This window comes from Haemaphysalis longicornis, unplaced genomic scaffold (genome assembly GCF_048455015.1).
Source record: "Haemaphysalis longicornis isolate Haplotype H1 unplaced genomic scaffold, Haemaphysalis longicornis Haplotype H1 scaffold_13, whole genome shotgun sequence".
NCBI lineage: Eukaryota > Metazoa > Arthropoda > Arachnida > Ixodida > Ixodidae > Haemaphysalis > Haemaphysalis longicornis.
In genome coordinates, this window is record NW_027526233.1 from 22318795 (window position 1) to 22462973 (window position 144179).

The following is a 144179-nucleotide window of genomic DNA, read 5'->3' on the forward strand; positions in this document are numbered from 1 at the left end:
AAACAATTTTTTTTACCGTTAGTGACGTTTCATTATTATTAATTTTTAATAATTACGTGATAAAGAAAGAAAGAAAAACACGCCCCCAGAGTGGGGACCGAATCCACGCCTTTCGATTAGATCTCGAATGCCTTACCAATTCGGCTATCTGGGCGACTGTGTTCCGCTTCACTTTCTGGGGTATTTATATTTACTACAACTGTATCTGACGCTTGAGGGTGGTAGCCAGCGCCACTCAGACGACACGGGGAGAAGGGGACCTTCTTTTTCAACCCCCGGGGCGTGACGCGAACGTCTACAGCCTCTCATGAGCGGTCAACCCGCGGGAAACCCTCTTATGCTTCCTTGGCATCAAGGCTGCCAGAACCGAGGCCCTCGCTAAGCTTTCGCGCGATAATAGTGTTTGGAAATGTGGGGCTCGTTAGGAAATACAGAAAGAAATGCCGGCAGTATACAACACCAAAAAAGGCATAGAGGAAGGTTAAACAATTTTTTTACCGTTAGTGACGTTACATTATTATAAATTTTTATTAATTACATGATAAAGAAAGGAAGAAAAACACGCGCCCAGAGTGGGGACCGAATCCACGCCTTTCGATTAGATCTCGAATGCCTTACCAATTTGGCTATCTGGGCGACTGTGTTCCGCTTCACTTTCTGGGGTATTTATATATACTACAACTGTATCTGACGCTTGAGGGTGGTAGCCAGCGCCAATCAGACTACACGGGGAGAAGGGGACCTTCTTTTTCAACCCCCGGGGCGTGACGCGAACGTCTACAGCCTGTCATGAGCGGTCAACCGGCGGGAAACCCTCTTATGCTACCTTGGCATCAAGGCTGCCAGAACCGAGGCCCTCGCTAAGCTTTCGCGCGATAATAGGGTTTGGAAATGAGGGGCTCGTTATCAAATACAGAAAGAAATGCCGGCAGTCTACAACGCCAAAGAAGGCATAGGGGAAGGTTAGACAATTTTTTTACCGTTAGTTACGTTACATTATTATTAATTTTTTTAATTACGTGATAAAGAAAGAAAGAAAAACACGCGCCCAGAGTGGGGACCGAACCCACGCGTTTCGATTAGATCTCGAATGCCTTACCAATTCGGCTATCTGGGCGACTGTGTTCTGCTTCACTTTCTGGGGTATTTATATTTACTACTACTGTATCTGACGCTTGAGGGTGGTAGCCAGCGCCACTCAGACTACACGGGGAGAAGGGGACCTTCTTTTTCATCCCCCGGGGTGTGACGCGAACGTCTACAGCCTGTCATGAGCGGTCAACCGGCGGGAAACCCTTTTATGCTACCTTGGCATCAAGGCTGCCAGAACCGAGGCCCTCGCTAAGCTTTCGCGCGATAATAGGGTTTGGAAATGAGGGGCTCGTTAGGAAATACAGAAAGAAATGCCGGCAGTCTACAACGCCAAAGAAGGCATAGGGGAAGGTTAAACAATTTTTTTTACCGTTAGTGACGTTACATTATTATTAATTTTTATTAATTACGTGATAAAGAAAGAAAGAAAAACACGCGCCCAGAGTAGGGACCGAATCCACGCCTTTCGATTAGATCTCGAATGCCTTACCAATTCGGCTATCTGGGCGACTGTGTTCCGCTTCACTTTCTGGGGTATTTATATATACTGCAACTGTATCTGACGCTTGAGGGTGGTAGCCAGCGCCACTCAGACTACACGGGGAGAAGGGGACCTTCTTTTTCAACCCCCGGGGCGTGACGCGAACGTCTACAGCCTGTCATGAGCGGTCAACCGTAGGGAAACCCTCTTATGCTACCTTGGCATCAAGGCTGCCAGAACCGAGGCCCTCGCTAAGCTTTCGCGCGATAATAGGGTTTGGAAATGAGGGGCTCGTTAGGAAATACAGAAAGAAATGCCGGCAGTGTACAACGCCAACGAAGGCATAGGGGAAGGTTAGACAATTTTTTTACCGTTAGTGACGTTACATTATTATTAATTTTTATTAATTACGTGATAAAGAAAGAAAGAAAAACACGCGCCCAGAGTGGGGACCGAACCCACGCCTTTCGATTAGATCTCGAATGCCTTACCAATTCGGCTATCTGGGCGACTGTGTTCCGCTTCACTTTCTGGGGTATTTATATTTACTACAACTGTATCTGACGGTTGAGGGTGGTAGCCAGCGCCACTCAGACTACACGGGGAGAAGGGGACCTTCTTTTTCAACCCCCGGGGCGTGACGCGAACGTCTACAGCCTGTCATGAGCGGTGAACCGGCGGGAAACCCTCTTATGCTACCTTGGCATCAAGGCTGCCAGAACCGAGGCCCTCGCTAAGCTTTCGCGCGATAATAGGGTTTGGAAATGAGGGGCTCGTTATCAAATACAGAAAGAAATGCCGGCAGTCTACAACGCCAAAGAAGGCATAGGGGAAGGTTAGACAATTTTTTTACCGTTAGTTACGTTACATTATTATTAATTTTTTTAATTACGTGATAAAGAAAGAAAGAAAAACACGCGCCCAGAGTGGGGACCGAACCCACGCGTTTCGATTAGATCTCGAATGCCTTACCAATTCGGCTATCTGGGCGACTGTGTTCTGCTTCACTTTCTGGGGTATTTATATTTACTACTACTGTATCTGACGCTTGAGGGTGGTAGCCAGCGCCACTCAGACTACACGGGGAGAAGGGGACCTTCTTTTTCAACCCCCGGGGTGTGACGCGAACGTCTACAGCCTGTCATGAGCGGTCAACCGGCGGGAAACCCTTTTATGCTACCTTGGCATCAAGGCTGCCAGAACCGAGGCCCTCGCTAAGCTTTCGCGCGATAATAGGGTTTGGAAATGAGGGGCTCGTTAGGAAATACAGAAAGAAATGCCGGCAGTCTACAACGCCAAAGAAGGCATAGGGGAAGGTTAAACAATTTTTTTTACCGTTAGTGACATTACAATATTATTAATTTTTATTAATTACGTGATAAAAAAAGAAAGAAAAACACGCGCCCAGAGTGGGGACCGAACCCTCGCCTTTCGATTAGATCTCGAATTCTTTACCAATTCGGCTATCTGGGCGACTGTGTCCCGCTTCACTTTCTGGGGTATTTATATTTACTACAACTGTATCTGACACTTGAGGGTGGTAGCCAGCGCCACTCAGACTACACGGGGAGAAGGGGACCTTCTTTTTCAACCCCAGGGGCGTGACGCGAACGTCTACAGCCTGTCATGAGCGGTCAACCGGCGGGAAACCCTCTTATGCTACCTTGGCATCAAGGCTGCCAGAACCGAGGCCCTCGCTAAGCTTTCGCGCGATAATAGGGTTTGGAAATGAGGGGCTCGTTAGGAAATACAGAAAGAAATGCCGGCAGTCTACAACACCAAAAAAGGCATAGGGGAAGGTTAAACAATTTTTTTTACCGTTAGTGACGTTACATTATTATTAATTTTTATTAATTACGTGATAAAGAAAGAAAGAAAAACACGCGCCCAGAGTAGGGACCGAATCCACGCCTTTCGATTAGATCTCGAATGCCTTACCAATTCGGCTATCTGGGCGACTGTGTTCCGCTTCACTTTCTGGGGTATTTATATATACTGCAACTGTATCTGACGCTTGAGGGTGGTAGCCAGCGCCACTCAGACTACACGGGGAGAAGGGGACCTTCTTTTTCAACCCCCGGGGCGTGACGCGAACGTCTACAGCCTGTCATGAGCGGTCAACCGGAGGGAAACCCTCTTATGCTACCTTGGCATCAAGGCTGCCAGAACCGAGGCCCTCGCTAAGCTTTCGCGCGATAATAGGGTTTGGAAATGAGGGGCTCGTTAGGAAATACAGAAAGAAATGCCAGCAGTGTACAACGCCAACGAAGGCATAGGGGAAGGTTAGACAATTTTTTTACCGTTAGTGACGTTACATTATTATTAATTTTTATTAATTACGTGATAAAGAAAGAAAGAAAAACACGCGCCCAGAGTGGGGACCGAACCCACGCCTTTCGATTAGATCTCGAATGCCTTACCACTTCGGCTATCTGGGCGACTGTGTTCCGCTTCACTTTCTGGGGTATTTATATTTACTACAACTGTATCTGACGGTTGAGGGTGGTAGCCAGCGCCACTCAGACTACACGGGGAGAAGGGGACCTTCTTTTTCAACCCCCGGGGCGTGACGCGAACGTCTACAGCCTGTCATGAGCGGTGAACCGGCGGGAAACCCTCTTATGCTACCTTGGCATCAAGGCTGCCAGAACCGAGGCCCTCGCTAAGCTTTCGCGCGATAATAGGGTTTGGAAATGAGGGGCTCGTTAGGAAATACAGAAAGAAATGCCGGCAGTCTACAACGCCAAAGAAGGCATAGGGGAAGGTTAGACAATTTTTTTTACCGTTAGTGACGTTACATTATTATTAATTTTTATTAATTACGTGATAAAGAAAGAAAGAAAAACACGCGCCCAGAGTGGGGACCGAACCCACGCCTTTCGATTAAATCTCGAATGCCTTACCAATTCGGCTATCTGGGTGACTGTGTTCCCCTTCACTTTCTGGGGTATTTATATTTACTACAACTGTATCTGACGCTTGAGGGTGGTAGCCAGCGCCACTCAGACTACACGGGGAGAAGGGGACCTTCTTTTTCAACCCCCGGGGCGTGACGCGAACGTCTACAGCCTGTCATGAGCGGTCAACCGGCGGGAAACCCTCTTATGCTACCTTGGCATCAAGGCTGCCAGAACCGAGGCCCTCGCTAAGCTTTCGCGCGATAATAGGGTTTGGAAATGAGGGGCTCGTTAGGAAATACAGAAAGAAATGCTGGCAGTCTACAACGCCAAAGAAGGCATAGGGAAGGTTAGACAATTTTTTTTACCGTTAGTGACGTTACATTATTATTATTTTTATTAATTACGTGATAAAAAAAAGAAAGAAAAACATGCGCCCAGAGTGGGGACCGAACCCACACCTTTCGATTAGATCTCGAATGCTTTACCAATTCGGCTATCTGGGCGACTGTGTTCCGCTTCACTTTCTGGGGTATTTATATTTACTACAACTGTATCTGACGCTTGAGGGTGGTAGCCAGCGCCAATCAGACTACACGGGGAGAAGGGGACCTTCTTTTTCAACCCCCGGGGCGTGACGCGAACGTCTACAGCCTGTCATGAGCGGTCAACCGGCGGGAAACCCTCTTATGCTACCTTGGCATCAAGGCTGCCAGAACCGAGGCCCTCGCTAAGCTTTCGCGCGATAATAGGATTTGGAAATGAGGGGCTCGTTAGGAAATACAGAAAGAAATGCCGGCACTCTACAACGCCAAAGAAGGCATAGGGGAAGGTTAGACAATTTTTTTTACCATTAGTGACGTTACATTATTATTAATTTTTATTAATTACGTGATAAAGAAAGAAAGAAAAACACGCGCCCAGAGTGGGGACCGAATCCACGCCTTTCGATTAAATCTCGAATGCCTTACCAATTCGGCTATCTGGGCGACTGTGTTCCACTTCACTTTCTGGGGTATTTATATTTACTACAACTGTATCTGACGCTTGAGGGTGGTAGCCAGCGCAACTCAGACTACACGGGGAGAAGGGGACCTTCTTTTTCAACCCCCGGGGAGTGACGCGAACGTCTACAGCCTGTCATGAGCGGTCAACCGGCGGGAAACCCTCTTATTCTACCTTGGCATAAAGGCTGCCAGAACCGAGGCCCTCGCTAAGCTTTCGCGCGATAATAGGGTTTGGAAATGAGGGGCTCGTTAGAAAATACAGAAAGAAATGCCGGCAGTCTACAACGCCAAAGAAGGCACAGGGGAAGGTTAGACAATTTTCTTTACCGTTAGTGACGTTACATTATTATTAATTTTTATTAATTACGTGATAAAGAAAGAAAGAAAAACACGCGCCCAGAGTGGGGACCGAACCAACGCCTTTCGATTAGATCTCGAATGCTTTACCAATTCGGCTATCTGGGCGACTGTGTTCCGCTTCACTGTCTGGGGTATTTATATTTACTTCAACTGTATCTGACGCTTGAAGGTGGTAGCCAGCGGGAACTCAGACTACACGGGGAGAAGGGGACCTTCTTTTTCAACCCCGGGGCGTGACGCGAACGTCTACAGCCTGTCATGAGCGGTCAACCGGCGGGAAACCCTCTTATGATACCTTGGCATCAAGGCTGCCAGAACCGAGGCCCTCCCTAAGCTTTCGCGCGATAATAGGGTTTGGAAATGAGGGGCTCGTTAGGAAATACAGAAAGAAATGCCGGCAGTCTACAACCGCAAACAAGGCATAGGGGAAGGTTAGACAATTTTTTTTACCGTTAGTGACGTTACATTATTATTAATTTTTATTAATTACGTGATAAAGAAAGAAAGAAAAACACGCGCCTAGAGTGGGGACCAAATCCACGCCTTTCGATTAGATCTCGAATGCCTTACCAATTCGGCTATCTGGGCGACTGTGTTCCGCTTCACTTTCTGGGGTATTTATATTTACTACAACTGTATCTGACGCTTGAGGGTGGTAGCCAGCGCCACTCAGACTACACGGGGAGAAGGGGACCTTCTTTTTCAACCCCCGGGGTGTGACGCGAACGTCTACAGCCTGTCATGAGTGGTCAACCGGCGGGAAACCCTCTTATGCTACCTTGGCATCAAGGCTGCCAGAACCGAGGCCCTCGCTAAGCTTTCGCGCGATAATAGGGTTTGGAAATGAGGGGCTCGTTAGGAAATACAGAAAGAAATGCCGGCAGTCTACAACGCCAAAGAAGGCATAGGGGAAGGTTAGACAATTTTTTTTACCGTTAGTGACGTTACATTATTATTAATTTTTATTAATTACGTGATAAAGAAAGAAAGAAAAACACGCGCCCAGAGTGGGGACCGAACCAACACCTTTCGATTAGATCTCGAATGCTTTACCAATTCGGCTATCTGGGCGACTGTGTTCCGCTTCACTGTCTGGGGTATTTATATTTACTACAACTGTATCTGACGCTTGAGGCTGGTAGCCAGCGCCACTCAGACTACACGGGGAGAAGGGGACCTTCTTTTTCAACCCCCGGGGCGTGACGCGAACGTCTACAGCCTGTCATGAGCGGTCAACCGGCGGGAAACCCTCTAATGCTACCTTGGCATCAAGGCTGCCAGAACCGAGGCCCTCGCTAAGCTTTCGTGCGATAATAGGGTTTGGAAATGAGGGGCTCGTTAGGAAATACAGAAAGAAATGCCGGCAGTCTACAACCGCAAACAAGGCATAGCGGAAGGTTAGATAATTTTTTTTACCGTTAGTGACGTTACATTATTATTAATTTTTATTAATTACGTGACAAAGAAAGAAAGAAAAACACGCGCCTAGAGTGGGGACCGAATCCACGCCTTTCGATTAGATCTCGAATGCCTTACCAATTCGGCTATCTGGGCGACTGTGTTCCGCTTCACTTTCTGGGGTATTTATATTTACTACAACTGTATCTGACGCTTGAGGGTTGTAGACAGCGCCACTCAGACTACACGGGGAGAAGGGGATCTTCTTTTTCAACCCCCGGGGCGTGACGCGAACGTCTACAGCCTGTCATGAGCGGTCAACTGGCGGGAAACCCTCTTATGCTACCTTGGCATCAAGGCTGCCAGAACCGAGGCCCTCGCTAAGCTTTCGCGCGATAATAGGGTTTGGAAATGAGGGGCTCGTTAGGAAATACAGAAAGAAATGCCGGCAGTCTACAACGCCAAAGAAGGCATAGGGGAAGGTTAAACAATTTTTTTTACCGTTAGTGACATTACAATATTATTAATTTTTATTAATTACGTGATAAAAAAAGAAAGAAAAACACGCGCCCAGAGTGGGGACCGAACCCTCGCCTTTCGATTAGATCTCGAATTCTTTACCAATTCGGCTATCTGGGCGACTGTGTTCCGCTTCACTTTCTGGGGTATTTATATTTACTTCAACTGTATCTGACACTTGAGGGTGGTAGCCAGCGCCACTCAGACTACACGGGGAGAAGGGGACCTTCTTTTTCAACCCCAGGGGCGTGACGCGAACGTCTACAGCCTGTCATGAGCGGTCAACCGGCGGGAAACCCTCTTATGCTACCTTGGCATCAAGGCTGCCAGAACCGAGGCCCTCGCTAAGCTTTCGCGCGATAATAGGGTTTGGAAATGAGGGGCTCGTTAGGAAATACAGAAAGAAATGCCGGCAGTCTACAACGCCAAAGAAGGCATAGGGGAAGGTTAAACAATTTTTTTACCGTTAGTGACATTACAATATTATTAATTTTTATTAATTACGTGATAAAAAAAGAAAGAAAAACACGCGCCCAGAGTGGGGACCGAACCCTCGCCTTTCGATTAGATCTCGAATTCTTTACCAATTCGGCTATCTGGGCGACTGTGTTCCGCTTCACTTTCTGGGGTATTTATATTTACTACAACTGTATCTGACACTTGAGGGTGGTAGCCAGCGCCACTCAGACTACACGGGTAGAAGGGGACCTTCTTTTTCAACCCCAGGGGCGTGACGCGAACGTCTACAGCCTGTCATGAGCGGTCAACCGGCGGGAAACCCTCTTATGCTACCTTGGCATCAAGGCTGCCAGAACCGAGGCCCTCGCTAAGCTTTCGCGCGATAATAGGGTTTGGAAATGAGGGGCTCGTTAGGAAATACAGAAAGAAATGCCGGCAGTCTACAACACCAAAAAAGGCATAGGGGAAGGTTAAACAATTTTTTTTACCGTTAGTGACGTTACATTATTATTAATTTTTATTATTACGTGATAAAGAAAGAAAGAAAAACACGCGCCCAGAGTAGGGACCGAATCCACGCCTTTCGATTAGATCTCGAATGCCTTACCAATTCGGCTATCTGGGCGACTGTGTTCCGCTTCACTTTCTGGGGTATTTATATATACTGCAACTGTATCTGACGCTTGAGGGTGGTAGCCAGCGCCACTCAGACTACACGGGGAGAAGGGGACCTTCTTTTTCAACCCCCGGGGCGTGACGCGAACGTCTACAGCCTGTCATGAGCGGTCAACCGGCGGGAAACCCTCTAATGCTACCTTGGCATCAAGGCTGCCAGAACCGAGGCCCTCGCTAAGCTTTCGTGCGATAATAGGGTTTGGAAATGAGGGGCTCGTTAGGAAATACAGAAAGAAATGCCGGCAGTCTACAACCGCAAACAAGGCATAGCGGAAGGTTAGACAATTTTTTTTACCGTTAGTGACGTTACATTATTATTAATTTTTATTAATTACGTGATAAAGAAAGAAAGAAAAACACGCGCCTAGAGTGGGGACCGAATCCACGCCTTTCGATTAGATCTCGAATGCCTTACCAATTCGGCTATCTGGGCGACTGTGTTCCACTTCACTTTCTGGGGTATTTATATTTACTACAACTGTATCTGACGCTTGAGGGTGGTAGCCAGCGCAACTCAGACTACACGGGGAGAAGGGGACCTTCTTTTTCAACCCCCGGGGAGTGACGCGAACGTCTACAGCCTGTCATGAGCGGTCAACCGGCGGGAAACCCTCTTATTCTACCTTGGCATAAAGGCTGCCAGAACCGAGGCCCTCGCTAAGCTTTCGCGCGATAATAGGGTTTGGAAATGAGGGGCTCGTTAGAAAATACAGAAAGAAATGCCGGCAGTCTACAACGCCAAAGAAGGCACAGGGGAAGGTTAGACAATTTTCTTTACCGTTAGTGACGTTACATTATTATTAATTTTTATTAATTACGTGATAAAGAAAGAAAGAAAAACACGCGCCCAGAGTGGGGACCGAACCAACGCCTTTCGATTAGATCTCGAATGCTTTACCAATTCGGCTATCTGGGCGACTGTGTTCCGCTTCACTGTCTGGGGTATTTATATTTACTTCAACTGTATCTGACGCTTGAAGGTGGTAGCCAGCGGGAACTCAGACTACACGGGGAGAAGGGGACCTTCTTTTTCAACCCCGGGGCGTGACGCGAACGTCTACAGCCTGTCATGAGCGGTCAACCGGCGGGAAACCCTCTTATGATACCTTGGCATCAAGGCTGCCAGAACCGAGGCCCTCCCTAAGCTTTCGCGCGATAATAGGGTTTGGAAATGAGGGGCTCGTTAGGAAATACAGAAAGAAATGCCGGCAGTCTACAACCGCAAACAAGGCATAGGGGAAGGTTAGACAATTTTTTTTACCGTTAGTGACGTTACATTATTATTAATTTTTATTAATTACGTGATAAAGAAAGAAAGAAAAACACGCGCCTAGAGTGGGGACCAAATCCACGCCTTTCGATGAGATCTCGAATGCCTTACCAATTCGGCTATCTGGGCGACTGTGTTCCGCTTCACTTTCTGGGGTATTTATATTTACTACAACTGTATCTGACGCTTGAGGGTGGTAGCCAGCGCCACTCAGACTACACGGGGAGAAGGGGACCTTCTTTTTCAACCCCCGGGGTGTGACGCGAACGTCTACAGCCTGTCATGAGTGGTCAACCGGCGGGAAACCCTCTTATGCTACCTTGGCATCAAGGCTGCCAGAACCGAGGCCCTCGCTAAGCTTTCGCGCGATAATAGGGTTTGGAAATGAGGGGCTCGTTAGAAAATACAGAAAGAAATGCCGGCAGTCTACAACGCCAAAGAAGGCACAGGGGAAGGTTAGACAATTTTCTTTACCGTTAGTGACGTTACATTATTATTAATTTTTATTAATTACGTGATAAAGAAAGAAAGAAAAACACGCGCCCAGAGTGGGGACCGAACCAACGCCTTTCGATTAGATCTCGAATGCTTTACCAATTCGGCTATCTGGGCGACTGTGTTCCGCTTCACTGTCTGGGGTATTTATATTTACTTCAACTGTATCTGACGCTTGAAGGTGGTAGCCAGCGGGAACTCAGACTACACGGGGAGAAGGGGACCTTCTTTTTCAACCCCGGGGCGTGACGCGAACGTCTACAGCCTGTCATGAGCGGTCAACCGGCGGGAAACCCTCTAATGCTACCTTGGCATCAAGGCTGCCAGAACCGAGGCCCTCGCTAAGCTTTCGTGCGATAATAGGGTTTGGAAATGAGGGGCTCGTTAGGAAATACAGAAAGAAATGCCGGCAGTCTACAACCGCAAACAAGGCATAGCGGAAGGTTAGACAATTTTTTTTACCGTTAGTGACGTTACATTATTATTAATTTTTATTAATTACGTGATAAAGAAAGAAAGAAAAACACGCGCCTAGAGTGGGGACCGAATCCACGCCTTTCGATTAGATCTCGAATGCCTTACCAATTCGGCTATCTGGGCGACTGTGTTCCGCTTCACTTTCTGGGGTATTTATATTTACTACAACTGTATCTGACGCTTGAGGGTGGTAGACAGCGCCACTCAGACTACACGGGGAGAAGGGGATCTTCTTTTTCAACCCCCGGGGCGTGACGCGAACGTCTACAGCCTGTCATGAGCGGTCAACTGGCGGGAAACCCTCTTATGCTACCTTGGCATCAAGGCTGCCAGAACCGAGGCCCTCGCTAAGCTTTCGCGCGATAATAGGGTTTGGAAATGAGGGGCTCGTTAGGAAATACAGAAAGAAATGCCGGCAGTCTACAACGCCAAAGAAGGCATAGGGGAAGGTTAAACAATTTTTTTTACCGTTAGTGACATTACAATATTATTAATTTTTATTAATTACGTGATAAAAAAAGAAAGAAAAACACGCGCCCAGAGTGGGGACCGAACCCTCGCCTTTCGATTAGATCTCGAATTCTTTACCAATTCGGCTATCTGGGCGACTGTGTTCCGCTTCACTTTCTGGGGTATTTATATTTACTTCAACTGTATCTGACACTTGAGGGTGGTAGCCAGCGCCACTCAGACTACACGGGGAGAAGGGGACCTTCTTTTTCAACCCCAGGGGCGTGACGCGAACGTCTACAGCCTGTCATGAGCGGTCAACCGGCGGGAAACCCTCTTATGCTACCTTGGCATCAAGGCTGCCAGAACCGAGGCCCTCGCTAAGCTTTCGCGCGATAATAGGGTTTGGAAATGAGGGGCTCGTTAGGAAATACAGAAAGAAATGCCGGCAGTCTACAACGCCAAAGAAGGCATAGGGGAAGGTTAAACAATTTTTTTACCGTTAGTGACATTACAATATTATTAATTTTTATTAATTACGTGATAAAAAAAGAAAGAAAAACACGCGCCCAGAGTGGGGACCGAACCCTCGCCTTTCGATTAGATCTCGAATTCTTTACCAATTCGGCTATCTGGGCGACTGTGTTCCGCTTCACTTTCTGGGGTATTTATATTTACTACAACTGTATCTGACACTTGAGGGTGGTAGCCAGCGCCACTCAGACTACACGGGGAGAAGGGGACCTTCGTTTTCAACCCCAGGGGCGTGACGCGAACGTCTACAGCCTGTCATGAGCGGTCAACCGGCGGGAAACCCTCTTATGCTACCTTGGCATCAAGGCTGCCAGAACCGAGGCCCTCGCTAAGCTTTCGCGCGATAATAGGGTTTGGAAATGAGGGGCTCGTTAGGAAATACAGAAAGAAATGCCGGCAGTCTACAACACCAAAAAAGGCATAGGGGAAGGTTAAACAATTTTTTTTACCGTTAGTGACGTTACATTATTATTAATTTTTATTAATTACGTGATAAAGAAAGAAAGAAAAACACGCGCCCAGAGTAGGGACCGAATCCACGCCTTTCGATTAGATCTCGAATGCCTTACCAATTCGGCTATCTGGGCGACTGTGTTCCGCTTCACTTTCTGGGGTAGTTATATATACTGCAACTGTATCTGACGCTTGAGGGTGGTAGCCAGCGCCACTCAGACTACACGGGGAGAAGGGGACCTTCTTTTTCAACCCCCGGGGCGTGACGCGAACGTCTACAGCCTGTCATGAGCGGTCAACCGGAGGGAAACCCTCTTATGCTACCTTGGCATCAAGGCTGCCAGAACCGAGGCCCTCGCTAAGCTTTCGCGCGATAATAGGGTTTGGAAATGAGGGGCTCGTTAGGAAATACAGAAAGAAATGCCGGCAGTGTACAACGCCAACGAAGGCATAGGGGAAGGTTAGACAATTTTTTTACCATTAGTGACGTTACATTATTATTAATTTTTATTAATTACGTGATAAAGAAAGAAAAAAAAACACGCGCCCAGAGTGGGGACCGAACCCACGCCTTTCGATTAGATCTCGAATGCCTTACCAATTCGGCTATCTGGGCGACTGTGTTCCGCTTCACTTTCTGGGGTATTTATATTTACTACAACTGTATCTGACGCTTGAGGGTGGTAGCCAGCGCCACTCAGACTACACGGGGAGAAGGGGACCTTCTTTTTCAACCCCCGGGGCGTGACGCGAACGTCTACAGCCTGTCATGAGCGGTGAACCGGCGGGAAACCCTCTTATGCTACCTTGGCATCAAGGCTGCCAGAACCGAGGCCCTCGCTAAGCTTTCGCGCGATAATAGGGTTTGGAAATGAGGGGCTCGTTAGGAAATACAGAAAGAAATGCCGGCAGTCTACAACGCCAAAGAAGGCATAGGGGAAGGTTAGACAATTTTTTTTACCGTTAGTGACGTTACATTATTATTAATTTTTATTAATTACGTGATAAAGAAAGAAAGAAAAACACGCGCCCAGAGTGGGGACCGAACCCACGCCTTTCGATTAAATCTCGAATGCCTTACCAATTCGGCTATCTGGGTGACTGTGTTCCGCTTCACTTTCTGGGGTATTTATATTTACTACAACTGTATCTGACGCTTGAGGGTGGTAGCCAGCGCCACTCAGACTAAACGGGGAGAAGGGGACCTTCTTTTACAACCCCCGGGGCGTGACGCGAACATCTACAGCCTGTCATGAGCGGTCAACCGGCGGGAAACCCTCATATGCTACCTTGGCATCAAGGCTGCCAGAACCGAGGCCCTCGCTAAGCTTTCGCGCGATAATAGGGTTTGGAAATGAGGGGCTCGTTAGGAAATACAGAAAGAAATGCCGGCAGTCTACAACGCCAAAGAAGGCATAGGGGAAGGTTAGGCAATTTTTTTACCGTTAGTGACGTTACATTATTATTAATTTTTATTAATTACGTGATACAAAAAGAAAGAAAAACACGCGCCCGGAGTGGGGACCGAACCCTCGCCTTTCGATTAGATCTCGAATGCTTTACCAATTCGGCTATCTGGGCGACTGTGTTCCGCTTCACTTTCTAGGGGTATTTATATTTACTACAACTGTATCTGACGCTTGAGGGTGGTAGCCAGCGCCACTCAGACTACACGGGGAGAAGGGGACCTTCTTTTTCAAACCCCGGGGCGTGACGCGAACGTCTACAGCCTTTCATGAGCGGTCAACCGGCGGGAAACCCTCTTATGCTACCTTGGCATCAAGGCTGCCAGAACCGAGGCCCTCGCTAAGCTTTCGCGCGATAATAGGATTTGGAAATGAGGGGCTCGTTAGGAAATACAGAAAGAAATGCCGGCACTCTACAACGCCAAAGAAGGCATAGGGGAAGGTTAGACAATTTTTTTTACCATTAGTGACGTTACATTATTATTAATTTTTATTAATTACGTGATAAAGAAAGAAAGAAAAACGCGCGCCCAGAGTGGGGACCGAATCCACGCCTTTCGATTAAATCTCGAATGCCTTACCAATTCGGCTATCTGGGCGACTGTGTTCCACTTCACTTTCTGGGGTATTTATATTTACTACAACTGTATCTGACGCTTGAGGGTGGTAGCCAGCGCAACTCAGACTACACGGGGAGAAGGGGACCTTCTTTTTCAACCCCCGGGGAGTGACGCGAACGTCTACAGCCTGTCATGAGCGGTCAACCGGCGGGAAACCCTCTTATTCTACCTTGGCATAAAGGCTGCCAGAACCGAGGCCCTCGCTAAGCTTTCGCGCGATAATAGGGTTTGGAAATGAGGGGCTCGTTAGAAAATACAGAAAGAAATGCCGGCAGTCTACAACGCCAAAGAAGGCACAGGGGAAGGTTAGACAATTTTCTTTACCGTTAGTGACGTTACATTATTATTAATTTTTATTAATTACGTGATAAAGAAAGAAAGAAAAACACGCGCCCAGAGTGGGGACCGAACCAACGCCTTTCGATTAGATCTCGAATGCTTTACCAATTCGGGTATCTGGGCGACTGTGTTCCGCTTCACTGTCTGGGGTATTTATATTTACTTCAACTGTATCTGACGCTTGAAGGTGGTAGCCAGCGGGAACTCAGACTACACGGGGAGAAGGGGACCTTCTTTTTCAACCCCGGGGCGTGACGCGAACGTCTACAGCCTGTCATGAGCGGTCAACCGGCGGGAAACCCTCTTATGATACCTTGGCATCAAGGCTGCCAGAACCGAGGCCCTCCCTAAGCTTTCGCACGATAATAGGGTTTGGAAATGAGGGGCTCGTTAGGAAATACAGAAAGAAATGCCGGCAGTCTACAACCGCAAACAAGGCATAGGGGAAGGTTAGACAATTTTTTTTACCGTTAGTGACGTTACATTATTATTAATTTTTATTAATTACGTGATAAAGAAAGAAAGAAAAACACGCGCCTAGAGTGGGGACCAAATCCACGCCTTTCGATGAGATCTCGAATGCCTTACCAATTCGGCTATCTGGGCGACTGTGTTCCGCTTCACTTTCTGGGGTATTTATATTTACTACAACTGTATCTGACGCTTGAGGGTGGTAGCCAGCGCCACTCAGACTACACGGGGAGAAGGGGACCTTCTTTTTCAACCCCCGGGGTGTGACGCGAACGTCTACAGCCTGTCATGAGTGGTCAACCGGCGGGAAACCCTCTTATGCTACCTTGGCATCAAGGCTGCCAGAACCGAGGCCCTCGCTAAGCTTTCGCGCGATAATAGGGTTTGGAAATGAGGGGCTCGTTAGAAAATACAGAAAGAAATGCCGGCAGTCTACAACGCCAAAGAAGGCACAGGGGAAGGTTAGACAATTTTCTTTACCGTTAGTGACGTTACATTATTATTAATTTTTATTAATTACGTGATAAAGAAAGAAAGAAAAACACGCGCCCAGAGTGGGGACCGAACCAACGCCTTTCGATTAGATCTCGAATGCTTTACCAATTCGGCTATCTGGGCGACTGTGTTCCGCTTCACTGTCTGGGGTATTTATATTTACTTCAACTGTATCTGACGCTTGAAGGTGGTAGCCAGCGGGAACTAAGACTACACGGGGAGAAGGGGACCTTCTTTTTCAACCCCGGGGCGTGACGCGAACGTCTACAGCCTGTCATGAGCGGTCAACCGGCGGGAAACCCTCTAATGCTACCTTGGCATCAAGGCTGCCAGAACCGAGGCCCTCGCTAAGCTTTCGTGCGATAATAGGGTTTGGAAATGAGGGGCTCGTTAGGAAATACAGAAAGAAATGCCGGCAGTCTACAACCGCAAACAAGGCATAGCGGAAGGTTAGACAATTTTTTTTACCGTTAGTGACGTTACATTATTATTAATTTTTATTAATTACGTGATAAAGAAAGAAAGAAAAACACGCGCCTAGAGTGGGGACCGAATCCACGCCTTTCGATTAGATCTCGAATGCCTTACCAATTCGGCTATCTGGGCGACTGTGTTCCGCTTCACTTTCTGGGGTATTTATATTTACTACAACTGTATCTGACGCTTGAGGGTGGTAGACAGCGCCACTCAGACTACACGGGGAGAAGGGGATCTTCTTTTTCAACCCCCGGGGCGTGACGCGAACGTCTACAGCCTGTCATGAGCGGTCAACTGGCGGGAAACCCTCTTATGCTACCTTGGCATCAAGGCTGCCAGAACCGAGGCCCTCGCTAAGCTTTCGCGCGATAATAGGGTTTGGAAATGAGGGGCTCGTTAGGAAATACAGAAAGAAATGCCGGCAGTCTACAACGCCAAAGAAGGCATAGGGGAAGGTTAAACAATTTTTTTTACCGTTAGTGACATTACAATATTATTAATTTTTATTAATTACGTGATAAAAAAAGAAAGAAAAACACGCGCCCAGAGTGGGGACCGAACCCTCGCCTTTCGATTAGATCTCGAATTCTTTACCAATTCGGCTATCTGGGCGACTGTGTTCCGCTTCACTTTCTGGGGTATTTATATTTACTTCAACTGTATCTGACACTTGAGGGTGGTAGCCAGCGCCACTCAGACTACACGGGGAGAAGGGGACCTTCTTTTTCAACCCCAGGGGCGTGACGCGAACGTCTACAGCCTGTCATGAGCGGTCAACCGGCGGGAAACCCTCTTATGCTACCTTGGCATCAAGGCTGCCAGAACCGAGGCCCTCGCTAAGCTTTCGCGCGATAATAGGGTTTGGAAATGAGGGGCTCGTTAGGAAATACAGAAAGAAATGCCGGCAGTCTACAACGCCAAAGAAGGCATAGGGGAAGGTTAAACAATTTTTTTACCGTTAGTGACATTACAATATTATTAATTTTTATTAATTACGTGATAAAAAAAGAAAGAAAAACACGCGCCCAGAGTGGGGACCGAACCCTCGCCTTTCGATTAGATCTCGAATTCTTTACCAATTCGGCTATCTGGGCGACTGTGTTCCGCTTCACTTTCTGGGGTATTTATATTTACTACAACTGTATCTGACACTTGAGGGTGGTAGCCAGCGCCACTCAGACTACACGGGGAGAAGGGGACCTTCTTTTTCAACCCCAGGGGCGTGACGCGAACGTCTACAGCCTGTCATGAGCGGTCAACCGGCGGGAAACCCTCTTATGCTACCTTGGCATCAAGGCTGCCAGAACCGAGGCCCTCGCTAAGCTTTCGCGCGATAATAGGGTTTGGAAATGAGGGGCTCGTTAGGAAATACAGAAAGAAATGCCGGCAGTCTACAACACCAAAAAAGGCATAGGGGAAGGTTAAACAATTTTTTTTACCGTTAGTGACGTTACATTATTATTAATTTTTATTAATTACGTGATAAAGAAAGAAAGAAAAACACGCGCCCAGAGTAGGGACCGAATCCACGCCTTTCGATTAGATCTCGAATGCCTTACCAATTCGGCTATCTGGGCGACTGTGTTCCGCTTCACTTTCTGGGGTATTTATATATACCGCAACTGTATCTGACGCTTGAGGGTGGTAGCCAGCGCCACTCAGACTACACGGGGAGAAGGGGACCTTCTTTTTCAACCCCCGGGGCGTGACGCGAACGTCTACAGCCTGTCATGAGCGGTCAACCGGAGGGAAACCCTCTTATGCTACCTTGGCATCAAGGCTGCCAGAACCGAGGCCCTCGCTAAGCTTTCGCGCGATAATAGGGTTTGGAAATGAGGGGCTCGTTAGGAAATACAGAAAGAAATGCCGGCAGTGTACAACGCCAACGAAGGCATAGGGGAAGGTTAGACAATTTTTTTACCGTTAGTGACGTTACATTATTATTAATTTTTATTAATTACGTGATAAAGAAAGAAAAAAAAACACGCGCCCAGAGTGGGGACCGAACCCACGCCTTTCGATTAGATCTCGAATGCCTTACCAATTCGGCTATCTGGGCGACTGTGTTCCGCTTCACTTTCTGGGGTATTTATATTTACTACAACTGTATCTGACGCTTGAGGGTGGTAGCCAGCGCCACTCAGACTACACGGGGAGAAGGGGACCTTCTTTTTCAACCCCCGGGGCGTGACGCGAACGTCTACAGCCTGTCATGAGCGGTGAACCGGCGGGAAACCCTCTTATGCTACCTTGGCATCAAGGCTGCCAGAACCGAGGCCCTCGCTAAGCTTTCGCGCGATAATAGGGTTTGGAAATGAGGGGCTCGTTAGGAAATACAGAAAGAAATGCCGGCAGTCTACAACGCCAAAGAAGGCATAGGGGAAGGTTAGACAATTTTTTTTACCGTTAGTGACGTTACATTATTATTAATTTTTATTAATTACGTGATAAAGAAAGAAAGAAAAACACGCGCCCAGAGTGGGGACCGAACCCACGCCTTTCGATTAAATCTCGAATGCCTTACCAATTCGGCTATCTGGGTGACTGTGTTCCGCTTCACTTTCTGGGGTATTTATATTTACTACAACTGTATCTGACGCTTGAGGGTGGTAGCCAGCGCCACTCAGACTAAACGGGGAGAAGGGGACCTTCTTTTACAACCCCCGGGGCGTGACGCGAACATCTACAGCCTGTCATGAGCGGTCAACCGGCGGGAAACCCTCATATGCTACCTTGGCATCAAGGCTGCCAGAACCGAGGCCCTCGCTAAGCTTTCGCGCGATAATAGGGTTTGGAAATGAGGGGCTCGTTAGGAAATACAGAAAGAAATGCCGGCAGTCTACAACGCCAAAGAAGGCATAGGGGAAGGTTAGGCAATTTTTTTACCGTTAGTGACGTTACATTATTATTAATTTTTATTAATTACGTGATACAAAAAGAAAGAAAAACACGCGCCCAGAGTGGGGACCGAACCCTCGCCTTTCGATTAGATCTCGAATGCTTTACCAATTCGGCTATCTGGGCGACTGTGTTCCGCTTCACTTTCTAGGGGTATTTATATTTACTACAACTGTATCTGACGCTTGAGGGTGGTAGCCAGCGCCACTCAGACTACACGGGGAGAAGGGGACCTTCTTTTTCAAACCCCGGGGCGTGACGCGAACGTCTACAGCCTTTCATGAGCGGTCAACCGGCGGGAAACCCTCTTATTCTACCTTGGCATAAAGGCTGCCAGAACCGAGGCCCTCGCTAAGCTTTCGCGCGATAATAGGGTTTGGAAATGAGGGGCTCGTTAGAAAATACAGAAAGAAATGCCGGCAGTCTACAACGCCAAAGAAGGCACAGGGGAAGGTTAGACAATTTTCTTTACCGTTAGTGACGTTACATTATTATTAATTTTTATTAATTACGTGATAAAGAAAGAAAGAAAAACACGCGCCCAGAGTGGGGACCGAACCAACGCCTTTCGATTAGATCTCGAATGCTTTACCAATTCGGGTATCTGGGCGACTGTGTTCCGCTTCACTGTCTGGGGTATTTATATTTACTTCAACTGTATCTGACGCTTGAAGGTGGTAGCCAGCGGGAACTCAGACTACACGGGGAGAAGGGGACCTTCTTTTTCAACCCCGGGGCGTGACGCGAACGTCTACAGCCTGTCATGAGCGGTCAACCGGCGGGAAACCCTCTTATGATACCTTGGCATCAAGGCTGCCAGAACCGAGGCCCTCCCTAAGCTTTCGCGCGATAATAGGGTTTGGAAATGAGGGGCTCGTTAGGAAATACAGAAAGAAATGCCGGCAGTCTACAACCGCAAACAAGGCATAGGGGAAGGTTAGACAATTTTTTTTACCGTTAGTGACGTTACATTATTATTAATTTTTATTAATTACGTGATAAAGAAAGAAAGAAAAACACGCGCCCAGAGTGGGGACCAAATCCACGCCTTTCGATTAGATCTCGAATGCCTTACCAATTCGGCTATCTGGGCGACTGTGTTCCGCTTCACTTTCTGGGGTATTTATATTTACTACAACTGTATCTGACGCTTGAGGGTGGTAGCCAGCGCCACTCAGACTACACGGGGAGAAGGGGACCTTCTTTTTCAACCCCCGGGGTGTGACGCGAACGTCTACAGCCTGTCATGAGTGGTCAACCGGCGGGAAACCCTCTTATGCTACCTTGGCATCAAGGCTGCCAGAACCGAGGCCCTCGCTAAGCTTTCGCGCGATAATAGGGTTTGGAAATGAGGGGCTCGTTAGGAAATACAGAAAGAAATGCCGGCAGTCTACAACGCCAAAGAAGGCATAGGGGAAGGTTAGACAATTTTTTTACCGTTAGTGACGTTACATTATTATTAATTTTTATTAATTACGTGATAAAGAAAGAAAGAAAAACACGCGCCCAGAGTGGGGACCGAACCAACACCTTTCGATTAGATCTCGAATGCTTTACCAATTCGGCTATCTGGGCGACTGTGTTCCGCTTCACTGTCTGGGGTATTTATATTTACTACAACTGTATCTGACGCTTGAGGCTGGTAGCCAGCGCCACTCAGACTACACGGGGAGAAGGGGACCTTCTTTTTCAACCCCCGGGGCGTGACGCGAACGTCTACAGCCTGTCATGAGCGGTCAACCGGCGGGAAACCCTCTAATGCTACCTTGGCATCAAGGCTGCCAGAACCGAGGCCCTCGCTAAGCTTTCGCGCGATAATAGGGTTTGGAAATGAGGGGCTCGTTAGGAAATACAGAAAGAAATGCCGGCAGTCTACAACGCCAAAGAAGGCATAGGGGAAGGTTAAACAATTTTTTTTACCGTTAGTGACATTACAATATTATTAATTTTTATTAATTACGTGATAAAAAAAAGAAAGAAAAACACGCGCCCAGAGTGGGGACCGAACCCTCGCCTTTCGATTAGATCTCGAATTCTTTACCAATTCGGCTATCTGGGCGACTGTGTTCCGCTTCACTTTCTGGGGTATTTATATATACTACAACTGTATCTGACACTTGAGGGTGGTAGCCAGCGCCACTCAGACTACACGGGGAGAAGGGGACCTTCTTTTTCAACCCCAGGGGCGTGACGCGAACGTCTACAGCCTGTCATGAGCGGTCAACCGGCGGGAAACCCTCTTATGCTACCTTGGCATCAAGGCTGCCAGAACCGAGGCCCTCGCTAAGCTTTCGCGCGATAATAGGGTTTGGAAATGAGGGGCTCGTTAGGAAATACAGAAAGAAATGCCGGCAGTCTACAACACCAAAAAAGGCATAGGGGAAGGTTAAACAATTTTTTTACCGTTAGTGACGTTACATTATTATTAATTTTTATTAATTACGTGATAAAGAAAGAAAGAAAAACACGCGCCCAGTGTAGGGACCGAATCCACGCCTTTCGATTAGATCTCGAATGCCTTACCAATTCGGCTATCTGGGCGACTGTGTTCCGCTTCACTTTCTGGGGTATTTATATATACTGCAACTGTATCTGACGCTTGAGGGTGGTAGCCAGCGCCACTCAGACTACACGGGGAGAAGGGGACCTTCTTTTTCAACCCCCGGGGCGTGACGCGAACGTCTACAGCCTGTCATGAGCGGTCAACCGGAGGGAAACCCTCTTATGCTACCTTGGCATCAAGGCTGCCAGAACCGAGGCCCTCGCTAAGCTTTCGCGCGATAATAGGGTTTGGAAATGAGGGGCTCGTTAGGAAATACAGAAAGAAATGCCGGCAGTGTACAACGCCAACGAAGGCATAGGGGAAGGTTAGACAATTTTTTTACCGTTAGTGACGTTACATTATTATTAATTTTTATTAATTACGTGATAAAGAAAGAAAGAAAAACACGCGCCCAGAGTGGGGACCGAACCCACGCCTTTCGATTAGATCTCGAATGCCTTACCAATTCGGCTATCTGGGCGACTGTGTTCCGCTTCACTTTCTGGGGTATTTATATTTACTACAACTGTATCTGACGCTTGAGGGTGGTAGCCAGCGTTACTCAGACTACACGGGGAGAAGGGGACCTTCTTTTTCAACCCCCGGGGCGTGACGCGAACGTCTACAGCCTGTCATGAGCGGTGAACCGGCGGGAAACCCTCTTATGCTACCTTGGCATCAAGGCTGCCAGAACCGAGGCCCTCGCTAAGCTTTCGCGCGATAATAGGGTTTGGAAATGAGGGGCTCGTTAGGAAATACAGAAAGAAATGCCGGCAGTCTACAACGCCAAAGAAGGCATAGGGGAAGGTTAGACAATTTTTTTTACCGTTAGTGACGTTACATTATTATTAATTTTTATTAATTACGTGATAAAGAAAGAAAGAAAAACACGCGCCCAGAGTGGGGACCGAACCCTCGCCTTTCGATTAGATCTCGAATGCTTTACCAATTCGGCTATCTGGGCGACTGTGTTCCGCTTCACTTTCTGGGGTATTTATATTTACTACAACTGTATCTGACGCTTGAGGGTGGTAGCCAGCGCCACTCAGACTACACGGGGAGAAGGGGACCTTCTTTTTCAACCCCCGGGGCGTGACGCGAACGTCTACAGCCTGTTTGAGCGGTGAACCGGCGGGAAACCCTCTTATGCTATCTTGGCATCAAGGCTGCCAGAACCGAGGCCCTCGCTAAGCTTTCGCGCGATAATAGGGTTTGGAAATGAGGGGCTCATTAGGAAATACAGAAAGAAATGCCGGCAGTCTACAACACCAAAGAAGGCATAGGGGAAGGTTAAACAATTTTTTTACCGTTAGTGACGTTACATTATTATTAATTTTTATTAATTACGTGATAAAGAAAGAAAGAAAAATGCGCCCAGAGTGGGGACCGAATCCACGCCTTTCGATTAGATCTCGAATGCCTTACCAATTCGGCTATCTGGGCGACTGTGTTCCGCTTCACTTTCTGGGGTATTTAAATTTACTACAACTGTATCTGACGCTTGAGGGTGGTAGCCAGCGCCACTCAGACTACACGGGGAGAAGGGGACCTTCTTTTTCAACCCCCGGGGCGTGACGCGAACGTCTACAGCCTGTCATGAGCGGTCAACCGGCGGGAAACCCTCTTATGCTACCTTGGCATCAAGGCTGCCAGAACCGAGGCCCTCGCTAAGCTTTCGCGCGATAATAGGGTTTGGAAATGAGGGGCTCGTTAGGAAATACAGAAAGAAATGCTGGCAGTCTACAACGCCAAAGAAGGCATAGGGAAGGTTAGACAATTTTTTTTACCGTTAGTGACGTTACATTATTATTATTTTTATTAATTACGTGATAAAAAAAAGAAAGAAAAACATGCGCCCAGAGTGGGGACCGAACCCACACCTTTCGATTAGATCTCGAATGCTTTACCAATTCGGCTATCTGGGCGACTGTGTTCCGCTTCACTTTCTGGGGTATTTATATTTACTACAACTGTAACTGACGCTTGAGGGTGGTAGCCAGCGCCACTCAGACTACACGGGGAGAAGGGGACCTTCTTTTTCAACCCCCGGGGCGTGACGCGAACGTCTACAGCCTGTCATGAGCGGTCAACCGGCGGGAAACCCTCTTATGCTACCTTGGCATCAAGGCTGCCAGAACCGAGGCCCTCGCTAAGTTTTCGCGCGATAATAGGGTTTGGAAAGAGGGGCTCGTTAGGAAATACAGGAAGAAATGCCGGCAGTCTACAACACCCAAGAAGGCATAGGGGAAGGTTAAACAATTTTTTTCCCGTTAGTGACGTTACATTATTATTAATTTTTATTAATTACGTGATAAAGAAAGAAAGAAAAACACGCGCCCAGTGTAGGGACCGAATCCACGCCTTTCGATTAGATCTCGAATGCCTTACCAATTCGGCTATCTGGGCGACTGTGTTCCGCTTCACTTTCTGGGGTATTTATATATACTGCAACTGTATCTGACGCTTGAGGGTGGTAGCCAGCGCCACTCAGACTACACGGGGAGAAGGGGACCTTCTTTTTCAACCCCCGGGGCGTGACGCGAACGTCTACAGCCTGTCATGAGCGGTCAACCGGAGGGAAACCCTCTTATGCTACCTTGGCATCAAGGCTGCCAGAACCGAGGCCCTCGCTAAGCTTTCGCGCGATAATAGGGTTTGGAAATGAGGGGCTCGTTAGGAAATACAGAAAGAAATGCCGGCAGTGTACAACGCCAACGAAGGCATAGGGGAAGGTTAGACAATTTTTTTCCCGTTAGTGACGTTACATTATTATTAATTTTTATTAATTACGTGATAAAGAAAGAAAGAAAAACACGCGCCCAGAGTGGGGACCGAACCCACGCCTTTCGATTAGATCTCGAATGCCTTACCAATTCGGCTATCTGGGCGACTGTGTTCCGCTTCACTTTCTGGGGTATTTATATTTACTACAACTGTATCTGACGCTTGAGGGTGGTAGCCAGCGCCACTCAGACTACACGGGGAGAAGGGGACCTTCTTTTTCAACCCCCGGGGCGTGACGCGAACGTCTACAGCCTGTCATGAGCGGTGAACCGGCGGGAAACCCTCTTATGCTACCTTGGCATCAAGGCTGCCAGAACCGAGGCCCTCGCTAAGCTTTCGCGCGATAATAGGGTTTGGAAATGAGGGGCTCGTTAGGAAATACAGAAAGAAATGCCGGCAGTCTACAACGCCAAAGAAGGCATAGGGGAAGGTTAGACAATTTTTTTTACCGTTAGTGACGTTACATTATTATTAATTTTTATTAATTACGTGATAAAGAAAGAAAGAAAAACAGGCGCCCAGAGTGGGGACCGAACCCACGCCTTTCGATTAAATCTCGAATGCCTTACCAATTCGGCTATCTGGGTGACTGTGTTCCCCTTCACTTTCTGGGGTATTTATATTTACTACAACTGTATCTGACACTTGAGGGTGGTAGCCAGCGCCACTCAGACTACACGGGGAGAAGGGGACCTTCTTTTACAACCCCCGGGGCGTGACGCGAACATCTACAGCCTGTCATGAGCGGTCAACCGGCGGGAAACCCTCATATGCTACCTTGGCATCAAGGCTGCCAGAACCGAGGCCCTCGCTAAGCTTTCGCGCGATAATAGGGTTTGGAAATGAGGGGCTCGTTAGGAAATACAGAAAGAAATGCCGGCAGTCTACAACGCCAAAGAAGGCATAGGGGAAGGTTAGGCAATTTTTTTACCGTTAGTGACGTTACATTATTATTAATTTTTATTAATTACGTGATACAAAAAGAAAGAAAAACACGCGCCCAGAGTGGGGACCGAACCCTCGCCTTTCGATTAGATCTCGAATGCTTTACCAATTCGGCTATCTGGGCGACTGTGTTCCGCTTCACTTTCTGGGGTATTTATATTTACTACAACTGTATCTGACGCTTGAGGGTGGTAGCCAGCGCCACTCAGACTACACGGGGAGAAGGGGACCTTCTTTTTCAACCCCCGGGGCGTGACGCGAACGTCTACAGCCTGTCATGAGCGGTGAACCGGCGGGAAACCCTCTTATGCTATCTTGGCATCAAGGCTGCCAGAACCGAGGCCCTCGCTAAGCTTTCGCGCGATAATAAGGTTTGGAAATGAGGGGCTCATTAGGAAATACAGAAAGAAATGCCGGCAGTCTACAACACCAAAGAAGGCATAGGGGAAGGTTAAACAATTTTTTTACCGTTAGTGACGTTACATTATTATTAATTTTTATTAATTACGTGATAAAGAAAGAAAGAAAAATGCGCCCAGAGTGGGGACCGAATCCACGCCTTTCGATTAGATCTCGAATGCCTTACCAATTCGGCTATCTGGGCGACTGTGTTCCGCTTCACTTTCTGGGGTATTTAAATTTACTACAACTGTATCTGACGCTTGAGGGTGGTAGCCAGCGCCACTCAGACTACACGGGGAGAAGGGGACCTTCTTTTTCAACCCCCGGGGCGTGACGCGAAAGTCTACAGCCTGTCATGAGCGGTCAACCGGCGGGAAACCCTCTTATGCTACCTTGGCATCAAGGCTGCCAGAACCGAGGCCCTCGCTAAGCTTTCGCGCGATAATAGGGTTTGGAAATGAGGGGCTCGTTAGGAAATACAGAAAGAAATGCTGGCAGTCTACAACGCCAAAGAAGGCATAGGGAAGGTTAGACAATTTTTTTTACCGTTAGTGACGTTACATTATTATTATTTTTATTAATTACGTGATAAAAAAAAGAAAGAAAAACATGCGCCCAGAGTGGGGACCGAACCCACACCTTTCGATTAGATCTCGAATGCTTTACCAATTCGGCTATCTGGGCGACTGTGTTCCGCTTCACTTTCTGGGGTATTTATATTTACTACAACTGTAACTGACGCTTGAGGGTGGTAGCCAGCGCCACTCAGACTACACGGGGAGAAGGGGACCTTCTTTTTCAACCCCCGGGGCGTGACGCGAACGTCTACAGCCTGTCATGAGCGGTCAACCGGCGGGAAACCCTCTTATGCTACCTTGGCATCAAGGCTGCCAGAACCGAGGCCCTCGCTAAGCTTTCGCGCGATAATAGGGTTTGGAAAGAGGGGCTCGTTAGGAAATACAGGAAGAAATGCCGGCAGTCTACAACACCCAAGAAGGCATAGGGGAAGGTTAAACAATTTTTTTCCCGTTAGTGACGTTACATTATTATTAATTTTTATTAATTACATGATAAAGAAAGAAAGAAAAACACGCTCCCAGAGTGGGGACCGAATCCACACCTTTCGATTAGATCTCAAATGCCTTACCAATTCGGCTATCTGGGCGACTGTGTTCCGCTTCACTTTCTAGGGGTATTTATATTTACTACAACTGTATCTGACGCTTGAGGGTGGTAGCCAGCGCCACTCAGACTACACGGGGAGAAGGGGACCTTCTTTTTCAACCCCCGGGGCGTGACGCGAACGTCTACAGCCTGTCATGAGCGGTCAACCGGCGGGAAACCCTCTTATTCTACCTTGGCATAAAGGCTGCCAGAACCGAGGCCCTCGCTAAGCTTTCGCGCGATAATAGGGTTTGGAAATGAGGGGCTCGTTAGAAAATACAGAAAGAAATGCCGGCAGTCTACAACGCCAAAGAAGGCACAGGGGAAGGTTAGACAATTTTCTTTACCGTTAGTGACGTTACATTATTATTAATTTTTATTAATTACGTGATAAAGAAAGAAAGAAAAACACGCGCCCAGAGTGGGGACCGAACCAACGCCTTTCGATTAGATCTCGAATGCTTTACCAATTCGGCTATCTGGGCGACTGTGTTCCGCTTCACTGTCTGGGGTATTTATATTTACTTCAACTGTATCTGACGCTTGAAGGTGGTAGCCAGCGGGAACTCAGACTACACGGGGAGAAGGGGACCTTCTTTTTCAACCCCGGGGCGTGACGCGAACGTCTACAGCCTGTCATGAGCGGTCAACCGGCGGGAAACCCTCTTATGATACCTTGGCATCAAGGCTGCCAGAACCGAGGCCCTCCCTAAGCTTTCGCGCGATAATAGGGTTTGGAAATGAGGGGCTCGTTAGGAAATACAGAAAGAAATGCCGGCAGTCTACAACCGCAAACAAGGCATAGGGGAATGTTAGACAATTTTTTTTACCGTTAGTGACGTTACATTATTATTAATTTTTATTAATTACGTGATAAAGAAAGAAAGAAAAACACGCGCCTAGAGTGGGGACCAAATCCACGCCTTTCGATTAGATCTCGAATGCCTTACCAATTCGGCTATCTGGGCGACTGTGTTCCGCTTCACTTTCTGGGGTATTTATATTTACTACAACTGTATCTGACGCTTGAGGGTGGTAGCCAGCGCCACTCAGACTACACGGGGAGAAGGGGACCTTCTTTTTCAACCCCCGGGGTGTGACGCGAACGTCTACAGCCTGTCATGAGTGGTCAACCGGCGGGAAACCCTCTTATGCTACCTTGGCATCAAGGCTGCCAGAACCGAGGCCCTCGCTAAGCTTTCGCGCGATAATAGGGTTTGGAAATGAGGGGCTCGTTAGGAAATACAGAAAGAAATGCCGGCAGTCTACAACGCCAAAGAAGGCATAGGGGAAGGTTAGACAATTTTTTTTACCGTTAGTGACGTTACATTATTATTAATTTTTATTAATTACGTGATAAAGAAAGAAAGAAAAACACGCGCCCAGAGTGGGGACCGAACCAACACCTTTCGATTAGATCTCGAATGCTTTACCAATTCGGCTATCTGGGCGACTGTGTTCCGCTTCACTGTCTGGGGTATTTATATTTACTACAACTGTATCTGACGCTTGAGGCTGGTAGCCAGCGCCACTCAGACTACACGGGGAGAAGGGGACCTTCTTTTTCAACCCCCGGGGCGTGACGCGAACGTCTACAGCCTGTCATGAGCGGTCAACCGGCGGGAAACCCTCTAATGCTACCTTGGCATCAAGGCTGCCAGAACCGAGGCCCTCGCTAAGCTTTCGTGCGATAATAGGGTTTGGAAATGAGGGGCTCGTTAGGAAATACAGAAAGAAATGCCGGCAGTCTACAACCGCAAACAAGGCATAGCGGAAGGTTAGACAATTTGTTTTACCGTTAGTGACGTTACATTATTATTAATTTTTATTAATTACGTGATAAAGAAAGAAAGAAAAACACGCGCCTAGAGTGGGGACCGAATCCACGCCTTTCGATTAGATCTCGAATGCCTTACCAATTCGGCTATCTGGGCGACTGTGTTCCGCTTCACTTTCTGGGGTATTTATATTTACTACAACTGTATCTGACGCTTGAGGGTGGTAGACAGCGCCACTCAGACTACACGGGGAGAAGGGGATCTTCTTTTTCAACCCCCGGGGCGTGACGCGAACGTCTACAGCCTGTCATGAGCGGTCAACTGGCGGGAAACCCTCTTATGCTACCTTGGCATCAAGGCTGCCAGAACCGAGGCCCTCGCTAAGCTTTCGCGCGATAATAGGGTTTGGAAATGAGGGGCTCGTTAGGAAATACAGAAAGAAATGCCGGCAGTGTACAACGCCAAAGAAGGCATAGGGGAAGGTTAGACAATTTTTTTTACCGTTAGTGACGTTACATTATTATTAATTTTTATTAATTACGTGATTAAGAAAGAAAGAAAAACACGCGCCCAGAGTGGGGACCGAACCCATGCCTTTCGATTAGATCTCGAATGGCTTACCAATTCGGCTATGTGGGTGACTGTGTTCCGCTTCACTTTCTGGGGTATTTATATTTACTACAACTGTATCTGACGCTTGAGGGTGGTAGCCAGCGCCACTCAGACTACACGGGGAGAAGGGGACCTTCTTTTTCAACCCCCGGGGCGTGACGCGAACGTCTACAGCCTGTCATGAGCGGTCAACCGGCGGGAAATCCTCTTATGCTACCTTGGCATCAAGGCTGCCAGAACCGAGGCCCTCGCTAAGCTTTCGCGCGATAATAGGGTTTGGAAATGAGGGGCTTGTTAGGAAATACAGAAAGAAATGCCGGCAGTCTACAACACCAAAGAAGGCATAGGGGAAGGTTAAACAATTTTTTTTACTATTAGTGACGTTTCATTATTATTAATTTTTAATAATTACGTGATAAAGAAAGGAAGAAAAACACGCGCCCAGAGTGGGGACCGAATCCACGCCTTTCGATTAGATCTCGAATGCCTTACCAATTCGGCTATCTGGGCGGCTGTGTTCCGCTTCACTTTCTGGGGTATTTATATATACTAAAACTGTATCTGACGCTTGAGGGTGGTAGCCAGCGCCACTCAGACTACACGGGGAGAAGGGGACCTTCTTTTTCAACCCCCGGGGCGTGACGCGAACGTCTACAGCCTGTCATGAGCGGTCAACCGGCGGGAAACCCTCTTATGCTACCTTGGCATCAAGGCTGCCAGAACCGAGGCCCTCGCTAAGCTTTCGCGGGATAATAGGGTTTGCAAATGAGGGGCTCGTTAGGAAATACAGAAAGAAATGCCGGCAGTCTACAACGCCAAAGAAGGCATAGGGGAAGGTTAGACAATTTTTTTTTACCGTTAGTTACGTTACATTATTATTAATTTTTTTAATTACGTGATAAAGAAAGAAAGAAAAACACGCGCCCAGAGTGGGGACCGAACCCACGCGTTTCGATTAGATCTCGAATGCCTTACCAATTCGGCTATCTGGGCGACTGTGTTCTGCTTCACTTTCTGGGGTATTTATATTTACTAAAACTGTATCTGACGCTTGAGGGTGGTAGCCAGCGCCACTCAGACTACACGGGGAGAAGGGGACCTTCTTTTTCAACCCCCGGGGCGTGACGCGAACGTCTACAGCCTGTCATGAGCGGTCAACCGGCGGGAAACCCTCTTATGCTACCTTGGCATCAAGGCTGCCAGAACCGAGGCCCTCGCTAAGCTTTCGCGCGATAATAGGGTTTGGAAATGAGGGGCTCGTTAGGAAATACAGAAAGAAATGCCGGCAGTGTACAACGCCAAAGAAGGCATAGGGGAAGGTTAGACAATTTTTTTACCGTTAGTGACGTTACATTATTATTAATTTTTATTAATTACGTGATAAAGAAAGAAAGAAAAACACGCGCCTAGAGTGGGGACCGAATCCACGCCTTTCGATTAGATCTCGAATGCCTTACCAATTCGGCTATCTGGGCGACTGTGTTCCGCTTCACTTTCTGGGGTATTTATATTTACTACAACTGTATCTGACGCTTGAGGGTGGTAGACAGCGCCACTCAGACTACACGGGGAGAAGGGGATCTTCTTTTTCAACCCCCGGGGCGTGACGCGAACGTCTACAGCCTGTCATGAGCGGTCAACTGGCGGGAAACCCTCTTATGCTACCTTGGCATCAAGGCTGCCAGAACCGAGGCCCTCGCTAAGCTTTCGCGCGATAATAGGGTTTGGAAATGAGGGGCTCGTTAGGAAATACAGAAAGAAATGCCGGCAGTGTACAACGCCAAAGAAGGCATAGGGGAAGGTTAGACAATTTTTTTTACCGTTAGTGACGTTACATTATTATTAATTTTTATTAATTACGTGATTAAGAAAGAAAGAAAAACACGCGCCCAGAGTGGGGACCGAACCCATGCCTTTCGATTAGATCTCGAATGGCTTACCAATTCGGCTATCTGGGTGACTGTGTTCCGCTTCACTTTCTGGGGTATTTATATTTACTACAACTGTATCTGACGCTTGAGGGTGGTAGCCAGCGCCACTCAGACTACACGGGGAGAAGGGGACCTTCTTTTTCAACCCCCGGGGCGTGACGCGAACGTCTACAGCCTGTCATGAGCGGTCAACCGGCGGGAAATCCTCTTATGCTACCTTGGCATCAAGGCTGCCAGAACCGAGGCCCTCGCTAAGCTTTCGCGCGATAATAGGGTTTGGAAATGAGGGGCTTGTTAGGAAATACAGAAAGAAATGCCGGCAGTCTACAACGCCAAAGAAGGCATAGGGGAAGGTTAGACAATTTTTTTTACCGTTAGTTACGTTACATTATTATTAATTTTTTTAATTACGTGATAAAGAAAGAAAGAAAAACACGCGCCCAGAGTGGGGACCGAACCCACGCGTTTCGATTAGATCTCGAATGCCTTACCAATTCGGCTATCTGGGCGACTGTGTTCTGCTTCACTTTCTGGGGTATTTATATTTACTAAAACTGTATCTGACGCTTGAGGGTGGTAGCCAGCGCCACTCAGACTACACGGGGAGAAGGGGACCTTCTTTTTCAACCCCCGGGGCGTGACGCGAACGTCTACAGCCTGTCATGAGCGGTCAACCGGCGGGAAACCCTCTTATGCTACCTTGGCATCAAGGCTGCCAGAACCGAGGCCCTCGCTAAGCTTTCGCGCGATAATAGGGTTTGGAAATGAGGGGCTCGTTAGGAAATACAGAAAGAAATGCCGGCAGTGTACAACGCCAAAGAAGGCATAGGGGAAGGTTAGACAATTTTTTTACCGTTAGTGACGTTACATTATTATTAATTTTTATTAATTACGTGATAAAGAAAGAAAGAAAAACACGCGCCTAGAGTGGGGACCGAATCCACGCCTTTCGATTAGATCTCGAATGCCTTACCAATTCGGCTATCTGGGCGACTGTGTTCCGCTTCACTTTCTGGGGTATTTATATTTACTACAACTGTATCTGACGCTTGAGGGTGGTAGACAGCGCCACTCAGACTACACGGGGAGAAGGGGACCTTCTTTTTCAACCCCCGGGGCGTGACGCGAACGTCTACAGCCTGTCATGAGCGGTCAACCGGCGGGAAATCCTCTTATGCTACCTTGGCATCAAGGCTGCCAGAACCGAGGCCCTCGCTAAGCTTTCGCGCGATAATAGGGTTTGGAAATGAGGGGCTTGTGAGGAAATACAGAAAGAAATGCCGGCAGTCTACAACACCAAAGAAGGCATAGGGGAAGGTTAAACAATTTTTTTACCGTTAGTGACGTTTAATTATTATTATTTTTAATAATTACGTGATAAAGAAAGGAAGAAAAACACGCGCCCAGAGTGGGGACCGAATCCACGCCTTTCGATTAGATCTCGAATGCCTTACCAATTCGGCTATCTGGGCGACTGTGTTCCGCTTCACTTTCTGGGGTATTTATAGATACTACAACTGTATCTGACGCTTGAGGGTGGTAGCCAGCGCCACTCAGACTACACGGGGAGAAGGGGACCTTCTTTTTCAACCCCCGGGGCGTGACGCGAACGTCTACAGCCTGTCATGAGCGGTCAACCGGCGGGAAACCCTCTTATGCTACCTTGGCATCAAGGCTGCCAGAACCGAGGCCCTCGCTAAGCTTTCGCGCGATAATAGGGTTTGGAAATGAGGGGCTCGTTAGGAAATACAGAAAGAAATGCCGGCAGTCTACAACGCCAAAGAAGGCATAGGGGAAGGTTAGACAATTTTTTTTACCGTTAGTTACGTTACATTATTATTAATTTTTTTAATTACGTGATAAAGAAAGAAAGAAAAACACGCGCCCAGAGTGGGGACCGAACCCACGCGTTTCGATTAGATCTCGAATGCCTTACCAATTCGGCTATCTGGGCGACTGTGTTCTGCTTCACTTTCTGGGGTATTTATATTTACTAAAACTGTATCTGACGCTTGAGGGTGGTAGCCAGCGCCACTCAGACTACACGGGGAGAAGGGGACCTTCTTTTTCAACCCCCGGGGCGTGACGCGAACGTCTACAGCCTGTCATGAGCGGTCAACCGGCGGGAAACCCTCTTATGCTACCTTGGCATCAAGGCTGCCAGAACCGAGGCCCTCGCTAAGCTTTCGCGCGATAATAGGGTTTGGAAATGAGGGGCTCGTTAGGAAATACAGAAAGAAATGCCGGCAGTCTACAACACCAAAAAAGGCATAGGGGAAGGTTAAACAATTTTTTTTACCGTTAGTGACGTTACATTATTATTAATTTTTATTAATTACGTGATAAAGAAAGAAAAAAAACACGCGCCCAGAGTAGGGACCGAATCCACGCCTTTCGATTAGATCTCGAATGCCTTACCAATTCGGCTATCTGGGCGACTGTGTTCCGCTTCACTTTCTGGGGTATTTATATTTACTAAAACTGTATCTGACGCTTGAGGGTGGTAGCCAGCGCCACTAAGACTACACGGGAAGAAGGGGACCTTCTTTTTCAACCCCCGGGGCGTGACGCGAACGTCTACACCCTGTCATGAGCGGTCAACCGGAGGGAAACCCTCTTATGCTACCTTGGCATCAAGGCTGCCAGAACCGAGGCCCTCGCTAAGCTTTCTTGCGATAATAGGGTTTGGAAATGAGGGGCTCGTTAGGAAATACAGAAAGAAATGCCGGCAGTGTACAACGCCAAAGAAGGCATAGGGGAAGGTTAGACAATTTTTTTACCGTTAGTGACGTTACATTATTATTAATTTTTATTAATTACGTGATGAAGAAAGAAAGAAAAACACGCGCCCAGAGTGGGGACCGAACCCACGCCTTTCGATTAGATCTCGAATGCCTTACCAATTCGGCTATCTGGGCGACTGTGTTGCGCTTCACTTTCTGGGGTATTTATATTTACTACAACTGTATCTGACGCTTGAGGGTGGTAGCCAGCGCCACTCAGACTACACGGGGAGAAGGGGACCTTCTTTTTCAACCCCCGGGGCGTGACGCGAACGTCTACAGCCTGCCATGAGCGGTGAACCGGCGGGAAACCCTCTTATGCTACCTTGGCATCAAGGCTGCCAGAACCGAGGCCCTCGCTAAGCTTTCGCGCGATAATAGGGTTTGGAAATGAGGGGCTCGTTAGGAAATACAGAAAGAAATGCCCGCAGTCTACAACTCCAAAGAAGGCATAGGGGAAGGTTAGACAATTTTTTTTTACCGTTAGTGACGTTACATTATTATTAATTTTTAATAATTACGTGATAAAGAAAGAAAGAAAAACACGCGCCCAGAGTGGGAACCGAACCCACGCCTTTCGATTAGATCTCGAATGCCTTACCAATTCGGCTATCTGGGTGACTGTGTTCCGCTTCACTTTCTGGGGTATTTATATTTACTACAACTGTATCTGACGCTTGAGGGTGGTAGCCAGCGCCACTCAGACTACACGGGGAGAAGGGGACCTTCTTTTTCAACCCCCGGGGCGTGACGCGAACATCTACAGCCTGTCATGAGCGGTCAACCGGCGGGAAACCTCATATGCTACCTTGGCATCAAGGCTGCCAGAACCGAGGCCCTCGCTAAGCTTTCGCGCGATAATAGGGTTTGGAAATGAGAGGCTCGTTAGGAAATACAGAAAGAAATGCCGGCAGTCTACAACACCCAAGAAGGCATAGGGGAAGGTTAAACAATTTTTTTACCGTTAGTGACGTTACATTATTATTAATTTTTATTAATTACGTGATAAAGAAAGAAAGAAAAACACGCTCCCAGAGTGGGGACCGAATCCACACCTTTCGATTAGATCTCAAATGCCTTACCAATTCGGCTATCTGGGCGACTGTGTTCCGCTTCACTTTCTGGGGTATTTATATTTACTAAAACTGTATCTGACGCTTGAGGGTGGTAGCCAGCGCCACTCAGACTACACGGGGAGAAGGGGACCTTCTTTTTCAACACCCGGGGCGTGACGCGAACGTCTACAGCCTTTCATGAGCGGTCAACCGGCGGGAAATCCTCTTATGCTACCTTGGCATCAAGGCTGCCAGAACCGAGGCCCTCGCTAAGCTTTCGCGCGATAATAGGGTTTGGAAATGAGGGGCTCGTTAGGAAATACAGAAAGAAATGCCGGCAGTCTACAACCGCAAACAAGGCATAGCGGAAGGTTAGACAATTTTTTTTACCGTTAGTGACGTTACACTATTATTAATTTTTATTAATTACGTGATAAAGAAAGAAAGAAAAACACGCGCCTAGAGTGGGGACCGAATCCACGCCTTTCGATTAGATCTCGAATGCCTTACCAATTCGGCTATCTGGGCGACTGTGTTCCGCTTCACTTTCTGGGGTATTTATATTTACTAAAACTGTATCTGACGCTTGAGGGTGGTAGCCAGCGCCACTCAGACTACACGGGGAGAAGGGGACCTTCTTTTTCAACCCCCGGGGCGTGACGCGAACGTCTACAGCCTTTCATGAGCGGTCAACCGGCGGGAAACCCTCTTATGCTACCTTGGCATCAAGGCTGCCAGAACCGAGGCCCTCGCTAAGCTTTCGCGCGATAATAGGGTTTGGAAATGAGGGGCTCGTTAGGAAATACAGAAAGAAATGCCGGCAGTCTACAACGCCAAAGAAGGCATAGGGGAAGGTTAGACAATTTTTTTTACCGTTAGTGACGTTACATTATTATTAATTTTTATTAATTACGTGATAAAGAAAGAAAGAAAAACACGCGCCCAGAGTGGGGACCGAACCAACACCTTTCGATTAGATCTCGAATGCTTTACCAATTCGGCTATCTGGGCGACTGTGTTCCGCTTCACTGTCTGGGGTATTTATATTTACTACAACTGTATCTGACGCTTGAGGGTGGTAGCCAGCGCCACTCCGACTACACGGGGAGAAGGGGACCTTCTTTTTCAACCCCCGGGGCGTGACGCGAACGTCTACAGCCTGTCATGAGCGGTCAACCGGCGGGAAACCCTCTTATGCTACCTTGGCATCAAGGCTGCCAGAACCGAGGCCCTCGCTAAGCTTTCGTGCGATAATAGGGTTTGGAAATGAGGGGCTCGTTAGGAAATACAGAAAGAAATGCCGGCAGTCTACAATGCCAAAGAAGGCATAGGGGAAGGTTAGACAATTTTTTTTTACCGTTAGTGACGTTACATTATTAAATAATTTTTATTAATTACGTGATTAAGAAAGAAAGAAAAACACGCGCCCAGAGTGTTGACCGAACCCATGCCTTTCGATTAGATCTCGAATGGCTTACCAATTCGGCTATCTGGGTGACTGTGTTCCGCTTCACTTTCTGGGGTATTTATAAATACTACAACTGTATCTGACGCTTGAGGGTGGTAGCCAGCGCCACTCAGACTACACGGGGAGAAGGGGACCTTCTTTTTCAACTCCCGGGGCGTGACGCGAACGTCTACAGCCTTTCATGAGCGGTCAACCGGCGGGAAACCCTCTTATGCTACCTTGGCATCAAGGCTGCCAGAACCGAGGCCCTCGCTAAGCTTTCGCGCGATAATAGGGTTTGGAAATGAGGGGCTCGTTAGGAAATACAGAAAGAAATGCCGGCAGTCTACAACCGCAAACAAGGCATAGCGGAAGGTGAGACAATTTTTTTTACCGTTAGTGACGTTACATTATTATTAATTTTTATTAATTACGTGATAAAGAAAGAAAGAAAAACACGCGCCTAGAGTGGGGACCGAATCCACGCCTTTCGATTAGATCTCGAATGCCTTACCAATTCGGCTATCTGGGCGACTGTGTTCCGCTTCACTTTCTGGGGTATTTATATTTACTACAACTGTATCTGACGCTTGAGGGTGGTAGACAGCGCCACTCAGACTACACGGGGAGAAGGGGACCTTCTTTTTCAGCCCCCGGGGCGTGACGCGAACGTCTACAGCCTGTCATGAGCGGTCAACCGGCGGGAAACCCTCTTATGCTACCTTGGCATCAAGGCTGCCAGAACCGAGGCCCTCGCTAAGCTTTCGCGCGATAATAGGGTTTGGAAATGAGGGGCTCGTTAGGAAATACAGAAAGAAATGCCGGCAGTCTACAATGCCAAAGAAGGCATAGGGGAAGGTTAGACAATTTTTTTTACCGTTAGTGACGTTACATTATTATTAATTTTTATTAATTACGTGATTAAGAAAGAAAGAAAAACACGCGCCCAGAGTTGGGACCGAACCCATGCCTTTCGATTAGATCTCGAATGGCTTACCAATTCGGCTATCTGGGTGACTGTGTTCCGCTTCACTTTCTGGGGTATTTATAAATACTACAACTGTATCTGACGCTTGAGGGTGGTAGCCAGCGCCACTCAGACTACACGGGGAGAAGGGGACCTTCTTTTTCAACCCCCGGGGCGTGACGCGAACGTCTACAGCCTGTCATGAGCGGTCAACCGGCGGGAAATCCTCTTATGCTACCTTGGCATCAAGGCTGCCAGAACCGAGGCCCTCGCTAAGCTTTCGCGCGATAATAGGGTTTGGAAATGTTAGGAAATACAGAAAGAAATGCCGGCAGTCTACAACACCAAAGAAGGCATAGGGGAAGGTTAAACAATTTAAAACCGTTAGTGACGTTTCATTATTATTAATTTTTAATAATTACGTGATAAAGAAAGAAAGAAAAACACGCGCCCCGAGTGGGGACCGAATCCACGCCTTTCGATTAGATCTCGAATGCCTTACCAATTCGGCTATCTGGGCGACTGTGTTCCGCTTCACTTTCTGGGGTATTTATATTTACTAAAACTGTATCTGACGCTTGAGGGTGGTAGCCAGCGCCACTCAGACTACACGGGGAGAAGGGGACCTTCTTTTTCAACCCCCGGGGCGTGACGCGAACGTCTACAGCCTGTCATGAGCGGTCAACCGGCGGGAAACCCTCTTATGCTACCTTGGCATCAAGGCTGCCAGAACCGAGGCCCTCGCTAAGCTTTCGCGCGATAATAGGGTTTGGAAATGAGGGGCTCGTTAGGAAATACAGAAAGAAATGCCGGCAGTCTACAACGCCAAAGAAGGCATAGGGGAAGGTTAGACAATTTTTTTTACCGTTAGTGACGTTACATTATTATTAATTTTTATTAATTACGTGATAAAGAAAGAAAGAAAAACGCGCCCAGAGTGGGGACCGAACCCACGCCTTTCGATTAGATCTCGAATGCCTTACCAATTCGGCTATCTGGGCGACGGTGTTCCGCTTCACTTTCTGGGGTATTTATATTTACTAAAACTGTATCTGACGCTTGTGGGTGGTAGCCAGCGCCACTCAGACTACACGGTGAGAAGGGGACCTTCTTTTTCAACCCCCGGGGCGTGACGCGAACGTCTACAGCCTGTCATGAGCGGTCAACCGGCGGGAAAACCTCTTATGCTACCTTGGCATCAAGGCTGCCAGAACCGAGGCCCTCGCTAAGCTTTCGCGCGATAATAGGGTTTGGAAATGAGGGGCTCGTTAGGAAATACAGAAAGAAATGCCGGCAGTCTACAACGCCAAAGAAGGCATAGGGGAAGGTTAGACAATTTTTTTTACCGTTAGTGACGTTACATTATTATTAATTTTTATTAATTACGTGATAAAAAAAGAAAGAAAAACACGCGCCCAGAGTGGGGACCGGACCCTCGCCTTTCGATTAGATCTCGAATTCTTTACCAATTCGGCTATCTGGGCGACTGTGTTCCGCTTCACATTCTGGGGTATTTATATTTACTACAACTGTATCTGACGCTTGAGGGTGGTAGCCAGCGCCACTCAGACTACACGGGGAGAAGGAGACCTTCTTTTTCAACCCCAGGGGCGTGACGCGAACGTCTACAGCCTGTCATGAGCGGTCAACCGGCGGGAAACCCTCTTATGCTACCTTGGCATCAAGGCTGCCAGAACCGAGGCCCTCGCTAAGCTTTCGCGCGATAATAGGGTTTGGAAATGAGGGGCTCGTTAGGAAATACAGAAAGAAATGCCGGCAGTCTACAACACCAAAAAAGGCATAGGGGAAGGTTAAACAATTTTTTTTACCGTTAGTGACGTTACATTATTATTAATTTTTATTAATTACGTGATAAAGAAAGAAAGAAAAACACGCGCCCAGACTAGGGACCGAATCCACGCCTTTCGATTAGATCTCGAATGCCTTACCAATTCAGCTATCTGGGCGACTGTGTTCCGCTTCCCTTTCTGGGGTATTTATATTTACTACAACTGTATCTGACGCTTGAGGGTGGTAGCCAGCGCCACTCAGACTACACGGGGAGAAGGGGACCTTCTTTTTCAACCCCCTGGGCGTGACGCGAACGTCTACAGCCTGTCATGAGCGGTCAACCGGAGGGAAACCCTCTTATGCTACCTTGGCATCAAGGCTGCCAGAACCGAGGCCCTCGCTAAGCTTTCGCGCGATAATAGGGTTTGGAAATGAGGGGCTCGTTAGGAAATACAGAAAGAAATGCCGGCAGTCTACAACGCCAAAGAAGGCATAGGGGAAGGTTAGACAATTTTTTTTACCGTTAGTGACGTTACATTATTATTAATTTTTATTAATTACGTGATAAAGAAAGAAAGAAAAACACGCGCCCAGAGTGGGGACCGAACCCACGCCTTTCGATTAGATCTCGAATGCCTTACCAATTCGGCTATCTGGGTGACTGTGTTCCGCTTCACTTTCTGGGGTATTTGTATTTACTACAACTGTATCTGACGCTTGAGGGTGGTAGCCAGCGCCACTCAGACTACACGGGGAGAAGGGGACCTTCTTTTTCAACCCCCGGGGCATGACGCGAACATCTACAGCCTGTCATGAGCGGTCAACCGGCGGGAAACCCTCATATGCTACCTTGGCATCAAGGCTGCCAGAACCGAGGCCCTCGCTAAGCTTTCGCGCGATCATAGGGTTTGGAAATGAGGGGCTCGTTAGGAAATGCAGAAAGAAATGCCGGCAGTCTACAACGCCAAAGAAGGCATAGGGGAAGGTTAGGCAATTTTTTTTACCGTTAGTGACGTTACATTATTATTAATTTTTATTAATTACGTGATAAAAGAAAAACACGCACCCAGAGTGGGGACCGAACCCTCGCCTTTCGATTAGATCTCGAATGCTTTACCAATTCGGCTATCTGGGCGACTGTGTTCCGCTTCACTTTCTGGGGTATTTATATTTACTACAACTGTATCTGACGCTTGAGGGTGGTAGCCAGCGCCACTCAGACTACACGGGGAGAAGGGGACCTTCTTTTTCAACCCCCGGGGCGTGACGCGAACGTCTACAGCCTGTCATGAGCGGTCAACCGGCGGGAAACCCTCTTATGCTACCTTGGCATCAAGGCTGCCAGAACCGAGGCCCTCGCTAAGCTTTCGTGCGATAATAGGGTTTGAAAATGAGGGGCTCATTACGAAATACAGAAAGAAATGCCGGCAGTCTACAACGCCAAAGAAGGCATAGGGGAAGGTTAGACAATTTTTTTACCGTTAGTGACGTTACATTATTATTAATTTTTATTAATTACGTGATAAAGAAAGAAAGAAAAACACGCGCCCAGAGTGGGGACCGAACCAACACCTTTCGATTAGATCTCGAATGCTTTACCAATTCGGCTATCTGGGCGACTGTGTTCCGCTTCACTGTCTGGGGTATTTATATTTACTACAACTGTATCTGACGCTTGAGGGTGGTAGCCAGCGCCACTCAGACTACACGGGGAGAAGGGGACCTTCTTTTTCAACCCCCGGGGCGTGACGCGAACGTCTACAGCCTGTCATGAGCGGTCAACCGGCGGGAAACCCTCTTATGCTACCTTGGCATCAAGGCTGCCAGAACCGAGGCCCTCGCTTAAGCTTTCGTGCGATAATAGGGTTTGGAAATGAGGGGCTCGTTAGGAAATACAGAAAGAAATGCCGGCAGTCTACAATGCCAAAGAAGGCATAGGGGAAGGTTAGACAATTTTTTTACCGTTAGTGACGTTACATTATTATTAATTTTTATTAATTACGTGATTAAGAAAGAAAGAAAAACTTGCGCCCAGAGTGGGGACCGAACCCATGCCTTTCGATTAGATCTCGAATGGCTTACCAATTCGGCTATCTGGGTGACTGTGTTCCGCTTCACTTTCTGGGGTATTTATAAATACTACAACTGTATCTGACGCTTGAGGGTGGTAGCCAGCGCCACTCAGACTACACGGGGAGAAGGGGACCTTCTTTTTCAACCCCCGGGGCGTGACGCGAACGTCTACAGCCTGTCATGAGCGGTCAACCGGCGGGAAATCCTCTTATGCTACCTTGGCATCTAGGCTGCCAGAACCGAGGCCCTCGCTAAGCTTTCGCGCGATAATAGGGTTTGGAAATGTTAGGAAATACAGAAAGAAATGCCGGCAGTCTACAACACCAAAGAAGGCATAGGGGAAGGTTAAACAATTTAAAGCCGTTAGTGACGTTTCATTATTATTAATTTTTAATAATTACGTGATAAAGAAAGAAAGAAAAACACGCGCCCCGAGTGGGGACCGAATCCACGCCTTTCGATTAGATCTCGAATGCCTTACCAATTCGGCTATCTGGGCCACTGTGTTCCGCTTCACTTTCTGGGGTATTTATATTTACTACAACTGTATCTGACGCTTGAGGGTGGTAGCCAGCGCCACTCAGACTACGCGGGGAGAAGGGGACCTTCTTTTTCAACCCCCGGGGCGTGACGCGAACGTCTACAGCCTGTCATGAGCGGTCAACCGGCGGGAAACCCTCTTATGCTACCTTGGCATCAAGGCTGCCAGAACCGAGGCCCTCGCTAAGCTTTCGCGCGATAATAGGGTTTGGAAATGAGGGGCTCGTTAGGAAATACAGAAAGAAATGCCGGCAGTCTACAACGCCAAAGAAGGCATAGGGGAAGGTTAGACAATTTTTTTTACCGTTAGTGACGTTACATTATTATTAATTTTTATTAATTACGTGATAAAGAAAGAAAGAAAAACACGCGCCCAGAGTGGGGACCGAACCCACGCCTTTCGATTAGATCTCGAATGCCTTACCAATTCGGCTATCTGGGCGACTGTGTTCCGCTTCACTTTCTGGGGTATTTATATTTACTACAACTGTATCTGACGCTTGAGGGTGGTAGCCAGCGCCACTCAGACTACACGGTGAGAAGGGGACCTTCTTTTTCAACCCCCGGGGTGTGACGCGAACGTCTACAGCCTGTCATGAGCGGTCAACCGGCGGGAAAACCTCTTATGCTACCTTGGCATCAAGGCTGCCAGAACCGAGGCCCTCGCTAAGCTTTCGCGCGATAATAGGGTTTGGAAATGAGGGGCTCGTTAGGAAATACAGAAAGAAATGCCGGCAGTCTACAACGCCAAAGAAGGCATAGGGGAAGGTTAGACAATTTTTTTTACCGTTAGTGACGTTACATTATTATTAATTTTTATTAATTACGTGATAAAAAAAGAAAGAAAAACACGCGCCCAGAGTGGGGACCGAACCCTCGCCTTTCGATTAGATCTCGAATTCTTTACCAATTCGGCTATCTGGGCGACTGTGTTCCGCTTCACTTTCTGCGGTATTTATATTTACTACAACTGTATCTGACGCTTGAGGGTGGTAGCCAGCGCCACTCAGACTACACGGGGAGAAGGAGACCTTCTTTTTCAACCCCAGGGGCGTGACGCGAACGTCTACAGCCTGTCATGAGCGGTCAACCGGCGGGAAACCCTCTTATGCTACCTTGGCATCAAGGCTGCCAGAACCGAGGCCCTCGCTAAGCTTTCGCGCGATAATAGGGTTTGGAAATGAGGGGCTCGTTAGGAAATACAGAAAGAAATGCCGGCAGTCTACAACCGCAAAAAAGGCATAGCGGAAGGTTAGACAATTTTTTTTACCGTTAGTGACGTTACATTAGTATTAATTTTTATTAATTACGTGATAAAGAAAGAAAGAAAAACACGCGCCTAGAGTGGGGACCGAATCCACGCCTTTCGATTAGATCTCGAATGCCTTACCAATTCGGCTATCTGGGCGACTGTGTTCCGCTTCACTTTCTGGGGTATTTATATTTACTACAACTGTATCTGACGCTTGAGGGTGGTAGACAGCGCCACTCAGACTACACGGGGAGAAGGGGACCTTCTTTTTCAGCCCCCGGGGCGTGACGCGAACGTCTACAGCCTGTCATGAGCGGTCAACCGGCGGGAAACCCTCTTATGCTACCTTGGCATCAAGGCTGCCAGAACCGAGGCCCTCGCTAAGCTTTCGCGCGATAATAGGGTTTGGAAATGAGGGGCTCGTTAGGAAATACAGAAAGAAATGCCGGCAGTCTACAATGCCAAAGAAGGCATAGGGGAAGGTTAGACAATTTTTTTTACCGTTAGTGACGTTACATTATTATTAATTTTTATTAATTACGTGATTAAGAAAGAAAGAAAAACACGCGCCCAGAGTGGGGACCGAACCCATGCCTTTCGATTAGATCTCGAATGGCTTACCAATTCGGCTATCTGGGTGACTGTGTTCCGCTTCACTTTCTGGGGTATTTATAAATACTACAACTGTATCTGACGCTTGAGGGTGGTAGCCAGCGCCACTCAGACTACACGGGGAGAAGGGGACCTTCTTTTTCAACCCCCGGGGCGTGACGCGAACGTCTACAGCCTGTCATGAGCGGTCAACCGGCGGGAAATCCTCTTATGCTACCTTGGCATCAAGGCTGCCAGAACCGAGGCCCTCGCTAAGCTTTCGCGCGATAATAGGGTTTGGAAATGTTAGGAAATACAGAAAGAAATGCCGGCAGTCTACAACACCAAAGAAGGCATAGGGGAAGGTTAAACAATTTAAAACCGTTAGTGACGTTTCATTATTATTAATTTTTAATAATTACGTGATAAAGAAAGAAAGAAAAACACGCGCCCCGAGTGGGGACCGAATCCACGCCTTTCGATTAGATCTCGAATGCCTTACCAATTCGGCTATCTGGGCGACTGTGTTCCGCTTCACTTTCTGGGGTATTTATATTTACTACAACTGTATCTGACGCTTGAGGGTGGTAGCCAGCGCCACTCAGACTACACGGGGAGAAGGGGACCTTCTTTTTCAACCCCCGGGGCGTGACGCGAACGTCTACAGCCTGTCATGAGCGGTCAACCGGCGGGAAACCCTCTTATGCTACCTTGGCATCAAGGCTGCCAGAACCGAGGCCCTCGCTAAGCTTTCGCGCGATAATAGGGTTTGGAAATGAGGGGCTCGTTAGGAAATACAGAAAGAAATGCCGGCAGTCTACAACGCCAAAGAAGGCATAGGGGAAGGTTAGACAATTTTTTTTACCGTTAGTGACGTTACATTATTATTAATTTTTATTAATTACGTGATAAAGAAAGAAAGAAAAACACGCGCCCAGAGTGGGGACCGAACCCACGCCTTTCGATTAGATCTCGAATGCCTTACCAATTCGGCTATCTGGGCGACTGTGTTCCGCTTCACTTTCTGGGGTATTTATATTTACTACAACTGTATCTGACGCTTGAGGGTGGTAGCCAGCGCCACTCAGACTACACGGTGAGAAGGGGACCTTCTTTTTCAACCCCCGGGGCGTGACGCGAACGTCTACAGCCTGTCATGAGCGGTCAACCGGCGGGAAAACCTCTTATGCTACCTTGGCATCAAGGCTGCCAGAACCGAGGCCCTCGCTAAGCTTTCGCGCGATAATAGGGTTTGGAAATGAGGGGCTCGTTAGGAAATACAGAAAGAAATGCCGGCAGTCTACAACGCCAAAGAAGGCATAGGGGAAGGTTAGACAATTTTTTTTACCGTTAGTGACGTTACATTATTATTAATTTTTATTAATTACGTGATAAAAAAAGAAAGAAAAACACGCGCCCAGAGTGGGGACCGAACCCTCGCCTTTCGATTAGATCTCGAATTCTTTACCAATTCGGCTATCTGGGCGACTGTGTTCCGCTTCACTTTCTGGGGTATTTATATTTACTACAACTGTATCTGACGCTTGAGGGTGGTAGCCAGCGCCACTCAGACTACACGGGGAGAAGGAGACCTTCTTTTTCAACCCCAGGGGCGTGACGCGAACGTCTACAGCCTGTCATGAGCGGTCAACCGGCGGGAAACCCTCTTATGCTACCTTGGCATCAAGGCTGCCAGAACCGAGGCCCTCGCTGAGCTTTCGCGCGATAATAGGGTTTGGAAATGAGGGGCTCGTTAGGAAATACAGAAAGAAATGCCGGCAGTCTACAACACCAAAAAAGGCATAGGGGAAGGTTAAACAATTTTTTTTACCGTTAGTGACGTTACATTATTATTAATTTTTATTAATTACGTGATAAAGAAAGAAAGAAAAACACGCGCCCAGAGTAGGGACCGAATCCACGCCTTTCGATTAGATCTCGAATGCCTTACCAATTCAGCTATCTGGGCGACTGTGTTCCGCTTCCCTTTCTGGGGTATTTATATTTACTAAAACTGTATCTGACGCTTGAGGGTGGTAGCCAGCGCCACTCAGACTACACGGGGAGAAGGGGACCTTCTTTTTCAACCCCCGGGGCGTGACGCGAACGTCTACAGCCTGTCATGAGCGGTCAACCGGAGGGAAACCCTCTTATGCTACCTTGGCATCAAGGCTGCCAGAACCGAGGCCCTCGCTAAGCTTTCGCGCGATAATAGGGTTTGGAAATGAGGGGCTCGTTAGGAAATACAGAAAGAAATGCCGGCAGTCTACAACGCCAAAGAAGGCATAGGGGAAGGTTAGACAATTTTTTTTACCGTTAGTGACGTTACATTATTATTAATTTTTATTAATTACGTGATAAAGAAAGAAAGAAAAACACGCGCCCAGAGTGGGGACCGAACCCACGCCTTTCGATTAGATCTCGAATGCCTTACCAATTCGGCTATCTGGGTGACTGTGTTCCGCTTCACTTTCTGGGGTATTTGTATTTGCTACAACTGTATCTGACGCTTGAGGGTGGTAGCCAGCGCCACTCAGACTACACGGGGAGAAGGGGACCTTCTTTTTCAACCCCCGGGGCATGACGCGAACATCTACAGCCTGTCATGAGCGGTCAACCGGCGGGAAACCCTCATATGCTACCTTGCCATCAAGGCTGCCAGAACCGAGGCCCTCGCTAAGCTTTCGCGCGATAATAGGGTTTGGAAATGAGGGGCTCGTTAGGAAATACAGAAAGAAATGCCGGCAGTCTACAACGCCAAAGAAGGCATAGGGGAAGGTTAGGCAATTTTTTTTACCGTTAGTGACGTTACATTATTATTAATTTTTATTAATTACGTGATAAAAGAAAAACACGCACCCAGAGTGGGGACCGAACCCTCGCCTTTCGATTAGATCTCGAATGCTTTACCAATTCGGCTATCTGGGCGACTGTGTTCCGCTTCACTTTCTGGGGTATTTATATTTACTACAACTGTATCTGACGCTTGAGGGTGGTAGCCAGCGCCACTCAGACTACACGGGGAGAAGGGGACCTTCTTTTTCAACCCCCGGGGCGTGACGCGAACGTCTACAGCCTGTCATGAGCGGTCAACCGGCGGGAAACCCTCTTATGCTACTTTGGCATCAAGGCTGCCAGAACCGAGGCCCTCGCTAAGCTTTCGTGCGATAATAGGGTTTGGAAATGAGGGGCTCGATAGGAAATACAGAAAGAAATGCCGGCAGTCTACAATGCCAAAGAAGGCATAGGGGAAGGTTAGACAATTTTTTTTACCGTTAGTGACGTTACATTATTATTAATTTTTATTAATTACGTGATTAAGAAAGAAAGAAAAACTTGCGCCCAGAGTGGGGACCGAACCCATGCCTTTCGATTAGATCTCGAATGGCTTACCAATTCGGCTATCTGGGTGACTGTGTTCCGCTTCACTTTCTGGGGTATTTATAAATACTACAACTGTATCTGACGCTTGAGGGTGGTAGCCAGCGCCACTCAGACTACACGGGGAGAAGGGGACCTTCTTTTTCAACCCCCGGGGCGTGACGCGAACGTCTACAGCCTGTCATGAGCGGTCAACCGGCGGGAAATCCTCTTATGCTACCTTGGCATCAAGGCTGCCAGAACCGAGGCCCTCGCTAAGCTTTCGCGCGATAATAGGGTTTGCAAATGAGGGGCTCGTTAGGAAATACAGAAAGAAATGCCGGCAGTCTACAACGCCAAAGAAGGCATAGGGGAAGGTTAGACAATTTTTTTTACCGTTAGTGACGTTACATTATTATTAATTTTTATTAATTACGTGATAAAGAAAGAAAAAAAAAACACGCGCCCAGAGTGGGGACCGAACCCACGCCTTTCGATTAGATCTCGAATGCCTTACCAATTCGGCTATCTGGGCGACTGTGTTCCGCTTCACTTTCTGGGGTATTTATATTTACTACAACTGTATCTGACGCTTGAGGGTGGTAGCCAGCGCCACTCAGACTACACGGGGAGAAGGGGACCTTCTTTTTCAACCCCCGGGGCGTGACGCGAACGTCTACAGCCTGTCATGAGCGGTCAACCGGCGGGAACTCCTTTTATGCTACCTTGGCATCAAGGCTGCCAGAACCGAGGCCCTCGCTAAGCTTTCGCGCGATAATAGGGTTTGGAAATGAGGGGCTCGTTAGGAAATACAGAAAGAAATGCCGGCAGTCTACAACGCCAAAGAAGGCATAGGGGAAGGTTAAACAATTTTTTTTACCGTTAGTGACGTTACATTATTATTAATTTTTATTAATTACGTGATAAAGAAAGAAAGAAAAACACGCGCCCAGAGTGGGGACCGAACCAACACCTTTCGATTAGATCTCGAATGCTTTACCAATTCGGCTATCTGGGCGACTGTGTTCCGCTTCACTGTCTGGGGTATTTATATTTACTACAACTGTATCTGACGCTTGAGGGTGGTAGCCAGCGCCACTCAGACTACACGGGGAGAAGGGGACCTTCTTTTTCAACCCCCGGGGCGTGACGCGAACGTCTACAGCCTGTCATGAGCGGTCAACCGGCGGGAAACCCTCTTATGCTACCTTGGCATCAAGGCTGCCAGAACCGAGGCCCTCGCTAAGCTTTCGTGCGATAATAGGGTTTGGAAATGAGGGGCTCGTTAGGAAATACAGAATGAAATGCCGGCAGTCTACAACCGCAAACAAGGCATAGCGGAAGGTTAGACAATTTTTTTTACCGTTAGTGACGTTACATTATTATTAATTTTTATAATTACGTGATAAAGAAAGAAAGAAAAACACGCGCCTAGAGTGGGGACCGAATCCACGCCTTTCGATTAGATCTCGAATGCCTTACCAATTCGGCTATCTGGGCGACTGTGTTCCGCTTCACTTTCTGGGGTATTTATATTTACTACAACTGTATCTGACGCTTGAGGGTGGTAGCCAGCGCCACTCAGACTACACGGGGAGAAGGGGACCTTCTTTTTCAACCCCCGGGGCGTGACGCGAACGTCTACAGCCTGTCATGAGCGGTCAACCGGCGGGAAACCCTCTTATGCTACCTTGGCATCAAGGCTGCCAGAACCGAGGCCCTCGCTAAGCTTTCGCGCGATAATAGGGTTTGGAAATGAGGGGCTCGTTAGGAAATACAGAAAGAATGCCGGCAGTCTACAACGCCAAAGAAGGCATAGGGGAAGGTTAGACAATTTTTTTTACCGTTAGTGACGTTACATTATTATTAATTTTTATTAATTACGTGATAAAGAAAGAAAAAAAAACACGCGCCCAGAGTGGGGACCGAACCCACGCCTTTCAATTAGATCTCGAATGCCTTACCAATTCGGCTATCTGGGCGACTGTGTTCCGCTTCACTTTCTGGGGTATTTATATTTACTACAACTGTATCTGACGCTTGAGGGTGGTAGCCAGCGCCACTCAGACTACACGGGGAGAAGGGGACCTTCTTTTTCAACCCCCGGGGCGTGACGCGAACGTCTACAGCCTGTCATGAGCGGTCAACCGGCGGGAAAACCTCGTATGCTACCTTGGCATCAAGGCTGCCAGAACCGAGGCCCTCGCTAAGCTTTCGCGCGATAATAGGGTTTGGAAATGAGGGGCTCGTTAGGAAATACAGAAAGAAATGCCGGCAGTCTACAACGCCAAAGAAGGCATACGGGAAGGTTAGACAATTTTTTTTACTGTTAGTGACGTTACATTATTATTAATTTTTATTAATTACGTGATAAAAAAAGAAAGAAAAACACGCGCCCAGAGTGGGGACCGAACCCTCGCATTTCGATTAGATCTCGAATTCTTTACCAATTCGGCTATCTGGGCGACTGTGTTCCGCTTCACTTTCTGGGGTATTTATATTTACTACAACTGTATCTGACGCTTGAGGGTGGTAGCCAGCGCCACTCAGACTACACGGGGAGAAGGAGACCTTCTTTTTCAACCCCAGGGGCGTGACGCGAACGTCTACAGCCTGTCATGAGCGGTCAACCGGCGGGAAACCCTCTTATGCTACCTTGGCATCAAGGCTGCCAGAACCGAGGCCCTCGCTAAGCTTTCGCGCGATAATAGGGTTTGGAAATGAGGGGCTCGTTAGGAAATACAGAAAGAAATGCCGGCAGTCTACAACACCAAAAAAGGCATAGGGGAAGGTTAAACAATTTTTTTTACCGTTAGGGACGTTACATTATTATTAATTTTTATTAATTACGTGATAAAGAAAGAAAGAAAAACACGCGCCCAGAGTAGGGACCGAATCCACGCCTTTCGATTAGATCTCGAATTCTTTACCAATTCGGCTATCTGGGCGACTGTGTTCCGCTTCACTTTCTGGGGTATTTATATTTACTACAACTGTATCTGACGCTTGAGGGTGGTAGCCAGTGCTACTCAGACTACACGGGGAGAAGGAGACCTTCTTTTTCAACCCCAGGGGCGTGACGCGAACGTCTACAGCCTGTCATGAGCGGTCAACCGGCGGGAAACCCTCTTATGCTACCTTGGCATCAAGGCTGCCAGAACCGAGGCCCTCGCTAAGCTTTCGCGCGATAATAGGGTTTGGAAATGAGGGGCTCGTTAGGAAATACAGAAAGAAATGCCGGCAGTCTACAACACCAAAAAAGGCATAGGGGAAGGTTAAACAATTTTTTTTACCGTTAGGGACGTTACATTATTATTAATTTTTATTAATTACGTGATAAAGAAAGAAAGAAAAACACGCGCCCAGAGTAGGGACCGAATCCACGCCTTTCGATTAGATCTCGAATGCCTTACCAATTCGGCTCTCTGGGCGACTGTGTTCCGCTTCACTTTCTGGGGTATTTATATTCACTACAACTGTATCTGACGCTTGAGGGTGGTAGCCAGCGCCACTCAGACTACACGGGGAGAAGGGGACCTTCTTTTTCAACCCCCGGGGCGTGACGCGAACGTCTACAGCCTGTCATGAGCGGTCAACCGGAGGGAAACCCTCTTATGCTACCTTGGCATCAAGGCTGCCAGAACCGAGGCCCTCGCTAAGCTTTCGCGCGATAATAGGGTTTGGAAATGAGGGGCTCGTTAGGAAATACAGAAAGAAATGCCGGCAGTCTACAACACCCAAGAAGGCATAGGGGAAGGTTAAACAATTTTTTTACCGTTAGTGACGTTACATTATTATTAATTTTTATTAATTACGTGATAAAGAAAGAAAGAAAAACACGCTCCCAGAGTGGGGACCGAATCCACACCTTTCGATTAGATCTCAAATGCCTTACCATTCGGCTATCTGGGCGACTGTGTTCCGCTTCACTTTCTGGGGTATTTATATTTACTACAACTGTATCTGACGCTTGAGGGTGGTAGCCTGCGCCACTCAGACTACACGGGGAGAAGGGGACCTTCTTTTTCAACCCCCGGGGCGTGACGCGAACGTCTACAGCCTTTCATGAGCGGTCAACCGGCGGGAAACCCTCTTATGCTACCTTGGCATCAAGGCTGCCAGAACCGAGGCCCTCGCTAAGCTTTCGCGCGATAATAGGATTTGGAAATGAGGGGCTCGTTAGGAAATACAGAAAGAAATGCCGGCACTCTACAACGCCAAAGAAGGCATAGGGGAAGGTTACACGATTTTTTTTACCGTTAGTGACGTTACATTATTATTAATTTTTATTAATTACGTGATAAAGAAAGAAAGAAAAACACGCGCCCAGAGTGGGGACCGAATCCACGCCTTTCGATTAAATCTCGAATGCCTTACCAATTCGGCTATCTGGGCGACTGTGTTCCACTTCACTTTCTGGGGTATTTATATTTACTACAACTGTATCTGACGCTTGAGGGTGGTAGCCAGCGCAACTCAGACTACACGGGGAGAAGGGGACCTTCTTTTTCAACCCCCGGGGCGTGACGCGAACGTCTACAGCCTGTCATGAGCGGTCAACCGGCGGGAAACCCTCTTATGCTACCTTGGCATCAAGGCTGCCAGAACCGAGGCCCTCGCTAAGCTTTCGCGCGATAATAGGGTTTGGAAATGAGGGGCTCGTTAGAAAATACAGAAAGAAATGCCGGCAGTCTACAACGCCAAAGAAGGCATAGGGGAAGGTTAGACAATTTTCTTTACCGTTAGTGACGTTACATTATTATTAATTTTTATTAATTACGTGATAAAGAAAGAAAGAAAAACACGTGCCCAGAGTGGGGACCGAACCAACGCCTTTCGATTAGATCTCGAATGCTTTACCAATTCGGCTATCTGGGCGACTGTGTTCCGCTTCACTGTCTGGGGTATTTATATTTACTACAACTGTATCTGACGCTTGAGGGTGGTAGCCAGCGCCAACTCAGACTACACGGGGAGAAGGGGACCTTCTTTTTCAACCCCCGGGGCGTGACGCGAACGTCTACAGCCTGTCATGAGCGGTCAACCGGCGGGAAACCCTCTTATGCTACCTTGGCATCAAGGCTGCCAGAACCGAGGCCCTCCCTAAGCGTTCGCGCGATAATAGGGTTTGGAAATGAGGGGCTCGTTAGGAAATACAGAAAGAAATGCCGGCAGTCTACAACCGCAAACAAGGCATAGGGGAAGGTTAGACAATTTTTTTTACCGTTAGTGACGTTACATTATTATTAATTTTTATTAATTACGTGATAAAGAAAGAAAGAAAAACACGCGCCTAGAGTGGGGACCGAATCAACGCCTTTCGATTAGATCTCGAATGCCTTACCAATTCGGCTATCTGGGCGACTGTGTTCCGCTTCACTTTCTGGGGTATTTATATTTACTACAACTGTATCTGACGCTTGAGGGTGGTAGCCAGCGCCACTCAGACTACACGGGGAGAAGGGGACCTTCTTTTTCAACCCCCGGGGTGTGACGCGAACGTCTACAGCCTGTCATGAGCGGTCAACCGGCGGGAAACCCTCTTATGCTACCTTGGCATCAAGGCTGCCAGAACCGAGGCCCTCGCTAAGCTTTCGCGCGATAATAGGGTTTGGAAATGAGGGGCTCGTTAGGAAATACAGAAAGAAATGCCGGCAGTCTACAACGCCAAAGAAGGCATAGGGGAAGGTTAGACAATTTTTTTACCGTTAGTGACGTTACATTATTATTAATTTTTATTAATTACGTGATAAAGAAAGAAAGAAAAACACGCGCCCAGAGTGGGGACCGAACCAACACCTTTCGATTAGATCTCGAATGCTTTAGCAATTCGGCTATCTGGGCGACTGTGTTCCGCTTCACTGTCTGGGGTATTTATATTTACTCAAACTGTATCTGACGCTTCAGGGTGGTAGCCAGCGCCACTCAGACTACACGGGGAGAAGGGGACCTTCTTTTTCAACCCCCGGGGCGTGACGCGAACGTCTACAGCCTGTCATGAGCGGTCAACCGGCGGGAAACCCTCTTATGCTACCTTGGCATCAAGGCTGCCAGAACCGAGGCCCTCGCTAAGCTTTCGTGCGATAAAAGGTTTGGAAATGAGGGGCTCGTTAGGAAATACAGAAAGAAATGCCGGCAGTCTACAACCGCAAACAAGGCATAGCGGAAGGTTAGACAATTTTTTTTACCGTTAGTGACGTTACATTATTATTAATTTTTATTAATTACGTGATAAAGAAAGAAAGAAAAACACGCGCCTAGAGTGGGGACCGAATCCACGCCTTTCGATTACATCTCGAATGCCTTACCAATTCGGCTATCTGGGCGACTGTGTTCCGCTTCCCTTTCTGGGGTATTTATATTTACTACAACTGTATCTGACGCTTGAGGGTGGTAGACAGCGCCACTCAGACTACACGGGGAGAAGGGGACCTTCTTTTTCAACCCCCGGGGCGTGACGCGAACGAACGTCTACAGCCTGTCATGAGCGGTCAACCGGCGGGAAACCCTCTTATGCTACCTTGGCATCAAGGCTGCCAGAACCGAGGCCCTCGCTAAGCTTTCGCGCGATAATAGGGTTTGGAAATGAGGGGCTCGTTAGGAAATACAGAAAGAAATGCCGGCAGTCTACAACACCAAAAAAGGCATAGGGGAAGGTTAAACAATTTTTTTTACCGTTAGTGACGTTACATTATTATTAATTTTTATTAATTACGTGATAAAGAAAGAAAGAAAAACACGCGCCCAGAGTAGGGACCGAATCCACGCCTTTCGATTAGATCTCGAATGCCTTACCAATTCGGCTATCTGGGCGACTGTGTTCCGCTTCACTTTCTGGGGTATTTATATTCACTACAACTGTATCTGACGCTTGAGGGTGGTAGCCAGCGCCACTCAGGCTACACGGGGAGAAGGGGACCTTCTTTTTCAACCCCCGGGGCGTGACGCGAACGTCTACAGCCTGTCATGAGCGGTCAACCGGAGGGAAACCCTCTTATGCTACCTTGGCATCAAGGCTGCCAGAACCGAGGCCCTCGCTAAGCTTTCGCGCGATAATAGGGTTTGGAAATGAGGGGCTCGTTAGGAAATACAGAAAGAAATGCCGGCAGTCTACAACACCCAAGAAGGCATAGGGGAAGGTTAAAAAATTTTTTTACCGTTAGTGACGTTACATTATTATTAATTTTTATTAATTACGTGATAAAGAAAGAAAGAAAAACACGCTCCCAGAGTGGGGACCGAATCCACACCTTTCGATTAGATCTCAAATGCCTTACCATTCGGCTATCTGGGCGACTGTGTTCCACTTCACTTTCTGGGGTATTTATATTTACTACAACTGTATCTGACGCTTGAGGGTGGTAGCCTGCGCCACTCAGACTACACGGGGAGAAGGGGACCTTCTTTTTCAACCCCCGGGGCGTGACGCGAACGTCTACAGCCTTTCATGAGCGGTCAACCGGCGGGAAACCCTCTTATGCTACCTTGGCATCAAGGCTGCCAGAACCGAGGCCCTCGCTAAGCTTTCGCGCGATAATAGGATTTGGAAATGAGGGGCTCGTTAGGAAATACAGAAAGAAATGCCGGCAGTCTACAACACCCAAGAAGGCATAGGGGAAGGTTAAACAATTTTTTTACCGTTAGTGACGTTACATTATTATTAATTTTTATTAATTACGTGATAAAGAAAGAAAGAAAAACACGCTCCCAGAGTGGGGACCGAATCCACACCTTTCGATTAGATCTCAAATGCCTTACCATTCGGCTATCTGGGCGACTGTGTTCCGCTTCACTTTCTGGGGTATTTATATTTACTACAACTGTATCTGACGCTTGAGGGTGGTAGCCTGCGCCACTCAGACTACACGGGGAGAAGGGGACCTTCTTTTTCAACCCCCGGGGCGTGACGCGAACGTCTACAGCCTTTCATGAGCGGTCAACCGGCGGGAAACCCTCTTATGCTACCTTGGCATCAAGGCTGCCAGAACCGAGGCCCTCGCTAAGCTTTCGCGCGATAATAGGATTTGGAAATGAGGGGCTCGTTAGGAAATACAGAAAGAAATGCCGGCACTCTACAACGCCAAAGAAGGCATAGGGGAAGGTTACACGATTTTTTTTACCGTTAGTGACGTTACATTATTATTAATTTTTATTAATTACGTGATAAAGAAAGAAAGAAAAACACGCGCCCAGAGTGGGGACCGAATCCACGCCTTTCGATTAAATCTCGAATGCCTTACCAATTCGGCTATCTGGGCGACTGTGTTCCACTTCACTTTCTGGGGTATTTATATTTACTACAACTGTATCTGACGCTTGAGGGTGGTAGCCAGCGCAACTCAGACTACACGGGGAGAAGGGGACCTTCTTTTTCAACCCCCGGGGCGTGACGCGAACGTCTACAGCCTGTCATGAGCGGTCAACCGGCGGGAAACCCTCTTATGCTACCTTGGCATCAAGGCTGCCAGAACCGAGGCCCTCGCTAAGCTTTCGCGCGATAATAGGGTTTGGAAATGAGGGGCTCGTTAGAAAATACAGAAAGAAATGCCGGCAGTCTACAACGCCAAAGAAGGCATAGGGGAAGGTTAGACAATTTTCTTTACCGTTAGTGACGTTACATTATTATTAATTTTTATTAATTACGTGATAAAGAAAGAAAGAAAAACACGTGCCCAGAGTGGGGACCGAACCAACGCCTTTCGATTAGATCTCGAATGCTTTACCAATTCGGCTATCTGGGCGACTGTGTTCCGCTTCACTGTCTGGGGTATTTATATTTACTACAACTGTATCTGACGCTTGAGGGTGGTAGCCAGCGCCAACTCAGACTACACGGGGAGAAGGGGACCTTCTTTTTCAACCCCCGGGGCGTGACGCGAACGTCTACAGCCTGTCATGAGCGGTCAACCGGCGGGAAACCCTCTTATGCTACCTTGGCATCAAGGCTGCCAGAACCGAGGCCCTCCCTAAGCGTTCGCGCGATAATAGGGTTTGGAAATGAGGGGCTCGTTAGGAAATACAGAAAGAAATGCCGGCAGTCTACAACCGCAAACAAGGCATAGGGGAAGGTTAGACAATTTTTTTTACCGTTAGTGACGTTACATTATTATTAATTTTTATTAATTACGTGATAAAGAAAGAAAGAAAAACACGCGCCTAGAGTGGGGACCGAATCAACGCCTTTCGATTAGATCTCGAATGCCTTACCAATTCGGCTATCTGGGCGACTGTGTTCCGCTTCACTTTCTGGGGTATTTATATTTACTACAACTGTATCTGACGCTTGAGGGTGGTAGCCAGCGCCACTCAGACTACACGGGGAGAAGGGGACCTTCTTTTTCAACCCCCGGGGTGTGACGCGAACGTCTACAGCCTGTCATGAGCGGTCAACCGGCGGGAAACCCTCTTATGCTACCTTGGCATCAAGGCTGCCAGAACCGAGGCCCTCGCTAAGCTTTCGCGCGATAATAGGGTTTGGAAATGAGGGGCTCGTTAGGAAATACAGAAAGAAATGCCGGCAGTCTACAACGCCAAAGAAGGCATAGGGGAAGGTTAGACAATTTTTTTTACCGTTAGTGACGTTACATTATTATTAATTTTTATTAATTACGTGATAAAGAAAGAAAGAAAAACACGCGCCCAGAGTGGGGACCGAACCAACACCTTTCGATTAGATCTCGAATGCTTTAGCAATTCGGCTATCTGGGCGACTGTGTTCCGCTTCACTGTCTGGGGTATTTATATTTACTCAAACTGTATCTGACGCTTCAGGGTGGTAGCCAGCGCCACTCAGACTACACGGGGAGAAGGGGACCTTCTTTTTCAACCCCCGGGGCGTGACGCGAACGTCTACAGCCTGTCATGAGCGGTCAACCGGCGGGAAACCCTCTTATGCTACCTTGGCATCAAGGCTGCCAGAACCGAGGCCCTCGCTAAGCTTTCGTGCGATAAAAGGTTTGGAAATGAGGGGCTCGTTAGGAAATACAGAAAGAAATGCCGGCAGTCTACAACCGCAAACAAGGCATAGCGGAAGGTTAGACAATTTTTTTTACCGTTAGTGACGTTACATTATTATTAATTTTTATTAATTACGTGATAAAGAAAGAAAGAAAAACACGCGCCTAGAGTGGGGACCGAATCCACGCCTTTCGATTACATCTCGAATGCCTTACCAATTCGGCTATCTGGGCGACTGTGTTCCGCTTCCCTTTCTGGGGTATTTATATTTACTACAACTGTATCTGACGCTTGAGGGTGGTAGACAGCGCCACTCAGACTACACGGGGAGAAGGGGACCTTCTTTTTCAACCCCCGGGGCGTGACGCGAACGAACGTCTACAGCCTGTCATGAGCGGTCAACCGGCGGGAAACCCTCTTATGCTACCTTGGCATCAAGGCTGCCAGAACCGAGGCCCTCGCTAAGCTTTCGCGCGATAATAGGGTTTGGAAATGAGGGGCTCGTTAGGAAATACAGAAAGAAATGCCGGCAGTCTACAACACCAAAAAAGGCATAGGGGAAGGTTAAACAATTTTTTTTACCGTTAGTGACGTTACATTATTATTAATTTTTATTAATTACGTGATAAAGAAAGAAAGAAAAACACGCGCCCAGAGTAGGGACCGAATCCACGCCTTTCGATTAGATCTCGAATGCCTTACCAATTCGGCTATCTGGGCGACTGTGTTCCGCTTCACTTTCTGGGGTATTTATATTCACTACAACTGTATCTGACGCTTGAGGGTGGTAGCCAGCGCCACTCAGGCTACACGGGGAGAAGGGGACCTTCTTTTTCAACCCCCGGGGCGTGACGCGAACGTCTACAGCCTGTCATGAGCGGTCAACCGGAGGGAAACCCTCTTATGCTACCTTGGCATCAAGGCTGCCAGAACCGAGGCCCTCGCTAAGCTTTCGCGCGATAATAGGGTTTGGAAATGAGGGGCTCGTTAGGAAATACAGAAAGAAATGCCGGCAGTCTACAACACCCAAGAAGGCATAGGGGAAGGTTAAACAATTTTTTTACCGTTAGTGACGTTACATTATTATTAATTTTTATTAATTACGTGATAAAGAAAGAAAGAAAAACACGCTCCCAGAGTGGGGACCGAATCCACACCTTTCGATTAGATCTCAAATGCCTTACCATTCGGCTATCTGGGCGACTGTGTTCCACTTCACTTTCTGGGGTATTTATATTTACTACAACTGTATCTGACGCTTGAGGGTGGTAGCCTGCGCCACTCAGACTACACGGGGAGAAGGGGACCTTCTTTTTCAACCCCCGGGGCGTGACGCGAACGTCTACAGCCTTTCATGAGCGGTCAACCGGCGGGAAACCCTCTTATGCTACCTTGGCATCAAGGCTGCCAGAACCGAGGCCCTCGCTAAGCTTTCGCGCGATAATAGGATTTGGAAATGAGGGGCTCGTTAGGAAATACAGAAAGAAATGCCGGCACTCTACAACGCCAAAGAAGGCATAGGGGAAGGTTACACGATTTTTTTTACCGTTAGTGACGTTACATTATTATTAATTTTTATTAATTACGTGATAAAGAAAGAAAGAAAAACACGCGCCCAGAGTGGGGACCGAATCCACGCCTTTCGATTAAATCTCGAATGCCTTACCAATTCGGCTATCTGGGCGACTGTGTTCCACTTCACTTTCTGGGGTATTTATATTTACTACAACTGTATCTGACGCTTGAGGGTGGTAGCCAGCGCAACTCAGACTACACGGGGAGAAGGGGACCTTCTTTTTCAACCCCCGGGGCGTGACGCGAACGTCTACAGCCTGTCATGAGCGGTCAACCGGCGGGAAACCCTCTTATGCTACCTTGGCATCAAGGCTGCCAGAACCGAGGCCCTCGCTAAGCTTTCGCGCGATAATAGGGTTTGGAAATGAGGGGCTCGTTAGAAAATACAGAAAGAAATGCCGGCAGTCTACAACGCCAAAGAAGGCATAGGGGAAGGTTAGACAATTTTCTTTACCGTTAGTGACGTTACATTATTATTAATTTTTATTAATTACGTGATAAAGAAAGAAAGAAAAACACGTGCCCAGAGTGGGGACCGAACCAACGCCTTTCGATTAGATCTCGAATGCTTTACCAATTCGGCTATCTGGGCGACTGTGTTCCGCTTCACTGTCTGGGGTATTTATATTTACTACAACTGTATCTGACGCTTGAGGGTGGTAGCCAGCGCCAACTCAGACTACACGGGGAGAAGGGGACCTTCTTTTTCAACCCCCGGGGCGTGACGCGAACGTCTACAGCCTGTCATGAGCGGTCAACCGGCGGGAAACCCTCTTATGCTACCTTGGCATCAAGGCTGCCAGAACCGAGGCCCTCCCTAAGCGTTCGCGCGATAATAGGGTTTGGAAATGAGGGGCTCGTTAGGAAATACAGAAAGAAATGCCGGCAGTCTACAACCGCAAACAAGGCATAGGGGAAGGTTAGACAATTTTTTTTACCGTTAGTGACGTTACATTATTATTAATTTTTATTAATTACGTGATAAAGAAAGAAAGAAAAACACGCGCCTAGAGTGGGGACCGAATCCACGCCTTTCGATTAGATCTCGAATGCCTTACCAATTCGGCTATCTGGGCGACTGTGTTCCGCTTCACTTTCTGGGGTATTTATATATACTACAACTGTATCTGACGCTTGAGGGTGGTAGCCAGCGCAACTCAGACTACACGGGGAGAAGGGGACCTTCTTTTTCAACCCCCGGGGTGTGACGCGAACGTCTACAGCCTGTCATGAGCGGTCAACCGGCGGGAAACCCTCTTATGCTACCTTGGCATCAAGGCTGCCAGAACCGAGGCCCTCGCTAAGCTTTCGCGCGATAATAGGGTTTGGAAATGAGGGGCTCGTTAGGAAATACAGAAAGAAATGCCGGCAGTCTACAACGCCAAAGAAGGCATAGGGGAAGGTTAGACAATTTTTTTTACCGTTAGTGACGTTACATTATTATTAATTTTTATTAATTACGTGATAAAGAAAGAAAGAAAAACACGCGCCCAGAGTGGGGACCGAACCAACACCTTTCGATTAGATCTCGAATGCTTTAGCAATTCGGCTATCTGGGCGACTGTGTTCCGCTTCACTGTCTGGGGTATTTATATTTACTACAACTGTATCTGACGCTTCAGGGTGGTAGCCAGCGCCACTCAGACTACACGGGGAGAAGGGGACCTTCTTTTTCAACCCCCGGGGCGTGACGCGAACGTCTACAGCCTGTCATGAGCGGTCAACCGGCGGGAAACCCTCTTATGCTACCTTGGCATCAAGGCTGCCAGAACCGAGGCCCTCGCTAAGCTTTCGTGCGATAAAACGTTTGGAAATGAGGGGCTCGTTAGGAAATACAGAAAGAAATGCCGGCAGTCTACAACCGCAAACAAGGCATAGCGGAAGGTTAGACAATTTTTTTTACCATTAGTGACGTTACATTATTATTAATTTTTATTAATTACGTGATAAAGAAAGAAAGAAAAACACGCGCCTAGAGTGGGGACCGAATCCACGCCTTTCGATTACATCTCGAATGCCTTACCAATTCGGCTATCTGGGCGACTGTGTTCCGCTTCCCTTTCTGGGGTATTTATATTTACTACAACTGTATCTGACGCTTGAGGGTGGTAGACAGCGCCACTCAGACTACACGGGGAGAAGGGGACCTTCTTTTTCAACCCCCGGGGCGTGACGCGAACGAACGTCTACAGCCTGTCATGAGCGGTCAACCGGCGGGAAACCCTCTTATGCTACCTTGGCATCAAGGCTGCCAGAACCGAGGCCCTCGCTAAGCTTTCGCGCGATAATAGGGTTTGGAAATGAGGGGCTCGTTAGGAAATACAGAAAGAAATGCCGGCAGTCTACAACGCCAAAGAAGGCATAGGGGAAGGTTAAACAATTTTTTTTACCGTTAGTGACATTACATTATTATTAATTTTTATTAATTACGTGATAAAGAAAGAAAGAAAAACACGCGCCCAGAGTAGGGACCGAACCCACGCCTTTCGATTAGATCTCGAATGCCTTAACAATTCGGCTGTCTGGGCGACTGTGTTCTGCTTCACTTTCTGGGGTATTTATATTTACTACAACTGTATCTGACGCTTGAGGGTGGTAGCCAGCGCCACTCAGACTACACGGGGAGAAGGGGACCTTCTATTTCAACCCCCGGGGCGTGACGCGAACGTCTACAGCCTGTCATGAGCGGTCAACCGGCGGGAAACCCTCTTATGCTACCTTGGCATCAAGGCTGCCAGAACCGAGGCCCTCGCTAAGCTTTCGCGCGATAATAGGGTTTGGAAATGAGGGGCTCGTTAGGAAATACAGAAAGAAATGCCGGTCGTCTACAACGCCAAAGGCATAGGGGAAGGTTAGACAATTTTTTTTACCGTTAGTGACGTTACATTATTATTAATTTTTATTAAATACGTGATAAAGAAAGAAAGAAAAACACGCGCCTAGAGTGGGGACCGAACCCACGCCTTTCGATTAGATCTCGAATGCCTTACCAATTCGGCTATCTGGGCGACTGTGTTCTGCTTCACTTTCTGGGGTATTTATATTTACTACAACTGTATCTGACGCTTGAGGGTGGTAGCCAGCGCCACTCAGACGACACGGGGAGAAGGGGACCTTCTTTTTCAACCCCCGGGGCGTGACGCGAACGTCTACAGCCTGTCATGAGCGGTCAACCGGCGGAAAACCCACTTATGCTACCTTGGCATCAAGGCTGCCAGAACCGAGGCCCTCGCTAAGCTTTCGCGCGATAATAGGGTTTGGAAAAGAGAGGCTCGTTAGGAAATACAGAAAGAAATGCCGGCAGTCTACAACGCTAAAGGCATAGGGGAAGGTTAGACAATTTTTTTTACCGTTGGTGACGTTACATTATTATTAATTTTTATTAATTACGTGAAAAGAAAGGAAGAAAAACACGCGCCCAGAGTGGGGACCGAACCCACGCCTTTCGATCATATCTCGAATGCTTTACCAATTCGGCTATCTGGGCGACTGTGTTCCGCTTCACTTTCTGGGGTATTTATATATACTACAACTTTATCTGACGCTTGAGGGTGGTTGCCAGCGCCACTCAGACTACACGGGGAGAAGGGGACCTTCTTTTTCAACCCCCGGGGCGTGACGCGAACGTCTACAGCCTGTCATGAGCGGTCAACCGGCGGGAAACCCTCTTATGCTACCTTGGCATCAAGGCTGCCAGAACCGAGGCCCTCGCTAAGCTTTCGCGCGATAATAGGGTTTGGAAATGAGGGGCTCGTTAGGAAATACAGAAAGAAATGCCGGCAGTCTACAACACCCAAGAAGGCATAGGGGAAGGTTAAACAATTTTTTTACCGTTAGTGACGTTACATTATTATTAATTTTTATTAATTACGTGATAAAGAAAGAAAGAAAAACACGCTCCCAGAGTGGGGACCGAATCCACACCTTTCGATTAGATCTCAAATGCCTTACCATTCGGCTATCTGGGCGACTGTGTTCCGCTTCACTTTCTGGGGTATTTATATTTACTACAACTGTATCTGACGCTTGAGGGTGGTAGCCTGCGCCACTCAGACTACACGGGGAGAAGGGGACCTTCTTTTTCAACCCCCGGGGCGTGACGCGAACGTCTACAGCCTTTCATGAGCGGTCAACCGGCGGGAAACCCTCTTATGCTACCTTGGCATCAAGGCTGCCAGAACCGAGGCCCTCGCTAAGCTTTCGCGCGATAATAGGATTTGGAAATGAGGGGCTCGTTAGGAAATACAGAAAGAAATGCCGGCACTCTACAACGCCAAAGAAGGCATAGGGCAAGGTTACACGATTTTTTTTACCGTTAGTGACGTTACATTATTATTAATTTTTATTAATTACGTGATAAAGAAAGAAAGAAAAACGCGCCCAGAGTGGGGACCGAATCCACGCCTTTCGATTAAATCCCGAATGCCTTACCAATTCGGCTATCTGGGCGACTGTGTTCCACTTCACTTTCTGGGGTATTTATATTTACTACAACTGTATCTGACGCTTGAGGGTGGTAGCCAGCGGAACTCAGACTACACGGGGAGAAGGGGACCTTTTTCAACCCCCGGGGCGTGACGCGAACGTCTACAGCCTGTCATGAGCGGTCAACCGGCGGGAAACCCTCTTATGCTACCTTGGCATCAAGGCTGCCAGAACCGAGGCCCTCGCTAAGCTTTCGTGCGATAAAAGGTTTGGAAATGAGGGGCTCGTTAGGAAATACAGAAAGAAATGCCGGCAGTCTACAACCGCAAACAAGGCATAGCGGAAGGTTAGACAATTTTTTTTACCGTTAGAGACGTTACATTATTATTAATTTTTATTAATTACGTGATAAAGAAAGAAAGAAAAACACGCGCCTAGAGTGGGGACCGAATCCACGCCTTTCGATTAGATCTCGAATGCCTTACCAATTCGGCTATCTGGGCGACTGTGTTCCGCTTCCCTTTCTGGGGTATTTATATTTACTACAACTGTATCTGACGCTTGAGGGTGGTAGACAGCGCCACTCAGACTACACGGGGAGAAGGGGACCTTCTTTTTCAACCCCCGGGGCGTGACGCGAACGAACGTCTACAGCCTGTCATGAGCGGTCAACCGGCGGGAAACCCTCTTATGCCACCTTGGCATCAAGGCTGCCAGAACCGAGGCCCTCGCTAAGCTTTCGCGCGATAATAGGGTTTGGAAATGAGGGGCTCGTTAGGAAATACAGAAAGAAATGCCGGCAGTCTACAACGCCAAAGAAGGCATAGGGGAAGGTTAGACAATTTTTTTTACCGTTAGTGACATTACATTATTATTAATTTTTAATAATTACGTGATTAAGAAAGAAAGAAAAACGCGCCCAGAGTGGGGACCGAACCCATGCCTTTCGATTAGATCTCGAATGGCTTACCAATTCGGCTATCTGGGTGACTGTGTTCCGCTTCACTTTCTGGGGTATTTATATTTACTACAACTGTATCTGACGCTTGAGGGTGGTAGCCAGCGCCACTCATACTACACGGGGAGAAGGGGACCTTCTTTTTCAACCCCCGGGGCGTGACGCGAACGTCTACAGCCTGTCATGAGCGGTCAACCGGCGGGAAATCCTCTTATGCTACCTTGGCATCAAGGCTGCCAGAACCGAGACCCTCGCTAAGCTTTCGCGCGATAATAGGGTTTGGAAATGAGGGGCTCGTTAGGAAATACAGAAAGAAATGCCGGCAGTCTACAACGCCAAAGGAGGCATATGGGAAGGTTAGACAATTTTTTTTACCATTAGTGACATTACATTATTATTAATTTTTATTAATTACGTGATAAAGAAAGAAAGAAAAACACGCGCCCAGAGTAGGGACCGAACCCACGCCTTTCGATTAGATCTCGAATGTCTTAACAATTCGGCTGTCTGGGCGACTGTGTTCTGCTTCACTTTCTGGGGTATTTATATTTACTACAACTGTATCTGACGCTTGAGGGTGGTAGCCAGCGCCACTCAGACTACACGGGGAGAAGGGGACCTTCTATTTCAACCCCCGGGGCGTGACGCGAACGTCTACAGCCTGTCATGAGCGGTCAACCGGCGGGAAACCCTCTTATGCTACCTTGGCATCAAGGCTGCCAGAACCGAGGCCCTCGCTAAGCTTTCGCGCGATAATAGGCTTTGGAAATGAGGGGCTCGTTAGGAAATACCGAAAGAAATGCCGGTCGTATACAACGCTAAAGGCATAGGGGAAGGTTAGACAATTTTTTTTACCGTTAGTGACGTTACATTATTATTAATTTTTATTAATTACGTGAAAAGAAAGAAAGAAAAACACGCGCCCAGAGTGGGGACCGAACCCACGCCTTTCGATCATATCTCGAATGCTTTACCAATTCGGCTATCTGGGCGACTGTGTTCCGCTTCACTTTCTGGGGTATTTATATATACTACAACTTTATCTGACGCTTGAGGGTGGTTGCCAGCGCCACTCAGACTACACGGGGAGAAGGGGACCTTCTTTTTCAACCCCCGGGGCGTGACGCGAACGTCTACAGCCTGTCATGAGCGGTCAACCGGCGGGAAACCCTCTTATGCTACCTTGGCATCAAGGCTGCCAGAACCGAGGCCCTCGCTAAGCTTTCGCGCGATAATAGGGTTTGGAAATGAGGGGCTCGTTAGGAAATACAGAAAGAAACGCCGGCAGTCTACAACACCCAAGAAGGCATAGGGGAAGGTTAAACAATTTTTTTGCCGTTAGTGACGTTACATTATTATTAATTTTTATTAATTACGTGATAAAGAAAGAAAGAAAAACACGCTCCCAGAGTGGGGACCGAATCCACACCTTTCGATTAGATCTCAAATGCCTTACCAATTCGGCTATCTGGGCGACTGTGTTCCGCTTCACTTTCTGGGGTATTTATATTTACTACAACTGTATCTGACGCTTGAGGGTGGTAGCCTGCGCCACTCAGACTACACGGGGAGAAGGGGACCTTCTTTTTCAACCCCCGGGGCGTGACGCGAACGTCTACAGCCTTTCATGAGCGGTCAACCGGCGGGAAACCCTCTTATGCTACCTTGGCATCAAGGCTGCCAGAACCGAGGCCCTCGCTAAGCTTTCGCCGGATAATAGGATTTGGAAATGAGGGGCTCGTTAGGAAATACAGAAAGAAATGCCGGCACTCTACAACGCCAAAGAAGGCATAGGGGAAGGTTACACGATTTTTTTTACCGTTAGTGACGTTACATTATTATTAATTTTTATTAATTACGTGATAAATAAAGAAAGAAAAACACGCGCCCAGAGTGGGGACCGAATCCACGCCTTTCGATTAAATCTCGAATGCCTTACCAATTCGGCTATCTGGGCGACTGTGTTCCACTTCACTTTCTGGGGTATTTATATTTACTACAACTGTATCTGACGCTTGAGGGTGGTAGCCAGCGCAACTCAGACTACACGGGGAGAAGGGGACCTTCTTTTTCAACCCCCGGGGCGTGACGCGAACGTCTACAGCCTGTCATGAGCGGTCAACCGGCGGGAAATACTCTTATGCTACCTTGGCATCAAGGCTGCCAGAACCGAGGCCCTCGCTAAGGTTTCGCGCGATAATAGGGTTTGGAAATGAGGGGCTCGTTAGAAAATACAGAAAGAAATGCCGGCAGTCTACAACGCCAAAGAAGGCATAGGGGAAGGTTAGACAATTTTCTTTACCGTTAGTGACGTTACATTATTATTAATTTTTATTAATTACGTGATAAAGAAAGAAAGAAAAACACGCGCCCAGAGTGGGGACCGAACCAACGCCTTTCGATTAGATCTCGAATGCTTTACCAATTCGGCTATCTGGGCGACTGTGTTCCGCTTCACTGTCTGGGGTATTTATATTTACTACAACTGAATCTGACGCTTGAGGGTGGTAGCCAGCGCCAACTCAGACTACACGGGGAAAAGTGGACCTTCTTTTTCAACCCCCGGGGCGTGACGCGAACGTCTACAGCCTGCCATGAGCGGTCAACCGGCGGGAAACCCTCTTATGCTACCTTGGCATCAAGGCTGCCAGAACCGAGGCCCTCCCTAAGCTTTCGCGCGATAATAGGGTTTGGAAATGAGGGGCTCGTTAGGAAATACAGAAAGAAATGCCGGCAGTCTACAACCGCAAACAAGGCATAGGGGAAGGTTAGACAATTTTTTTTACCGTTAGTGACGTTACATTATTATTAATTTTTAATAATTACGTGATAAAGAAAGAAAGAAAAACACGCGCCTAGAGTGGGGACCGAATCCACGCCTTTCGATTAGATCTCGAATGCCTTACCAATTCGGCTATCTGGGCGACTGTGTTCCGCTTCACTTTCTGGGGTATTTATATTTACTACAACTGTATCTGACGCTTGAGGGTGGTAGCCAGCGCCGCTCAGACTACACGGGGAGAAAGGGGACCTTCTTTTTCAACCCCCGGGGTGTGACGCGAACGTCTACAGCCTGTCATGAGCGGTCAACCGGCGGGAAACCCTCTTATGCTACCTTGGCATCAAGGCTGCCAGAACCGAGGCCCTCCCTAAGCTTTCGCGCGATAATAGGGTTTGGAAATGAGGGGCTCGTTAGGAAATACAGAAAGAAATGCCGGCAGTCTACAACCGCAAACAAGGCATAGGGGAAGGTTAGACAATTTTTTTTACCGTTAGTGACGTTACATTATTATTAATTTTTAATAATTACGTGATAAAGAAAGAAAGAAAAACACGCGCCTAGAGTGGGGACCGAATCCACGCCTTTCGATTAGATCTCGAATGCCTTACCAATTCGGCTATCTGGGCGACTGTGTTCCGCTTCACTTTCTGGGGTATTTATATTTACTACAACTGTATCTGACGCTTGAGGGTGGTAGCCAGCGCCACTCATACTACACGGGGAGAAGGGGACCTTCTTTTTCAACCCCCGGGGCGTGACGCGAACGTCTACAGCCTGTCATGAGCGGTCAACCGGCGGGAAATCCTCTTATGCTACCTTGGCATCAAGGCTGCCAGAACCGAGGCCCTCGCTAAGCTTTCGCGAGATAATAGGGTTTGGAAATGAGGGGCTCGTTAGGAAATACAGAAAGAAATGCCGGCAGTCTACAACGCCAAAGGAGGCATATGGGAAGGTTAGACAATTTTTTTTACCATTAGTGACATTACATTATTATTAATTTTTATTAATTACGTGATAAAGAAAGAAAGAAAAACACGCGCCCAGAGTAGGGACCGAACCCACGCCTTTCGATTAGATCTCGAATGCCTTAACAATTCGGCTGTCTGGGCGACTGTGTTCTGCTTCACTTTCTGGGGTATTTATATTACTACAACTGTATCTGACGCTTGAGGGTGGTAGCCAGCGCCACTCAGAGTACACGGGGAGAAGGGGACCTTCTATTTCAACCCCCGGGGCGTGACGCGAACGTCTACAGCCTGTCATGAGCGGTCAACCGGCGGGAAACCCTCTTATGCTACCTTGGCATCAAGGCTGCCAGAACCGAGGCCCTCGCTAAGCTTTCGCGCGATAATAGGGTTTGGAAATGAGGGGCTCGTTAGGAAATACAGAAAGAAATGCCGGTCGTCTACAACGCCAAAGGCATAGGGGAAGGTTAGACAATTTTTTTTACCGTTAGTGACGTTACATTATTATTAATTTTTATTAAATACGTGATAAAGAAAGAAAGAAAAACACGCGCCTAGAGTGGGGACCGAACCCACGCCTTTCGATTAGATCTCGAATGCCTTACCAATTCGGCTATCTGGGCGACTGTGTTCTGCTTCACTTTCTGGGGTATTTATATTTACTACAGCTGTATCTGACGCTTGAGGGTGGTAGCCAGCGCCACTCAGACGACACGGGGAGAAGGGGACCTTCTTTTTCAACCCCCGGGGCGTGACGCGAACGTCTACAGCCTGTCATGAGCGGTCAACCGGCGGGAAACCCTCTTATGCTACCTTGGCATCAAGGCTGCCAGAACCGAGGCCCTCGCTAAGCTTTCGCGCGATAATAGGGTTTGGAAATGAGGGGCTCGTTAGGAAATACAGAAAGAAATGCCGGCAGTCTACAACACCCAAGAAGGCATAGGGGAAGGTTAAACAATTTTTTTACCGTTAGTGACGTTACATTATTATTAATTTTTATTAATTACGTGATAAAGAAAGAAAGAAAAACACGCTCCCAGAGTGGGGACGAATCCACACCTTTCGATTAGATCTCAAATGCCTTACCAATTCGGCTATCTGGGCGACTGTGTTCCGCTTCACTTTCTGGGGTATTTATATTTACTACAACTGTATCTGACGCTTGAGGGTGGTAGCCAGCGCCACTCAGACTACACGGGGAGAAGGGGACCTTCTTTTTCAACCCCCGGGGCGTGACGCGAACGTCTACAGCCTTTCATGAGCGGTCAACCGGCGGGAAACCCTCTTATGCTACCTTGGCATCAAGGCTGCCAGAACCGAGGCCCTCGCTAAGCTTTCGCGCGATAATAGGATTTGGAAATGAGGGGCTCGTTAGGAAATACAGAAAGAAATGCCGGCACTCTACAACGCCAAAGAAGGCATAGGGGAAGGTTACACGATTTTTTTTACCGTTAGTGACGTTACATTATTATTAATTTTTATTAATTACGTGATAAAGAAAGAAAGAAAAACACGCGCCCAGAGTGGGGACCGAATCCACGCCTTTCGATTAAATCTCGAATGCCTTACCAATTCGGCTATCTGGGCGACTGTGTTCCACTTCACTTTCTGGGGTATTTATATTTACTACAACTGTATCTGACGCTTGAGGGTGGTAGCCAGCGCAACTCAGACTACACGGGGAGAAGGGGACCTTCTTTTTCAACCCCCGGGGCGTGACGCGAACGTCTACAGCCTGTCATGAGCGGTCAACCGGCGGGAAACCCTCTTATGCTACCTTGGCATCAAGGCTGCCAGAACCGAGGCCCTCGCTAAGCTTTCGCGCGATAATAGGGTTTGGAAATGAGGGGCTCGTTAGAAAATACAGAAAGAAATGCCGGCAGTCTACAACGCCAAAGAAGGCATAGGGGAAGGTTAGACAATTTTTTTTACCGTTAGTGACGTTACATTATTATTAATTTTTATTAATTACGTGATAAAGAAAGAAAGAAAAACACGCGCCTAGAGTGGGGACCGAATCCACGCCTTTCGATTAGATCTCGAATGCCTTACCAATTCGGCTATCTGGGCGACTGTGTTCCGCTTCACTTTCTGGGGTATTTATATTTACTACAACTGTATCTGACGCTTGAGGGTGGTAGCCAGCGCCACTCAGACTACACGGGGAGAAGGGGACCTTCTTTTTCAACCCCCGGGGTGTGACGCGAACGTCTACAGCCTGTCATGAGCGGTCAACCGGCGGGAAACCCTCTTATGCTACCTTGGCATCAAGGCTGCCAGAACCGAGGCCCTCGCTAAGCTTTCGCGCGATAATAGGGTTTGGAAATGAGGGGCTCGTTAGGAAATACAGAAAGAAATGCCGGCAGTCTACAACGCCAAAGAAGGCATAGAGGAAGGTTAAACAATTTTTTTTACCGTTAGTGACGTTACATTATTATTAATTTTTATTAATTACGTGATAAAGAAAGAAAGAAAAACACGCGCCCAGAGTGGGGACCGAACCAACACCTTTCGATTAGATCTCGAATGCTTTACCAATTCGGCTATCTGGGCGACTGTGTTCCGCTTCACTTTCTGGGGTATTTATATTTACTACAACTGTATCTGACGCTTGAGGGTGGTAGCCAGCGCCACTCAGACTACACGGGGAGAAGGGGACCTTCTTTTTCAACCCCCGGGGCGTGACGCGAACGTCTACAGCCTGTCATGAGCGGTCAACCGGCGGGAAACCCTCTTATGCTACCTTGGCATCAAGGCTGCCAGAACCGAGGCCCTCGCTAAGCTTTCGCGCGATAATAGGGTTTGGAAATGAGGGGCTCATTAGGAAATACAGAAAGAAATGCCGGCAGTCTACAACACCAAAGAAGGCATAGGGGAAGGTTAAACAATTTTTTTACCGTTAGTGACGTTACATTATTATTATTTTTATTAATTACGTGATAAAGAAAGAAAGAAAAATGCGCCCAGAGTGGGGACCGAATCCACGCCTTTCGATTAGATCTCGAATGCCTTACCAATTCGGCTATCTGGGCGACTGTGTTCCGCTTCACTTTCTGGGGTATTTAAATTTACTACAACTGTATCTGACGCTTGAGGGTGGTAGCCAGCGCCACTCAGACTACACGGGGAGAAGGGGACTTTCTTTTTCAACCCCCGGGGCATGACGCGAACGTCTACAGCCTGTCATGAGCGGTAAACCGGCGGGAAACCCTCTTATGCTACCTTGGCATCAAGCCTGCCAGAACCGAGGCCCTCGCTAAGCTTTCGCGCGATAATAGGGTTTGGAAATGAGGGGCTCGTTAGGAAATACAGAAAGAAATGCCGGCAGTCTACAACGCCAAAGAAGGCATAGGGAAGGTTAGACAATTTTTTTTACCGTTAGTGACGTTACATTATTATTAATTTTTATTAATTACGTGATAAAAAAAGAAAGAAAAACACGCGCCCAGAGTGGGGACCGAACCCACACCTTTCGATTAGATCTCGAATGCTTTACCAATTCGGCTATCTGGGCGACTGTGTTCCGCTTCACTTTCTGGGGTATTTATATTTACTACAACTGTAACTGACGCTTGAGGGTGGTAGCCAGCGCCACTCAGACTACACGGGGAGAAGGGGACATTCTTTTTCAACCCCCGGGGCGTGACGCGAACGTCTACAGCCTGTCATGAGCGGTCAACCGGCGGGAAACCCTCTTATGCTACCTTGGCATCAAGGCTGCCAGAACCGAGGCCCTCGCTAAGCTTTCGCGCGATAATAGGGTTTGGAAATGAGGGGCTCGTTAGGAAATACAGAAAGAAATGCCGGCAGTCTACAACGCCAAAGAAGGCATAGGGAAGGTTAGACAATTTTTTTTACCGTTAGTGACGTTACATTATTATTAATTTTTATTAATTACGTGATAAAGAAAGAAAGAAAAACACGCTCCCAGAGTGGGGACCGAATCCACACCTTTCGATTAGATCTCGAATGCTTTACCAATTCGGCTATCTGGGCGACTGTGTTCCGCTTCACTGTCTGGGGTATTTATATTAACTACAACTGTATCTGACGCTTGAGGGTGGTAGCCAGCGCCACTCAGACTACACGGGGAGAAGAGGACCTTCTTTTTCAACCCCCGGGGCGTGACGCGAACGTCTACAGCCTGTCATGAGCGGTCAACCGGCGGGAAACCCTCTTATGCTACCTTGGCATCAAGGCTGCCAGAACCGAGGCCCTCGCTAAGCTTTCGTGCGATAATAGGGTTTGGAAATGAGGGGCTCGTTAGGAAATACAGAAAGAAATGCCGGCAGTCTACAACCGCAAACAAGGCATAGCGGAAGGTTAGACAATTTTTTTTACCGTTAGTGACGTTACATTATTATTAATTTTTATTAATTACGTGATAAAGAAAGAAAGAAAAACACGCGCCTAGAGTGGGGACCGAATCCACGCCTTTCGATTAGATCTCGAATGCCTTACCAATTCGGCTATCTGGGCGACTATGTCCCGCTTCACTTTCTGGGGTATTTATATTTACTTCAACTGTATCTGACGCTTGAGGGTGGTAGACAGCGCCACTCAGACTACACGGGGAGAAGGGGACCTTCTTTTTCAACCCCCGGGGCGTGACGCGAACGTCTACAGCCTGTCATGAGCGGTCAACCGGCGGGAAACCCTCTTATGCTACCTTGGCATCAAGGCTGCCAGAACCGAGGCCCTCGCTAAGCTTTCGCGCGATAATAGCGTTTGGAAATGAGGGGCTCGTTAGGAAATACAGAAAGAAATGCCGGCAGTCTACAATGCCAAAGAAGGCATAGGGGAAGGTTAGACAATTTTTTTTACCGTTAGTGACGTTACATTATTATTAATTTTTATTAATTACGTGATTAAGAAAGAAAGAAAAACACGCGCCCAGAGTGGGGACCGAACCCATGCCTTTCGATTAGATCTCGAATGGCTTACCAATTCGGCTATCTGGGTGACTGTGTTCCGCTTCACTTTCTGGGGTATTTATAAATACTACAACTGTATCTGACGCTTGAGGGTGGTAGCCAGCGCCACTCAGACTTCACGGGGAGAAGGGGACCTTCTTTTTCAACCCCTGGGGCGTGACGCGAACGTCTACAGCCTGTCATGAGCGGTCAACCGGCGGGACATCCTCTTATGCTACCTTGGCATCAAGGCTGCCAGAACCGAGGCCCTCGCTAAGCTTTCGCGCGATAATAGGGTTTGGAAATGTTAGGAAATACAGAAAGAAATGCCGGCAGTCTACAACACCAAAGAAGGCATAGGGGAAGGTTAAACAATTTAAAAGCGTTAGTGACGTTTCATTATTATTAATTTTTAATAATTACGTGATCAGGAAAGAAAGAAAAACACGCGCCCCGAGTGGGGACCGAATCCACGCCTTTCGATTAGATCTCGAATGCCTTACCAATTCGGCTATCTGGGCGACTGTGTTCCGCTTCACTTTCTGGGGTATTTATATTTACTACAACTGTATCTGACGCTTGAGGGTGGTAGCCAGCGCCACTCAGACTACACGGGGAGAAGGGGACCTTCTTTTTCAACCCCCGGGGCGTGACGCAAACGTCTACAGCCTGTCATGAGCGGTCAACCGGCGGGAAACCCTCTTATGCTACCTTGGCATCAAGGCTGCCAGAACCGAGGCCCTCGCTAAGCTTTCGCGCGATAATAGGGTTTGGAAATGAGGGGCTCGTTAGGAAATACAGAAAGAAATGCCGGCAGTCTACAACGCCAAAGAAGGCATAGGGGAAGGTTAGACAATTTTTTTTACCGTTAGTGACGTTACATTATTATTAATTTTTATTAATTACGTGATAAAGAAAGAAAGAAAAACACGCGCCCAGAGTGGGGACCGAACCCACGCCTTTCGATTAGATCTCGAATGCCTTACCAATTCGGCTATCTGGGCGACTGTGTTCCGCTTCACTTTCTGGGGTATTTATAATTACTACAACTGTATCTGACGCTTGAGGGTGGTAGCCAGCGCCACTCAGACTACACGGGGAGAAGGAGACCTTCTTTTTCAACCCCAGGGGCGTGACGCGAACGTCTACAGCCTGTCATGAGCGGTCAACCGGCGGGAAACCCTCTTATGCTACCTTGGCATCAAGGCTGCCAGAACCGAGGCCCTCGCTAAGCTTTCGCGCGATAATAGGGTTTGGAAATGAGGGGCTCGTTAGGAAATACAGAAAGAAATGCCGGCAGTCTACAACACCAAAAAAGGCATAGGGGAAGGTTAAACAATTTTTTTTACCGTTAGTGACGTTACATTATTATTAATTTTTATTAATTACGTGATAAAGAAAGAAAGAAAAACACGCGCCCAGAGTAGGCACCGAATCCACGCCTTTCGATTAGATTTTGAATGCCTTACCAATTCAGCTATCTGGGCGACTGTGTTCCGCTTCCCTTTCTGGGGTATTTATATTTACTACAACTGTATCTGACGCTTGAGGGTGGTAGCCAGCGCCACTCAGACTACACGGGGAGAAGGGGACCTTCTTTTTCAACCCCCGGGGCGTGACGCGAACGTCTACAGCCTGTCATGAGCGGTCAACCGGAGGGAAACCCTCTTATGCTACCTTGGCATCAAGGCTGCCAGAACCGAGACCCTCGCTAAGCTTTCGCGCGATAATAGGGTTTGGAAATGAGGGGCTCGTTAGGAAATACAGAAAGAAATGCCGGCAGTCTACAACGCCAAAGAAGGCATAGGGGAAGGTTAGACAATTTTTTTTACCGTTAGTGACGTTACATTATTATTAATTTTTATTAATTACGTGATAAAGAAAGAAAGAAAAACACGCGCCAGGAGTGGGGACCGAACCCACGCCTTTCGATTAGATCTCGAATGCCTTACCAATTCGGCTATCTGGGTGACTGTGTTCCGCTTCACTTTCTGGGGTATTTGTATTTACTACAACTGTATCTGACGCTTGAGGGTGGTAGCCAGCGCCACTCAGACTACACGGGGAGAAGGGGACCTTCTTTTTCAACCCCCGGGGCATGACGCGAACATCTACAGCCTGTCATGAGCGGTCAACCGGCGGGAAACCCTCATATGCTACCTTGGCATCAAGGCTGCCAGAACCGAGGCCCTCGCTAAGCTTTCGCGCGATAATAGGGTTTGGAAATGAGGGGCTCGTTAGGAAATACAGAAAGAAATGCCGGCAGTCTACAACACCAAAGAAGGCATAGGGGAAGGTTAGGCAATTTTTTTTACCGTTAGTGACGTTACATTATTATTAATTTTTATTAATTACGTGATAAAAGAAAAACACGCACCCAGAGTGGGGACCGAACCCTCGCCTTTCGATTAGATCTCGAATGCTTTACCAATTCGGCTATCTGGGCGACTGTGTTCCGCTTCACTTTCTGGGGTATTTATATTTACTACAACTGTATCTGACGCTTGAGGGTGGTAGCCAGCGCCACTCAGACTACACGGGGAGACGGAGACCTTCTTTTTCAACCCCAGGGGCGTGACGCGAACGTCTACAGCCTGTCATGAGCGGTCAACCGGCGGGAAACCCTCTTATGCTACCTTGGCATCAAGGCTGCCAGAACCGAGGCCCTCGCTAAGCTTTCGCGCGATAATAGGGTTTGGAAATGAGGGGCTCGTTAGGAAATACAGAAAGAAATGCCGGCAGTCTACAACACCAAAAAAGGCATAGGGGAAGGTTAAACAATTTTTTTTACCGTTAGTGACGTTACATTATTATTAATTTTTATTATTACGTGATAAAGAAAGAAAGAAAAACACGCGCCCAGAGTAGGGACCGAATCCACGCCTTTCGATTAGATCTCGAATGCCTTACCAATTCGGCTATCTGGGCGACTGTGTTCCGCTTCACTTTCTGGGGTATTTATAATAACTACAACTGTATCTGACGCTTGAGGGTGGTAGCCAGCGCCACTCAGACTACACGGGGAGAAGGGGACCTTCTTTTTCAACCCCCGGGGCGTGACGCGAACGTCTACAGCCTGTCATGAGCGGTCAACCGGAGGGAAACCCTCTTATGCTACCTTGGCATCAAGGCTGCCAGAACCGAGGCCCTCGCTAAGCTTTCGCGCGATAATAGGGTTTGGAAAAGAGAGGCTCGTTAGGAAATACAGAAAGAAATGCCGGCAGTCTACAACGCTAAAGGCATAGGGGAAGGTTAGACAATTTTTTTTACCGTTAGTGACGTTACATTATTATTAATTTTTATTAATTACGTGAAAAGAAAGAAAGAAAAACACGCGCCCAGAGTGGGGACCGAACCCACACCTTTCGATTAAATCTCGAATGCTTTACCAATTCGGCTATCTGGGCGACTGTGTTCCGCTTCACTTTCTGGGGTATTTATATTTACTACAACTGTAACTGACGCTTGAGGGTGGTAGCCAGCGCCACTCAGACTACACGGGGAGAAGGGGACCTTCTTTTTCAACCCCCGTGGCGTGACGCGAACGTCTACAGCCTGTCATGAGCGGTCAACCGGCGGGAAACCCTCTTATGCTACCTTGGCATCAAGGCTGCCAGAACCGAGGCCCTCGCTAAGCTTTCGCGCGATAATAGGGTTTGGAAATGAGGGGCTCGTTAGGAAATACAGAAAGAAATGCCGGTTGTCTACAACACCCAAGAAGGCATAGGGGAAGGTTAAACAATTTTTTTACCGTTAGTGACGTTACATTATTATTAATTTTTATTAATTACGTGATAAAGAAAGAAAGAAAAACACGCTCCCAGAGTGGGGACCGAATCCACACCTTTCGATTAGATCTCAAATGCCTTACCAATTCGGCTATCTGGGCGACTGTGTTCCGCTTCACTTTCTGGGGTATTTATATTTACTACAACTGTATCTGACGCTTGAGGGTGGTAGCCAGCGCAACTCAGACTACACGGGGAGAAGGGGACCTTCTTTTTCAACCCCCGGGGCGTGACGCGAACGTCTACAGCCTGTCATGAGCGGTCAACCGGCGGGAAACCCTCTTATGCTACCTTGGCATCAAGGCTGCCAGAACCGAGGCCCTCGCTAAGCTTTCGCGCGATAATAGGGTTTGGAAATGAGGGGCTCGTTAGAAAATACAGAAAGAAATGCCGGCAGTCTACAACGCCAAAGAAGGCATAGGGGAAGGTTAGACAATTTTCTTTACCGTTAGTGACGTTACATTATTATTAATTTTTATTAATTACGTGATAAAGAAAGAAAGAAAAACACGCGCCCAGAGTGGGGACCGAACCAACGCCTTTCGATTAGATCTCGAATGCTTTACCAATTCGGCTATCTGGGCGACTGTGTTCCGCTTCACTGTCTGGGGTATTTATATTTACTACAACTGTATCTGACGCTTGAGGGTGGTAGCCAGCGCCAACTCAGACTACACGGGGAGAAGGGGACCTTCTTTTTCAACCCCCGGGGCGTGACGCGAACGTCTACAGCCTGTCATGAGCGGTCAACCGGCGGGAAACCCTCTTATGCTACCTTGGCATCAAGGCTGCCAGAACCGAGGCCCTCCCTAAGCTTTCGCGCGATAATAGGGTTTGGAAATGAGGGGCTCGTTAGGAAATACAGAAAGAAATGCCGGCAGTCTACAACCGCAAACAAGGCATAGGGGAAGGTTAGACAATTTTTTTTACCGTTAGTGACGTTACATTATTATTAATTTTTATTAATTACGTGATAAAGAAAGAAAGAAAAACACGCGCCTAGAGTGGGGACCGAATCCACGCCTTTCGATTAGATCTCGAATGCCTTACCAATTCGGCTATCTGGGCGACTGTGTTCCGCTTCACTTTCTAGGGTATTTATATTTACTACAACTGTATCTGACGCTTGAGGGTGGTAGCCAGCGCCACTCAGACTACACGGGGAGAAGGGGACCTTCTTTTTCAACCCCCGGGGTGTGACGCGAACGTCTACAGCCTGTCATGAGCGGTCAACCGGCGGGAAACCCTCTTATGCTACCTTGGCATCAAGGCTGCCAGAACCGAGGCCCTCGCTAAGCTTTCGCGCGATAATAGGGTTTGGAAATGAGGGGCTCGTTAGGAAATACAGAAAGAAATGCCGGCAGTCTACAACGCCAAAGAAGGCATAGGGGAAGGTTAGACAATTTTTTTTACCGTTAGTGATGTTACATTATTATTAATTTTTATTAATTACGTGATAAAGAAAGAAAGAAAAACACGCGCCCAGAGTGGGGACCGAACCAACACCTTTCGATTAGATCTCGAATGCTTTACCAATTCGGCTATCTGGGCGACTGTGTTCCGCTTCACTTTCTGGGGTATTTATATTTACTACAACTGTATCTGACGCTTGAGGGTGGTAGCCAGCGCCACTCAGACTACACGGGGAGAAGGGGACCTTCTTTTTCAACCCCCGGGGCGTGACGCGAACGTCTACAGCCTGTCATGAGCGGTCAACCGGCGGGAAACCCTCTTATGCTACCTTGGCATCAAGGCTGCCAGAACCGAGGCCCTCGCTAAGCTTTCGCGCGATAATAGGGTTTGGAAATGAGGGGCTCATTAGGAAATACAGAAAGAAATGCCGGCAGTCTACAACACCAAAGAAGGCATAGGGGAAGGTTAAACAATTTTTTTACCGTTAGTGACGTTACATTATTATTATTTTTATTAATTACGTGATAAAGAAAGAAAGAAAAATGCGCCCAGAGTGGGGACCGAATCCACGCCTTTCGATTAGATCTCGAATGCTTTTCCAATTCGGCTATCTGGGCGACTGTGTTCCGCTTCACTTTCTGGGGTATTTATATTTACTACAACTGTAACTGACGCTTGAGGGTGGTAGCCAGCGCCACTCAGACTACACGGGGAGAAGGGGACCTTCTTTTTCAACCCCCGGGGCGTGACGCGAACGTCTACAGCCTGTCATGAGCGGTAAACCGGCGGGAAACCCTCTTATGCTACCTTGGCATCAAGGCTGCCAGAACCGAGGCCCTCGCTAAGCTTTCGCGCGATAATAGGGTTTGGAAATGAGGGGCTCGTTAGGAAATACAGAAAGAAATGCCGGCAGTCTACAACGCCAAAGAAGGCATAGGGAAGGTTAGACAATTTTTTTTACCGTTAGTGACGTTACATTATTATTAATTTTTATTAATTACGTGATAAAAAAAGAAAGAAAAACACGCGCCCAGAGTGGGGACCGAACCCACACCTTTCGATTAGATCTCGAATGCTTTACCAATTCGGCTATCTGGGCGACTGTGTTCCGCTTCACTTTCTGGGGTATTTATATTTACTACAACTGTAACTGACGCTTGAGGGTGGTAGCCAGCGCCACTCAGACTACACGGGGAGAAGGGGACCTTCTTTTTCAACCCCCGGGGCGTGACGCGAACGTCTACAGCCTGTCATGAGCGGTCAACCGGCGGGAAACCCTCTTATGCTACCTTGGCATCAAGGCTGCCAGAACCGAGGCCCTCGCTAAGCTTTCGCGCGATAATAGGGTTTGGAAATGAGGGGCTCGTTAGGAAATACAGAAAGAAATGCCGGCAGTCTACAACACCCAAGAAGGCATAGGGGAAGGTTAAACAATTTTTTTACCGTTAGTGACGTTACATTATTATTAATTTTTATTAATTACGTGATAAAGAAAGAAAGAAAAACACGCTCCCAGAGTGGGGACCGAATCCACACCTTTCGATTAGATCTCAAATGCCTTACCAATTCGGCTATCTGGGCGACTGTGTTCCGCTTCACTTTCTGGGGTATTTATATTTACTACAACTGTATCTGACGCTTGAGGGTGGTAGCCAGCGCCACTCAGACTACACGGGGAGAAGGGGACCTTCTTTTTCAACCCCCGGGGCGTGACGCGAACGTCTACAGCCTTTCATGAGCGGTCAACCGGCGGGAAACCCTCTTATGCTACCTTGGCATCAAGGCTGCCAGAACCGAGGCCCTCGCTAAGCTTTCGCGCGATAATAGGATTTGGAAATGAGGGGCTCGTTAGGAAATACAGAAAGAAATGCCGGCACTCTACAACGCCAAAGAAGGCATAGGGGAAGGTTACACGATTTTTTTTACCGTTAGTGACGTTACATTATTATTAATTTTTATTAATTACGTGATAAAGAAAGAAAGAAAAACACGCGCCCAGAGTGGGGACCGAATCCACGCCTTTCGATTAAATCTCGAATGCCTTACCAATTCGGCTATCTGGGCGACTGTGTTCCACTTCACTTTCTGGGGTATTTATATTTACTACAACTGTATCTGACGCTTGAGGGTGGTAGCCAGCGCAAGACTACACGGGGAGAAGGGGACCTTCTTTTTCAACCCCCGGGGCGTGACGCGAACGTCTACAGCCTGTCATGAGCGGTCAACCGGCGGGAAACCCTCTTATGCTACCTTGGCATCAAGGCTGCCAGAACCGAGGCCCTCGCTAAGCTTTCGCGCGATAATAGGGTTTGGAAATGAGGGGCTCGTTAGAAAATACAGAAAGAAATGCCGGCAGTCTACAACGCCAAAGAAGGCATAGGGGAAGGTTAGACAATTTTCTTTACCGTTAGTGACGTTACATTATTATTAATTTTTATTAATTACGTGATAAAGAAAGAAAGAAAAACACGCGCCCAGAGTGGGGACCGAACCAACGCCTTTCGATTAGATCTCGAATGCTTTACCAATTCGGCTATCTGGGCGACTGTGTTCCGCTTCACTGTCTGGGGTATTTATATTTACTACAACTGTATCTGACGCTTGAGGGTGGTAGCCAGCTCCAACTCAGACTACACGGGGAGAAGGGGACCTTCTTTTTCAACCCCCGGGGCGTGACGCGAACGTCTACAGCCTGTCATGAGCGGTCAACCGGCGGGAAACCCTCTTATGCTACCTTGGCATCAAGGCTGCCAGAACCCAGGCCCTCCCTAAGCTTTCGCGCGATAATAGGGTTTGGAAATGAGGGGCTCGTTAGGAAATACAGAAAGAAATGCCGGCAGTCTACAACCGCAAACAAGGCATAGGGGAAGGTTAGACAATTTTTTTTACCGTTAGTGACGTTACATTATTATTAATTTTTATTAATTACGTGATAAAGAATGAAAGAAAAACACGCGCCTAGAGTGGGGACCGAATCCACGCCTTTCGATTAGATCTCGAATGCCTTACCAATTCGGCTATCTGGGCGACTGTGTTCCGCTTCACTTTCTGGGGTATTTATATTTACTACAACTGTATCTGACGCTTGAGGGTGGTAGCCAGCGCCACTCAGACTACACGGGGAGAAGGGGACCTTCTTTTTCAACCCCCGGGGCGTGACGCGAACGTCTACAGCCTGTCATGAGCGGTCAACCGGCGGGAAACCCTCTTATGCTACCTTGGCATCAAGGCTGCCAGAACCGAGGCCCTCGCTAAGCTTTCGCGCGATAATAGGGTTTGGAAATGAGGGGCTCGTTAGGAAATACAGAAAGAAATGCCGGCAGTCTACAACACCCAAGAAGGCATAGGGGAAGGTTAAACAATTTTTTTACCGTTAGTGACGTTACATTATTATTAATTTTTATTAATTACGTGATAAAGAAAGAAAGAAAAACACGCTCCCAGAGTGGGGACCGAATCCACACCTTTCGATTAGATCTCAAATGCCTTACCAATTCGGCTATCTGGGCGACTGTGTTCCGCTTCACTTTCTGGGGTATTTATATTTACTACAACTGTATCTGACGCTTGAGGGTGGTAGCCAGCGCCACTCAGACTACACGGGGAGAAGGGGACCTTCTTTTTCAACCCCCGGGGCGTGACGCGAACGTCTACAGCCTTTCATGAGCGGTCAACCGGCGGGAAACCCTCTTATGCTACCTTGGCATCAAGGCTGCCAGAACCGAGGCCCTCGCTAAGCTTTCGCGCGATAATAGGATTTGGAAATGAGGGGCTCGTTAGGAAATACAGAAAGAAATGCCGGCACTCTACAACGCCAAAGAAGGCATAGGGGAAGGTTACACGATTTTTTTTACCGTTAGTGACGTTACATTATTATTAATTTTTATTAATTACGTGATAAAGAAAGAAAGAAAAACACGCGCCCAGAGTGGGGACCGAATCCACGCCTTTCGATTAAATCTCGAATGCCTTACCAATTCGGCTATCTGGGCGACTGTGTTCCACTTCACTTTCTGGGGTATTTATATTTACTACAACTGTATCTGACGCTTGAGGGTGGTAGCCAGCGCAAGACTACACGGGGAGAAGGGGACCTTCTTTTTCAACCCCCGGGGCGTGACGCGAACGTCTACAGCCTGTCATGAGCGGTCAACCGGCGGGAAACCCTCTTATGCTACCTTGGCATCAAGGCTGCCAGAACCGAGGCCCTCGCTAAGCTTTCGCGCGATAATAGGGTTTGGAAATGAGGGGCTCGTTAGAAAATACAGAAAGAAATGCCGGCAGTCTACAACGCCAAAGAAGGCATAGGGGAAGGTTAGACAATTTTCTTTACCGTTAGTGACGTTACATTATTATTAATTTTTATTAATTACGTGATAAAGAAAGAAAGAAAAACACGCGCCCAGAGTGGGGACCGAACCAACGCCTTTCGATTAGATCTCGAATGCTTTACCAATTCGGCTATCTGGGCGACTGTGTTCCGCTTCACTGTCTGGGGTATTTATATTTACTACAACTGTATCTGACGCTTGAGGGTGGTAGCCAGCGCCAACTCAGACTACACGGGGAGAAGGGGACCTTCTTTTTCAACCCCCGGGGCGTGACGCGAACGTCTACAGCCTGTCATGAGCGGTCAACCGGCGGGAAACCCTCTTATGCTACCTTGGCATCAAGGCTGCCAGAACCCAGGCCCTCCCTAAGCTTTCGCGCGATAATAGGGTTTGGAAATGAGGGGCTCGTTAGGAAATACAGAAAGAAATGCCGGCAGTCTACAACCGCAAACAAGGCATAGGGGAAGGTTAGACAATTTTTTTTACCGTTAGTGACGTTACATTATTATTAATTTTTATTAATTACGTGATAAAGAATGAAAGAAAAACACGCGCCTAGAGTGGGGACCGAATCCACGCCTTTCGATTAGATCTCGAATGCCTTACCAATTCGGCTATCTGGGCGACTGTGTTCCGCTTCACTTTCTGGGGTATTTATATTTACTACAACTGTATCTGACGCTTGAGGGTGGTAGCCAGCGCCACTCAGACTACACGGGGAGAAGGGGACCTTCTTTTTCAACCCCCGGGGTGTGACGCGAACGTCTACAGCCTGTCATGAGCGGTCAACCGGCGGGAAACCCTCTTATGCTACCTTGGCATCAAGGCTGCCAGAACCGAGGCCCTCGCTAAGCTTTCGCGCGATAATAGGGTTTGGAAATGAGGGGCTCGTTAGGAAATACAGAAAGAAATGCCGGCAGTCTACAACGCCAAAGAAGGCATAGGGGAAGGTTAGACAATTTTTTTTACCGTTAGTGACGTTACATTATTATTAATTTTTATTAATTACGTGATAAAGAAAGAAAGAAAAACACGCGCCCAGAGTGGGGACCGAACCAACACCTTTCGATTAGATCTCGAATGCTTTACCAATTCGGCTATCTGGGCGACTGTGTTCCGCTTCACTGTCTGGGGTATTTATATTTACTACAACTGTATCTGACGCTTCAGGGTGGTAGCCAGCGCCACTCAGACTACACGGGGAGAAGGGGACCTTCTTTTTCAACCCCCGGGGCGTGACGCGAACGTCTACAGCCTGTCATGAGCGGTCAACCGGCGGGAAACCCTCTTATGCTACCTTGGCATCAAGGCTGCCAGAACCGAGGCCCTCGCTAAGCTTTCGCGCGATAATAGGGTTTGGAAATGAGGGGCTCGTTAGGAAATACAGAAAGAAATGCCGGCAGTCTACAACGCCAAAGAAGGCATAGGGGAAGGTTAGACAATTTTTTTTACCGTTAGTGACGTTACATTATTATTAATTTTTAATAATTACGTGATTAAGAAAGAAAGAAAAACGCGCCCAGAGTGGGGACCGAACCCATGCCTTTCGATTAGATCTCGAATGGCTTACCAATTCGGCTATCTGGGTGACTGTGTTCCGCTTCACTTTCTGGGGTATTTATATTTACTACAACTGTATCTGACGCTTGAGGGTGGTAGCCAGCGCCACTCAGACTACACGGGGAGAAGGGGACCTTCTTTTTCAACCCCCGGGGCGTGACGCGAACGTCTACAGCCTGTCATGAGCGGTCAACCGGCGGGAAATCCTCTTATGCTACCTTGGCATCAAGGCTGCCAGAACCGAGGCCCTCGCTAAGCTTTCGCGCGATAATAGGGTTTGGAAATGAGGGGCTCGTTAGGAAATACAGAAAGAAATGCCGGCAGTCTACAACGCCAAAGGAGGCATATGGGAAGGTTAGACAATTTTTTTTACCATTAGTGACATTACATTATTATTAATTTTTATTAATTACGTGATAAATAAAGAAAGAAAAACACGCGCCCAAAGTGGGGACCGAACCCACGCCTTCTTACCTTCTTTTTCAACCCCCCGGGCGTGATTTTACCTTCTTTTTCAACCCCCGGGGCGTGATTTACCTTCTTTTTCAACCCCCGGGGCGTGACTTACCTTCTTTTTCAACCCCCGGGGCGTGATATACCTTCTTTTTCAACCCCCGGGGCGTGATTTACCTTCTTTTTCAACCCCCGGGGCGTGATTTACCTTCTTTTTCAACCCCCGGGGCGTGATTTACCTTCTTTTTCAACCCCCGGGGCTTGATTTACGTTATTTTTCAACCCCCGGGGCATGAGGAGGTCCCCTTCTACACGGGGAGAAGGTCCCCTTCTCCCCGTGTAGTCTGAGTGGCGCTGGCTACCAGCCTCAAGCGTTAGATACAGTTGTAGTAAATATAAATACCCCAGAAAGTGAAGCGGAACACAGTCGCCCAGATAGCCGAATTGGTAAGGCATTCGAGATCTAATTGAAAGGCGTGGGTTCGGTCCCCACTCTTGGCGCGTGTTTTTCTTTCTTTCTTTATCACGTAATTAATAAAAATTAATAATTATGTAACGTCACTAACGGTAAAAAAAAAATTGTCTAACCTTCCCCTATGCCTTCTTTGGCGTTGTAGACTGCCGGCATTTCTTTCTGTATTTCCTAACGAGCCCCTCATTTCCAAACCCTATTATCGCGCGAAAGCTTAGCGAAGGCCTCGGTTCTCGCAGCCTTGATGCCAAGGTAGCATAACCGGTTGACCGCCGGTTGACCGCTCATGACAGGCTGTAGACGTTCGCGTCACGCCCCGGGGGTTGAAAAAGAAGGTCCCCTTCTCCCCGTGTAGTCTGAGTGGCGCTGGCTACCACCCTCAAGCGTCAGATACAGTTGTAGTAAATATAAATACCCCAGAAAGTGAAGCGGAACACAGTCGCCCAGATAGCCGAATTGGTAAAGCATTCGAGATCTAATCGAAAGGCGTGGGTTCGGTCCCCACTCTGGGCGCGTGTTTTTCTTTCTTTCTTTATCACGTAATTAATAAAAATTAATAATAATGTAACGTCACTAACGGTAAAAAAAATTGTCTAACTTTCCCCTATGCCTTCTTTGGTGTTGTAGACAGCCGGCATCTCTTTCTGTATATATATATATATAAATATATATATATATATATATATATATTTATATATATATATATATATATATATATATATATATATATATATATATATATATATATATATATATATATATATATATATATATATATTTTATATATATATATATATATATATATATATATATATATATATATATATATATATATATATATATATATATATATATATATTGTAAGGCGAAAAGCCAACTAGATAATGTGATGCCAAGTCTCTTTTAGAACACTATATTCGGTGTCGTCCCCGTCCAAGTTCACTCATGGACAAGAAAGCTACGCGGCTGCCACTAACACAGAGCCCTAGCCTCGGTATTGGTGTTGGCGGTCCCGATAGCACTGGCGTGTAACAACTCCTGAGGATTGTGCAGACGATGATGGCGGAACCGGGTAAGGCACTAGAGCGGCATCGTCGGCGGTGTGGAGCTTGCAAGTGTGTGGGGCATTCTGCCGGGTGGTCCAAGACCGTTTCGCCATCCTGGCCAACCCTCAATGATCTTTTGCTGCTACCCGCCAGCTCAGCAATAAATCCACCTTACGCTATAAATAAAATTACATATATAAAGTTTTTTTTACGTATTCTTGTAGTTCTGTTGTTTTGCACTACTTTCATCCATAACAAGCCTAGCCTCGTTAATATATGCTCTCCTATTTCAGAATGGTCTCGATTCCCATGCACTTCGTGCTTACACCGGGAAAATTCTTCCGAAGCCATACTATGCAGGTTTGACCACGCGAGTGTTCATTTGGTTTGGAGATGCAACGTGAGTTTAGCGATGTGGGTTTTCTTCTGACATTCTATTTTATAATATTCTGGTATACTGCAGACCTTATATGTTCTAGCGGGAGTGGTACATATCACATACAATGTTTTTTACCGATCGGTGTCCCATACAGAAATACAAAAGCACAATACAAAATAAAAAAAACAGTTCCATTTTAACAATAGGGCGGATCAAAAATAAAAACAAAGCGCTCACCAAACACTTATAATCCATACTCGAAGTCAAGTTATTCTTAACGGCGAATCATCCCATTGAATTTGTTGGGAATTACTACTCATACGTTGTCTACTTTTTTACAAAAATTATTAAAAAGAATATCTTCAAATTCTGTCAAAAATATGTTCTTGTTTAGCACTTTACGTTGAATAGATATTAGCTTTTTCTTTCAAATGGGTTCAAATACCCAAAACAATTTTTTTGTTGTGTTGTTGCCTTTGCCTTACCGCAGTTTCTTGTCATTAGTTCTTCACAAGTGCCCTGCAGGTTCGAGACAACGGTGCATTCTGTACAAAATCGAAAGTCCCTGAACAAAATCCAATGTAAGAACAGGTTTAAAAATGTATCTTCATTGCGCAAGGCAATGACGTTTGGCTCTGTGCAAAGCGGTACTCTTGTAGGCCTGGATTAATTTGAAAAAAAAACTTGAATCGAATTCACAATTGTTATGTTACTCAAGTTAATAATTTTGTACTTTGAATCAAATTACATCTGCGTACTTTGGAGTTTAGAATTGTAGGCAATAGTATTTTGTATGCATGTTGCTTATACAATAACGAAATGTGGAGACGGAACTTCAGATATCAAAAATATTCCGACCGGAACGATAAGAAATGTGCTGTACCAACTCACACGGCGGAGAGATCTCAAAACATATTGGCAACAGATACTGCGGAGTAACAACCGGGCTCTCTGTTCCGTTCATGTGGGTGGTAATCGCGGTGCGATCCCGAAACACAGGTGGAAGTGCAAAACATTCTGAGTCACCAGATAACTGGTGGTCTTAATTGCTGTGAATCCCATAAATAGGCGCAGCGGTACCTTAGTATATGAGGCGTTGGTCTTCAAGGCGACGGATGCGTGTTCTATCACGGCTGCGGTGGCAGCATTTATTATCATATCAAATGGAATTAGTTTTTAAGTATAAAGAAACCTGAAGAGAACACAGACAAAAAGCAGCCTAGACTTGACATGGACTGTCTCTCTTTTTGATTGCATAACAAAAATATATTCTATCAAATCGCAGGTAGTGCTCATAATTTAGACCCCTAAAAATGAGTTATATTCCTAAAATTGTTTCTCCGCACTTAATATATAAAACACACAAAAACATAGATAGGCTCATATGCAATGCAATGAATAAATCAATGCAGTACAATTTACTCAACGCTGACAATTTATAGTACATAAAAAGGGCAGAAAACACGGCCTCGAAAATGAATTGTTTCCAAAACATTGCAGTAAAATACACATATGTTTGAAACACACGAAAACGCGTACAATAATAATTGCGCGCTAGATATTGGGACTATTTTTAGTTACACAGGCAACCGACACGAAGAATATGGTGAATATAGCCCGCGTTCGTAGAATTTGCTCTCACTATTTTACACGAAATTAGCCCACATTTCCTTACGCTGCAATCTTGGCCAAGTGGGTAAAAAAACTGTCATTGCATTTTACACCATTCTGACGTCTTTTTTAATGCCTAATATTCTAACAAAGCGGAAAGCAGATGTAAGCGTGCCATTATCTAAGATGCGGTATTTGACATGTATTTAAAAGCGCTACTAATAATAAAGTGACCATATTCCTCGTACTCCAAAGCGGGACGGGGGAGCGAGTGGAAGGGAAGTGTTAGAAAATATTGAAGGGAGACTAAGGCTCAGTGAAATTTTGTTTGAAGTTTAAGATAATACGCGTGGTAGTTCCTCCTCCTTTCTTCTACAAGCAGTGATGCGTTATTTGCTGAACAAGTAAGTATGAGCTCAACCACGCCCACCCAGACTTCGGTAAATGCAAAAGGGTGTGCTGAACGTGTGGTTGGTACGCTGCAACTTCAACAAAGCAGCTCAGACATTCGGACTAAGCGAGGAACACACAACACTTGCTTGCTTAGTTCCATCGTGTGCACTCTTTTCTTGAAGTTCCTCAAACGGTTTCTTCCGGCTCTTTCAATCCTCCAGCTTTTCATTACTGACACTGGGCTTAATACCCGTTTTTCATATTTCCGGCCAAAAGCGGGACAAAACACTGTCCCACAAACAGGCTGCGGTACAGCGGGACCACAGCCGCACAACCGGGACGTGTCCCGCCTAAATAGGGACGTCTGGTAAATTTATCAAAAAACCCGCGAGGGGAATTCAAGGTGTCGGGGATGCCCCTAGGCATAGTGCTTGCCGTTTTGAAGGCCAGGTTTGTGTGGCTTGGCAATTTTCTACGTGTAATGAGCCCAGTGAATATGCCGAAATAAAAGAATACCCATATTCTTCCTGCTGATATGTAAGAATCTCTTGATTCGGAAGGCTATTTGTTATAGAGAGGCAGTTTTAATGGCCACTTTACGTTCGAAATATTCTTTGGACGATCTCGAAAACGTCTGAAGTTCGGCATTTATCACTAAATTCGCATCAAAGGTAGTTAAAGTGAAATATTCTTTTACTAATCAATTTTCACATAAAGTAGCCATTACTTTACCAATTGATGTAAGAGCTTTAATTTCTTGATACACGAACGTTTCCGCCAAGACTTCTTTATCCTTGCCACTCTTATTATTTTGTGGGTTGAGCAAATATGAAATTGAAATGTCTGATGAAGGAACATTTCTTTGCAGCGGAGTATTTGAGATGGAACTACATCTTGACACAGTAGTTTTCCCAGACTACTACATTGGGCTTAGAGTCATTGGAACACAAGTCAGTTTCTTTGCGAAGTCTTTAAAATCCCCGAACCAGCAAAAAATAAATAAAGAGGCACCAATCAAGGCCCTTCAATTTCCGGGATACTTTACACTGGCCCTACGTGTGGAAAAACCTTCGTATATAGTTGTAAGTGCATTTCTTAGTTTTTGCACATGTATTTATAGTTTCTGTGCGTTTTATTTAGCCGTTGAGATGGAAACCGGTGTTGAAGGGCCTGCGCTAATACGAGGCATTGTTTATGTTTAGAAATGCTCAATATGCCGTGGACATTTTGCTACGAGACATGAACGTGCTTTTCTTGCAATCTAAGAGTTGCCTTGGGAAACCTAATATGTTTTGTTATAACGCAGCGTCTGAATGTTCTTTTGGAAAGGAAAAGCAGGCGTCTTCAGTGACATTCAACACGAGAGAAATTCCCTTGCGACACACTGGGCAACCACTGAAAACCCGATATTAGTAAGGTCTTGCCCCAGCAGATGGCGCAAAAACACTAGCGGATAACTTTACCACTAGGTGCTGCCGGAATGGGAACGACGATGGCACAGCGCGCGCAAAGGAGCCTTGATAGAACAATGTAATGCCTACGCGGGAGAACCAGTCATGTTAAATCAGCAGAACCGCAGCCCCTTGAAGTAAGGTGCCTCAGCGTGGGGAACTTACACTACTCCGTCACCGATACCAGTTGCCGCCACGAAGAGACGGGTGATGTTATATCTGCAAGTGTGAGGAGCAACATGTTGCGTCCATGCCTCGACAATGTGCCTGTCGAAGGCTTCCGCTGGCTGGTTATATTTACGTTTCTTACATATCGAAAACATTATGCAGGGAGGGGGGACAGAAAGCTGGTGCTATGTCAGCTTGACTGGGTCCCATCCCCCCTTATAGGCAATCAGCTCGCAGCCCTTAATGGAATAAAAAACACTTTGTACAGTAGAGTAACAGACTGTGTATTCGGCATAATTGGCGCATGTGCCAATACAGAGAGGGGTGGGGTGCTGAGTAGAAGCTCCTTCATGAATAAAAATGTCTGTTTTTGCAAAACAGTAAATCAGTTCACTCAAACAAAAGTGTCGAAGTGAGTAACAGTGATCCACTAGAGGGAACGAGGTCCCTCTCTTGACAAATTTATGTATGCGCCTGGCATCGACAGTGAAATAAGACAAGATAGAATGCCGCGGCCCCTAAAAACAAATAAAAAGACACTGGATTGATGTTTATATATTTGGGCTCATTGATAAATTAACTGATCATCTTTCCCGTATTTTATTTTGTCGCTGCAGAGATAAGCGCTTCTTAAGAAAAAAGCTCGAGTTATTGGCGAGCTGCGCACATAGCAGTGAAACGAGCCATGCGGGCACACCTGTTCTTCTAAGAAAGGCCGGTCCGCTCGGTTTAACTAGCAGGCTTTCCCACCTTGGCGCAGACCCCAGAAGAAAATTTGTGTTTGTAGGGTGGCACTCTTTGCAAGATGCATCGTCCTGATGCAACAAAAGTGTAACCATAAGTTTAAAGAAAGAAGAAGAGAAAGAATAAAACACAGGAAGACAGCAAACTTCAACTACAGCCCCGAAAAGGAACGGAGAGCCCTCGTCGTCCTCACTGGGTAGGTCGATTCCCTTGCGCACGGCCGAACAGCTCCGTCGTAGCAACATTGAAGACTTCCGGAAAAGTCCTTCAGGGAGATCGGAGGGTTATTACGGGGGATAAGCGACGTAACGCTGTAAATAGTTTTCAGATCGCACGCGAGGATCCACGGTTCCGCGGTCGCGGTACACCACCTTTCTGTGGCGTTGGTTATATGGACTTGTGGCAACTGAATGTTCGTGGCGCATTCAGCATCATGCAAGGTGCCGAGCTGCTTTGCCGCACGGAGTGAATTCTTCAGGGCCTGAAGGTGCGCTTGTGTTTCATTATGTAGAAGAATGGCGTCTAGCATAGTCGTTATTTCTGGACTGTGACAGACGAAAAGGGGTGAAGCCCGTCTCTCCGGAACCACCGTATTGTCTGGCAATAGAGATTAAGGCAATACGGGGTCCCACTTGTGTTCGAAGTTTCTATACATGAAAATCATATCTGGGATCGTCTTGTTGAGTCATTCGCTCGGGCCGTATGCACCTTTGTTCGCCGGTGGTCAGTGAAGGTATGCTTCATCACCGCTTCTGTTAGGGATGACGTGAATGCAGTGGGCTAGTAGGTAATGACGACTTATTGGGCACCATGTCGAAGATAAAATACCATAGATGCAAATTACCGCAAATTGTGGTGATGTGTCTGCAGGTAGTGCTTTTTATTCGCGGTAACGTGTGGCGCTAATCGGTAGCGACCTCTATCCTCTTGTTTCCAGTTTATGACAGAAAATTGGCCAGCTTATCCAGCCCACCATATAAAACCGCAGATTTGGTGGATAAATCGGTTGCAAAAAGGCCGCTGCCCTTGTGGGCTGGGTTTCTGCTTCTGACATTGATGGCACGTCGTGACATAGTGTTTCGTCGTCACTGCAAACTTCGGCCAGTACTGCTTTCGCCGGACCCTCATTACCGTGCTAGTGAAGCCTAAATGTCTGGGTTAGGGCGCGATTTGACAAGCTCAAACAACGCCATCGCGCAGGCATTATGGCACTTCCAGATAGTGGGAACGTCTGTAGTGTGGAAGCTTTTGTTTTACAACACACTCTTGTGCCGCCCGAACGACATAATTGAGCGCTTACAGAGGTGCGTTAAATCCTAACAGCGACTTCCTAGTCTCTCGATGAAAGGGTGGAGCTCGGGGTAATCTGTCATCACGCAAGATCTTTCCCCTACAATGCTCCGAGGAAGGCAATATTATCCATCAACTCAACAGGATTCTGCTGAAGGGGAGCTCGGGACAAACAGTCAGCGTTGTTGTGCCACTTTTAGGATTGATAGGCGATAATGAGACCAATCTATTCCACCTTGAGGCTTTAGGATGCAAGCCGAATTTGAAAGTGTCGAAGACTTCCCGCCCGCACAAGCCACGTTGGTCCCATACGACGAGGAGTGGTCGACCGTTAAGTAGAGTATCTCACTTCTGACTGTCGATATTACAGGGACGGACTCTTTCTCTGGCCTTAAATAATTACTCTCTTCTCGGAAAAATGTACCACTTCCCAAAGCGATCACAAGCTCCAACTGCATCCTGCCATTGTACTTACACGGCGCCAAGACCAACAATGCTTGCATCGGTGTGCAGTTTCTTCTCGGCCTCCTGGTCGAAGTGCCCGTATATAAGGCTGGACTGCAGGCTTTCTTGAGCAGCTCAAAAAGGCACTGCTTCTCTCCCCAAAGAAAAGGTACGTCGTCCGTAACAAAAACGAGTAAACAGCTCTGCAAGTTCAGAAAAAATGGCCACAAAACTTCGATAGCCGCTCCAAAGACCCGGGAATCGAAGCACAGCCCGTTTGTTCGATCGTGTGTGAAAGCAGCTTAAGGCAGCTGTCTAATCTGAGTCGTAGCTCAAGCCGTCGTTCCTCACAAGATGTCCCAGTAAATGCAGTTTCTTTTACGTGAAGTAGTATTTTTATTGCTTGAGAGACAGACAAACCACACCTATCGCATCCAACACTCCGTGGATGCATTCTAGATATTCATCAAATGTTTCGAAAAGGTTACTACGTTTACACAGAAAGACACGAGCGCCATTGAAAGTCAGAGAGAACACTGTCAATCATTCGCTGAGAGCTAAAGGGAGCGCAGAAAACGCCGAAGGGTAGCACTTTAAACTCGCACGACCCATAATGGCGTGTTGAAGCCAGTCGTCTCATGGTGACGTTTATCTACTTCAATCTGAAAAGAACCGCTGCCCAAGTCGACGGACGAGTAGTACCTGGCATGACGTAGTTCATTTAGTAAGTCGCCGGGCGAGGCAAGGGATATGCACCGTTCGTATAAATCTTGTTTAACCTGCGGTAATGATACAGAAGCGTATGGTACCGTCTGCCAGTACCCGGAGCAAAGGTCGACGCTTGAGAAGTATTGCGCCCCATGCGGGGCATCGGATAGACGTCCGTTCGAGTGATTTTATTGAGTACCCGTTAATATACGCAGAACCGTTCAGATCCATTCTTTTTGTCAACCAAAACGACTGAAGAAGACCAGGAGCTTGTCGGTGGGCAAATAACTTTCTGTTTGAGCATATCGGCCATATTGTCTTGAATTATATTGCGCTCAGACGAGGATACGCGGCATTGTCTGCATCGAATCATGGCCGACCCGTCCGTTTCAATTCGGTGCTCTGTTGCAGCAGTCTGTGTTAGCCCAGGTGAATGAGCAACGGAATCACGGTGCTTGGTCAAAACAACGAGTAGTAACTTGGCCTTAATAGGCATAAGGTAGCGACTGAGCGTAGCAGTAAGAGTTGACATATCCGAAGGCACTGCCATCAATGGGGTAATTGAAGGTACGTGCCACTGGAAACCACTGAAGCAGGACTGCTATCAGTCACCGAAGCTATTGTACTTCCTTCAGTCGAAAGAATGGGTTCATTTGTGGTGTTGAAACAGCCAGAACTGCAGACCCACCCCCAAACGGGAGCAGGCATGGTGCGATGGCACTTCTTTGAGGCAGAAATCCAGTACACGGGGCCGTCAAAACATCACCTTCGGCGATTGTGGCCAAAGAGACTGATAGGATGCCTTCACAACCTGCTACCAAAACCTGATCGGCATTGAACTTGAGGGTGTGATATTGCACGTCTGGACAACTGATATGGATTGCCGGGTGGCGACAGGAGATAATGGCAGAGGCAGAGGCAAGAAAGTCCCATCCAATAATGAGGGCATTTGCACACACTACACACTGGATAGAAATAGCAGTGCTATCTAAACACGCACGGTACAATAAGCAGTGGGCTTGATGTCATAGTGACTGGCACCACGTACACAAGGACCGGAATAAGGAGTCTTAACTTTTATGAGACGCAAACGCAGATTATCACAAATCACAGTAAGACTGGCCCCTGTGTCAACTAATACTTCCACTTGAATACCTTCGACAAAAACAGAAAGCAGATTAGCTGGTATTTCAGGGGGAATTGTGGTCGTTACAAGTGATGAAGTTTTCCCTCCAAAAACTGCAGCACCAAGTTTTTCTGTTGCCGGTTGGGAGCAGTGGTAACAGGTCGAAGAGGTGACAAGGCACGACGGAATGGTGAAGGAGAACGACGTCGAATGGGGTGAGAATCGCGGGGATAGTCCATGGCGTCACGAGAGGGAGACGATCTGGCTGGAAGAGGCGAGTACCCAAACTGACGTGGACTGTAGCTGAAGCGGTTGCCCCGTTCGTATACCTTGCGTCTGCGGCAAAAACGGGAAATGTGTCTGTGATGCCGCTGTAGAAGCATACTGGCCGGTCGCCTGGAGCACGCATTGATCGCCATGTTGAGGAGTAAGGTGCCGGTATCAAAGGCGCAGACAGGGCGGTCAAGTGGGCGGGAGCAGTGTGGTGCACGATGTGCTCCACTGGAACGGGTGGTCGTCACGAAGCTCCTGATCACGTGGGAATGTGAAGTCGAGCAGACTGGCATGGCTGCGGAATGTTGGTCATACACGCCAGGTCTTCCTTGATAACATACCACTATCCATGTGCACAGACAGGGGCATTCTGGGGGCATGGAGCGGCAGGCTGCTGTAGCTCCTCGCGGATGATAGCGTTTATTAAGGCACGGTGCTCCACATTCCCACAGGGGCTGGTAGGCCAGGAATCCTGCTGGAAGCGAATAGCTTGCAGGCTGTCAAGGCACTGGCATATCGCCCGCACTTCTGCAATGGTGGTGGGATTTTGAATAGCCAGGCCATTGATGGCGGAAGAGAATTCCTTTCATGATGTGCAGTACCTTATCCGCCTCTGGCCTGTCTTTGTCAACTCGACCACAGAGTCCGACGACGTCTTCTATGGACAAAGCGTAGGTTTCGTCCGGGAGCTGTATGCGGGCGTCCAATTTCTTTTTTGCTCCAGCCAAGATGGCAGAGGACATGCCGAAAATCTGATGCAGTCACTGAGTAAAGCTGCTCCACTCAGAGACTCCCTCCGCATTATACTGGCACCAGGTCTCGGCCACCTTCCTCAAAGAGAAACCAACGTTCTGTAGCTTGAACGTGTCATCCCACCGGTTCAAGGAGCTTACCCTGTTTTACTGATCGAGCCATTCGTCAAAATCTTCACCACGGACGCCACCGAATAACGGAGGATCGCGTTGGTGAGTTACAATAGTAATGGCGGGCTGGACATGAGCTCTTGCGTTAGTAGCACCACGGTTTCTTTCGCGCTGCATGGTGCTGGTTGCCTGCGTCAAGCACCGACCCGATCGTAGCTCCAGCGGTGCGACACAGAGAGGTAGACGTTGGGATCAAGAGCACCCTCCACCACTTTAGACAGCAAGGAATTAGGTCTCGGAGACGACGTTTACACTCCTGCTCGGACCGAACGTTCCGGCGAGCGCGAGTCCAACGATGATGATAATTATTTACCGATGGTAATGGCGATGGGGCGTTAGTACAAGCGACTGAGAAGTGTACCCCTCGGTATCCCAATAATGGAACGCCACGATTGCTCACAATATAATTGAATGTTAAAAGTTTTAATCATATCACCTTTAATAGGAGGCGTTCCTGCCACTTGAACACGCATGGTATAAATAACGCTGTTTTAAGTACGTCCAGGGAATAAATGCGTAGGATTTGATTCAAGAGGTCATTTCTCGTGAATAAAAGATGTACCAGAAAACACTAAATACAGTAGAAAATAGATAACCTAACAAAGGATATAAACTATACACAAACACGTGCTATCGGGGATTGAACCTGCTTTTTTTTGGCGCATTCCCTTCTGTGCGTTATACCACTTGCCAACAAACCCACTGGTTGCCTGGACGGAAATATAATTTATATACTTAAGAGCCTTTGTTTTCTTTTTTTCAGCATTCACAGCAGCCTAAATGAGTATTCCGTGACTAACGCTTGTGCAGTAAGCGTCCTTCAAATCCTCATGAATATATAACCTCTGGCAACAGCGTTCTTATACAAAATAAGCGATCGCAAATGTGTGATACTGCCCCTGACCGCTTTGAGAAATCACCCTTCGCAAACATTTATTCAACTTCCTTGGTTTTATGATTTGCAATAACAGTTCTGGTTCCTTTTAATGCTATTAGCTATTTTATCATTCCGACTAATTTTCCGCGTTTAATTGATGTTAGAGTTTCCACTAGCGCACCAGTTCCAAAGTCATAACGCGACATCTCCAGTTAAGAAAAGTCAGCGAAGCGTCGCATATGCGCCTGTGGGGAGCTACTCTGATTTCATCGACTTAACTAAGCTTGATACCGCTTACAAGCGAACAAACTAAAGCCAAATTTTTTTGGGAACAAACGTTGCCATAGATTGGTTTGATTTGACCGAACGAATTGCGACGGCCGCCAGTGTCCGAACGACAGACCCCGTCAGAGGATCCGTGAGCCGTGTAGACAACCAAGCCATATCAGAGAAAACATCACAGAACACATCATAGCAAATCGCCCAGGAGGATGCAGACAGGTGGATAACACTTCCAATTCATTTTTACACAAAATTAGGTCGCGTAGATGCATCCAGCGCGGTCGAAACAACGCCTAGAAACTCCCGCGGTCATTTTCCGCAAGTAATTCCACACTTATTACAGATCACTTCATTGTGCTTTTAAATGACCCATAAGCTGGCAAATGTGGAGCACAGGTCTCTCACTAGCCATTATCTTTTTTCAGACGTGCTTAGCTTTGTGTGTGGTGGTGACTGTTAGTAGCGTTAGTGACGGCGGGGGATTGTGAGCAGGCACGTGTTTGCATGCTTTTCGGATTTTTAATATATCCTCAACAAGTAAGCCCTCGTTCTGTCATGGTGTTTACTTCCGGCACACAAAACGGGTGCACAGCGTGAACAGAAAAGGCACAAAGATCAACGCGGGCTGACCACATGTCTATTGAAAAAAGACCAAATTTATACTCTGTGTTTTGTGCATGATCAGATGTATACATATCTATAGCTCACAATGACACGACAAACACCAAACACATTAGGATAAGGTGAAAGACTTTTCACTAACGAATACTCCCTTTATTTTGGACATGTGCAAAGCTTGTACTGTTTCCTTTTGTGTTTCTATCATGACAATCAAGCAATGTTGTCGCTTAGTAAAAAACGGCTCGCATTGCCTGTTGCACAAAGCGCTCCATTCTACGCCAGATGCGTGTACGGCCGTCATTTCAAGAAGGCATTTGTTCCTGTTCTATCATCATGACCGAACTACTAGTGAAATACTAGAAGATAGACACACGTCTAAAAACAAAGGAACTGGCGTGCATCAACCATCTGTCGCCCTAACCGAAAAGTAAATGGAAATGTTAAGCTATAAGAGGCCGAGGTAATGCGTTCTCTTTTCTGGCTTGTGATTGTTGGATATGAGGAGATACGTACACACCTGATCACTGGCGAAACAGGGAGTACAAATTAGGTATGTTATGAATGAGAATTCTCTAGTTAGTCTACAATACACTTCGTGTCCTTTCATTTTTTGTGTCCTCGTCTTGTGTGTGCAGAATTAGCACCCAAGGTATACACCAATTACCCATGTTTCAGTCTAATGGCTCATGTTGTATCCCTCTCGTCCAGTGAGGTTTGCCTTCTTTTATCACATTTGTATGAAAGCACCATTTGAATTGCTCACGTGTAAAATGATGGAATCTTTGCAGTGTTTATTTGGAGAAGACCAGGTACTTTTTCGTTCGGAGCAGCCAATATTTTCGCGTAAGTCTATTTGTTAAGTGCTGCACCTATTGCATCATAATATTCAAATTCGTGTACGATTGATATTTCAGAGTGCTATTTCCGTATGTTTAACACCACTAAAACTACCTTCGTAACTAGCTTTAGCACGCTGTGTTAGAGCCCTGCAAAAAAAAATAGTGTCGCTTCTACAGTTGCACAGAGCCGCAAACCCTGGCAGCCGTAGCCGCATTTATACCTATGCAATACACGCCTTCGCATAAGAATCGACACCCCCAGCCCTATATAGGCGATAAGGGAGTCAGAGTTACGTGAAGTAACTGCATGAACTTATCACTTTATTTTCAATGTCTTCAACTCGGGTAAATCAACATAACTCAAGCGCTAAGAAATGTATTTGTTACAAAAAGCAATTCGAGACATACGGCAAGCCTGTTTAGTACATATCCTGTAATCCACGGTACCCTAACTGTGTTTCTCGAGGTACGATCATTTCAGTTGCATCCTACAATACCGAGTAGCTTTCATAGTCGGGTTTTCAGAATTTGTGAGAGATTATTTGCAATTTCGCAGGATGCACGCTACACCTGCAAAAGCCGCTAATCGAACATCAGACTTTCCCTGAAGTTCGTTCCACAAGCTCCATGCAGCCCAGTGGCAGCGACATGAACAATGTCCGAATCAACGCCCCCAACTCACAGTAGCACTGTGTGGCGGCCGTCAGAGGAAACGCGACAAAAAACGTTTTTATCTTGTGGTTCGACCGGCTTAACGAAGGAAAAGAAATGTCTTTGCGTTGTGCTAACTCGTATTGTCGCTTTGTTAAGCCTGTTGTAGCAGGGCTAAACGTCGATTTACACGTGCCTATTTGGTGTTTCGTGGTGAACTTTGCCGCATACGCCGCCACGAGCAGCTTCTGTAAATCAACTATAAATTATATATCAATTTGAAATTCCAAATTGTTTGTATTTTTCGAAATGCTAATATCAATCGAATTGTGTGCCATAAAAGACAGATATAATTTCCACAGAAGTTACAAACTCTTTCGGTAACTATATTATTCTCGAATATTTTTTTGGGCAGCAGTTACATCACTAAATGACAATAACTAGGTGCTTCGAATAACACAAATTATTACAAAACTTCGCATACTCTAAGTAATAGCATGGTACGGTATGTGAGCCTGCCGTAGAATATATTTTCATTATCGTGGTAGCTACACGCACATGCACGTTCAAAGGCATTTTCTTCGGAGATTGTGCCTAGTACTCTGATAAAAGATGTGCGAAGTCAGCTAAAGTTCAGTTTACTGTTGTAGTTGTATTAACTGCTACGTTCGTGTTTACTACTCTGAAGAATTGGCACTTTTATTTCACTTTCATGCACAAGGACCAATTGTGAAGTGTGCTTTCCATGCATCTCTTAATAAATAAAAGGCGTATGCCGCGGTCCCTTCTGTGGAATTTCAAAGCTGTGCTCTACAGGTGAGATACACAAACCTCACCTGCTTTTGTTTTGTGCACCGCTTTCTTTTCAATTTAACCCGCGGATTTTCCTATACTTATTTCGTTTCCCCGAACCCTCGATAGGAGGAAGGGCCACATCTAATCCTCTATTTTAATCCATTCAGAGGTGCCTGCTCTACAAATTGGTGAGCCCATGCGTACTGTTTACTAACAGTCCAAAAGCTGATCGTGATCTTCTTCCCACAGTTAATTTGTTCTTCCTGGCGCCATTGCCTTGAAGCTCTTTCCACCAGAGTATATCTAGGAAGAGGAAACCATCCTGTGTACCTTCAAGCCAGCCGGGATGACATAACCCTCAGTGCAATCTTTGTCTCAATGTTTTTGTGCCCATAAAAAGTAGCCCCTCGATTGCGTCTGTTGTGGTAAGACCCCTTTGGGAATCGCACATGGCCTTCTGGTTGTGCTCCCAAGTTTTACCGCGTTCTTAAAGCACTCCGGAATTTCTGCAAATAAGGCGTGTGAATCAGAAGATACATATTCACCCCGCAGTTGCCCCTCAGTGGCCTACCATAATGTCAGAAGCTGTAGACCAATGCAGAAGCTACCCGTATCTACCCAGTGGATGAACGTATGGCCTTGCGATCGCAATCGTACCAGCTTTTTTGTACGATTCTCCCGACGAGGACTCCCTTCTGCAGGGTTTCGTTCGTCAGAAGAAAGGAAGTCCTCTTACTGAAACACCTTAATACTTTTATTCTTTAAGGTTTTTCTTGTGTGTATGTGTCTTTGCTTACTCCATTTATTTCTATAAATATATATATATATATATATATATATATATATATGTTTGTGTGTGTGTGTGTGTGAAAACTTGGCTGCAGGCACTTGGAAAATACTGAACAAGGGTTATACAACCCTTGTTCATTGTTTTCAAAGTGTCTGCTCCTAAGTTTTGACCTATTGCTGTGACATTCCTGAACTTATTACCTGCTATATATATATATGTGTATATATATATATATATATATTTAATATATATATAAATATGTATATAAATATATACAGTCGCCGACCGTTTATTGGGACGCCGAAAATCCCCCTGAACACGCTTGTTTATTCGGACACCTTCGCGGCACGGCCACTTTTCCAATTGAAATACATGTGCATCCAAGACCGATATTTCGGATGCCGCACAGCCCGCTGTTCGGCTTATCGGATTCCAGCTTCGGTGCTCTCATGCAGAGCCTTCTATTTACAAGAGTTCGGTCAGGGGGAGGAGCCTGTCATGCTGTGAAGTAACGATTACGAAGTACATCACGAAAAATTGTTGTCCCACCGCCATATTTACGCACAACGTCATTAAAAATCGTTGGTTCCGCCATATCTACGCCGCGCCCATAGAGAAAGCATGGGAGGCGCCACCGAAGGCTCCAAGGGAGGGTTCCGCGGAGGAGGGCAGCGTAAACATGGCGGCGCCCGGTTGTGTGAGGAAGCTCGATCGGTCATGTAAGAAAACAAGGCAGCGGAAACCTATTTTCACGCCGATAATCAATCCCTGTCGTCAATAGTCAACGCTTAGGCTACTGGCGTATGCGTAAAGAGTGTTACCGGCCGTTGTAAATGGTATTTAGTTTTAGCGCGAGCTCATTATCGGCCGAAGTGTTCCGTAGGCTTAATTTACGCGTCGACAGACGGTGGGGCTGCCGTTGAAAATGTTTTGTTGGCTGTCTTGGAGCAGGTTAATAAATTGGGGAGTTGCGAAGAAAAAAATCATAAAATCATTTGCGTGTGAACATGGGCATGTCGAAGTAACAGCATGTATCCGCGCGACCAGCTTTGAAAATCGGGCGACCGCACCAGCTGTGCGGCGGTCAGCTGTTACTGGAAGAAAGGCGCCTGGTTTGTGCCAAAGAAGTTGCTGTTACTCGGTAACGTAGCGGCGTTGTTCAGCATTTTTCCCCAGCGTTTACCAAGTGTTCAGGGTCACGTAGCTTATTTAGCCCCTAATAAGGCTTGTTCAACGCGCACGAAACATTTGGGCCGTGTTGGTAATGATCGCAACAACACTTAACGAAGTTTGTCGCTTAACCTGTCGACTGCCTCATCGTGAAATTGCATGCCCAAGCGTCCGTTCACTTGTTAGATAAGGAATGAATAGTTTGAGGAACAGGTTTTCATGCTACCTTTTGTTATAAACCGTGACCCAGCACTACGTATATTGTAAAAGCGCCTTGTCAAGTAGATGAACTTGAATACCAAGTTTTTACGTTTGGTGAGCCTTGATCGTCTCCGACGGCACGCATGCATGTGCACGAATATTTTGGCCGTTTATAACTAATAGCTGGGTTAATTTTTTTTCCTTTTGATATTCAGTTTTGTAAGTTATGAATATTGTTTTGCATGCATTAAAATGTTGTGCAAGCTGATTGAAGACCGTTCGTTTTTTTTATCTTCATGAAAATAAATAAAGTTACTGTACCAGTGCTTAATTTTTAAATATAACCACACTACAACCTGTATATCTCCCTAAGTGTAGTGAAATATTGCATTACTCACCCTACAAAAATAGTTCCCTTTCTGAATTGTCTGAAAATATTTCCGACGTTCCACCTTGGTTTTACAGACTAAATGGGGAAGGCTCTATTCATCAGTCTTGAAAGGGTAACAGAAGAGCTTAAACGTTCTCTCCACAAAGCACAACCGTTCAAAAATTGTCAAATGATACTCACCTGAACTGTCACCTGAACTGCTGCTCACCAAAATTTTTCTGTCGGCCGTGTGATTCTTCAGTGATTGCGTCGGTGTTAGGTCATGCGTTTTTTGATATGCCACCTCTCACAACGTGCAACATGCTTGCAGATGTATCACTAGACAGCATGATATTTAATAAAGCAATGGTCTCAAAAAAGCCTCATAACAAATCTTTTGAGGTGTTTTATAGTCCTCACTGCAGCGTACATGTATCGGCTTTTGAAGTAAGTGTCACCTCTGGTGAAGCCAGTTTACTGTTCTAAAGGCCTCGTTATAATGGTGGTATACTGTAAATAAATTAATTTGGCTGTCGGCTTGTAAGAAGAGCTTTCAATAAAAAACGTGCCTTTCAATGGTGACCCTAAAGATGTTTAAATTCAAACTTTCACCGAGGAAGTCACACTGGCACTCATGTTATTAAACATAAGCTATAAGTAATTTTTATTCAAGTAGATTTTGAATTAAAAGGTAAATTTACTTTTTTGAAGCAGGGAAGCAACCGTAAACAGTGATGACACACTGTTTTCATTGGCATAGTCTACCTAAATTTCCGAGCGGTAATTCACTTATCACTAATTTTAGACATTACTTTTTTGTAAACAGAGTACATGTGTCGTAAGTTATTTCCCTTTTCCCTGACTACTCTTCTCACGTGGATTAGCAATGTCGGCCACATATACACAGAAACTTTATCAGTCACAGGATAGCAGAAACAGATCAGAGGCCTAGGTCGAGGCAGCCGCTGAAAGCTCTCATGGTGTGGGTTGCCAGTTCCAGTTGTCCTTTGAGATTTGCTGCAACAGCCAGCCACTCGTGTATTTGTGTGGTTGTGTAGTCTTGTCCAATATCAATGGTTCATGAAAAACAATGTTTATGACAAAAAATGGTTCATTCAAATTGGCAACTTTTGCTCAGCAGTATGGAGAAAAGCCAGAACAGAACACAGAAACGCCTATAGGGGCACTATGTACTGCCGACAGAGTTACATTGAATTTTCATAACCTCTATACTGAGCAGGTGAATGTCAGAAAGGCAGTGGAAACAGTTGACTGCTTTTGATGCACAATATGAGCAGTACACAAACTTTTCTCGAGAGAGGAGAGCAGTATCATTTAAAATATTTTAAAGTGCAGTCAAACAAAAATCGTCAATCTGCCTGAGATCTTGAACACGCAAGAAACAGTTATTCTTGTTAAAAAAACATGTTGAAGACGTGTGTTAAACAACTTTTGCTTTCCTTACAAGTTGAGTTGAGGGCTTCTTTATTTTTTAATTATACACAAATGCTGGGAAGTCACAAGTAAGGCACGACCAGACCAGGCAGGAATTGTGTAAGCTGTTTTGCAGATGTTACCAGCCTTCTTGTTGGGAGGCTGGTAACATCTGCCTTGGGGAATTAATCACAACGGCCTCTGCACAAAGTTAATGAATTCACTGTAACAGCCTGAGACTTGTGCCGTTGTAGGACATCAAATAGGTCACAGTGATTTTACATTTCTTTTTTCAGTTTCAACAAAGGCTGCAGTGTACACAAACTTCTTTTCAGTCTGTACCGTGCTAGATTCTCATGCAATGTCAAATGACACCGTTTCTGAGGACAAGTTCATGCCGTAGCTTCCAGCTCCTGTCCGTGTGAGGGCCACATTGCATCTAGGCCAACTGCACGGGAGGGTTCCAAAATCCCTGCGACACATTTTCTGACATCTTTCCCACTGAAGGAATAGCCTGGAAAGAAAAACAAAAAGACACCTGTAATTGCTCAGTTTATTGCACATTAGTACAGCTGCTTCTTAGTATGGTAACTTTTAGCTCACCACTTTGCCTAATCAAATTTAGAGGTCCCATCCAGAAACTATACGTTGTAGTTTGCCAATAGTTATTCTATTTCCCGCTTAGCTCGACCACGTTTTAGTGGTCCTACAGGAGTGTAATTGATGAGCGTCGAGTGTACGTGTTGCAGACTGAAAATTTTCAACTTATCAGGGCGTGTTGCAGACTGAACATGATCAACTTTATCAGCTTTTCCATCAATCTTTATAAGCGTGTAGGACACCATGCTTGTAAGGAATGAGGACGTATTTCTGTTTTCTCGTGTCTTCTTTCTGTTGCCATACACGAATGTCCTCCTTACATCCTTCCAGAATGTCACGCGGACAAGTGTTATCAAGAGATGCTCGGGAAGCGGGCTTAGGTCAGTTGTGTCCAGGCTTTCTGCCGTGTTGCAGGGGCGAGATTTCCTGGGGCTGTTTATAATACACAAGTTAGCGACACCCCGCTTTACAATCTTCGAGTGTCCAGACGAGAAAGAAAATAACGGTTGGCATGCTCGAGGCTCGTACTGCCCACACGGACAGCCATCATAGAATCGTTGTTTTAGGTCTATGAATTTTATTGTCTTGTCTGGGAGAAGTTCATGGGTTAAACTGAGCGGCTGCAAATGCTGAGGGAAAGCACTGAGTGTGGCAGAACAACTTGGTTGATAGGCAACAGCACCTCTAAACACAAGGTAGTCGTGCACAAAACGAACAAACGTAACTTTGTTCTAGCTTTGCTGTAGCGGTTCAAATAGCCTGTTAGTCTGTCAAAACCTCCGAAGAATACCTCAATGAGAACTGGAGCCACACAGGACCCAATGCACATCTTGCTTTCTCGCAGATAAATGCTGTCACACCAATCCATGAAAGTTGACTTTAAATAAAGTGAAAACAGCTCGATAAACCCCTCCACTGTCAAACCAACAAAATATTGAAACTTGAACATCCCATAAATGTCGACGTTCTATAAACTCCAACATTCTTTTTTTTCCAGAAAAACACCGCTGTTACAAACATAATACACAACAACAAAACAAACCCATTACACTAAGACATAAAATCACTGTTCCACTCTAGGGTACAGTGCTGACTACTAAAACATTTTCATTTTTGTTAGCTCCTCCATTTGTGACAACCAGTCTGGAACACATTGGCGTGCCTTTTGAACTTCAAGAAAAGAGAATATGGCCTCTCGGAAATACTCATTTACTGGCCGCGCATCAATGTCCGAGTGGCGGACTGCCATTCGACATCTCCATATACTGTGCAGTCCTAGTAACATTACTAGATCTAGAGGCACGCCATCATCATCAGGTTCAACGGACAAATACCGAATACCATGGGCATCGATTGGCAGATCTTTTTTCAGCGTACGTTGCAGCACATCCCAGAAGAAGACCCCGTCCCAACAGTCAATAAAAACATGTTCAATGGTTTCCGGTTTGTTACATACCCACAACACTGTTCACCCCACGGCATAAAAAGGCCTTTTTCTTGCACCCATGTTTTCCCAAGGAGTGTCCCGGTGTGTAGTTGAAAGAAAAATGTTTTACATCCCGGTGCAACTGGCATTCTTTTAACCCGTTTTAACACATCTCGACCCGTGCCAGCCGAGTGAGCAATTCTGTACATAGGAACGGGAAAAACAGTGTCACAGAGATCGTTATACAGTCTCTTCCTAGTCACTGCGCTCAAATACTCTAACGAAAACCGTGCGCATAGAAAACGTAACGAGTCCACAACTTCTTATAGATAGCCACGAATACCACCTGGCATACACAATGTCGTAACAGAGAACTCAGGCAAAACCCTGCCTAATCTCACTTGGCAAACGGTGCGCAAAAAGGGATCCTTTACATCCCTCCAAAACAGAAAGCGGTTTGCCAACTGACGTAAAAAGAGATGCGTTAAACCTAACCCCCCTTACCGTACACGTCGAAAGAGATTTGTACGACTCATCCTCTCCCAGGTTGATCCCCAAACAAAAACTGCGAAAACACGATGTAACTTTTGGACGTTTGCCCGTGAACAGTGAGTACCTGTAACACATACCAAAGTTTGCTCGCCATAAAAAGGTTGCAAATCGTTGTGCGAGCGAAAATGGATAAATTGGCGCCCTTCCACTTCTCTGCCTTTTCCTTAAGCTCTACGGCTTGTCTCCTCCAGTAAGGGTCACTGTCAGCATAATACTCTAGGGGAACACCAAGGTACTTCACCGGTGTCGTCACCCACTTTACATTTTGAAATACCACCGGTGTTGAACTCCACTCTCCGTGCCAGATGCCCAGGCACTTGTCCCAGTTTACAGCACATCCACTAACATAACAAAACCATTTACTGTATTAATGACCCTAGCAATGTTTTGTTGATCTACGCAAAATACAGCGATATCGTCCGCGTATGCTAAAACTTTAATTTCAGCTGCATGAAGTTGAAATCCCTTGACAGTGTCGTTTTTTATTATGCTTAAACATAATGATTCAATATATATGCAAAAGAGGAAGGGGGAAAGAGGACACCCCTGCCTCACGGACCTTTGTACTTCTATACGCCTTCCAACCGCTTTGTTAACGATAAGTCTAGTTGTGCAGTTGTTATACGCTATGCGCACATCCTCTAGAATAACTGATCCGATGTTACTATGTTCCAAAACCGCCATAAGTCCATCGTAGGGCACACGATCAAACGCCTTTTCTAGGTCTACCTGTAGCATTGCGACGCCTGTAGCGTCACGTCACAAATCTCAAGCACACTCCGTGCCTTGTGTATATTCGTAAAAATTAACCTGCCTTTAATACCACATGTTTGATGCGGCCCCACTAAGATGGTAATTACGGTCTGCAACCTTCTAGCCAATATTTTCATTAGTATTTTATAATCAACGTTTGTTAAGCTTATGGGCCAGTACGATGTGACTTGGCGGAGTTTGACAATATCATCTGTTTTGGGAATTAAGATGGTGTGCGAAGCCGAAAACGATGGTGGAAGCGTTTCTAACATATACGCTTCTTCAAACACAGCAGTTAACAGAGGGGATATGTCATGTTTAAAAGCCTTATAAAAAGCAGCACTCAGGCCATCTGGGCCTGGTGACTTTCCCAGGTTTAAGTTGTCAGTAGCTTCCTTAACCTCCTCAACGGTGATAGGGGATTCCATAAGTGACTTTGCTTCATCATCAATTTTTGGCAGGAGTGACACAAATTCACTTTCAAACTTTGCCAGTTCAATTGGGCTTCGAGAAAACAAGGTCCTATAGTGTTCAAAAAAAGCACGTTCAATATCTACTTTTTCACTGCTAATTGTGCCATTAATTCAATTTTCGTTATTTCGTTACGGCGAGCGTATCTTTTTTCCGTCCCCAGCGCTCTCTTGGTGGGCATTTCGCCCGCTATAAATTTTTCCGCTCTCGCTCTGACAAGCGCTGCGTGATACCGCTCCGCATCTATCTGCTCAAGTTTAGCTTTTGTGGCCCGTTTCTCTTCTTTAAACGCCCCCGGTGCTCACCTTTCTTCAGCAACCATCGTCTGCAACAAAGTGCGCAACAGGCTTTCTTGCTTTTGTTTCTCCTTTTTAATTGCACTTGCCCTTTCAATTGCTCCCATTTTTATTTCTTGTTTGAAGTGTTCCCATTGAGCGCCGTATTTTTCACTGCTGCACTTTTCTATTTTTTTCCAAAGAGTTTCTTACTCGTTCCATAAAAATATCATCTTCTAAGAGTTTGTCATTTAATTTCCATAAATCCCATGTAAATTTCTTGGTGTTTTCCTTTTTACTACCAAGGCAAAAGCAAACTAAGCAGTGGTCGGAGAACGAAACAGGGGATACGGTATAGTCACAACACGAAGGCAGCAATTCGGCTGAAATGTATGCCCTATCCAAGCGGGCATGGCTAGCCCCTTGAAAATGTGTAAACTGGACATCTTTCCGCTGCCAAAACAATCTCCCACGTCTTCCAGACCGTAATCATTCACAATTTCGCATAATAATACAGTGCTTACATCACGATAAGGCGTATTGCTGGTTTTGTCCCATTCCGAGCAAACACAATTAAAGTCACCCAGTAACACTGTATATCGTTCGCTGCTGCAGTATTTTCCTATTTCTTCAAAAAAAATCGCGCCTTTTTTGCACTCTAGTTGGTGCATATACACAAATCACTCGCCACTGCTCTGATGATAATGAGAAATCACTAAATTCAAAGCGCCCATTTTGGCATGCTGTTACGTTTTCAATCACCACCTCTAACGACTTGCGTATCAGAAGAACACACCCTGCCGACAGTCCAACAGCGTGGCTAACACATACATAGTAGCGCGTTGTAAAAGGCCGCACCATAACGTCGGTCTGGTCCTCACTTTGGACTTTCGTTTCCTGAATGCCGATGATGTCAAGATCTTTCTCCGTTACAATGCGGTACAGTTGATTTTTTCTCCTCTTAGCTGAGAGTCCTCGTACATTGAGGGTAGCTAATCGAAATGGCTTATGGAAGGACAACATTTAGGGGTACCAGACCGAGCGCATGGCGCTTACCTTAATCTCACACCGTATGATGTGCGTTGGCCTACACGTGTTTACGTAATCTTAGTGAAAAAAAAACTCCAACATTCGACCATAAGGTAAGCTGTAATACAAGTCTTTACTGTCGACCGAAAACACTGTGAACGTCTGCTCGTGGCTGTCCTTAAAGAACGTGGCCAGCTCCTCTGATCCCTTAATTGTAATCAGGCCATTCAAACTGACCATTACTAGCTTCTTTCGATGAAGCTAGTCAGGTTGTAAATCTACAAACTATCCTAAGCTTGTGCAACAAAGATATGCTGTACTGAGCAGTCACTCGCACAGACGGCGACTGTGTGTGCAAGCTCCCTAAACACTCTGGAACACAAGCGGCTTCCCCAAGAGCCAGAAAAAATAATTGGCTGCAGCATTTATTGGCACCTAGTAATAACGGTTATAGAAACTGCATCACACACATACAGCTACATAGGTGCAAGGCTGAATGGCGATAAGGATCTGCAGGTAAACACGGAAACAAAGCAGCTCTTTTTGCACATTTGTACGACCCCTGCATTACGCACAGGTGTAATATTTATGCAATATTTGGCAAATGTGAACGCACTAACAACTGTAAAGATGAAATCGCAATGTTCGGAACCTGTAATGTTGCCCGAACAAAGTTTCTCACTTTTTTAATCGGAGCAAGTGAAACAAATACCACGACATAGAAAGAAACAATCTTTAGGCTGTCCGAACCTGAACGCACTGGTGTGCCATGCCACTCGTGAATGAACTCAGTTGATCCCATGCCCAAGCCCTCACAAGAATGGATTGACACAAGCGCTAGCAGGCCAACCTTTGAGTCGGTGTACCCACAATGAACTTTGGAAACTCAACAAACAGACTGAAGAACTTGCGTAAGATTACAACTCTGTGCTCGAGTGGAAAGCTGTGGAAGCAAGTCATGTTTTCATGTGTGGCCAAAGTTAAACTCTCACTTCGGAGCGAAGAACATCAATACCCACAAATGGCAAAAGCCCCGATAAATAATGCAAGGTCACTGAGTGCACAAGGAACAGTCGACGGAGCGATTTAAGGCGAGCTCTCCTTTTGGAATGAGTATGAAGAAACCACACTACAGCACACAGCTGTCAAATATTGACAAGTTCAAATAACTCACCAAATACCTTGTTGGGAAGGCACACGACAAGATCAACAGCCTTTCCCGTTCTGACAGCAACTACCAAATACCGGTCAATCTACTGGAGGAACACTGTGGAAGGAAGGACCTTAAGATTAACCACAACTCACTTCCTACAGCTGCAGGCTGTTGATTCAGCTAATAGATATTTGCTGTGACGTCTCTACGACCAAGTGGGTAAAAATGTGAGTTTTGAAGCACTAGGGGTGAAGCAGAAGTACAGTGCTTGCTCAGTGGTTATCAAGAAGCGGCTACCTCGCTACTGTGAGCAGAAGCTGATGCAGCTCAGTCCACTGACACATTTTCGGTGCTCCTGGACCTCTTTTTAAAAAGAAGTCAAGAGGCACAGAAGCAGTAGAAGTCAGTAACAGTGAAGAGGCTTTGAAACCGTAGCGGGTGAGTTTACTCGCCAGAAAAAGCCCTTACTTGCACTTACCACCATTTCCAGAAATAACAAAGCTGCCAGTTCTGCAATGCAAAAACCAACGTTTACTAGGTGTGACAAAATTTAACCCTCGAGCAAAATTACCCACTCGAATGAAGCAGCTATTGCTGCAAGAAACTTCACTGCACCAAGAACTATCGAAAAGCATGATTCCTGAGTTGGCAAATCTGTCACTTCCGACACTACCAAATTCTTGTTTGACCATAAAGATACCAGTTGTTTGGCAACAGACACCCAGGAGCAGTTAGTCTGTCACAAAAGCAATCCAAGTGAACAGCACTCTGACACGGTGTGCGGACAGTTTATGGAACAGCGTTTTATCGAATGCCGTTTCATCGAAGTCGTTTAATCGAACGCCGTTTTATCGACGGGCGTTCTATCAAAGCCATTTTATCGAAAATGTTTTTCTCAGCCTTTTCATTTGAGCCTTCTGCAGTATAATATTTTCGTTTCCTCTATGCTACGTAATTCAAAAAGATTGTCTCCACAGTGGTTTCTTATTATTTACCAAAATTTGTAGTATTTAAAGTAGACGCATTTTATTTCTTGCATGCCTTTAATGTTTTGGAGATGTGCAAGGGATTCTCTCCGTCAATTTCTTATTCGGTTCATTGGGCAGGAGGATCTTCTATAACGACTCTCCGTCTCTGTATATTCCCCCATCTGATCCACAGCATACACGCCATTGTAGCTTATAGGTTATAATGCCCTGATATGCTTCTCAGTTTTTCATAGTCCGGCTTTGTATCACCACATCATTACTTTCCCGCGTGTGTTTATGTAACTCATTTCTTGGCACTTGAGTGACCCCGTCGCGTTGGTTCAAGGGATAAGGCGGTGTTAATGACTCTACGCTGTGGTGCTAAGCTCAAGGTCATGGGTTGTATCCCGGGCGCGGTGGGCGTTTTTTGGGTGAAGGCGAAAACCGAAAACCCCCATGTGTCAAGATTTTGGCGCGCATAAAAGATTCCTAAGTGGTCAAAATTAATCCGGAGCCTTCAACTACGGCGCGCCTAGTTGCTGAGGTCTTTCTTGGACGCGTTAAACCCCAAAATCAATCAAATCAGTGCTTGTTCATCCAGTGTCAAAACTTTCAACTGGACAGCTAGTAAAAGCCTGCTCCGACATATGTGTTTCTAGCTCCTTTGATGAGTTCACATATGACGAGTTGGCTGTGACGGGTTCACTTGTGACGAGTTCTCCCAGACTCCACCACCTCTGTTGGGGCCTCACTTTCATTGTCGTCCCCCACCCCCCTCCTTCCCTTGTTCCATTCATATAGCACTAATATTTCAGAAGTTCTTGGCACGAGATTTCTCCAGATGCAAACAATGCGACCACATGGTCCGCGTGGGAGTTACGTGCAAACCACGTGACTAGAAAAAGTGGGGGAGGACAAGTGTTTTTACCATGTAATGATGAATCATTGCGGAAGGATATATTTGGCAACACCAACCTAAATACACATTCAAAGTATATTGCTCACGCGGTCAGGTTTGTTATTAAAGTATAGTGTTGAATTCTGTCATATAAACAAGAGGGACGTACATGCTTGAGTGCAATCAATGAAGACGCAAAAAAATTTAAAAAGTTAATGAAACAAAGGTGATCGAAAACACGAGAGAGATGCTCCAACAAATATAAGCAGGTTTTTGTATGTAATGCAAAGCAGAGACAATGTAGATTGAAGCTATCTGCAGGTTAGGTTAATGCGATGGCCAGTTAAACAAAATAAACCCCGAAAATTACAATGAAAGCAGCCGAACCACACTTTCGATAAAACGGACGTAGGTGGTTCGATAAAACGGCATTCGATGAAACGGCGTTCGATAAAACGGTGTTCGATAAACTGTCTGGGAACCCTCTGACACATGTGACGGATACCGTTTTGCTGCAAACGGCGACAGTTTGGGCAAGTGGTTCCGCTAGGCTGCAACTTCTTCATTGCCTTCTCGGCGGTAGTAGCCAATGAACATTGGTCATGGACAGCATAGCGAAAAACCTTCATTGTAAAGTCATCGGAAAAGAGTGTCCCAAATTACAGACATAGGCAAAATGTCCTCTCGCAAGCAAACCCCAAGATGCGTGGAGCTGCTTATTCCAAGCCAGTACAACAAGTTTGTCATCGTCGAAGCCCTCGAGGTACCCTTGACATGCAGTGCAAATCCGTTCACGGTTTATACTTTTTGAATGGGAGATCAGTGACCTTTACCTCACCGACGACGCTGTCGCATCAGATGGCACCATCAAAGCAGTGATAGGAGTTGGGTACTGGAAAGCCGTAAGTGGCAAGACTCGAAGGCTTAAAAACGGGTTAATGGTAGTGAGACGTCTTTTGGGTGGATGCCACAAGGCCTATTAAAGAGCACGCAGGAAGACCTCGTTGCAGTAGCTAAGGATGTACAGTGGTGGATAAATGAAATGTGGAGATGCAAATGTGAACCAAAATATGCAAAACTGAAATACTGTTTGTGGGCGTCCAATACTGGGTCCCTGTTGCTATAACTGCAAAACCACGTTTCCCAACTTTGTTACTAGAATTAAGCCACGCCTCAAAAAAAAGTTGGACTTGAAAAAAAAGAAATTGTCCTACTGTGTGTACTGGTTCATATTTTCATGATCACTTGTTCATGACTATATGAGGACTTGAAGAAGGAAATGCACAGCTGGATGACATTACAGCAACGTTAGCACGCACATCTCAAGAACCGAAGCCTTATCGAAGGCAAAGAAGAAAAACGTCTGTACACAAGGGCAATGTACGCAATGACAGTACCTCATCAAGCAACACAGTTTTGGCATAGATTGAAAGACAAACGTGATTTGACGGTGGCCAAAGTAAAGAGCAGGAGCTGTCGAATGCTAAACAGAGATAGCTGTTCTGCACTGTAACACGCTCAAGCAAATCAGCCCCTTGTCATTGTTTCCAGCCCTCGACCGAGCTTCAGTTTTGGTATAGAGGTACATGAAGAGCACAAGGACACCCCGCCCCGCGCACGGGGCACCTTGAGCAATCTTGGTGACGGTACTGGCGATACCGCGGACCCCGAGCACCCAAACATAAGCTGGATCCAACCGTGGCGATGTGTTTATAGGTGGAGGGTTAGAAACCACGAACTGTGGCCGTCGGAGCCCAGGTCAAGCTCCGGCGGATGGGCTCCCTGTCTGTTCACCAGGCAGGGAGCTCCGGGACCTCTTTGGCTACCAGGGTAAGGTCAAAGAAGAAAGTACCCTCATCTCCATGATTTTATACTATGCTATATGGCATTTTCAAACCCCCCCCCCCCGCAAACGTGACCGGTCCTTGAAAAGGGCCCGCAGCGAAGTATCTTTTCCTTCATTGCCATCTTTAACATTTCCTGAACCAGATCATTACTCTCGATTTATTGTCATGGAGTCCCTCAATCCAACCCACCCTCTTGCATCTCAGTCAGTCTTCTTGATCGCAAAATATCTTGAAGCCATAATAGGAAAATCATTTAAGTGCAAAAAACAAAGGTCTGGTGAACTACTAATCGAGGTAAACGACAAGAAGCAGTCCACGAAGCTTCTAGCTCAGACTAGACTGGCTGATCTAGACATCAGGGTCACACCCCATCGGAGCCTCAACAGCTCGCAAGGTGTGATATCCGAGACGGATCTCTTGAACGAAACGGATGCGGATGTCCTTGCCGGCTTGAAGGATCAGGGCGTCACTGCCGTGAGACGCATCACTATCCGCAGAGACGACAAGGAGATTCCCACAAAACACATTATCTTGACTTTCGACCGCGCAGTTCTTCCACAATACATAAATGCAGGTTTTATCCGTTGCTCCATCCGTCCCTACATCCCGAACCCGCGGCGCTGTTTTAAGTGCCAGCGGTTCGGGCACGGTACAAACTCTTGCCGTGGCCGAACGACGTGTGCAAAATGCGCGTCGCATGACCATCCGAGCGACAACTGTCCATTTGACACCCTCTCTTGTGTAAACTGCGGAGGAGCGCATGCAGCCTACTCCCGATAGTGCGAAAAATTTCAAACGGAAAAAAAGATCATCAACATCAAGGTAACTGAGAACATCACCTTCCGACAGGCGCGAAAGAGGTTCGCCTCTTTTCCCCTGGGGAGGTACGCCGACGCACTTCGCCGGGGGGCGGAGCGGCGTCTGGTTTCCACAGGGACCCAGTTCAGCGAGTCTGACCTGGTCCGTCTCCCGCCCCCCCCCCCCCCCCCTGGGTTGCCTCAGGCGGCCCAACCCGCCACCACGCCGCTTGCTCAGGCAGCAGCGGTTGTGGTGCCAACCTCTTCTGTCGGGACCGGTGCCGCTCCCGCATCTGTCTCCCCGTCCTCCAGTGCGTTGGAGGGTACCGAGGTGATGGACACTATGGGCCCTGCACCGGTTCCCACCGCCACCGCACCGCCCGTGCCACCTCTGGCGCCCCAGACACCCTCAGCGGTGGCGGCTCAAACGAAGGGCTCCCGAGGGGGGGCCAAGTCCGGGGGGCCCGGTCCGTCGGGCACCCCTCGGACATCCGACGACGATATGAATTTCGGGCCGTTCCTGCCTGCAACGCAGCCCAAGGAACGCGTCCCGACGCCAAAGCCTCCCGACAAGCCAAAAAAGGCGAGCGTCACAGCCCCGAAAGACGACACATAAACAAACACACTCACTCCAGTAGCTCTCACACTAAATAATGGGAAGAGAAAACATAATTCAATGGAACTGTAGAGGCCTTCTTAAAAATCTTGACGATGTGTACGAAATGCTGCATGCTAATCAGCCAAGTGTAATGTGTGTTCAGGAAACACATTTGAAATCCAAGGACACAAATTTCTTGAATAGTTACATGATCTTCAGAAAGGACAGGGATGGCTGCAGACACTCTTCTGGCGGTGTGGCCATAATTGCCCAGAAATCCTTAGCCTGCCACCCTGTCACTCTGAACACGGTCCTCGAGGCTGTAGCAACTCGAACAGTATTATTTAATAGGTTGATAACGGTATGCTCCATATACATTCCTCCTGATGTTACACTTTCGAGCTCTGACTTCGAGGCGTTGGTTGACCAGCTGCCCGAACCATACATCTTAACAGGCGATGTTAATGCTCACAATTCTCTATGGGGCTCTTCTCGTACGTATGCCCGGGGTCGCCTTATAGAGAGGTTTCTTACATCCTCTGGAGCATGCCTTTTCAACAATAAACAGCCTACATACCATAACATAGGACACAACACATACTCATATCTTGACTTGGCTATTGGCTCTGCAGTTCTCTTTCCACTTCTCGAGTGGGGTGTGGGCACTGACCTATATGGCAGTGACCACTTCCCCACCTCACTAACATACATAGGTAAAGGCCCATGCAGTCCATCTTCCCATAATAGGTTCAATGAAGCGCGAGCTAACTGGAATACATTTACAGAGACATCCAAACTACACCACACATCCATAGGACTCCTACACGTTGAAGAATCTACCCAACTCCTCACGGCGCACATCCTCGACGCCGCCGAAAAGTCCATTCCCCACGCCTCTGGTGCCCCGCGCAACCAGCGGAGGCCGTGGTGGAACGAGGACTGTAGGCGGGCGCGAGGGGCCCAGAACAAGGCGTGGGGTATCCTTCGTCGGTACCCCTCGTCGGGAAACCTCCTCTTGTTCAAACGGGCCAAGGCGTTAGGAAAACGTGTGCGCCGTGGGGCAAAACGAGAGAGTTGGCGTACATTCATAACATCAATAAACTCCTACACAGACACAAGGAAAGTATGGACACGAATACGTAAACTCAAGGGACAACAAACACACAGCCTGCCTCTGGTCAGCACTACAGGGGACACACTCGAAGACCAGGCTGACACACTCGCACAACACTTCCAACACGTGTCCAGTTCAGCACACTACACAAACACTTTCCTGAAACATAAAGCCTGTTGTGAAAAGAAGTCCCTACGCGACAGCAACAAATCACAGACTTCTTAAAACTCCCTGTTTTCACTACATGAGCTGAGGGCTGCTCTAAGCACGTGTAAACCCTCAGCTCAAGGCCCAGACAACATCACATACACAATGATACAACACCGGCACGCAGACACTCTTCTAACACTCCTATACCTATATAACAAGATTTGGCTTTCGGGGCACATTCCAAACTCTTGGAAGGAGGCTATAGTTGTAGCTTTCCTGAAGGAGGGAAAGGACCCGTCGTCCCCCTCAAGCTACCGTCCTATAGCCCTGACGAGCTGCCTGTGCAAGCTCTTCGAGAAGATGGTAAATCGCAGGCTCGTGTACTTTCTCGAGTACAACGGTCTTCTCGAGAGCTGCCAGGCAGGCTTTACGGTGGGGCGATCGACGAACGATCAACTGGTAGCTCTTGACTCATACATCAAGGATGCCTTCGCGCATAAGCAGTATTGTTTAACTGTCTTTTTCTACCTTGAAAAGGCATACGACACCGCTTGGCGTTATGGGATCCTTAGGGACCTCAAGTCATTCGGTGTATCGGGTAACATGTTAAACACTCTTGTTAGTTACTTGTCAGACAGAACGTTTCGAGTAAGAGTTGGTTGTGCACTCTCAAACGTTTACGTGCAAAAAAATGGCGTGCCACAGGGTGGCGTGTTGAGCTGCACTCTCTTCATAGTAAAAATGAACTCTCTTGGTAAGGCACAGCCACCTACAATCTCTTATTCCATGTATGTAGAAGACGTGCAGATATCCTATAAATCATGCAATATGTCAATCTGCGAACGTCAAGTCCAGCTTGGTGTAACAAAACTTGCCGGCTGGGCAGACAAGAATGGTTTTAAATTAAATCCTGTAAAAGGCTCCTGCGTTGTGTTCTCCAGGAAGCGCGGGGTCCATATGGACCCAGACATTACTCTTAATGGCGTGTCGCTTCCTGCGAACCAGGATCACAAGTTCTTAGGTGTTGTGTTTTACCAGAAACTCACATTCATTCCACACATCAAGGAACTTAAACATAAATGTCTGAAAACAATGAATATACTTAAGGTTCTCTCCCATCAATCTTATGGTTCCGACGAAGAACTCCTACTACGGCTCTATACTGCTTTGGTTGGGTCTCGTTTTGACTATGGCAGTGTGGTATATGGGTCGGCGACTAAAAGAGCGTTGCGAATGCTTGACCCAGTGCTACACTTGAGGCTTCGTCTCGCCTCGGGTGCTTTTCGCACTAGCCCTGTCGAGAGTCTGTATGTCGAGTGTGATAAGTGGAGCCTTGAGAACCAACGAACGTACATGGACTTGCTATATGCTTTTAAAATTTCATCACTGAATAATCATCCTTTTTATCCTGTCTTTAACGATACATCAACATCTCTGCTCTTTGCAAATCGCCCATCCGTTCCTCTGCCCTTTTCACTTAGAGTGAGAGAGCGAGCCTCGGATCTCAGTGCTTTGTTTTTAGATGTGTACAGGTCATCCTTTTCTAATAGTTTACCGCCTTGGTAAGTTCGCCCTGTGTCGTGCGACCTTTCTTTTATGAGACTTGACAAAAATCGTGTACCACGACCTGCAATACTGCAGCACTTTCTGTCTTTGCAGTTTAAATACACATGGGCAGAATTTTATAGTGACGCTTCTAAAACCTCCAGTATGCTGTCGTGCTCTGCTCATGGTCCTAATTTCACTGCAGCCAGAACCATGAGCATGCACACATCAATTTTTTCAGCAGAAGCGTATGGAAGTTTACTGATTGTACGACACATCCTTGAAAATCACATTCCCAATTCCATCATATATGCAGATTCTTTGAGTGTTGTTCGCGCACTGTCATCGCATAAGCCCCCCAGAAACCACGTAGTTAATCTTGTATTCTGCACTATCATGTCCGTGTATGCACAAAAGCATGAGCTGGTCCTCTGCTGGGTCCCAGGACACGCAGGGATCTCTGGGAACGAGATGGAAGACGAGAGGGCCAGTGCTGCTGCACTCAGGAACACTGTGGACCTTACAACGGTACCCTACACAGGACTCAAGCCACACATAAGACAACACCTGCGCAGAACATGGCAAACACACTGGGACGAACAGACAGACAACAAACTACATGTAATAAAGCCCCACTTGAGACGGTACACAGCTGAATCACACAAGAGACACACGGAAGTCGCTTTGGGTAGGCTACGGATAGGGCACACCCATGCGACGCACTCGTATCTGCTGACGGGATCTTCTAGACCCCAGTGCAGCAGGTGCGGAGAGGCTCTATCCATAGTGCACATACTAATCACATGCAAGGCACTTCACACAACACGACACAAACACTTCAGAGAACTCTACAGACAACATATTCCCCTACATCCATCGTTTTTTCTAGGTGACGGTGGCATTGTTTCTGTGAAACGTGTGTTTGAGTATTTGTTAGACGTCAAGTTTTTAAACCTCATTTCCTATCAGGCATCATGAAATCTGGCCCTATACACCAGCCATGCTCATTGTCGTTTTGTAATTCCACTTTTGTTTTTTCTGACTTTACTTAGTGTGTAAGGTTTCACCTCTCATATAGGACTATTGTTTTGGTACTCTTTGCCCCAGTTGGCCTTGCGCCATAAACATCCAACCATCATCATCAAGGACACCCCGCCTATCAACGAGAAATCAGTTTAAGCGGCTCTCCAAACAACACACTCTCACAAGTGCCCTCCGCCACAGCAGCAACTACATGGAGAGGCCTCTTTGCGTGGAAAGCAAACAGGCTGTGCTTCCGAGGGCACTGGTTCTTTTTTCCAAGCCTACAGAGAAACATTGCACGCAACCTGTTGAATACAACGACTGTCCCAATGCTTGACGACCAACTGTTATTTCAACGTCCTGCAAGAATTTTGATGAAGCGAGCAACATAAACTCGTCACCTTTTGATTGGCCACTGGGCCACAAAAGCTGCTTTGTGGGCAATGCTGTTCTTGAAGTAGGACACGCAGAAGCACTGTTGGAAAGTTCACCTAGGACATTCATACTCAACTGTTAAACATGTAGTTGCAGCCAAGGAGCGCAAAAAAATATAAGTGTCACAAGCAGTGAGTATTCACAAGAGACGAACAGTGAAGGCACAGCAATAATGCAGGACCCTATTTCCATGGTGTTAAGACCAGGGATTTCCAGCTGCTTCTGAAGAAGTGTAACAAGCTATACCTCTCGGAGAATAGGACCCTGGCCATGCGCAAGACGGGCCAGAAGAATCGAGGCAAACAAGTCTAAGTGAGCTGTCGAAGAATGCAAAGAAGACATGACTACTAAGGACGGCGAACTCAGGAAAGCAGAGAACATTGAAGAAGCCATTGCAGACAAAGTTTCAACCTTTCAGAGGCCTGAGTTAGCGACCTCCTTGAGAAAGACGGTGAAAGGAGTTCAGCAACAAGGAATATATTACACGTAGAGGGCAATGTGATGCGACAATTTCACTAGTTCACAAATTGACATACTTTGTTCTTGAGTCTTAGGACAGCACAACTTGAAATAGTGTAAATGCTGTCACAGGTGGGAGGATATTGGGAAAAGTAGTAGTTAGTTGGCTGCCCCTCGGACAAGGGCACATACGCGCACACAAGATTGGCCAAGATGCTACCCTGAAAATGGGCTGACTGCAAGCATGATCTTCTGCTTTTGCCTTTGGTTATGTCTTAATAAACACCCTCTGTTCGATGGTGCACCCGAAAGGTGCTGGACTCTGGTCTTTTCACTAAACAGGGCGTGAACAAATCACCGAGTCCCATGTGCATTTATTGGCTATGTTTGTTTGCCATGGCACGCCTTACTTTGGCAAAAGTGGGTGCATGGCAGCTCTGGAACTTGCACACACCAGAAACTAAAAAAGACCCACAAGTTCAAAGATCAAGATGCTATCATACCAAACTGAAAACCACTACTTCAACATCCGGTGATAATTTCAGAATTGGTGGGGAGGGTGCCTGATGCTGAGTTTCAGAAATAGACTGAGGTTTTACTTGCACTATAAATAAAACAACTAATTTCCCTTGGAGAAGTGCAGAATTCCCACATACGTAAGGGCTCCAGAAATTCACTTCCAGGTAATTGTACGAGCTGCCTGTGTTCCTGCATTCAACAAGAAACTTCTACAGCTCAGATGCCAAAGCACTATGCAGGAAGACGATATTGGAGTGGGTTTTGAATGCAGATTGTGTTCACTAGCAGTTATGGGCCGAAAGTCCTCTTCCACTCTACTATTTGTGCACGTCATTCTATTTTATCAGTTGATAGGTCTAAGGGACAGGCCTTAAAGTAATTACAACGGAATAATATCAGGAAGAAGGAATTAAAAGCAACAGTTCAATGTCGCATCACATTTTGCTCGAGGGAAAAAAGCAAGCTAATATTTATGCTCTCAGCTGTACTGCTATATTATTCACACGGTGTAATCAGACACCGTAAAAGCATACCATTCTGGGTCTGGTGCAGTTTCCTGTACCTTGGGGTCTGGCGAAAGTAGTGCTGCACCCTGCAGCAGAGAATTTCTTAAGCACAAAGATTTGCAAGGAGTAGGCACAAAGTGCACACACAGAAAGTATTTACATACACTTGTTCACTGTTAAGTCCAGTTGGAGGCGACCTATTATTCAAGCTTTTTCACACTCGCCCTCCCAATTTGACAAACAAGAGGTTGTCTAAATCAACAGGGCCTTCCGATTTGAAAATTCTGGGAACCTATACGGCTTTTCAGAACACAATTCAATCACTACTTGTGGTGTCTATGTATTATTTTTACTCAACCATTGGTAAATTTTGAAATCAAGCTTGCGAGATTATTAAAAAATTACTCTCACAAGGGTCCCAGGCTTTCAATGCCACCACCCCTCACTGCACAGCTTGCTGTTTTGTTTGCTTGTAATTGTTTATAAGATTAACCCAGCAACTAAAGTGCTTTGAGAAAATTTAATAAAAAAGACAATATCGGATAATAAAATACAAATAAATGTTCAAGTTTACCTGAAAAGTAAAAAAATAATGCCTTTCAGCCACCAGTGTTGCTTCCTAAGGGGCCTGTTGCAGTTCACGTAGAAAAAAAAGGAAGGAAGGTTCTTTATTTGAACTGGTGCACAAGGCATTAGAAATTTTGTGGTGTCAATAGTTTATTAGAATTTTCTTCATTCTCTTCGAACCGATTTTTCTTGTGGACTCCGAGTCATCCAAAAAATGTGATTCCACATACTGAGCTCATTACAAGAAACATGAAAGTTGCAAGTAGAACTGTATGTATGACGTGGTTAATATTGCAATATTTTATTGTGTTACTGACACCACCTACTTTCAAATAAAAAAAGACATACAGAGCTCTAATGGTAGTTTGGTTAGGTCATTCGAGCAAAGTCATTGGGAACATTCTACTGCCTGCCATTTTATTGCATTACTTGAGTACTTGTCCCAAAATCTGTGCCTGTGTGAACCCAGCCTGGTAGGTAATGTCCCACCACTCATTCACGCTCTGCACTCCAGTCATTCCACAACCAATCCTCACCAGTGCAACCATCATTCTTGCTCTTTTCAGTCTATTTTAAGTGAGGATGGAATGGCATCACAGCCTCGGATAAAGACACTCCCCACTTCTGTGAAGATATGACTAGCATTTCTAATAACGAACCTGGTACAGTTCACGCAGTTTTTCATGTCAGTGAGCAGCATCATACCACCTTTTTTTAATATGTTATTATTTTGCCACAGGGCGTCGAAAATACGGGGAACCTATCTTCACAACAATATCGGTTCTCATTTTAACCTTTACGCCAGCATGTATAAGGGTGAAAAAGCAGTTACTCCGCTCTTTACGCCGTCCTTTCTAGTGGTAAGGCGCACAGGATGCCCTAGCACCAAAGGGTCACAGAAATGCTATGTGATGCTTCCATCATTGTGCGGTCCCACTGTTCAGCAGGATGGAGCAACCTGACAACTGCCTAGGCAAAGGCAAGCTCCCCATCTCTGTGCTTACTTCTTGCCCCATCCATATAGGAGGTTACTCAGACATGGCAATATGCTTAGTGAGGTTCCATAGAAAGTGTGCATACCACATCTACGTTGGAGGAGAAGCTCTCCGTGACTTGTTACATGACCACAGGGGCGCTTGCAGGCATGTGAGGCTGCGGCAGAGTAAAAAATGGCTTAGAGAATGTGTGGTTACATACCAGCTTAAGACCATTTGAGACCTCTTAAGAAACCCACTCTCAAGACGGTTGCTTAAGACAGCCGCGCACTATCGGCTCCTTCACACTGCAAATTACTGTGGCTTATAAAAATAACATATAAACTTTCTTTCCGTGTATCAAGGTAGAGCTTGTGCGTGTGCTTAGAGCTAGCAAAGTAGTCATAATGGCTCCAGCAAGCCTGAAAGCCTGGAAGAGAGCGATGCCTCAGAAACTCAAGTGGCACAGAAGGTGAAGAAAGCCGAGGAGGCAGGTCAAAAGACAAAGAAAGGAACACGGGGAAAGGGAAGGAAACACGACGTAGGAATAAAAGTCTTCAACAAGTAACGAAACATATGCATTCAAAGGACATCATCACACAAGTGCCTCAATCAATTTGTTGCAACATGTCTGTTTGCCAATGGACAGATGAACCAAGCTAGTCACGCCGATGGGCTTTGTAGACAGCCCAAAATTCTGCTGGACTTGTGCAGACGCCTCAAAAATGTAATGACAACTTTGTGCTTGCCGTTACAGACATTCTAACCGTGAAAAAAGGTTGATGGTGCCCTTTTTGCGCTGGTACTTGACGCTAACCAAGGCCATAGGAACATAGGCTGCAGTGGAGCATTCCTTTGCTGATAAAACTGTAAGATAAAAAGGACATTATTAGCTTATGTCACCCAGTCTGCAACAGTACGTTTGCACCAACCCAGAGGTCTGTACTACAGGCCATATCACTGCGAGCATAAAACAACACAAACAGCAATACAGACAAAACAAACACGATTGAGCATCCCACGTAACCGGTGGCACCGCTGTTAGTGAATTCAACTACAAACATTGTGGTCCCATCTGCTGGTTGCAACAAGGGCCTCTCAGTCTGGCCACAAGTCTCGATTTAGTTGTATGTGACACCAAAAGCATGAGTATCCAACCTCATGAATGCTGCTGAGCCAAGGAACAGGTGAAACAAAACGTTGCAAGAGGGGCTCATTACTGTCTGAATTACATGTTTGGCTAGAAATGCATAGTTCAGATAGACGCATATTTATTTACGTCCACGTAAAGATGTTCGCGCTGTTTCGGGCTGTGTAATATTTGTTTCCTTGAGTTTGCGCCCGAATACTGCTCGAACACGTGCCTTAGTTTCCTTCAGCCGTCTGCAATGTGTTATCTATTGCTTATGCACAGGGAGCGGAGACAAGGCTTTTGCGATTGATCTACAAAGCGTTTTCGCGAGAGGCTTGAGGCAAGCAATTATCCCACACTTAACGCACTTTTTAAAAGTCCATTAGGACCACTGACATCCCCCAGAACTTTCTAGACATCTCCGTGAGCGCCCAGCGATACATGCATGCACGTAAAAAAGGAGCCTCGACGGTTTAGACTACCCAGCGCCATTTCGAATTTCGCTTAGTGCGCTTTTAACTTTCGGAATGATACTTCCATAATGGCCAAGAAGCGCGGAAATGTGCACCACAAAGTTTTTAAAGTGCGATGCACTTTATAAGCGACCCTGAATCCGCCGTCCGCATTGCTCTTCCTCCTCTCCCCTAGCAACGGCGCGAGGAGCGGAGAGGAGCGTCTGTAGCAACGGCGCAGCGACGTCACACCCCACGTGACCCGCGCGCGCTCCGCCTCCCGCGCCTTGGCTGCGCGCGCCCGTGCCGGCTCCCGCACCGCTCCTCGCGCCGTGACGTCACATTCCCACGTGACCGCGTGCTGGCGCCTTTGCGTCTGCTCCCCCTCTCCTCGCGCCGTGACGTCACATGCTCTGCAGCTGGCGCGCCTCTCCCCCCGTTAGGTTTGCACTCACCCTCGGCGCGCGCCTCTCCCCTCGCCTGACAGCTCCCCCTCGCCGGTACTGCGCCTCTCAAGGCGATGGCAGAATTACTACGCCGTGTACTCTCGGCGCAAGAAATGCATTCGCACTTCCTCACGATTCCCTTCGGGGAGGTGGGGGCAATTTTTTGTTGTTTCAAATTTCGGTGACAGCGCGGTGGCGGTCCCCTAAGATTCATATCAAGGGAATCTTACGAACGAGCCTGCTTGATTTGAATTGCGTCTGTTATTAACTCGCGAAAGGCGTATTTTACAACGTTCAGTTTGTTTCAACCCTAATTATGCGGTGCAAAGTTCGCATATTAACAATTCGACGTAGGCGCGCGTGGTTACCATGTCATACGTATCACCAAGCAGTGGAGAAACACGCAAGAGACATCATTTTCTAACCGCGCACTTACTCGCATAGCTCCGCACGTTTCCAGGCGTCCAGTCGTTACGGTGATGCTCTGTAACCATCGCGCCGCTTCTCTGGGTGTTTTGAGAGCCTAAATAGGCGAGGTATCGTAAGCGCTGCGGTTGCTGCCCCCACACAGCAGCCACCGATCGCAAGTAAACACGGCGTCGTCGGAGTTGTCGCAGCTCGGCTGGCTCGGCGGTGGTTTGGCGTCTCCGAAGTACGACCCACTGGGCTCACTCTCCGCGCACTGCCAAAAGGCTGATAAATCCCCCACGCTGATGAGACGTACTGTATCTTTTGGCCGGCGTGTAGCAAGCTTCGTTGTCGGCGTCGTTGCCGGGGCCGGACGCGCGCGAGTGACGGGTCTGGCGGGTTTCTATGAGAGACGTCACGTTTTGTAAGCATGACGTCACCACTATTCGTGCTGAGCGTCCGCTCGCAGAAATGCATTGATGGCCGAACTCTTACTAGTATAGAAGGCTCTGCTCTCATGGGACCTATGTCGCCACCTGACGGAGGCGCGGCACAACAGAAAGCAGTCGTGTGACTTCCCGATACGTGGTGGCGCACTTTGGCCGTCGTCATGGTCAGTCATTTTCTGTGCTTTGTGTACCGTTGAGTCTGCTGCTTGGCGGGCTAAGACTGATCTCCTGAAATGGCTCCGAGACCACCCATGCAACCACGGCCACCTGCGCCGCCAGGAGCTATCCCGAGTTACACAGAAACGAGGCACCAGACACTCACGGTTTTGTCAAGCGTAAAGTGTACGACCGCATCGCGCAGTTGCTCGCGAATTTTCGGTTTCCAAGCAAACCGTTTCTGATTACTTGAAGAACAAAGAGAAGATCCTGCAGGCCGCGGGCAAAGTGTCTGCGCTAAAGGAGAATATTCTCCGAGACGGCTGCAGCCACCCAAAGCTGGAAGAGGCCCTTAACATCTGGCTGCGCGCAACTTTGTCTAGAAAGGTGCCATTTTTGGAGATATGCATAGGAAAAAGTCAGAGAGGCTCGCCCTGCTTATGAATATTATGGACTGCAAGTTCAGCGATGGCTGGCTGCGCCACTTCCAAAAAGGATACGACCTGGCCTCTAAACACATGTGTGGCGCGAATGGTGCTGTCGATGTAACCCTTGTGGTGAATTACCGCGCCAACTAGCTGTGTTTCCTGCTGTGCCAGTAGACCCCATACAACATATTCAAAATTGATGAGACTGGCTGTTTTTACAACATGTTGCCTGAGAAGACGATTGCGTTCTCACTCCCCTTTCTCTTGGGTAGACTGCAGAGCGCAAGGTCATAACTGCAACATAGAACACATAAGAAATCACTGAAATGCCCGACAGAAATCCAGAGCTGGTAGTGAAGGGCTCCCACAACTTGTCTCTTTTGGTTTACAGAATCCTTCACTTATAGAGCCTGTATTACTAATATCTTGCAGTTGACAACTGGCATTGCCACTTAGACGCTTCTGGGTCGACTAGACTTCTTTCTCTGCACATGAGCGACGAGCACGGCAAGGGATCTTCAATGGTCATCTTGGTAAGTTTTAAACAAAGCTCAGCCGCTTCATGTTTTTACGTGGATCTAGAACTGATGCCTTAAAAATGTAAATAGCATTTATGGTTACGAAGAAACTAAATTTGTACCAGTTTATTATACCTGCACCCGTGACATTTTGTACGGATTGGCGAGATTTTGTGAGTGTTTGTTTATGTTACCGAGGCGACTATAAGACTATGAGAGCCGTTCATACTATTTCACCCGTGAACACAATAATCCGGCGTTTGGAGTACCAGACGGTCCAAGAATCCAGCCTTGCATCCTTAGTATTTTTCGAAAGTACATCAAGAAGTGGAATGAAACTCACACACCTGCGTACCCCTAACGTGTCGTGACACAACAAAATAATACATATTTACTTTTTAGTGTACATGACACCCACAAGCATAACAGCCGTAGGAGCACATTAGATATTAAAGCAGGCGAAAAATATCAAGACAAATAAAAACACCCTCAACTGTTTTAAAGAGAAATCCCGTCGTACGCTGGGCCTAGAAACTACATACACTTTGGACACAGCGCACTGTTACGATAAAGTCATGTTTTGAGATACAGGTTTCTCGGCGCCTTTGTCCCTTAGTATATATAGGATAGTATGAACACATGTTGTATTGATGATCATCACAATTTTTGAACAAAAAAATTGAATTGATTCAGGTTTGATATGGCCGCGAACCATGTATGGGTTTGTTTATTTATTGTTTGTTTTTACAGCCAGGCCACGCCCAGCTGTGTTATCTGCGTTCCAAGCTAAGCGCGGCTTCCATTCTTTATTTTTATGCCGCACGGGCTATCACATTCAGATAAGCTGACTGTTTCGCCCTAACGTCGCTAGCCCAGAAAAATCTTCTGTGATCTACAATTTTCTGGATGCCAGTCGACGGTTCCAGAAACACTTGCGCCAAAAGATAAAAGCCTGCAGAGCAGACGCCGCGGCATTCTAATCGCCAGAGCTCACCTGTACACGTGACCTTGTTGACTGCCGCATCGCCGCCTCTGTATTCTTTGAGTTTTTAGCGGAGCACAAGTTCGCTCCAATAAACTTGTTTCCCTTGAAGCCAACTGCGCCGTCTTTGACTTCGCGACATCTGGTGGAGGTGCGGGGTACATGAACCCTAAGCCACCGTTAAGCCGAGAAGGAAGCCCAACTCATGTCAGCTGCAGACAGCAAGGTCTTCAACCAGAGTGGGGCCTTCTTCCAGACAACGTTAAGAAAGAAGACGACGTGAAAACCACAATGCTGAACGCAGGCACCATGACCAGCACTTCTAATCCTGCCGTTGTCCTGCGACAGCTTCGGGAACCACCATCGTTCCGCGGATCTCCCGGAGAGGACCCTGAGGAGTGGTTGCAGAAAGTGGACCGCATCCGCATCTTTACCAGCTCGCATCTTTAACTTTCCGCCACGTTTTCTTCTATTTGGAAGACACAGCCCGAACGTGGTTCGAGAATAATGAAAGCTTGCTAACCAAATGAACTCGCTTTAAAACCGAGTTCCTTAAAACATTCGCCACCGTCGTCCGGACCGAACGAGCCGCACTTTTGTTGGAAACGCGCACGCAGCACCCCAACGAAGGGGTCGTGATCTTAGTTGAGGGTATGAAGCAAATATTTTGCCGCGCGGACACCGAAATGACTGAAGAAAAGAAGCTCAGGTTTCTAATGCGAGGAGTTAAGCAAGAACTCTTTGCCAGCCTTTTTCACAACCACCCTAGAACGGTGGCTGAATTCACGTCTGAGGCTGCCGCATTGGAGAAGGCCCTCGAAATTCGAACGAGCCGGTACGACCACCCTGTGAACGCGCCGTTCTCGGAGACAATCGATGCCGCAACTGCAAGCTCGGATTTATTGCGCGAGTCTATCCGAGCCGTGGTCAGGGAGGCGCTTCGGAAGCTTTTTCCAACGATGCAGCAATATCGAGTAACGTTTTTGACTGACGTCATCCGAGAAGAGGTTCAACACGCACTGGGGGCTTCTACGCCATCCGAAGCACCCCGAGAGCCACAAGCGATGACCTACTCCGCAGCTCTTCGTCAACCCCGCCCTGCTCCAATCCGTCGTCAAGAGGCCCCGCCATACCGCCGTCTACTGTAGCCCGCCCGACCCCCGGTAGTCCAATACCAGACGCCGAGGAAGACCTACGTGTGGTGAACGCCTGATAATCGCCCGCTGTGCTACCACTGCGGAGAGGCCAACCACATCTACCGTCACTGCCCTTACATGAGTCTTGGCCTGCGAGGATTCTCCGTCGACGCACAACGCCCCCGACCCGGCCAGCGCCCATCGGAGATCGAAGAGTACCTGTCCAACACGAACCGAGGACCTGCCCGCTTCAACTGTTCGCCGTCGCCCTACCCGTACCAGTCGCCAAACCACCGTAGCACCACTGACTCCTCACGTGGAAGGTCCCCCAGCCCACGCGGGGGAAAGTAAAAGCAGCAACTTCTGAAGGTGAAGTTGCGGAACGGCGAAAAAACGAAAAACCTCCAACGACGCATGGCCGCACCGAACCCCGTTCCCGCAGCCCAACGACTTTATCTAACCCAGACGTGACTGCCGAACCCGACGACGACACGACGCTACGCGTACCCGGAATGACAGAGCCTGTCGCTGTGAAGACGACGACAATGACGACACGTAGTGTCCTACCGTCAACACGCACAAGCCGAGATACAAGCCCCCAACGCACCCGAAACTTGAGGAAAGCGGCGTCAGACGTCCAGTTGTGCATCGACGGCTTTGACGTAGTCGCCCTCATCGACACGGGAGCCGACTACTCGGTAATGAGCGGCTCATTCGCATCGAAGCAGAAGAAAGTTATGACAACATGGGACGGTCCGCATATACGCTAAGCAGGATGCCATCTCGTAACGCCAAGTGGAACGTGCACATCATGCGTACCCTGGTGAGTTGGTTATTTTACCTAACTGCTCTCGCGACGTAATTCTCGGAATGGACTTTTTAACGGACAACGGCGCAATATTTGATCTGCAGACCAAGTTTATAACTTTTTCTTCCGATCACTCCACGACGCCGCAGCCGAACCCATATCGCCGGGCTGCTGTTAGGATCGCCGACGATCACGTCACCCTGCCACCCCGCGCAAGCTTGATGATCGCCGTGTACTGTGAGGAGGCTGCTCCTGACATCGACGCTGTCGTAGAGATTGATCATAGTTTGCTTCTCGACGGCGGTGTCTCCGTAGCAAGAGGCATTGCGCACTTTGCGCTACGCCAATCTCACGTTTTGTTCGCTAATTTCACCGAGGAGTACCAGAATATAAACAAGGGAGCTGCAATTTTCGCTACAGCGAGTGCTTTTCGTCGAGTTCACAATTACGTCACACACCCCTCGCGAAGCCCCGTATTATAACCGATGATGGAGCCCGACCTACCCGACAGTCACCGTACCGCGTCTCTTTACATGAGCGGGAAGCCATCCGGACTCAAGTCGACGACATGGTCAGCGACGACGTTATACAGCCATCGAAAAGCCCCTGGACTGCGTCGGTCGTACTTGTGAAGAAAAAAGGCGTCATATTAAGGTTTTGCGTTGACTACCGGCGACTGAACAAAATCACCAAAAAGGGCGTGTACCCCCTCCCCCGAATTCAAGACGCCCTTGACCACCTCTGCCATGCCAAGTACTTCTCATCGATGAATCTGAAGACCGGCTACTGGCAAATTGAAGTGGACGAGAGAGACCGAGAAAAGACTGCATTTATAACCCCCGACGGCCCATACGAGCTCAAGGTGATGCCTTTTGGGCTGTGCACGGCGCGAGCAATGTTTCAAAGAGTCATGGACACTGTGCTAGCTGGTCTGAATGGCAAACTTACCCCGTATACCTCGACGACGTTGTGGTATTCGCCCGGACTTTCGACGAACCGCTTGCAAGGTTGGAGTCTCAACTCGAGGCGATTCGTACGTCGGGGTTAACGCTGAAGTCTGAAAAGTGTCGTTTCGCGTATAAGAAGCTGAAGTTGTTGGGCCACGTCGTCAATGCCACGGGTGTCCTACCTGACCCGGCAAAAACTTCAGCCATTGCTAATTTCCCAAGGCCGAAAGACAAGAAGGACGTGCGAAGATTTGTCGGGCTGTGCGCATACTACCGGCGCTCCGTCGGAAACTTGGCCCGCATTGCAGAGGCACTCACACGATTGACGAAAGATAGCACGCCTTTTAGCTGGGAAAACGACCAAGAAAAGGCATTCTGCGAGCTGCAAAAACGCCTGCAAAACCCGCCCGTGCTCGCTCATTTCGACGAAAACGCCGAAACAGAAATGCACACGGACGCCGGTCATATAGCTTTGGGAGCTGTTTCCGTCCAAAAGCAAAGCGGTTGTAAAAATGTACTCGCCTATGCCAGCCGTGGTCTGTCGAAGCAGGAGAAAAACTACTCTGCCTCCGAGAAAGATTGCCTGGCTATCATATGGGCCATTTCAAAATTCCGCCCATACGTGTATGGTAGACCGTTCAAGGATGTGACATACCACCATGCGCTGTGTTGGCTCGCCAATTTCAAGGACCCCTCTCGCCGCCTTGGGCGATGGAGCTTGCGCCTGCCGGAATTCGACTTTGCAATTGGCTATAAATCCGACAGGAAACACTCCTACGCCGACTGTCTGTCCCGTGCCCCCGTCGATCCACCACTGCAAGACTCTGATGCCGACAGCGCGTTCTGTGACGGAGAGCGATCTAGCTGCTCAACAGCGTGCCGACCCAGAGTTACGCGTCATGATGGACTACCTGGAAGGACGCAGTGTCGCCGTGCCTAGGGCCTTCAAACGAAACTTACCAGCATTCTGCCTCAAAAAGTCCGTCCTTGTGAAGAAAAATTTCATCCCGGGAAAGAGAACCAATTACCTCCTTGTCATCATTGCAGCTCTTCGTGACGAAATTTCGGAAGTGTGCCATGACGACCCATCTTCCGGACATCTCGGCGCAGCTCGCAGAATTGCAAAAATGATGTTGAGGTACTACTGGCCCCGCCTTACATCCGACGTCCGGAGCTGCCGTGACTGCCAGCCACGAAAAACGCCACTGACGAGACCTGCCGGACCTCTGCAGCCGATGGCCGTCTCGTCGAGGCCCTTCCAACAGATTGGAATGGACCTTCTGGGCCCGTTCCCTACATCGCTATCCGAGAACAAGTGAATTGTCGTAGCGACAGACTACATGACGCGCTACGCGGAGACCGCCGCTCTACCGAGGGGGACTGCACAAGAAGTCGCGAAGTTCTTCATGACCCAAGTTGTGCTGTGACATGGAGCCCCAGAAGTCCTAATCACGGACCGCGGAACGGCCTTCGCTGCGGAGCTTATGCAAGGAATCTTACGCGACAGCAACACGGACCACCGAAGAAGGACGGCGTACCACCCCCAAACGAACGAACTAAAGGAACTTCTGAACAAAACGATCGCGGATATGCTATCAAGTTACGTCGACGTTTAACATAAGACTTGGGAGGAAGTGCTCCCGTATGTCACGTTTGCGTACAACACAGCTACCTAGAAAACTACGCAAATAACACCGTTCGAGCTTCTATACGGAAGACTGCCGACTACCATGCTTGACGCCATGCTTCCGCCTGTAGAAGACGACGGCCTCAACCCCGACGGCAAAGGATACTTTAGCGCACGGAGGAGGCTCCCCAGCTCGCTCGAGTTCATACAATGGACCAGCAGCTGGTGGATGCCGGGCGCTACAACCTCCGACGCCGAGACTTCGAATACCACCCAGGGGACCGTGTTTGTGTTTGGACTCCCATTCGTCGATTCGGACTCAGTGAAAAGCTTCTGCGACAGTACTTGGGACCCTTCCAGATTCTACGACATGTCGGCCAACTTACCTACGAGGTGATCCCCGATGGCGATTACGGAACATAACGACGACGTACGGGCCCGAAGTCGTCCACGTGGTTCGCTTGAAACCTTACTATGCAAGGTGGCGGACTTTTTTTTCTTGTTTGTTTGGACTGTCTTTTATTTTAGCATCGGGTCGATGCACTCTTATAGGGGGGTAATGCCGCGAACCATGTATGGGTTTGTTTATTTATTGTTTGTTTTTACTGCCGGCCCACGCCCGGCTGTGTTATATGCGTTCCAAGCTAAGTGCGGCTTCCATTCTATATTTTTATGCCGCACGGGCTATCACATTCAGATAAGCAGACTGTTTCGCCCTAACGTCGCTCGCCCTGAATAATCTTCTGTGATCTGCAATGTTCTGGATGCGAATCGACTGTTCTCGAAACACTTGCGCCGACAGTTAAAAGCCTGCAGAGCAGACGCCGCAGCATTTTAATCGCCGGAGCTTGCCTGCACACATCACTTTGTTGACTGCCGCTTCGCCTCCTCTGTATTCTTTGAGTTGTTAGGGTAGCACAAGTTCGCTCCAATAAACTTGTTTTCCTTGAAGACAGATGCGTCGTCTTTGACTTCGTGACAATATCTGCTGGCTTTGTCGGTGTTCGCAAAATGTCCCACGAACAGGCAGTACACGTGCAATTTAAAAAAAAACAGTGATTATTTCTGTGAGGGCGTTACACAGGGTGCAGTGTACGGAGCACACTAAAAGAAGACTACAATCTTACATGTAGGATTTATCGAGGAGCGCTTGAGTGTGAAACCGAGGGAAATGTATCAACACGTGAGATGTATCAACACACTCTTTTGAGAAGGTCGTGATATAAATTGTAGATTTGCGACCCTCAATAATAAAATTTGAAATAAATATTTAAAGCGGCATTAAGAAGCGAATCAGCAATGAACTCACGGGATGAATTCAAGATGTACAAAAATTTAAAAACAAGCCAGATAGCAAAGATTCTAACACACCCTTGCAAAAACCTCCTGTACTTCGGGATCCTTAAGTGCCTTGCATATATAATATTGCCTGGTGAGGTGTCCCTCAAAGAAATTTAACATAATCTATACAATAAACACAAGGGATACTTTCTTAAAACTTCTTTAGTTATTAACCGACCAATTTATAAAACAGTTATTTAAGCTTTCTCACTATGTTACTACGAGTCTGAAAACCCCCCAAAAATACACGGTGTCACAGACATGAAAATGTTTCTATTGCAACCACCCTGCTATCCCTGTTTCAGCTCGTCATCTAGGCTTTACGCTTTGGCGGCGAATGACTGGTAGACAGGAAAGAATATGCAGTCGTAACGCCAATGTGATGGAGAATAGGAGGACAGCTCTGCATTTCCATGCAGCACATTGTCTGCGGTGCAGAAGTTCGTCTTGGTCTTGTAAATGCCCCTTTATCACTCCTGAGTCATAACCATCGTTATAAAAGTGCTGGAGGGAGCTGTGTACATTATATCTGGTCTTACGAAGATTGTAACACCCCTTGAGGCATCATGGTCTCCCCTGTTTACGGGCGTACCAGTCACAGCCTGGTGGGGCGGCCTGCAGAGAGCAGACGTTTTTTGGATTGGACACCCAAGACGACCAGATAGGATACCAGTTTAAGGCTCACACCTCCTTCCAATGAAGCGATTCTTGAGTACCTCAAACAGCAAATTTACGCATAAAAGACCTGAAACGAAGACGAAGACGTTTGTAGATGAGGAGGGCTGGCTTGAAGAGTTTCACCCAATTCCTAGCTCCAGCGACCAGAACGAACAGCACAATCTGCTCATTATTTAATTCGCAACGGGGGTTTCGGCTCGAGCATGGTTCAAGAGCTACGAATGCACATTGACTGCTTGCGACGAGTTTCGTCCGAATCTTCTCACTACCTACGTTAAGGTTTATCGAAAAGGCAGTGCTGAAGATTCGCTACAAGCGAGACTTCAGCACCAGAATGAGTCCTTCGCAATGCACGCTCAATATATCACGCACTTCCTTCGACGTGGATTCATCCAACACGGACGACATAAAGCTGCGACACCTAATGGGTGTTGTGAAGGAGATATTGGCCGGGCTTTTCAAGAACCCACAGCGTTTGACCTCCGAATGTATTGGCTAGGCAACCACAATAATAGTACGTGCACTTCAGCACAGCTTGCCGCAGTACTCGGCAGCACTACCAAGATGGGCCGTGCTAATTTTCCCCGCATCGTTTTCCTGCAGTTTTTTGTGTTGTGGTGCCTGCAGCTCTTGGATCCTTCTTCAATGCACCTCACTTGCGCTGCCACTGCAGACCAGCCTGTTTGCCGTTCCGGGCTTCAGCTGTTGAAGCGACATATGAATCGACCGACGACCAGCAAGAGCCACTTTCGAAAACACTGCAGATCCTTGCCAGCACAGCCCCAACAGCAGCTGATGCCTTATCTCCAGTCGTTTTCGCCACCCTGAAATGGCCCGAACACTGTAGCTGCCACTGCGCAATCGCTTGCTCGGGATCGGCTTAAAAAGCCAGATTGGAGCAGAGCACCCTTCAGTGGGCTCTGCAGCACGACCAAGATAGGCTGTGTTAATTTTCCCCGCACCTTTTTCGTGCAGGTAATGAATACTCACTCCCCTTTTACAAAATGAAATAATAACCGTGCTCTTCTTATGCTGCTGAGCCCAGGCTGCATTTGTGCTACTCTATAGACTGTGTATGCATACTTCGTGACCTCTTGATCCTAGCCGGTGATGTTGACACTAATACCGGCCCTTCCAGTCATGTTGAAACTGGGGATGTGCCGGTTGGGGTTTCTTTCCAAATGATCAACACGCTAAAACAGTTGCAATCCTGAAAGGCAGCCATGTTTAAGCAGCTAAAATCTATCAATTTCACATTCGCTGATCATCATAAAACCTTTACCGAAATCAAAGGTCGACTTGACAAAAAAGTGTCAATTTACACGTCTATATAATCTCTAAAGACTGACATCACTCAAAATTCAAACTGCTACTAATGAAAACAAAAATGAGCCCAATATTCTTGTTTCCCGGATCAACGATGCTGAAAACCAATCCCGGCGAAACAGATTTCTTTTGTACGGAGTTATCATGAAAAACAAATCTGGCAAGTTTGTGAAAAAACTATAATCGATATTTGTGGTCGACTGTTAAATGTCAACATCAAGCCCGGAGCAATAAGCGCATCCATCGCATTTGGTCCTTCCATCTCGAAAAATCCTGGCCTCTATTAGTAAAGTACTGATACTATAAAGATAAAATACTGAGCGTAGCCAACAAGTTTATAAGCCCTGGTTATAACATCGCTCAAGATCTTTAGGCTCACACTTGTTTCGCGCAGAAACGCCTCACTGAGTTTGGAAATGCCCGAAACCGGTCGTTTAATTTACGCCATCAAAAGCTTGTCAAGAATAAGAAAACCTATGTATGCGACCAAGCAAACAATCAGGTGGCGGAACAAAGCTCAGAGCAATGCCCTAAATACAAGCGTCAAATAACTCCACCGAAACAATGTACCACGTTGTCCTTTCTGCTTGCTAATGTACGGAGCCTTATTCCCAAGCATGACTCTTTATGCAGCTTACTAAGCTTATCCCGATGTAACGCTCGTTTACTAACGGAAACATGGTTAAAAGCGTAAGTAAATGACCGTGAAGTTCGACCGTCTATCGCCAACTTCGATATATTTCGAAAAGACTGACCTGAACCTTCCCCGGTCGGCCGTGTACTTATCGCCACTAATCGTAATCTACGCTGTTCGTATGTGGAATTATCGTCTCCATTGGAAATGATCTGGCTCAGTTGGAGTGCTGCTAGCCCACGTGTCCTCATCGGGTTTTGTTATGAGGCCCCAAACAGCGACACCGCTTTCACGGTGCTACTTCATGACGCGTTAAACACAAGACAAGCGCGATGTCCAATCTGCCTGATTCTTCTTTTTGGAGACTTTCACTTTCCACCTGTTGAGTAGTCCGATCCTTGTTCCGCGTAATCTAAAAATGGGTCCACTAGCAAATTAGTTAATGTGTGCCCTACATTTGGGTTGCCTCAACTGGAGACACTAGCAAGCCGCATAATTGATAATTCGTCGAACATTTTCGATCTCGTCCTAACACTGAAAAATTTTCTCGAGTCAGTTGCCACCGTGTGCTTAGCGACCATCTGGCTGTACATGCAACATTTGCTTGCGAGTTAGTCAAAAGCAGGAAAACGAAAAAGATTCTCACACTCTATGAAAAAGGTCATTACGACAGTATAAACGATGGTCTAACAACCTTTTTTGGTAGCTTTTCATCAGGTGTCTCGCAACGCTGTCTTGAAGCGCATTGGGTCCTATTTAGGACTGGGTTACAGCGTCTCATACCGCTTCATATTCCGGATATCACAGTAATAGAGCGTTCGGGCGCCCCATGGTTTTTTGCCCAACAAAGACATTATATGGTTATATGCTCAAGTACGGGTTTCAGGGACGCAGCCTACAATTCTTTTCCAGCTACTTGTCCAATCGCAAACAGTATGTTTCTCTTGCCTGTGTTTCATCATCGGAATTAGAAATCTCAACAGTATTCCTCAGGGTTCGGTCCTCGGTCCCGTGCTATTTTCCCATGTACGTTAACGACCTTTCTATGTATTTGACATCATCAAAGATCTTAATGTATGAGGATGATACCGCAATTATAGTCAGTTGAAAATCAGCTAAACATTTAGTAAGCGCCTTAAATCATGAATTGTTGCGCTTATAAAATTGGCCTAAAGGGCAGAAATAACTCTAAACAGTTCGAAAACGAAGTGCACCCTTTTCGTTACCAACATAGGCAATTTGACTCAGACTCCATGAAAATATATTTTAATCGTTGTTTGCTGGAGCAAGTTGACTCAATAAAAATCTAGGCGTGCCCCTGGACAGCCATCTGAACCGGAAAGGGCATATAGAAACGATGTCCTGAAAACTTGCATCGTACTGCTTCGCCCCTTTAGAACTAGAACATACTTCAGTATCTCAGTTTTGAAGGTTATTGACTACTCCCACTTCCATTGTCACTTGACGTATTGTTGTGAATCGTGGGCATTCACACATCAAACTTATTTAGATCCCATCATCGGCCTTCAAAGACCTGAACTTGTGTTCGCAGCCGTGCGTTATTCTTGGAGCTTCAAATAACTACATTGTTGCTTGTCGGTGAAATGAAGGTCTGTATAATTGTCACCAACAATATTCTCTTTTGCCATCCTTTTTCGATAAATTTGTTTGTTTTACCTACAAAGAACACTAGGAATGCTAGTAACGTGAATTTTAACTTGCCGGTAACCAGAAATACCCATGCTCAACGGCTACTACAATGTTACGGACCAAACGTTTGGAACACTTTACCTTTAGAAATAAAAAAAAAATAATAAGTTCATTTTTTGTAAATATTTGGTTTTCGTGCATTGTTTTGTAATGATTTGCTTTTGAGTCTAATGTTTAATGTTTGCTGCTTTAGAGTGTATATATGTAATGGGCCTAACCTAGCTTCGGCTATTGGCCCAACTGTTTGTTATGTATTTCTGACAACTTGTACGTCAATAAAAAAGAGGGAGAAGAAGAAGCGTTTGCTCCATGCAGCCAAACTACCTAACCAACGTTCCACATGGTAAAATTATTACCGCGCAGCCAGAGAGTTTACAGCCTAATGCAGCTAATGAAACGTAATTTTCTTTCAGCTACTCTACTTTCTATGCTTCAAAGTGACACTAAGCGCTTTCAGAAAACTATGACTCCAACTCAGTCTAACTTTGTATCGCTGTGCATTAACACTGGCTCTCCTGTTACTGCCTCTAAAGATACAGATATTCAGAACGCAACTTCTAGTGCAATTTCTACGCATGAACCTATGCACAACATTCTTAATGCGCTGGCCTTTCCGAACCCGCCTATGAACCATATCATTTTTGAACCTGAAGGAATAGTAAAGGTTATTGAGTCACAAGAAAAATTCATTATATATTGGTGTGCACAGGAATACTTCTAGGGTATGAAAAAACCAAACAAGTTTAAAGCTTTTTTTGTCACTCATAAATGAATAATCATTAAATACTGGATGCGTTCCACGCGACTGGCGGGCACATAAGGTTGTTCCAGTACATAAAAAAGGAAACCCATTATGCCCGAAGGTTTATAGCCCAATCTGTATCACTAGCGTTTGCTGCAAAATAATGGAGCATATTTTATACTCGCACATTTCTACATTTCTTACATCTGTGGATTTCTTTCACGCAATCCAGCATGGCTTCCGGAAAGGTTATTCGCGTGATACGCAACATACTCTTTTCCTTCACGACATTCACTCAGGCCTCTATCGCAACATCCCTACATACGTAATTTTTATTGAATTCGAGAAAGCCTACCACAAAGTTTCCCGTGCTCGCCTACTGTAAAAAGTATCGTCCTTTAACCTCCACCCATGTGTCGTTAATTGGCTTTAAAATTTCCTAACAGGCCTGCAGCAGTTCCTCTCTGCTAATTCTTACTCGTCACCTTTAGCATCCGTTATCTCAGGCGTACCACAAGCACTGCCCTGGGACCATTTTTCTTTTTGATATATATTAACATCTTGTCTTCAAACATTTCCTCTTGTATCTGTCTATTTGCAGACGATTGTGTACTGCTCATCACAACACCAACAGTTCTGATACTTCCGCTCTTCAAAATGACCCTAACCCCATACAACAAAGGTGTACCACTTGGCACATGTCCCTGAATGTCTCTAATGCTAAGTTAATGTCCTTTCAGCGTCACCGTAATTACGTTTTTCTCAATTATACATTTTAATAATATTCGTATCGACACTACCGATTCAGTAAAATATATTGGCGTCCATATCTCATGTGATGTAAGTTGGTATACTCGTATAAACACCATAGCCGATTCCGCTGCTTGGATATATCTTGTCTTGGCGTCTCATTCTGTACACTACTCGCTTACACTACTTTTGTCCAATCAAAGCTTGAGTATGCTACAGCCGCCTTTGATCCCCACCAAATTAACTTGGTCAATGTTATTGAACGTGTACAGAATCGCGCAACAAGGTTTATAATTTCCGAGTACTCCCATGGTTCCAGCATTTCCGCCCTCGATACCCAGTTTAACCTCCCCAGTCTTGTTTCCCACCGTAGAATGTCACGTCTTGGTGTTGCTCATACGTTTTTTGTTCATTTTTGCCCATACAAAGCCAGCTGATCAGGAGAGCTCATCACATTTTTTGCACTACTCATCTTAATGCAGTGTATCCTGAGCATGCCCACACCACTACTTTTCAAGAATCGTTTTTCTGCGTACTGCTCGTTAGTGACTTGCTTCTGAAACTAAAATTATCATCGATTCGCAGTGTTTTAAGCAGCCTATTAAAGCACGTACATGCTGTTTCGTGACATTGTCATGGACTATAGGCCTTATGTACGCCCAACCCACCGAGTGGCTCTTGCAACGGCGCATCCAGATTAAGCTGCCGCTGATGTTGTTGGGCCTGTAAAAATGACCCAAAACCTCTTTGCCACCCGAAAAGGTGCGACACTTTCTATATTGCCTCGCCTCGACGTTTAAGGCTGGCCATTCTGATGTTACGAAGTGCCGCGTAAAAAAGCACGAATGCTCCTGGCGTGTTCGTTAGTAATCATACAGGGTGCCACATTTCAACCGCCCTCGTACCCTGGTTTGAACTCGCCGCCTTGGCTGGACGCTTTGGCTGCATGCGCGAGTGAATAACCGAGAGACAAGAAAGAAGTGCCAGAGTCGGTACTGGTAAAGAGGAAGAGGGCGACTGTCCAGCTCTGAGTTTTCAGTGTAGCAAATCGTCAGTGGGGCACAAGTTCGCAATGCAAATAAACTAAATTCAGAGCTCAGTCGTAAGCATAATTAGGGTATGTGTGCGTTTTTTTCTAAACACAACTGACAACTTCATACCCTTCCAACAGATGGGGTCACTGCCAATCGTTTTCAGAGAGCCTGTGATGTCTTTGTTTTCTATATAGTAATAGCCTATCACCCTTTAATGTACTTTTTTGTAATGTAGGGTAGCTTCAAAGTGATGGTATTTTTTGTGATTGCAAGACACTTCTTCAGTTCTGTACTGCACTACAATAAGACCATGTTGGCGCTGTAGGTATGTGCTATAGACAAATAAAGATATCTATTATTGCGTCACATTGTTTGGTTTGGTTCTTTGTCTTTTGGCTCAATATACCTCTACCGGGTTCATTTCTGTTTCACTGTTCTTGCGTTCTTATTTTTTCCTCTCGTCTCCTCGTAGAACAAGCAATAACTGCTATTTAAAAGGCTAGAGTGAAATTCGGAGGTCAGTAATACGTCAGTAATTCGGAGGTCAGTAATTGACTGACTGCTTTCTACGCAGACATTTGACCCACTCAAGATCTAGTTCTTCTGCGTCGTATTTGTAAGCCACGCGGCTTGTGCAGTCGTCTTTTCAGACGTTTTATTCCCAGCCATTCAGTTTATTTTCCATTATTTTTTTCGCACTCGCGTGCCCTCGCTACAAGTGAGATAACACTATCAGCCGGTTGAAGTGACTTCACTTGCGTTGCAACGTTGGGCTGCCTCAGCATAAAGCAACCTGATAGGCTAACACAAAAATCTATCAGCTGCATTCATCTCGGACGCCAGCCCAACGAAAGAGCTGATTTTTCGTGCATGCGCTTCGTACTCCTACGTGCAGGTGCACAGGTCTCTCCGGTAGTCGTCTAGTTTGTAGATCTCAAGCGCGCTTTCCAAACATAAATGTGCTGTGGCGCACCTTCGTGAAGTAGTAGCCAGCAGGTGGCTGCAGTGCCACTTCCAGGGTGCAATGGTTGAAAAGACTGCCTGGTCGTTGTGACAGAGTTAGGCCATCAAAAAATACTAGCTACGGCCACATTCGGGGACGTGCAAGGTGGACCCGTATAAGTACCAGCTGAACACTATTTCCGTACTTCGTACACTTTCATTTATTATCAAAATTACTTGGGACATCTGAATATTTGAATTTGTTCGAATGGCTCGTCGCAGTAATAAGGGCAATTGCTTTGGGCTAGAAGCAAGGGCACACATCATAAGGCGTGGTTACGCGCAATTGTCGTAACGGCAGCACTCGCCAACAGTGGTCACTGAACTGCGCAGAGAACATCGAAGGACTCTTGAGCCCACTGAATGCCGTCCCTGGTGGCGTCAATTGACGCCATCACATTGTAGTTCCTCTAACGCATATAGAACGAAACCACAACTGCTACATTTTTGTGGTATTGTCCTTGAACGATGCCTATTGCGATAAATATCACCGTTGCTTCTTAGCCGAGCTGGTCGCTGCAAAACAGAAAAAGCTTCGGTGAAGTCGAAATTACTACACTGAGTCTGAAAAAAATCAGTTTTATTCCCAAGCTCGTAAATCTTTAAATACGTGACATACGAAGCTGAATTTTGTTTTAGGTTCATGTAGTCATAACGTTTACAAAAATGTGCAAACGTGATGTCCATGCTCTACACAAAAATTTAACTGCCAAATGTCTTAATTTATTGCGTCATCATAAATCTGTTATTGCTTTTACTTCTAGCTCTATTTTTTGTTTCTGGGCTTATGAGACTCTAAAATTTAGGAAAACACACAGAAAACACTGTTTCGTTTGAAATAAAAAAATCAGGACTGAAAGGGTATTGCTTCGTAAACTATGTCATGTGCTTCAGTGTGCCTTTCTCTGGCGTAAAATCAAAATGGTGAAAAATATTTTTATGCCTTTCTCTGCTCTTTTAGGAACCAAGCGACGTAGATTTCGGGTTCCCGTACAGTAGTACGGTGTTAGTGGTCATCGAATGTCTTGTCACAAACATCTCCCGAAAGTGAGTATCACGAAATATGACCGATACTTCGTAAATAGATATACAAAAAGCACCAGCGTGCCATCAACGCTTACAGTCTATGAAACAGCGCCAAGGTGTCAGCATGACGAGAACTTATGCCCAATTTATACACGTTGCCCTTACTTAGGGGAGCTCGCTAAAACTGTTACAGTACGGCCCTTACTTAGGAGAGCTCGCTAAAACTCTCACAGTACGATTCCGCATCGCAATTGGTTTTTTTACCCTGAGCAGCTTCTACGCGCACACCTAAAGTTAGCTTCGTATGTGTATTTCATGAGATCGTGGTTTATAAATAAACGTATCCTTAGACGTCCTAAGGTGATATCCAGCGATTCTTGAAACTTTCGCTGTGAAGGGGGCTATTCTGTTATCCTGGATGTTGCTCTAACTTGTACCAGTTGTCATGAGGGTGGGCGCTTTCCCAAGAGGGTGGGCGATCTCCCATGCTTGCTTCATAAATGTGGGAATTTAAAGGGCTTTAAAAAACGAGGTAATGTCACCCAATCTTTATCTGCACACGGTACTTCTGGACAAGGATACTTTTTGGGTCATGCATTGGCCTACTGGAATGGTGGTGCTGCCATCAATTGCTGACACCATATTTCTTCTTATAGAAGTTAAAAGTTAAACACTAAAATAAATATACTTAGCCCTATGTACATTACTTCACTGAAAGGAACAAAGCGAGCCGATAATAAAGAGCCGCCATTGTGCACTACACCCACCATTTGGAAAAATTAAGTTCTCAGAAAACTCAGAAAAATCCTCAATATTTGAATAGGTAGAAGAGCAGTGCGGACAGGATAAGCCTGGATGAAAATGGTTAATGGTAAAAACAGGTTTTAGTTATTAGGTGTTGACTGGAGAGCCCAGAATAGGGTATTTGAGCAATAGGGAAAGACTAGTAAAGCGACGGAAGAATACATATTGCTTACGGGACGTTTTGTGGTGTTTAAATGTTTTACTGCAGAAATGACCCTCGTCCACTAAGAGTTCAAATGGCCAAAATGACCGAAAAGTCACCTGCACTCGGCTAGTAATCGTGAACGATCGTTTTGGAGGTGCCTCTTGGGCGCCTGACACAGCAGATAAGAACATCTAAAGAGCGTCCGAGGGGTCGTCATGTAGACCATGTTAAATTGTGTGGTCGCTGAGTATAGAGCACAACCATGGAGTTGGGAAACATGCGGTCAAAACAGAAGGAGCGAGCCAGTTATTTGTGAAGTGGCGCGAACAATTGTGACTTGCTTGTGGGCTGATGGGATGTATGATTTGGGTAAGGGAAAGTAGGGAGATGTTACAGGCATAAAGGAGAGACAATGCTGTTACGCCAGTAAGGAAGCCCTTCATAGTTAGGATGAAGATCGCGCAAAAAGAAGCGAGGTTGTACTGCTGGTCCACGAGTCGAAGAAGGTATTTTAAAGGAAAGTACAGAATAATCAGTACACGGGGTAAGGCAACGTTCCATTATGAATGAATGTCAACGCGGGCTTGGATAAGCGGAAATAAATACGTCACGAAACGTCGGCTGAAATATCTGACTTAGCTCAATAGCTTTTTGGGGCCTCACGAAGTTTGCCAGAAAAAGTTGCAGAGACATGTATGTTTTTATCCTAAGATGTAAGGCGCGATAACGATATTTCGATTCCCATGGAGCGTTTTCGTACGCAGCTGCTGCATTTCCGATCTATGCTTCACGAGCACGAACGGTTAACGAAAACAGAAAGATTAGCAAACAGGGGTTTAATCGCAGTGTCCCACGAGAGAAAACGGCTGTCTTCGCTTCTGTGGCTTAACATGTGAGCGTGGAAGGATGCAATTGCGAGGTGTTGGTCAATTTGCGTGAGCAGGAGTCAGTGTCAGTGTATCAAAATGTTTATTCCGTGATATGTCAAGCCGGCCGAACAGCCTTGTTTTTTTTCAAAGAAAGAAAGAGCGAGAGACATGAGCTTTGCTCATGAAGAAATAGTGGTTTGAGAAAATCTGTCAAAGAGATGGCAGGAAGCTCAATGCTGTATCCTCAGTCTACGGCCCTAGATGCAGAAGCTTCTTTCCTGGCCCTATACTGAAACAGCATTCTGACCGCGCAAAGCTCAATAAAGTCCTTTCTCACTCTCCCTCCCTTGCCCTTTCAAACAGCTCTCGCTGATCTTGAGGTAACGAGCTGGTATCTGTATCCCATGCTTCAAAAAAGTGAAATGTGTTCAGTTTGAGTTCT

The 144179-nt window shown here is 46.9% G+C and overlaps 16 non-coding genes across 16 annotated transcripts; all 16 read right to left on the bottom strand.

The window, feature by feature from the left end:
- Positions 1 to 4422: 4422 nt before the first annotated feature.
- On the bottom strand, positions 4423 to 4494 carry Trnak-uuu (transfer RNA lysine (anticodon UUU)). Its single transcript has one exon. It is a non-coding gene; the product is annotated as a tRNA-Lys (tRNA).
- Positions 4495 to 5387: 893 nt separating this feature from the next.
- Trnak-uuu (transfer RNA lysine (anticodon UUU)) lies at positions 5388 to 5459 on the bottom strand. The gene has a single exon. It is a non-coding gene; the product is annotated as a tRNA-Lys (tRNA).
- Positions 5460 to 13594: 8135 nt separating this feature from the next.
- On the bottom strand, positions 13595 to 13666 carry Trnak-uuu (transfer RNA lysine (anticodon UUU)). The gene has a single exon. It is a non-coding gene; the product is annotated as a tRNA-Lys (tRNA).
- Positions 13667 to 14560: 894 nt separating this feature from the next.
- Positions 14561 to 14632, bottom strand: Trnak-uuu (transfer RNA lysine (anticodon UUU)). The gene has a single exon. It is a non-coding gene; the product is annotated as a tRNA-Lys (tRNA).
- A 4273-nt stretch (positions 14633 to 18905) lies between these two features.
- On the bottom strand, positions 18906 to 18977 carry Trnak-uuu (transfer RNA lysine (anticodon UUU)). Its single transcript has one exon. It is a non-coding gene; the product is annotated as a tRNA-Lys (tRNA).
- A 6197-nt stretch (positions 18978 to 25174) lies between these two features.
- On the bottom strand, positions 25175 to 25246 carry Trnak-uuu (transfer RNA lysine (anticodon UUU)). The gene has a single exon. It is a non-coding gene; the product is annotated as a tRNA-Lys (tRNA).
- Positions 25247 to 51673: 26427 nt separating this feature from the next.
- On the bottom strand, positions 51674 to 51745 carry Trnak-uuu (transfer RNA lysine (anticodon UUU)). The gene has a single exon. It is a non-coding gene; the product is annotated as a tRNA-Lys (tRNA).
- Positions 51746 to 55536: 3791 nt separating this feature from the next.
- On the bottom strand, positions 55537 to 55608 carry Trnak-uuu (transfer RNA lysine (anticodon UUU)). The gene has a single exon. It is a non-coding gene; the product is annotated as a tRNA-Lys (tRNA).
- A 3311-nt stretch (positions 55609 to 58919) lies between these two features.
- Trnak-uuu (transfer RNA lysine (anticodon UUU)) lies at positions 58920 to 58991 on the bottom strand. The gene has a single exon. It is a non-coding gene; the product is annotated as a tRNA-Lys (tRNA).
- A 3306-nt stretch (positions 58992 to 62297) lies between these two features.
- Trnai-uau (transfer RNA isoleucine (anticodon UAU)) lies at positions 62298 to 62369 on the bottom strand. Its single transcript has one exon. It is a non-coding gene; the product is annotated as a tRNA-Ile (tRNA).
- Positions 62370 to 65185: 2816 nt separating this feature from the next.
- On the bottom strand, positions 65186 to 65257 carry Trnai-uau (transfer RNA isoleucine (anticodon UAU)). Its single transcript has one exon. It is a non-coding gene; the product is annotated as a tRNA-Ile (tRNA).
- An 893-nt stretch (positions 65258 to 66150) lies between these two features.
- Trnak-uuu (transfer RNA lysine (anticodon UUU)) lies at positions 66151 to 66222 on the bottom strand. The gene has a single exon. It is a non-coding gene; the product is annotated as a tRNA-Lys (tRNA).
- A 3305-nt stretch (positions 66223 to 69527) lies between these two features.
- Trnak-uuu (transfer RNA lysine (anticodon UUU)) lies at positions 69528 to 69599 on the bottom strand. The gene has a single exon. It is a non-coding gene; the product is annotated as a tRNA-Lys (tRNA).
- Positions 69600 to 76260: 6661 nt separating this feature from the next.
- Trnak-uuu (transfer RNA lysine (anticodon UUU)) lies at positions 76261 to 76332 on the bottom strand. The gene has a single exon. It is a non-coding gene; the product is annotated as a tRNA-Lys (tRNA).
- A 3786-nt stretch (positions 76333 to 80118) lies between these two features.
- Trnak-uuu (transfer RNA lysine (anticodon UUU)) lies at positions 80119 to 80190 on the bottom strand. Its single transcript has one exon. It is a non-coding gene; the product is annotated as a tRNA-Lys (tRNA).
- Positions 80191 to 82046: 1856 nt separating this feature from the next.
- Positions 82047 to 82118, bottom strand: Trnak-uuu (transfer RNA lysine (anticodon UUU)). The gene has a single exon. It is a non-coding gene; the product is annotated as a tRNA-Lys (tRNA).
- Positions 82119 to 144179: the final 62061 nt, after the last annotated feature.